Source organism: Corylus avellana, chromosome 8 (assembly GCF_965113065.1).
Source record: "Corylus avellana chromosome 8, dhCorAvel1.hap1.2, whole genome shotgun sequence".
Taxonomy (NCBI): domain Eukaryota; kingdom Viridiplantae; phylum Streptophyta; class Magnoliopsida; order Fagales; family Betulaceae; genus Corylus; species Corylus avellana.
This window is the reverse complement of record NC_142497.1, coordinates 2507412-2629307: the sequence shown is the minus strand read 5'-3', so window position 1 is coordinate 2629307 and position 121896 is coordinate 2507412. Positions and strand designations below refer to the sequence as shown.

Genomic DNA, 121896 nt, shown 5'->3' with positions numbered 1-121896 from the left:
AACTTCCCAAATACTTGTCCTAGCCTTCAAATGATCTGTCATTCCTCTTTAACTGGCAGCTCCATATCAAGCAAAAAAGAGCACAGATCTCCAAGCAACTAGAACCCTTCCACCTCCTGATTTCCAGCTCAAACAAGCCAGCAGATCAACCACATAACTGGGATATCCTTATATACTCCAAAAAGAGAGAATTGCTTTGATCTTCTTCTATTAGCATATAACGCAAGTGGAGAGTCACCTGTAGACCTAGTATATTGTGGATGCAATTGCACCAAAAGATATCCAAGGTAGGAGCAGCAACTGAATATTTGAAGTTGATGGAAGGGGAATGCTTAAACATCCTTTGATCCATATTGTTGAATGTATGAGCGCGCTCGCAAGCCTCTAAACCTTAGAAATCTTCATGGCATAATAATGCCTGTCAAATCCTCCTAACCTTCATCCTGCTGCAATACTTCTTGCCAAGAAGAAGGCCCATGTTGTGGAATATTGACCCAGAAGAAAATTTATCCCATAGCACATCGTTGGACAGTACACAAGAAAAAAATTGGGAATAGAATCTGAAAGCAGGTCTTGCTTTTCTGTGGTAGGATGGGAGGAACAGACATGACAATTGTGAGTGTCAACAGTTGATGGGTGATGTGCAAATAAGGAAATGTACCAGTAATGCATGTGTTTGACAAAATGTTGGGGCAAAGGCCAAACGAAAAAAGATACTTGGGAAGGTTGTAGAATCTGAAGGTCTCCAAAACATCTTGTAAAGGCAATAAGTAAACACACTTTTTAGTTACTTATTCTTCTAAAGTAGTATAAGTAAGCAGAGAGGCTCCAGACCTGATGGGCTCAAGAAAAAATCACGCATGCTTGAACATTTTCATGCTGAGCCAATGGAAATATACAGCAACCACAAGGACAGGGAGTGTCAGAGGCACTAAGAAGCAGTAATACCTATCACATGAGCGGGAAAAAACCCATTTCAGACCAAAAAAACTCCATATGAACATTTCGCAAAATATAAATTCCACCAAAATTAATCGATTTTAAATTCATTAAAAATATGAGAGAGAGAGAGAGAGAGAGAGTTGATGTGATAAAAGGTTAATAAACCCATATGAACATTTCACAAAATATAAATTCCACCAAAATTAATCAATTTTAAATTCATTAAATCAGAGAGAGAGAGAGAGAGAGAGAGAGAGAGTTAATGTGATAAAAGGTTAATAAACCCAATGTGAAAGTGCTTATATTGGCAATCCAATGTGATATAAGGTTAATAAACCCAATGTGAAAGTGCTTATATAGGCAATCCAATTTTACAAAAAGCACTTAAAATTAATGACACCCAGAAAGCCATGAAGAGAGTGTTAATGTGATAAAAGGTTAATAAACCCAATGTGAAAGTGCTTATATTGGTAATCCAATTCAACAAAAAGCACTTAAATTAATGACACCCAGAAAGCCATGAAGACCAATGCAGCAAGCACATTTAGTAACCTCAAAACGATCAGACTAAACAGTAATCAGAAGCAAATAAAGCAATCAGTAAGCCAAGAAACACAGAGCATTCTGTGATCAAAGATACACAACTTGATCTAAAATGACAAGTATAAGTCATCTGGGCCTAATATCTCAAACTCATATTGTGTGTGGAATAGAAAAAAGAGCTAAGGAATTAATCGATTACCAGTCATTTTGAATGGCGGATATCAGGGTGTTATTGGATGGAGGAAGAAGCTTGGAAATGACGGCAGCGAAGAGAAATCCCACAAAGAAGACGGAGCCTATTGCGACAAAGAAGCAGCCCCAGAAGATTCTGTTGTTGGAGGAATCGAGCTGCAAGGAAGAAGAAGAAGAAGCAGAAGAGGATCTCATTGCGTTATGTTGAGCGAATCAGTTCCTGCATTAACTTTTGGGGTCTTAGAGCACTAGCATTGGCTTCCTGAAATTTGGATGGGAACCAAGTTACTCTTTGCTTCCCTTTTCAAATGCACTCCATCACAAATCAATGGCCATTCTAATGCCAATTTGAAGAGTAGCCTGTCAGAACAATTACCATGGGGAAGACAGCATAAAAAATCAAGAGAATAGAATTTTCAGTAATGTATAAATAAACCCTCATCCGGTTATCTCCAGCATTGCTCAGATATCAAACTGACTTTTCTTTATTCCCTCTCTTCTTTGATAAAGATAAAAAATTTGTGTTATAGCTAGTTCATGCTTTCAAGAAATCTTCAGCAGCTGGTTATCGCTCAAAAGTAAAACGCATACCACTGCATCTTACATCAAATGAGCATTTCATAAATCATAACCAAAGAGTCGAACTACAGCCCAAGGTTTAATAAGACATAACACCAAATTTTGATCAATTTTAAAGGAAAAATCATCAGTGCTAGTTGGTCAATAATAAATGGATGTCACCATTCCATTCCTTGTCCAAAATCTACCCTCTGCCTCAAAGTGTATATATCATTTTATTGTTTTTATTGCTAATTACAAAAACAAACTTTTTGTGGAAAGAGGGAAGCACCAATGAACCCCCATCGAAAACGTTAATCAAGATTTTTGGTTCTAGAGTCATTCTCCAATTTTCCCAGATCATATCTATTGTACAAAGCATGATTCTTTTTTTGCCGGCTATAAGGAGGAATCACTATCTTAAGAAGAAAAGCATTTGATAGTGATTTCAAGAGAAAAAAAAGAGCCCAGAAAGAAAAAAGATAATATATATAAAATGATCGAGAAGACACAAGTTTTCACAGAGATTTTCTTTCCATTTTCTCTATTTTCATAGCAACCAAACAGACTCAAAATTCAAAAGATGGAGAAGACAACACCAGCTCTGGAACTCACAACCAGTGATTTATTAATCTCTCAAAACATGCCCATTAAAACTAAAAATTAAGCCTACCTTTGGTCTTGCAAAACAAAAGCCGAAGAGAAGGCTCTCCCGGCGGAGAGGCGCTCCGCAAAAAAATCTCGCCGATTCAAAAATTGAGGAGGAGAGGAGCTCGGGGAGAGGAGTTAGAGTCTGTTTGGCCTCCGAGCCTGTTCGTCTGAATTTCATTTTTAAACAAATTCGTTAAAAACAAATGGCAAATAAAAAATGTGATTTTTTTTAAAAAAATTGTTATTATTTTGGAGTAATTATAACCTAAGGAAAAAAAAAAACAAAAAAAAAAACATAGAGCATATTGACTTTTAAGTGATTTTAAAAAAGAGCTGTTTGGTTAATTGGAATGAATTAATATGCTATTAGATATTGATTAGATAACTATTTTGTTGGTTAATTGAAATGAATTGCAACCTTTTCTTTTAATATCAAATGGGAAAAACGGGGTTACATTGAAGTAAACATAAAATGCAACCCCGAACCAACCATAAGACAACGCGCCAACAAAAAATCAAGAAACCGTCAGGAATGAGTAATGATATAGAGGACTAGAATCTTTCTTGAGTCTTCCTAAATGTGAGATGACATTTAAAATCACCAACATATCAGAATTTAATAATGATCATCTCAAATTCAATTATGATTTTAAAAGACACGTCATACTTAAGAGAACTCTATGATGACTCTAGTCCTCTTTATACCATTATTCGTTGAGAATCAGTTAAAAAAAGAAAAAAGAAAAAAAGAGCCGACCTATCAAGAAAACCAGAGCGACCATGCAAGACTGCTAACAAATTAATTGCAACTTGGTGTCTAAACTAAAATTTTCAAATGTAAAAGACATTTTAAATATTGATATGTTGTAAGAAACTTTAGAGGATGTTGTTAGAACAGTTTTCAACACGGTGGATGCACTTTTTTCGGGGTCTTCAATACATTGTCGTGCACTCCAAATCATTACAAAAAAGGTAATATTGTCAAAGGGGAACCGGGGACACTCCGATGCCAAAGTCAGAAAGTTTTTAACTCAATAATATGTGAGAATATTTCGGTATTCAAGATCTAAGATATTTCAGTACCTTCTGTAGGGGCCTATTTATAGGCTCGGGCTGTTGAAGTAGACTTGGACTGGACCTTCTCATTTGAATTGGTTTGAGAGTCCAGAGTTGAGATAGAACTCAACAGCTATCATGTAGAGATAATCTTGAGTAGTCATCTTGTAGAGATAAGTATGACGTTTTTATTCCAATATTATCCTGATTGGAATATAAGACTATTAATTAATTAAATAGCTCTTGCCATTTAATTAATATCTTCGTAGGCCTATCATTGGCCATTGGGCCCAGAATTTGGTGGGCTTGTAGTGTGAATTTATTCCCAACAGTTACCCCCCAATTCCCTTAGCCAAGGTACTTGGGTAATGTGAATTTAGTTAAAGCCTTTTGGCGGCTTGTTGTTTGACCTTATCCGAGACTTGTGTCTCCCTAGTGAGTGTGCTTTGAGCTCGTAAGTTGGAGCTTTTCTGCTCTGTTTTTGGCATCGCCTGAGTTTCTGGGAGCACCCCCCAGCTCTATCCTTTGCCCGAGGGTTAAACCCATCCAAGTTTCGAGATACCCGGGGATCATGCCCGGGTCCTTCTCCAATTCATAAAGATAATCCAAACCTGCAAATAACCTTTAAGTAGTAATTTGTAAGTCTTTCGATAGAGTAACCTTTGTTCCCCGTTCACCTTGGGGTGATTCCTTGTTTTGTGACTGAATTGTCTCATGTTGCTTGTTTTTAGCCTAAGGTTGTCTCCTTGTCTCATGATTGCCGAGAGTACCCCCAACTATTTCCTTTGCCCGGGGCCTAAGCCTATCATATCCTTGAGATACTCAGGGATCATGCCCAGTCATCTCTCAAATGCCCGTTTTTACAAACTAGGCTCCAGACCTGCATAATAATCTTCAAACAATAATTCACAAGTCTTTCAACAGACTAACCTTTGTTCCCCGTTTGTCTTGGGGTAGCTCATTATTTTTTACCAGGTTGTCTCCTGTTTTGGTTTTGCCCAAGGTTTTCTCCTTGTCCTTCTTTATTGCCGGGTTGTCTCCCGTTTTTGCTTTTGCCCAAGGTTTTCTCCTTGTCCTTGTTTTAGAAGGTTGTCTCCCTATCCTTGTTTTTGCCTAAGGTTTTCTCCTTGTCCTTGTTTTAGAGGGTTGTCTCCCTATCCTTGTTTTTGTCCAAGGTTTTCTCCTTATCCTTGTTTTAGAGGGTTGTCTCCCTATTCTTGTTTTTGCCCAAGGTTTTCTCCTTGTCTCCGGGGTGAATCTTCTTATTTTTTACCGGGTTATCTCCCGTTAATTGTTTTTAACCAAGGTTTTCTCCTTGTCTCCGATGGTGACATATCCGGGGGTGACATACCCGGCTCTTCCTTTGCCATATCCGGGAGTGATATACCTGGTTCTTCCTTTTTCCATATTCGGGAGTGATATACCCGGTTCTTCCTTTTTCATATCCGGGAGTGATATACCCGGTTTTTCTTATTCGGGATAGAGTATCCCCGGAATGTAATAATTTGGAATAAGAATTACCTTATGCTCACAACCAATCGAAACCAAATTTGGAAATTAAACCAGAATAGCCTATTCCTAAGCAAAAATAGGAGTATAAACTTGAACCAAGATAGCCTATTCTTCAACTAGAATAGGAATATAAACTTAAACCAAAATAGCCTATTCCTAAGCAAAAATAGGAATATAAACTTGAACCAGGATAGCCTATTCTTCAACTAGAATATGAATATAAACTTTAACCAGAATAGCATATTCCTAAGCAAAAATAGGAATATAAACTTGAACGAAGATAACCTATTCCTAAACCAAAGTAGGAATATAAACTTAAATCAGGATAACCTATTCTTAAATCAGAACATGAATATAAACTGAATAAGAAAAACCTGTTGTCAAATGCCAATTTTCTTCTCCAAATTCCTCCAACGTTCAGCCTTCACGGCTATTATATTTTCTTTGTTCTTTTCTTTTTTTCTTCTTTTCTCTTTTTTATTTTTATTTTTATTTTTTTTTTCTTTTCTCTTTCCTGCGCAGCATCGAGACACTTCACGCATAGAGGCTTCTTCTTCTACGATTTTCTTCGACGCACAAATATGGGTCAGTGACCGCGGGACAGATCGGGGACGTAGCGGGCTTGGAGACCGGCAGCGCTGCAGTCTGGTTTGGTGGTTTGTTGGTCACGGGTCTGCGGCGAATGGTCGTGGAGTACAGATCTACGACGAGCAGCGGTGCTGTGAATCTGGGTCTCCAGCGATGGCAAATCTCCTGCAAGCTGGTCGCTTGGGTCTCTGGCAGTGCTGCAGTCCAGAGATCGGCGATGCCGCGGATCTCCGGTAGCAGTGGGTCGTAAGGCGGCGGCTAGATCTGTACCACGGTGATCGGTACAGACTCGGTCACCGGCTGGGTTTGGGCTCCAGCAGTGAATGTCATGGCTGGGAGTGCGAATCTGCTTTAGCTTGGACTGTTAAGCAATTTCAATTCAATCAATGAATGTCGATCCGGTTGGTTGTCGTCGGATTGAGTGCTCACACCGAGAAGAATTTTTTTTTTTTTAATGAGAAACGAATAATCGTTCCCACAGACGGCGCCAAACTGTTAGAACAGTTTTCAACACAGTGGATGCGCTTTCTTCGGGGTCTTCAATACATTGTCGTGCACTCCAAATCACTACAAAAAAAGGTAATATTGTCAAGGGGGGAACCGGGGACACTCCGATGCCAAAGTCAGAAAGTTTTTAACTCAATAATATGTGAGAATATTTCGGTATTCAAGATCTAAGATATTTCAGTACCTTATGTAGGGGCCTATTTATAGGTTCGGGTTGTTGAAGTAGACTTGGACTGGACCTTCTCATTTGAATTGGTTTGAGAGTCCAGAGTTGAGATAGAACTCAACAGCTATCATGTAGAGATAATCTTGAGTAGTCATCTTGTAGAGATAAGTAGGACGTTTTTATTCCAATATTATCCTGATTGGAATATAAGACTATTAATTAATTAAATAGCTCTTGCCATTTAATTAATATCTTCGTAGGCCTATCCTTGGCCATTGGGCCCAGAATTTGGTGGGCTTGTAGTGTGAATTTATTCCCAACAGATGTCATGACTTATTTTCATATTAAAGGACTCTTCATTATGAAATCAAAATTATACAAACTTGACCACTATAGTTGGTTTATCCCACAAAATCCCTCACTTTTTCCCCCCCTAAATATCTCTACAAGGTAAAAAGAAATTAAAAGAAAATAACAAATTCCATGTCAAAACCTTCAAAAAAATCTTTTTAAAAATAGAGATTGTTTGATATTGATTTTGAAAAGTATTTTATGATTTTAATTTGAAAAGGTGTTTGTGAATTGCTATAAAAAAGTATTTTTGGTTTTGAAAATAAGCCATTATGATTAAGGTGACCAAACGAGGCATAAGACCGCAAAAACCCATATAAAACCTAAAAAGAGCTTTCTACAGCTCCTACCAGTAACTACGACCCAACGCAACCCTCAACTTGAGTCTTTAGCTAGCGAGTGACAGAGAGGGAGAGAGAGACGGACATTTGGTTCCTATGGCGAACGCAGCGGAGGTGGAGGCGGTGGACTTCGAGCCGGAGGATGACGACCTGATGGACGAGGATGGAGGCGTAGATACCGCCGACGCCTCGGCCTCGCCGAGGGCCCCGCTCCCGAAGCTCAAGTCCGCTATCACCGGCGGTGCGTCCTCCTCCGCCGCCGCATCCAGAAAGATCAAGGGACGTGGCTTCCGCCAGGACCATCCCGACGCCGTGGACCGCTCCACCCGGCTTGCCGCCTCCAACTTCGACTCCTTGAAGTCCCCCGACGGCCCTGGGCCCCAGCGATGTCAGTTCTCTCTCTCTCTCTCTCTCTCTCTTTACACTTTAGGGTTTTTGGGCTATAATCCAAAAAGATATATCTATGTTATGAGTGTGTAGATGTTGGTTTTCGTAAATTTTAGGGTTCTGGCTGAATTTTAAGTCTTTGTTGTGATTTTGGATTGTTTTTGTGCTTTACTGGTTAGGATTATAGGGTTTTTGGAAGATGTTCGTGGAGGGAATAGCTGAGATAATGAATTTGGGATCAAAGAGATGTTTATTCTTGGGTAAAATTAATATAAGAGAAATGGTTGATTTCTGTTGAAATCCGTATGGTTGTGTTTGGAATTGGTTTCATTCCAAACAAACACAGACTAACTTTGTTTCCTTAAGAGAGATGTGATAGATTATTCGTATTGGTTAAAGGTTATATGAATAGACCTGAAATCGAGTTGGAACTAGTGTCAGTTGGGATGAGATCTCTGAGTTGGTTATCCAAGTTTGGCATGTGGTAATCTCTGAGGGACACATCTAATGTGATAAGGAAGCTTTTTGCACACCAGGCTTGATGCCATTTGGTTTGATTGTATCTTGGTGTGTTGAGGTCTACTTGGCGGTGTCTTGTGCTGTGATCATTTCATGGTGCATGAAATTCCTGAGAGACTTTGAGATGAGTGATTTCAGGAGTTGTTTTTTGGTGTAGTTAAGCTTGATAAGCTTTTGACATTGAAGGTACTGAGGAATGGGTGGCTTACACTGAGTCATTGTCAAGTCTAGATGCACAGTAGTCCATGGTTCTGACCTCTTAGGATTGGCATCATTCGCAGTAGTCAAGTCTGTTGATGTACATAACTGGCTGATGTGGATAGAATTTTCAGAAGGCTGACCTTTTTTATGTTTTGTTTTGTTTTTGTATATCTCTATATTTATATTTACGTATAAATGAAATCTATAACTGCCACGTGCTTGGATTTTTTTTTTTTTTTTGGGTGCGTCAATTTTCTCCTGGACTGTTTGATTTACATAATTCAATAATGATCTTGCTGCTGATTCTTCAGCGCAGAACCTTGTAATTGCAGTAGCAAGACTTTTAGATATTGTGTAAAGGTTTCTAACAAGAACAACTTTTTAATTTATATTTAGTTCAATATTTTGTTTCTTTTTTGATATTTAGGCTTAACATGCAGTGTGTTAAAAATATTTTAATAATTTTTAGAATAGCTTTGTGGTGAATCTGCTTAGTCATTGAAGGAGTTTTGTCCTGAATACTGAATTTCTTCTTTCACTTCTCTGAAAATGGATAATAGTAAAATTCCTGCTTTAACTTTGCAGCCATCGAAGGATGGATTATTCTGGCCACTGGAATACACGAAGAGGCACAAGAGGATGATCTGCAAAATGCTTTTGGTGAGTTTGGGGAGATCAGGAACTTGCATCTAAATCTTGATCGCCGGACTGGGTTTGTCAAGGTAAGCTCTAATTTACTTTGTTCTTCCATTAACAAAACGTTGGTGGAAATGTACTTTCTTTTTTTATGTTAAGACATTTGATTTTGCAAGTGATCTTTATTGATATGGTTTTGAACATTGTTATGAAGATTAACGATATTTTATGATTAAAAATCAACATGAGAATTCATTAGGTTGAATATTCTGCTTTTAGATAATACAGTGTAATAGCCTTTTTACAATACACATGGAATGACTGAAGAAAAATTTATGCAATATCATCATTGTGATTGTGGGAACTTTATCTTAACTGCCTACTACATGGTCTTCCTTGCATCAGTTTTGTAATGCCAGAAACTACTGTATAAGGCATGGCTTACAAATGGAGGGAATGGCTCAAGTATTTGAATATATTCTGTGGGGAAACATTTTTGGCAGTTAGAAAGTTTAAATTTTTGATTAATCAATAAATTCTTAATTATATTTTTGTAGAATGATTCTCCTCATGCTTGAAAAATTATAAAGAATTTTATTACTATTCCTTTTTTAGGGAACTAATATTTCAAGTGAGCTTTAAGGCTTAACTGAGTTGAATAGTTCTGAATATTGGATGATGGCTTAACTAGTTATTGATTGTTCAAGAAGACTGATACTTGTTTCTTACTTTTTCTTGCTCATGGTATCCATTGGACTTCATAATCAGCTGTTTTGGTTAAAAGTTTGTGATAAAATGCTATTTTTAAGTTGGTGTAAAACTCACTATTTTTTTTTTTAATGGTAATCAAGGGATATGCCCTAATTGAATATGAGAACTTTGAGGAAGCACAGAATGCAATATCCTCAATGAATGGAGCTGAATTTCTTACGCAAACTCTCACTGTTGACTGGGCCTTCAGCAGTGGATCCTCAGCCAATGGAGCGATGAAAAGAAAGAATACAAGGTTAGCATATGCACTTTTTTTTTTTATTTTTTTGAAAAATATTAAGAGATGATCTATTGCTTATAGAAAGAAAAGTTATGGAAGAACTTCTAATTTGAGGAGGGAAGTCCCTCCATTGAAAGATGAAATGGAGAAATTTATTTCATTTTTGGGGTTATATGGAGAAAGTGGAAGGACATTGGAAAGAGTGGAAGGAAATGTTGAGTGTCTTCTCTTTCTGGTATCCAAATTTCACCCATTCTTCAAGGAAGAAAATTGTGTGGACTTAAGTTGGGAATCCTGATTTATTATCTGCACCTTTCCTTTCCTTTCTTTCCTGATTTACTAACTAAATTGTGGGGGCAGCTAGGAACTTAAAAGGTTCTCTTTTCTTATCCCTCATAGTGAAGGAAATCATTTATAGGTCGAGTCATGCATAATTTGATCTAATTCGAGGTGCTTTACTAGTTCATTTTAAATGAAAGGGTTGCTCTTCGGGTGAGGCAATGAAGAGAAAATAGAAGTTTTCCTCTAGGTATTTGACAAAATAGGATTGTCCAGTTCCTATAGAACTTATCAATAAAATATCCCTTGAAGGGGGGGGAAGGATAGGGGCTGCAGAGTTTGATCAACTGATTTTGTATGGTGGGAAAAGGTTTTGCTACCCAACGTCTAATTTGGGCAAAATGGATAGTGGTTAATGCATGGGGCTTCTGTAAGTCCCAGCAGGGTTATGGGTCTTTTTAAACTTGGTTCCAAGCATCGGTCCATTGAATTTTGTAGGCCACAGAACATTGGCGATTCTTTTTTATGGGTTTTCTATGATGAGTTGTATATATTGTTACTCCTTTAACTTTATTTAAGTTGTTATAAAACTTGTGAAAACGGATTGTTTAAGCTTGCCTGTTGATTCTCAGTCAAATTTCACTCAGCGTAAAAAATGTCTTTTTAACCTTAGCTACCTTCTTTTTCTTTTTCTTTTTTTTTTCAGGCCGCCTCGAGAACGTCGTTCAAGGAGCCCGAGGAGGAGATACTAGTGTGCCATTGTATTGTTCTTTCGTGAGGATGGGTGAATTAGCAATGAGGGGAATGTTTATGTTGATGCTTTGATTAACTACTTTTATAGATTTTGTGTTCCCCAAGGACGTCACACTTTTCTCCCTTGTGTGGTGTTTTTACTGATGTTTTTTGCCTTTGTTTATTAATTGTAGTGCGCTGCGTTTTAATACTTAATACTCTGATACTCTTCCTGCTAGAATTATGTTTGGATTCTGAAGATGGTGGCTATAACATGGCTAAGGTAGTTATTCAGTTATGTTGATTATATGTAAAATCTTATTTCAGTGGCGAGGTTTCAGCAACTGAATGTTTCTCGAATTCAGAACGTAAAAAGTCGGGGGCTGGACGTTTTTCACCCCCAAACCTTTTTGCTTTTCTTCTTCAGAATCTCTACCCCAAATCATTTCTCCCTAATTAGGGTTGGCAATTTTTGATATGATTCGTGAATTCGACACAAATTCAATACAAAATCAGTGGGCCAGAGTTGAAGGGTCGGACTCATTTAATTAAATGGATTAGATTATTATTAACTTATATGGTTTTTTTATTTATCTCTTGAAATGATTTGAATTCAATACACGAACACAAATTGTGGACACTATTTCTAACCTCTCATGCCATTGGTGGCCCACAAATGCTTTCATGTGAAGAAACCAAGTGCACGTTTTATACGCTCTTGTTGGGTACGACCATCACTTTTTTATAGTTGTTGTAGGTTTAGCTGTCTTAAACGGTAAGAGCACTGATTGGGAGCACGCGGCGTGCGTGGCACTCCAGTGCAAATTTTTTTTTTTTTTTTTTTTTTTAGCACGCGGCGTGCATGTTTTGTTTTACCCAAAAGGTAATAAAGTCCTACCGATTGGGTTATAGCAGAAATTTGATCTCTCTGCTCAGTTACAATAATATTTATTGGAGAAAGTGTTTCTCCAAATAAAGTTGGAAGAATTTTTATTTTTATTTTTATTTATTATTATTATTATTATTATTTTTTTAAAAAAAATTCAGTTCATTAAATTGATCTGTTCGAAATGCATGTGATTTTTACATGTATTTTTAATAGAGTACGTGATTCTCACATTTATTTTATGTTAAAATAATGATTAAGTGATTAAATTTACCTTTTTCTATCAGCTTAAACTTTTGAGATAACTGGTAATTTAACATGGTACTAGAGCCAAATGTTTTTACAAGATTGAACTAGAATATTAAAGTAATGATTAAGTGATTAAATTTACCTCTTCCTATCAGTTTAAGCTTTTGAGATAACTAGTAATTTAACATAGTAGTTTAAAAGATTGAACTTGAAAATTTTTTTTAATCCTGTTTGGAGGAAAACTTATGTTTTTTAAGCTGGGCATCTTTATTTGTATTCAAAGGAAATGACTCATTAAAAATGGTATTTTATGGTAGAGTTATACCAGTTGGTATATGTTGTAAATTGGATTGTTTCATTTCGAGGTGTCAAAAAAATCTCCAAACGGGTTAAGAGTTTCGAAGATAACCATAATATACTCCATAAGCCAGTTGACAAAAATTGTCATACTGAAATTGAATTACTAACAGTGTATGCCTCCTACATCAATTTATATTATCTTATAGCTTCATCCACTAAATCAAACAATAAATCTATGTCTTAATCAAATCAATAAGAAAATCCAAGGGAAAAAGCAAACAACTCAGAGCTGATGATCAATGTGTCCTTGATTACTGCCCATTACCATTGGGACCAAGATTCCAAGTACTTCGATTATCAGGAAAAAATATAGAATCTAAAAGCAATCCTTAATGCACAATTTAACATTTTATTTTGTAACAAAAAAAAAAATGCCTTTATTATTATTATTATTATTTTTTGTCAAGGCAATTTTGTTGATTGTTAATGTATTCAAGAATATTTTACATCATTGTATTTTCAAGAATAGTTTACACCATTGTATTTCTTCACTTTGTACAAGTAGTTGAGCAAGTGGGTTTTTGCTTCAGTGTTTTGCTCCTCCAACCAACCCTACCTCCTTTCATGTCAAGTTAAAAGAAAAGAAACAAAAAAAAAAGTATTCTGCTTGTTAGCCTTTGCCATGACTTTTCTATGTCAGTTCTATAGATGTGTAGCTTCTACTTTCTTGTGCTCTATAAATAAGAGATTGTGTTTTGTTTCATGTTGCCAAAGCAGTCCAATAATTTGCAATGCATAAGCTTGTTGGAGTGCCAATGGTACGAGACCATACCCAATGTGTACCCTCTACTCGTTGCAATTCTGCCAGCTGCAATGACAGAGCAATATAATTAGCAGCTGTCTTAATATAATTTGGCATTCAAATGAACATTCACTGAAAATTGATGGCATAAAAGTGATCCTTTTTGGTAGCTTGGATGATCAATCCTTATGGGAAGAGATCAAGTAGGTTGAATGAAATGGAGAAGTGCATAACAGCTGCTCCATATGGGGTGGAGCATTCTGCAGAAAAGACATAACAGCTCCAAAACAATGATTGTAGCTGAAACAAAAGGATAGAAGTAGAACCGAGACGAGTGAGAATCACCTCTAAGGTAAATCATCAGTTATTCTAAGAGCTTAAGCCTATAGGAAGAGATTGAATTTTATTATTTCAGTCGAGCTCTACTTTGTCCCCTGACCATGCTTAAGGAAGATTTCCAAAAAATCCCAGCAATCAAACTACTACAGTTAGCATTGACAAGAGACGAGCTAAAGAAGTGGTAAGGAAAGTCCAACACATAAAATATTTAATTGAAATGGAAAATTAATGACAAAGATAAGGTTCGAACTCAAAACTTTTGCTATGATACTATGTTAAATCACCACTTATTTCAAAAGTTTTAACTTTTGAAATAAGTGGTGATTTAACACAAAAGACTTTTGCAGTTCTATAAAATTTATCTTTCTTGTTTTGCCTTAAACTCCATATCCATTGCTAAAAACCTCTCCCGGAGGAATTGGATTCCACTGAACATTGGATGTCACTTGTATTCACTATTAGGTAATCAGAAATATTAATAGATTAAGATAATGATTGCTTACTCTGCCATCTCTTAGCTCAAAGATAACTGAATCTTCAGAAAATGGAATTGGCCTTGTAGCTGCCACCTGCATATATGTAGAACACTCACCATTAATATTACTTCACAAACATATACTAGCCATTGGCACGGTTTGATGCCAACTGCTTACCTTTGGATCACAGTTTTCACTAAGATCATTATTGTCTTCTGCATTCATCTCCAAGCTAGCTGCAAAATCTTCGTCAACACAAATGTCTTCATCCTGTCTTTGCTTGTCAACAACAATATTTCCCAAACATGGAAACCCACAACTCTTCCATTTCCAAGTCATTTGATCCATATACCTCAGATATACTTTTCCATCTGAACCAATCAACAACAGTTGATTACCATCAAAGCATGGGCCAGGTGAACCAACCAAGGTCACACCTGTATATGGTGTTCCATGTTCCACCCAGTTCCACCCATCCAATGTATTCCAGTGATATTCAACTAGCCTGCTATCTTCTGAAAGCATGAAAATTGAGCCCATAAGTGATAGCAACGATGGCCTCATGGCAGCTCCAGGCAATCTTGATAGAATCAAATGCTGAGACTGGTAATGCTGGTGCCACACTTCACTCACTTTGTTATACTGATATAGCCTACCATTCCTTCCAACTACGAACACTATATTTTCCCTGAACATTTCCTGGTCTACAATAGATGCAATTTTACTGTTTGGAGGGTTTCGGCAATCTTTCCATTTAAACTTCCTCAGGGCAACCTACAGAACATATTTAGGTATAATGAAAATTTGCTCTAATTTCATTGTAACTAATATATATGATGAGGTCAAAATGGGATGAGATAAGTGAATCAATGGTAAAAAGGTATGTTTGAGTTTGCGATTTTCAAACTGTGTGATTTTTAAAAACATTATCAAACGTTTGATAAAATTGCAGGTTAACCTTTAAAATTGTGTGTTTTTTCAAAAACACCTTTTGTCTGCAATTTGAAAACCAGATTTTTTTACGTTTTCAAATTGCAATTTTTTAAAAACGCTTACATTTTATGTGATTTGGTTTAAAATTGCATTTTTAGTCTGCAAAGTTGCAGTGCCAAATGCATTAATTTTGTATGATTCTTGCAACTTACTGTGAACTGTAGTAATCTTCCAGTTTTGCTCACAAAGAAGAGTGAATCTTCTGGTGTTACTCTCATGGTTCTACCTGGCATTCCATCCCATGGAGGACCTCCAATAACTTTCCCTCCTTTCCTAAAAGAAGTGCAGTTAATCCATGTCAGCTCACTGCTGCTCCTTTCCCTAATAAGCAAACTCCCATATGTGTCAACGACATATAAACTTCCATTGTAGTTTCCTAGTGCACCTTTGATAGCAGTTGGGTGGTCATGCTTCAGCCACAGCCATACATTTTCAGCATAAAGATATTCAAAGGTCAAACCACCATCTGTTATTAGGAAAAACGATCTACCTCCATGCATCAGCCTTAGACGGAAGTTGGTGTTGATCCAATTATCTGGGAAACTATACTCTTCCATAGATGTGATTTGGCCACTACCTGATGCACCTGGAGGTAAGTAAGCTTGTGCTTGGCTTCCCTTTCGCCATCTTGTCATTGACCTTGTAATTCCTATGCCATTTGACTCATCTTTTACACCTATGATGCAATTTGTGGATCCATGTTGTTCTGTGCAATACTCAGCATTCCATCCTTCTGTCTCTGGGGCATCTATTATATACCATATATATTTACTTGATGCTTTTCTTCTGACATTAAGTTGATGAGTTGGCCCTGAAGTTTCTCCACCTAGGCCTGGTAGATGCAGTTCTGCAAGTCTTCCATCATCCAGTGGGAACAGTATCCTGCCAACGTGAAATTGTAGTCCAGCAATACCTCTTGCAGCTTTTGCTTGTGGGGGATGCAAATGACTCACCCACCCATCTGGAATTTGCTCCTCTTGAGCAATACCTGTTTTCATGTGAAGAATTTTACATTTAGGATGCAATCCATACTTTATATGCATTTTTTTTCTAACTCGATTGATTGTCATGCAGAAACTACAATTTGCCTTAGGGCACCTAAAACTCTATTGCATGAAATATAAATTTTATGGTTATCATCAACTAGAGGTTTGTTTGGTAACTTCTCTTTACCAGACAGTTTGAGCCCTTAGCAGTTCATTGCTTTTGAATAAATGCTTTGATAATTAATACCATTTGAACAAATTACTTTACTTTGGGACTGATTTACTCCTTCCTTGCAACCTCTGGTGGACCATCTTAGCTTCTTTAACGGGCAGGCTGCAGCTGCTTTTCCTACTAATTACTTCCAGAACAAGGTTGATAGTTTTGTTCAAATAATTGGTTTCTTGATCACAAGCAAATCACAAACGAAAATTTAGTGGCTTTTTAGAAGCCAATCTTCCTAAAATTCTTTCAGATGTGATCTTGAATGGAGGGTTATTTTTCTTAATGTTTTAGTGTGTGACAAACAATGAGAAACAATCAGTTTGTTCATAATGCCTGCCTGACTCACCTGATTGTTTTGGAATCCGATATTCGTAAATGAAACCAGCCGATGTGGTGAGAAACAATGAGAAGAATTTTTCATTCAACTCATCTTGCAGAGCTGGTGTGATAGATGTCAGATGCTGATCTTTTGGACTTCCATGGACTACCCATTTCCACTTCCTTTGGTGTAGTCGTCTCTCCACCAAACTACCACCCTGTACATATGCAAAATCTTGTTAGAGGATTTTGTTAAATTTCGAAAGAAAATCTAAGATACACAAATACTCAGCTGAAGTAAGGGCCTTTAGGTCTAACAGGAGATCCATGCATGTATATTAAAGCTAGCATTAGTCAAAACTCTCTAGCTGTATTATTAGAACAGAGGATTCCTAGCTTGTAGTTTGTAGTACAGTGGATGCAGATAAAGTACCTTAGTTAAAAGAAAGAGGGATATTGAATAATCTCCACTTAGGCCATATAAAGTACACCCCATTGATGGAATCAGAGAAGCATCCTGTCCTGTTCCTTCTCTCCATATATGTTTCTTCCATGATGGTTTTGAGCTTCTGTCATATTCATAAAGATCTCCTATAGAACTGCATTGTACAGTGACATGTTTAGCTCAATATGATACTAAAGGACTCTGATTATCTACATGGTTCTTCTCAACAGTTTCCTTTTTGGTTACATGTGAGAGAGACAGAGATTACACCTTATGGTATACACTACTTCTGTTCTGATAGTACCAGCATCAGCTATTGCTGCAACATTTGCACCCGGTGGCCGGCCATGATTAACCCATCTGTTCTACGTTTATAGCACAAACGTCCAAGGGAAATTAGAGTCTCCCCATCGGAATCTACATTATAGATAGACACTGGAATGTAAACCTTAAGGCACTAGTGTTAGCTATGATGGCTACAATCATATAATTGTAAGTCTTACCTTGGAGGCTCAACCTCACTAAGCTCTAACAATGTCCCTTTCCTTGTGCAGAAATAAACTCTCCTGAAGGCAATTAGCAAAACCAGGGAGTTAATTTGGAGAGACTCAGACAAATTTATTGCAGTGAAGAAATTTGAGTATGTAAAGTTTAGGGTCCGTTTCGGTTTTTGATTTCAAAACCTTCAGATTTGAAAACACAAAACACATTTAAGGTTTTCAAATAAGCAGTTAAACGCTCAGTAAAATCATAGTTTGGCATTTCAAATCACAGTTCAGTCTTTAAAATTATGCGTTTTAAAAAACACAACCATTTACTTTCAATTTGAAAAAGTAGATTTTTCTCGTTTCAAATCACAATTTTTTGAAAAGGGACTCTCAAGCAAATATTTTTTGTGATTTGCTTTAAAATCACACTTTTGATCAACGAAATCGCAGTTCCAAACGAATTCCGCTCAAAAAGGAAAAATTTATATACTCACACTCCATCATATGATACAGCACCAGACTTTATTGATATCTCCGAACTTTGCTCCCCTTCTCTACCTGTGTCTTGATTCAGTCCAGGCATGAACTCTACCCAAATTGCCTGTGAGTTCTCGCTGACTTGCATCTGAAGACAAAAAAGGAATAAACCGGGTTATGAGAGAAACAAGGATACTCTAACTATTTAGAGTCAAAGGGCCAGAATATCATATGTTTAGATTTCCTTTCAGACTTGGATCCTTAATCTGATCTCAAACTTTCATATAACATAGCCAGTAAATCAGATGGTCACTGATAATTAGTCTGAATACCTTTGAAATTGAACACACTAATACAAGGGGAAATTTCTGCTTCCAAGTATTATCTGATAAGGGTTTATATTACTGTCACATTGAAAATGCACTCCCCTCTCCCACTCAACAAAAAGATGTAACATGAGAAAGTTCAATAAGAAGAATTATAAGAATTATGTAATTCCATAAGATTTTATCTGAGACAACTGGTGGAATATTGTAGTACCTGATATAGAATTCCTGATTCAGATAGAGCAAGAATTGTCTGATTGACAATAAAAACAGACATTGCATGGCCTGCTAATACTGGTAAATCATGGGGAGCAATCACCCACTGCACTCCATTCCAAAACCTCTCATAGATAGAGCCACTTTCACCAGTAACCCAAACAGATGTCTCAGACATTTTAGTCAACGAAATTCTCTTTCTCTGAGGCAGAACAGCAGTCTTAGAATTCTCCTCCTGTCCTCCATGATCATCTTTCTTTTGCAAACTCTCCCTTTGTTCAGGAACAATATCATCCTCTCTTACTAAGATTGGATTGATCAAACCCACTTTAGTACAGTTATCATTAAGGCAAGAGATGAGATCATAAGGCAGTTCCACTTCAACCCAGCTGTTGGTTTGCTCATTAAACTCCCAAAACCTATCTGTTTTCTGCTGGAACTGTTGATCGGCTTGTTGACCAAAATGATGAGGGCACCATGAAGCATATGCAAGAACCAGAAAACAGCTTACTGGAAAAAGGACCCGGATGAAAAATATTAAATAAAACATGGACATGGTGGAGCTGGGGAGCCTGAAGAGGACCAGACATAACAGAAACACTTCAAAAGACTAAGATATGCAGATTTTGTCAGGGACAAGTATGGTTGGTTTGCATCTTCTGAGGTGCCCCATATTATGGACCATAGCAGAAAAGGCTGTACTGTACGTTTCAAAGGACTAACTATCATTTTTTTAAAGACAAAGTCTATTTTCATGGCCTCTCTAGGGCCATGAGAGAGCTGGAGAGGGTGCTTTTGGGGTCCATGGGGTAGTTAGTGCAGATACAGTTTCTTAGATAATAACTACTTTGCAGGCGGCAGCTGAGGCTCTGAATGTCAAATATGTCAATAATTACTCCAAACCAGTGAAGTCTTTTTAATAGGGTGGTTAATAACCTGTTCTACATTATAATAGTGTTTGATTCTTCTTTCTTGGCGGTGGTAACTTTTTTTTCTTACCTAATCTAATGACTTTATGCCAGTTATTTATTAATATAATTCAACCAATATTAAGAGTATTAGTGAAGATTGTTGATTTCCTATTCTAAAGTAATCCTTTTTTATTGAAATCCTTGGATTATGTGTTGCATGCAGGTGAATTCATATTGAAAACATGGAATATGTGTTGATTATTGCACATGATTACACCCCACCACCATTCATGGGGCTCATCCCTTGGAAACAAGGATCCTCATGACAACATAGAAAAAATATTATTCATATTTGTGTTATTACTTTATGTGAGTTATTTATCTTTTCAATGTGAGATTAATTCTTTAGTACTACATAGTGTTATTAGGTTGCCTTGATATCATTTGTAACGACACAGAAAAAGTGTTAACAACATTTATGCTATTATTCTAAAAAGATTAATCAATTTAAAACTGTTTAGATTCACCTATAAAACTAAGTATTACCTATAATCAATTTGAGACTTATCACTCATAAGTGCCTTTAAATCCATCGCACTCTTTATAAGTTATTTATCTTTCTAACGTGAGACTGGGTAAGATTACAAAGTAAACAGAGGTTTTTCCTGTTAAAAAAAGGAAGAAATAAAAAAATCTTTTCTGGTTTGACTTTGCTTGCTGCATATTTCCCAGCTGAGGTAAGATCTCACTGGTTTTCTTTAATGAGTCATTAAGAAATGAAAGAGACATCACAAGTGGGGGATGCTGCAAAAAGGACATTACAAGTTGGGTGATTATATATATAGGGTATGTTGCATTTCAGATCTGTCATCCACCATGGTCCACATATCATCATATCATTGGTTCATGGCATATGGACCCCCTTCTGACCCTTCTCTCTTCTCTTTGTTTTGAGGCCATAAGGTATTATGGTGAGTGCCTAATCATCATCATCTTCCTTAATGAGGCAGTTTAATCATCATCATCATCGTATCATCATCAATAGGGTTCCATCCAATTTCAGAGAGATCGAAGCTGCCAAAAACTGGGACCCATATGGAAAGATAATGAGCCTTTGGAATCTTGATGATGCACGTCGATGATCGGCTGAGAGAATCTAACATTATTTCTTTTTTATGTGGCTCGCAAGATTCTAACTTTCTTATTTTAATCGAGAGATTATTGACTTCATTTGTTTTGTATATGATCATGGATTCATGGGCGAAGATACCAATTTATGCTCCACTAATTTTTATGTAAAAAGGGTATGTTCCAATATTTTGTTTTAATTCCTTAATGTTTCGAGTACTATAAATTTTACTACAATTTTTTTTATAAATTTACATGATAGTACGCTGACCTAGGTTAGTGCAGAGGCTCTAATCTCCTCAAAATTTATATATATTTTTTTTAGAAGTCAGACCCTAAAAATTTATTGTTTCCCTCGAAAAAGTATTTTTATGATTTTGCCCTCCCCCAATCAAAATTCAAATTTCCCCCTAGTTGCATAATTGTAACGCTCCTAAAACTGGACTTGACCAGTTTAGGAGGATTACTGACAATTCTTGGGGCGTCACAATAACAATCCGCATTTTAGTGGCTAACGGCTTTCGCGCTAGCGCGCTCGGCCCTTGCTTGTTGGGCGATCCCGACCGCACCAATGCGGCTTAACCATCGTTTATCCACAGATGCTACTTTGAAACAACTTGGAGGGGAACGCATCCCTTAGAAGCTGCATGAGCACTTTAACCAAAGAATGTAGGTCATAGCTAAATAAAAGGAGCATTACTTCGAACCAACAAGAAAGAAATCCAATTTGGAGTACTAACCAAAGGAGTGGCACTTGAAACGTAGAAAGACCAAAAACCCAGCCTCTTGCTGAACGAGATTCTCATTCTCTTTTCCAAGCCCGGTTATTGAACCTATGCTCTACTCAATCCCAAGTACCCATATACGCTACCTTCCTTGATCGACCCAGAATGTACTATCTCTAGCCGTGAATTCACTACACGAACATTTCACATATGAAAGATAAACGAGATCCATTGCACAAGTATGCTATTTAAATCAATCCATGCTATCCGCTACACAGGCATATTCTACCCACTATGTCATGTCAGTTTGTAAACATAGTAAGTGGCAGTTCACATTTTAGTGGCTGACATGTTAAATGACATATGAACTGTCATGTCAGTTTATAAAAAATTTATAGTAGTGAAAGTTGTAGTATCTCTAAACTTTTTTTTTTTTTTTTTTTTGTATTTTCTTATTACTAGTTATCCTAAACCTACTTATTTTTGGTAGGTACCAATACCATCCAACTATTAACTACTAACTACCCTAGATTACAAATAAGACGAAAACAATGTCTTGAAATATAAATTTTTAACAACTAACCCGTTGACTAAGTAAGTTGAAACATGATGTGATTTCACGTGAATCAAATCTTCTCATAAAATCAAATGACTAAAAAGATATCATGATCATGAATATTGTTTCACATTATAAAGTGAAATAAGGTACCTTGAACTTACTTCATTGAAATGACACTTCAAACACTTTAATCTATGCAACCAAAAACAAAAAGTATAAACAACAATCAACCCCCACATGCAATTCCACTCATTTCAATGTGATGTAGCTAACCAATTGGTACTAATTTAATCAAATCATATTTTATAAAATTTTTTTTAAAAAAATGCAACCTTAGCTAAATATTTTAATAAAATATGCTACGCATGCACAAGAAAAAGTTATAATAAGTGAATTGTCTCGAGATTCAAGGTCAAGTGAGTGAATCTGATTAAAGGGCATTGAAAATTATTATTGCAAAGAAGAGAGATCTAGGTAAGGTCCTTTGTTGGAACTTGGTATAATGAATCTCATTGAAGAATTGGAGTTTATATATATATATTAAATTGTGAGAGAGTTTATAAAAAATTTATTTGTCTAAATAAAGATTGATATGATTCGTGACCTAATCAGACAGGTGAGTCTCGTGTGAACCCTCTCACAGATACAGTTTAACAATTTGGGCAAGAAATTACTATATCTTTAAACAAAGAAAGTATCATTTTCAGGAGACTTTTCTTTGGGAATCAAATATGCATGGGATTAGGTGTTTTAGATGGGTTTCATTAATGGAATTTGGCATCTTTTTATTGGTTGATTATAGGCATGAATGTCTCTAATGTAGGGTTGGTGATCACAGTAGATGGCCCCACAGAGGTGTTAATCTATGAAGAGAAAGATCAGATCATGTGGGCCAATTACAAGGAAAGGTGATTTCACTCATCTAACCCATGTGTCCAGTACCCATTGCAGCATCTCTCAATTTTCTTCAATGGAGAATAAATTCAAGAAAGAACCATCCACTTCATCCAGTGGTGTAGGTGTCCAAGTTGAACACATCAATTTTCAGAGAAAACTTTTGCATGGGGAAAAGGACTTATGCCCTAATAGCTTTGCTAGCTTTCAAAGGAATAAAGACATCTTTCTTGGGTCTCGATCTCATTTTCTTTCTTTTGTTTTTTTTTATACTTGGCCTCTCCCAAGTGCAAGGCTGACACATCTTGCTGCTACGTTCATTTTTGTACTTTTGTGGTGGACCTCTTGGATTGCCATGCGAGAAAGATAGAAAAGGAGAAAAAATAAAAGGTAAAATTCACTTAACTCTTTTAAATTACTATCTTAATGATAATCTACCTCTCAAACTATTAATTGCGACAATTTACTCCTAAAACTACAAAAACAATGACATTATACCCCCAATTTTAACAAAATGATGAAATTATTCTTACTAAAATAAAAACAAAAATGCTAAAATTTAAGTTTTTTTCAAAATTGTACGGGTATTTTTGTCTTATTGAAAATTCTATAGGGGTAATTTCATCATTTTGCTAGCATTGGGAGACATTGTCATTGTTTTGGTAGTTTATGGGGTAAATTGTCATTGGGATAGTAGTTTAAAGGGATTAAGTGAACTTTACCCAAAAATAAACTTTTTTTTTTTTTTTTTTTTTCAAAGTTTGGTAAAGTGTTTGGGACTTTTTAACAACCAATTGATCACCACTCATATGTAATCGTCACATATCTCATCTCCTCAAATCAAGTTCAAGATAATAGCAAAATTTAGGGTTTGTCAGCTAATGTGTTGTTTGGGAGTTTTTTTTGTTTTATTTTTAGTTTGAAAAAGTGTTTAAGTATTTTGAGCCGTTTGTTAATATTTTTGTATTAAGAACAAAAAAACAAAAAAATTAACAAGCATATCTTATGGGGGGGTATGGTTAATTAATTAATAAAAGTTATAGGTTAAGATTCAAACGTGATATTAGTGTTGCACTGATAATGTTTATACACACAAAACAATTTTAATAATTGTTAATCACGGCCGTCGAAGGGAAACGTCATCAACTTCACATCGAGCCCGTAGTGGGGGGGTTTGATTTGATAGGCAACCTAACCACGTTTTTTTTTTTTTTTTTTTTTATCTTATTTTATTTATTTTTAGTGCATGCAAGAATTAATTTCTAAAAGTTTTTCAATCTAATTTATCAAATTGTTATAATGTCTTTTAACATGTTAAAATTACTTCTCCTTTAATAATAGGTGAGAAGTACATTTAAAAAAAAAAAAAAAAATCCTAACTCTTTTAATGCTATTTTAGAATTTAATTTGGAGAAAAATTTGTGTCATTTTCAACGGGTAGAAGGTATTTTGTCAACTTTTATTTGGGTTGAGTTGGCATGCGACATGTCCAAATTGAAGGGTAAACAGGACTCATCATATCATCACAGATCTGAGGAATTATAACACATATCTTGTCTTTTTGCTTCTTTATCTTCTATGAGATTCATACTGCATACAGACCAAATGAGTGATTGCTATAGCAATGTGAGAGTTGAGACTTGAGAGTTTCTTTTTCTTTCCTTTTTTTTTTTTTTTACCTCCTTTGGTGGTAACAATCAAAAACATGTTGTAGATATTCTAGATATTCTAGTTTACCTCATTTTCTGTGCATTAACAAAAATAAATTATCTCAGTAGCATCTTGGTGTACAATTGGATATAATGAAAAAAAAGAAAACAAAAAAAGAAAAAAGAAAAAGAAAAAGAAGCCCTAATGATCCACTATAGGGTGCAAACCTAAATGCCTTCCCCTAAGAAGTAACTTAATAATTACTTATCAAAAAAAAAAAAAAAAAAAAAAGTAACTTAATAATTTACAACTTAGTAACTTTGGTCAAAAATGGGAGGAGATAAAGCAATTGTTGATCCATTTGTCAATGTAGAACAACTTAGATCTTGGTACATTACTCAAGCCAAACCTTTGGTGCAGTGATCATCTTCACTTCCATTGCTTCTGACTCCTGCTCGTTTCAATCACACCGCATGTCTTCTAAGTCTTGAGAGTTTGAACTAGAATTGCCCTCTGTAAGTTCGAAGTGAGCTGACCCAGTATCTGCCAAGCAACAATGAAAAACAGAGTGAAAAAAAAAAATAGTCATCCACTTTCTGGATGATCTCAATAATAGTTCAGTAAAAATAAGGAGAAAATGTTGTTTACGGAGACGAGTGTAACATATCATGAAATAGAACGGTGAAAATAGCCAATCTTTTTATGCTATCACTAGAATGGGAAAAAATGCAAGGCTTCCACCTTCTTCATGAGATAAAAGAGTCTTTCCATAGTACAAGATACTAACTACAAAGGCCTCAAAAGTACCAAAACAACTCAAGTTCAGATACTACTTCAACTGTAATGGAATCCATGTATGTCATTAATACCCCCTCCATTGATTTTACCCTAAATACTCGTTAGATTCTAAGACCAAAAAACATGAAAATTTTCATGCACGAGGCTATAATGAAGATCTCACAAAATTTAAAATTTAGTTTTCAACAATCGAGACTAAAAAGATAGTGTCAGAAAAATCAGGCTGTCAACATACATGCTAGTGACAGAAGTTCATCTAACTTCCACCAGCAGAGGATGCCTTCTTTTTTCTCTTGTTCTTGGACTTCACAGCATCCTTCAACGTTTTCTCTCCATTTGTCCCCAAAGGAGTTTTGGCCGCCTCAATAGGTGAAGAAGCTAAACTATTATCTTCGGGTGGTTCAACTGGGTCAGCTTCACATGACATATTCTCTCCCCTCGAGTATTTTTCCTTCCTACTTGGTGTTGATGTGCCTGCATGTTCATGTGTGATACAGTGAGAGAGAGAGAGAGAGAGAAATGTGAGACAAGAATATATCAAGGAGGACAAAATGTTGAGCACACATAGAATGAAGAGAACTAAGGAGCAGCTGAGATCTTTCATTTATTTTTGCTAAGAAGCAGCTGAGATTTTTTTCACTGGTAACCATCATTGTTTTACCCCATGTCTGCTGGAAGGCCAAAACTAAAACGTTATTCAATGAGCAATAAATTTTATTACCGCGTGAAGCTAGAGAAGCTTTCAGGGAATCCAAATTGACACCCCCAGCGTACGGATCCCTGAGGAGAAACAGAAAAAAGAAACTTAAAAACAGTAGATTTGAATAAACAAAACGGGTTTGCAGTGTGTGTGCACTCGCCCTTCTGGGGTGTGGCCAAATTTCTAGAATAATCTTAATCACTTATTCGCTAAGAGAAGCTTCTCTGAAGCAAGGTCAAAAACTCTGGACAGACTGAGAACATACCAACTTGAGGGTCCTCCAATGAAGTTCTTAGCATCTCCGTCTATCCTGCTAGTTTGCCCTTGTTTAGATGATTTGGTTTCACCTTCTATATCCATACTCTGATCAGCTATGCTTTTCCCAGGTATCAGCTTTGATCTCTCACTGACTACATCAACATCAGCATCACAGACATCTAAAGAAACAGAATTGGAATGGCGCTTGATCTTCCTTAATGCCCTTTCCGTGTTGTATGATTCAACCTACATCAATTTGCAGAAGAAAAATTACAAATAAAGTAAGAAACATCCACTCAACAGGAAAGTTGCAATCAAAACAATCAACTTCGCAAAAGAAGTTAGAAACCTTCATTCTTTTAAATTCAAAACCAGCCTTCATTTTCAATGCAGAAAGAGAAGGAGAGAGAGGGAGAGAGGGGGAGAGTCATATGCTCTTGAAGAAATTAAAAAAAAAAAACCATGCAAGGTTGTAACACCATATATTTTTCAACTAGCTATTCAAGGTTGTAGGGGGGAAAAACTAAGGGCTCGATAACGCTTTTTTGGGTAATTTGTTGCTTTTGAGCAAAAAAGCAAAAGCATTAACAAATAACTTCAAACACAAAACACTCAACTATTTTCACCTTTATGTCATATCACAACCAAAAAACGCTCTAAAAGGTTTTATCAAACGAACCCTATAATGGCATTGGATGTTAGAAAATGAATCCTCAACTTAAGAGTCAAGAACTATTGCAGATTGCATCCTGAGAAGCTTGTGATGGTGGCTGCTTCACCAATGTCCACTTCTAGAAGCTTGTTGGCTGTGTTCACAGAAGTAGAATTAAAAAAAAAAAAAAAAAAAAAAAAAAAAAAATTCCAACACAGTTTTCCTTTGGCACTTAATTGAACTCAAACATTACTCTAGCTATGGTTTCAACTCTCTTCTCTTCATGGTTTTTCCCTCATCTGGTCAAGGGATATCATGTCATCCCACAAAAACATAGTCCAATTAAGATACCAATGGTTCTAGATGCTACATCAGCACTTCTACTCTCCAAAATGTGTTAAAAAAGAATTGAATTTTCCGAAAATCAGTTGGAACCATGTGCTACAATGTTTGACTTTAAAGCAGCATCCGCACCCCCTCAGCCTTTAAAGGAATCTAACAATGTCCTCTTTTGAGCTCTGGCCATTGGGCTAAGCTTCCATCCTAATCATAACCCCAAACAAACAACACTAAATATAACCTCCCACAGCCCAAATAACGAGGATAATCAGAGTGTTCTAACCCTGATGTGATAGCAATTCCTGGGTTTACAAAAAACTACAACAGCTTTTGAGCTACTCTCACACATGCATAGTGCTTATAGCCGAATTAATCCACGAACTAACCCAAAAAGTGACAATTATGTAATCCAGATCACTGATCAGAAGCACCACTTCTACTATCGTAAAACTGGTTACAACTTAAATGAACCGCAAGTTGTCCAGATAAATCATAACAATCATATCCATTAACATAAATCTTTTTTTTTTTTTTTGATAAGTAATAAACTGTTTTATCCATCAACATAAATCATAAACAAAACATGAGAATAATGCAGCTGAGACTGGTTAATCATAGCCTAATTCTAAGACGCCTTATATTTACTCTGTTAAAGATGTTCCAGAATGTAGTATGAGTGCTAATATAATAAATGAATTATTTTTTTTGCGTTTTCTTAGTCTCTCTTGATCATGAGAACTTTTATGAGGCTTTGCCCACCAAACTTGCCAAATTGGCGCTTATGATATGTTAAGAGACAAAAACGGAATTCCCCATGGTTTGCCTTTCATCGCTGCCAATTATAAGCATAGAAACCAGTTCTATAATTAAGTTTAGCATATTGTACAAAATGATGTCTTTTTGTCAATTGAATATATTAGCTATAAGGAAGCACAAAAGGCACAGCAGGTCTTAAAAGGTCGTTCCATATGAAAAAAAACCAACCGCGTTTTTTATCTTGGTAGTTATATCATGAGCCCTTTGACCAGCAATTCGCAAACATTGCATGATTACACTTTGCAAGACACCCTCACCGCCAGCTTTTTGAATGGCACAAATATCATTATTTGCATTAAGTGTAGCAGTCATTCGTCCCCCCATAACAGCTTCTTCATAGTGGGTTGGGTCTATCACCTGGATGGCACCCCCATTAGATTAGATTGATCGCCTAATGAACGGAGTTAAGTTCCACATTTTATATGCCTTAATGACAGAGACAGCATTTGCTTACCACACTGGTCTCGTTACTGAAAAACGCAAATGTCACTGCTATAGGGAGATGATGTATTATTAAAGGAAGTGGCTCCCTTACCTGTTAAAAAGCAATATGTGATAACAGCTACTAAAAACAAATAGTATATCCAAGGGTCTAAAGTATACATTTAATCATAACAAGATTATGCCCATAATATATATCATAAAAGCATTATGAGATACTATAATAAAAATATCAAAGTTCTGGCACCCCTCCCCCTACTAATCATGGCAACTGCTTTTCTGTCCAAAAGGATGATTTGTTTCAAAGTTCATTATGTGTTTCCCATATTTATAAGTTGAATATTTGATGATCAAATTCAATGTTTCTGCAAGGGCACTTCTAAAACTAATTCTAATAAATTTGCAAAGCTGACCTCAGGTGGGTGCACTATCACTTCCTGACCATCTTCTCCTCCTAATGAACATTCAGGCCTCCTGAATGTCATGAGAGCCGCTAAAGCAGCAATATTAGCACCATCAATAAGGTTTCTGCTTCCAAAATAAATGAATAATAACAAAAATTAGTCTAAAGTAAAATGAATTGAAAAAAAATAAATAACTGTAGGAAAAAAAAACACTTACCCCCCATTATCTAGAATGTGGAGATCAACACGGACCGACCATACTGACTTCCCAGAAATAACACAAAGTGATTCCATATCCACCGCCCTGCTTTCCCTGTACAAACACTTTAAACCTTCAAATAAAAATACTACAACTCATAACCATCCTTGGCAAAAGTTTTTAGCTTTTCTAGGATAGCAAACATTTGCCCATATGTGTTCCTTGTACTTACTAGTAGGGAACATTCATAGAACAATATTGCCCACAGCCCATTTCAGCTTCTTAGGTATAATCAGTTAGCAGCGCTGAAAGCTCCAACATAATTACACATAGTTTGATATTTTTAAAGCAATTTCACGAAGCAACACATGGGAATAACTGTTTGAACTCTAACAGTACATGATGTAATTCAATAACAAACAATCCATTATGAATGGCATGGCTTTAGAAGGTACAAAAGAGCTGCTTCTTAGTTTTTCTGGGTAGTTTCACATAATGTCATTGAACAAGAACAATCAAGACAATGTCTCAAAATTTAAAACTACCAATAAAAACCCATGCTAAAAGTTCACCTTAGACCGCGGTCTATTACACGTCCCAACTCCACTGCAGCTTCTCCGGGACGGCCCGGCTCGAATGAAGGATCGGCCATGGGAGAAAACTCGGTGAAGATGGAGAGCGTGCCCTCGTTGGGTCTGTCCTTGTATGGCTGGACCAACTGGGCAGTCACAAAGCCCATCACATGGGTCTGACCCAACTGCACTTCCGTCGAGCCGTCTTCTCTGAAAATCACCAAAAGACGCTTAAAAATGGAACCCAGAGACAAACAAAAAGGTGAAATTTCAAAAGTAGGAGGAGGTGGTTTCTGAAGAAAAAGAGAAAAAAAAATCAATGACTTGGGGAAAGGGGACAACGCTTGCCTGCCGAACTTGATGGAGATTTTTCGGTATTCGAAAGGGCGACGACCGTCTATTCGGAGGTCCGATTGCAGAGCGGTCTCGATGAATTTCTTCTCGTTCACTGTTAAACGCCATGTATTGGCTAATCTCGGCTCCATTTTCGATCTTTCTCCCTGAATGAGTATGTATGAGAGGGATTTCTGTTAGAGAAGAAGAGGATGCGAATTTGGAGGGTTTAGGGTTTCTGGGTTTGCGACTCAAGAGTGTCAAGTATAAACCTTAGTCCGTTGGTTGGTTACTCTTGCTCTAAACCCTAAAAATCTTATGCCGCGTTTGGCTTTCTGCTACTTTTAAATTTTTTTGGGAAACTTCATTTTGGTCTCCTGAACTTCTATCCGATTTTACAAACTCCCCCTTGAACTTTCAAATCTCTAATTTTAGACCCCTAAACTTTCAACTACTCTCAATTAGAACCCTTCCGCTAATTTTAGTCATTAAAAATACAAAAAAAAAAAAAGACCAAAATGTCCTTGATTTTCATTTTTTTTAAAATAAAAAAAAAAATGTTTTGAAAGTTGACATTTTATACAAAAGTCAGGAGTATAAACGTCATATAACGTTTAAAATCTGACGGAGGGTCTATATTGAGAGTAATTGAAAATTCAGGAATTCAAAATGAGAGATTTGAAAGTACAGGAAAATTTGTAAAATCAAGTGAAAATTCAAGAGAGCCAAAGTAAAGTTTTTCCTAAATATTTAGACTTTTTTTTTTTTTTTTTTTTTTTTAACTCAACTCAATTAGATAATCTATTCAAACTTTGTTCATTTAATTTAAAATGAATTTGAATTTGCTCATAAACTACTCAATTAACTTATTCATTACATAAATAAAGTAAATGTTGTAATTATTTCTTCTTCTTTTTTTTTTCGCAAATTCATATTAATTATGGTTAAAATTCTATCATTTGAATTAACTAGAGAAATTACCTCAAATCTTACAATATAATCTTAAGGTCTATATGTTTGTCTTATTGTATGTATATACATTCATCACACACACATACATATACACAAACTCACTCCTATAAGCACATACTTTTATATCAAGACTCACAAACACACTAATAACATCTGAAAATAGGCCCAATGAATGACCTTTCACTTTTTTTTTACTAGAATAAATTTGAAAATAGGCCAAATATTGCAAGAAATGTGACCAGATTCTCTAATATACAATCAATCACAAGCATATTGGTCGAGAGAAAATCACTATGAAACAAAATTTAAAGCCGTTTAAAGTGGCTCTTAATGTGCAACATCGCATTGATTATACTACGTACAAGAGTCTCCAAATTTTCGCCCACCCATCAAATTACAAGAAAAGGAGAAAGAGTAGTTATGTGACAATCCCAATCAATCTTTGAATAATTACAGGATAGTTGTAGGACAAAAATGTAATTTTCAGCATTTAACTCTCTCTAAGCTCTAAGCTTTTCCCTTCCACCAAATTACAAGATTAGCTTCACAACCCAACCTTTAAGATTCAAGTGTTTCATGCTCACCCCCCAAAGTCCTAAAACACATAAGAAAATGGATCTTGGCACATCAGATGAAAGCACTTCATTGGTTGGCTTGGCACCTAATTTGAGTGAGACTAAGTAACTCAGAAATACACGTTAGAAGCCAGATAATCTAGAAGGAACAGAAAGAAAGTTTCAGAAAGAAAGTAAAAGTTCTTCCATGTCCAAAACAACAGAAGCAGCATCTAACTAAAAAATGCTGCAAAACATGCGACTGTTGTTATATATTCTTAAGGGCTACAAAGGTTCTTGAGGTCTTCCTCCTTGGCATACCAACTTGGTATTAGCCTCGCAGCGTGGGGATAAAGGTCCTTGTAAGAATTCCTGATCGTCCCCTCAGCCACCCCGGTGGCAAGAGATACGTCTGCACCTACATTGCTTCAGTATTTTTAATCTTTATCGAGTTAGAGCTTGTTTGGGATTGCGTTTGAGGGGTCTAAAAGTGTTTTTAACACTCAAAAAGTCCGTTTGAAGAAAAAAGTATTCGTTTGGTAAAAAAATTAAGAGTGTTTTTAAATGTCCAAAAAGCCTAAAAATGGCCAAAAAAACACTTTTGGCAAAAGGTTAAAAATGAAGCTTTTGCCTAAAAGCTCTTTTTGACTTAAAAGCTCTATTTCTCAAACGCAATCCCAAACAGGCTCTTAGTGTAACTAGGATGAGTAATATCAAATTTATCTTTCTAACCTTTGAGAAGTTTCTTGTCTTCCGATAGCTGAGTTATCATGTAAATTATAGCTGCTGCAATTGATATTGGGCTCCTCCTGCAAAAACATAAACCAGAAAAATGGCGGTGTTTCTTTTAAGCTTTCCAAAAGCCATCTTATTATCATTATTATTATTGTTAAAACTTTAAATTTTGTCTATCAATTATCTGAAATCCAACAAATCCAAAGTTTTAACTTCAGATAAAGTAAAACTTTTCACCACTCAAGAAATTGTCAAGTTCACCCCAGTTTCACGAGGAATGGGTTTAAAATCTCCCTAGCCACCATTAAATAGAAATGACAAGACTTACAAGATTAGAGCTTCATATCTCCCTGTATTTTCTTAATTAACTATCAAAAGTTCAGCAAACATTGGTGAAATCAAATGTAGTTGAAGATGTTTTTATATGAAAAAGAAAATATACCATAGACTACAGTACAGCACATGGTAGAGATAGAAGACGAGACGGTTTTAAGATTTCTAGTTGCATGCCAATATCAGTCAACATCCAAACCACACTTCAGACTCCAGTGTCACCTATATTTTGTTCAATCTAGTTATAGGGGTCTTATTTATATGATAAAGGACAATTCATTTTCATCTGCAAGCATCCCCTCATCCGCTGGATAATGGTGCAAAAAATGTGGCACATCACATGGCTCCATATTAGTAAAACACCAATGAGCAAACTTTTTTCTTTTTGATAAGAGCAAAACGCCAATGAGCAAAATATTTGCAGCAAACAGGGGTGTTTTGAGTTGAGAATTATCCTTAAGCCCATCTGAGTCCCAAATGTTGCAGAGCCCATTTGGCACAAAGTCTCAACTATTTTCTAAATAATAAATAAACAAATATAGACAGAAAGAAAATGGACTACCAAGAGATTATAACAAATAACCTTTTAAATTCTGCAAAATGCAAAAGCAGACAAGAGTATCAGAACTACCTTATATCAAGCTCTTCAGATTTCTGTACGGCTTCATGAGCAGCCTTGACTGCTTGATTACTCATGCCAAGATGGGAGCAAAAACGTCTCTGTAGATTTTGAAATGGGGATCATGTTAATGCTTTCCCTAGCAAAATCTAAAGTAAGACATGCAACAAAATAAAACTATTGGTACAGATACGATGAGAAGTAGGACAGTGGTAGCAGCATTTGCTGAGTCAGTGCTTATCTGTCACTCACCAATCAGTGTGCATCACGCATTATGTGCAGGGCCCAATCCATGCATATGTTGCTTAGAGCGCAAGTCCAGTAGGCCCCACAGGTTAATGTGACACGCCTTGATTGGTGGGTGTTTAGCACTCCTCTACAGAGTATCACTTCACCGCCAAACTCACCAGAAAGTCCCCAGCATGTATGGTTCCCATTTCCATGGACTGACCCATCTCTACTTCTAGTTGTTTCACAATATACTCTTTTGCGCGGCCAATTTCCTTTTTTGTGGCTCCATTAGCAACAGAACAAATTTCTGATTGGAATACACAGTTCAGGAACTTCCATATGCACAAAGAAAGATAGAGTAACAAATACTCAATTCTCAAGGATAATCACTACACCTTTCACAGTGCGGGGCTTGTCTTCTTGACGACAAGCAATATAGAGGCAAGCAGCCAAAATTGCATCCTGATTTCGTCCTCTGAGAGGTTTTTGATCTTCTACTTTCTTATATATTTCATTTGCTCGATCCTTTAATCAAAATTACACAATATATCAAGAAAGAACCAAAGGCACTTCAAAATTAAAGACAACAGTAGAATCATTCAGGAAACATGCTAAATATGAGGAAAACAAATTGAAATATATGAATATTGAGAAAAAAAAAAAAAATAGAAAAGGATAAGACTAGATTTCAAGAAACACAGGTTCCCAATATTCTTTCCAATACCAATAAACTAGTTGAAAAATAGATTTGGCATCTGCAGCATGATTACAGTGCAAATTTCACATCAAGAAGTGTGACCTCCAACTTTCCAAGTGTTGGGTTTCCAATAATAACCTTTGTCAGGACTAAAGAAGATAGATGTACCCAAAATACAAGCAAAATCACATAAAAAGGATACTTCAACTAGCATCATCAACCAAGTTGAAAAATTAAAAACAATCATGCCGATCAACATGAGTTTAAAATATAGGAATTATACAAGTGAACCATGAACCTACGACCAGTCAGTTAACAGTCGATTGCTTAAAACTTTCAAGTCTAATACCTAGCACATATGGCCAAGATATCCTTTTGAGGCACCCTGTTTGAAATTCAGGCTCCAAGTCTCAAAATGTCAGATAAAAATTGCAAAGGTTGAAGACATTGTCCCAGAAACAGATACCATGCTGATTTTATTGGAATTTTTGTCAAGATACCATGTTTCCTAGCTTATTAAGAAAACAATTTTGCAATCTTTTACCTTTCAACCTACTTGCAAATTTTTTTTATAGGAATTAATAATCCACAATTAAATCTGGTAAGTAATAAAGCATATATGATACTCAATCCCCCCCTCCCAAAAGTTTCTGCCATAGAGTTCCAGGTCCATCCTAGATTTTTTCCCCTTCATCAATCGAATATTTTAGAACCGAAATCCTAGTTGGAATTTGAATGCCTATATGACAAATTCAAGGTCACCAATGGCCCATCTTAATCACTCTTGCTTGGTTTTGATTTAAATCTTAACTATGTGCATGTCCATCTTTCAAGCTCCCATTCATCAATAAGAAGTTTTAGAACGGAAATCCTAGTCCAAATTTGGATGCCTAGGGTCACCAATGGTCCATTTGAATCACTCTTAGAGCCTGTTTGAGATTGTGTTTGAGAAATAGAGTTTTTAAGTCAAAAAGAGTTTCTGGGCAAAAGCTTAAATAAGCTTTTGCTAAAAGTACGTTTTGGCCATTTTTAGGCTTTATGGACCCTTAAAAGCGTTTTTCATTTTTTTACCAAATGAGTACTTTTTTCTTCAAACAGACTTTTTGAATGTTAAAAGCATTTGTAGGTCTCTCAAATGCAATCCCAAACAAGCCCTTGGTCTTGGTCGGTTGCACTGAAATCTGAACTATGTGCCAGGATTGATTATGCCATAACAATGGGTATGCTTGCCCTTCACAACTGGGTCATTCCATTTCCAAAGAACAATCAAATGCATCCTATTAACGAATGCATCATATAACCATGTGTTTGAAAGCAGCTAAACCACAATATTAGATATATCAAGCTTTTGAAATAACAATCAAATGCATCCTATTAACGAAGTAATGGACAGGATAAAAAAGAAAAGAGAAGAGGAGGATAATAGACCAATAAGCATGTATGATGATATTCAAAGAGAGCAATATGCATAATAACTAATAAGCCATGCATAATCACAAAGACAAACAACAGTGATATGGATAACATATGAACATCTTGAAAATAAAAGATCATTTGTAATTATCATACCTTTATGGTTGCAACAAGGCCCAACCTGAAATACCAAATTATTGCATCAGCCTTTCTATATTTTGTTCTTTAAAAAAAATTGTATTTGATTAACACAAAATGAGCCAATGAAATTGAATATTTAAATTTTATATTGCATTATTCTCAATTCAATGCAGAAATTTATCTTCTGGAATATTAAAATTACAGAAATAAAAAAGAAAAAATTTAATTGCTCGAACTAAAAAAAAAAAAAAAGTCTACCACAGTCGGTCAATGAATTATCAAAGTCGAGAGAACCTAATGGATCTGACAAAAATGAAGAAAACAATTAAAGAAACTCCTACTCAATCAGCCCAATTAAATAATGTACCAACTTGAGTAGTATAAAACTTATTTCTCATTAAAAAAAAAAAAGAAGACAAAAACACAAGGGACCCACCAAATTTTCTTTTCTCTTCCACCACTTTTCTCACCGAGCAAACAGATTATGAGTGAGTGAGAGAGAGAGAGAGAGAGAGAGAAGCAACAGTAAAATCCAAAATCGGTTCCTCGAAAGAAACTAAAAAGTCATCTTCCCTTATCCATATGGATATACCCAATTCATAACTTGATCTAATCAATAGCGATTTTCGTTTCTTGTGGAAAACTAAAACAACCTACAGCATAACACTCTTTCCGTTTGTGTAATTTGCTTCACCTCCATTTTCTCACCAACCGAACAGAAAATTAAAAAGGCCTCAGTTGATTGTCAACTTTATCAGCAAAGCTCAGTATAGTTTTTCACATTCACAGTCAAAAAAAGTTGATTGCCAGAATCAATAGAGAGAGAGAGAGAGAGATGACTATCTAACCGTTGAACGGAAAGTTTAAAATCTGAGGAAGCAAGAAAAACAACTGAAATTCTAAAAACTCCCTCTCATTTCTCCTCACTTTCACACCAACCAAACAAAAATCACAGAGAGAGAGAGAGACCTGTCAGACATGGTGGCAATGGCCTTGAAAGCCTGAATGAGCGAACGGTCCGGGTTGGAGCCGCGGTTCTGCCAGCGGCCCAAGGACGACGACAAGTAGTCCCCGGACCCCCCATTGGGCCTTGAAATCACGGTGGAGAGTCCACCGTCGGCCAGTAGCGGATTAGAGGGCCCGCCGACCCGAACCGGGTCGTTGTCGCCCGACTCGTTGGCGAATGTCCGCCACTCGGACGTCTCGTCTATGGAGTGGGCCTCGAGCACGAGGCCGCACTCGGAGCACACGGTGTCCCCCGCCGAGTGGTCGAAGACCACCTCCGTGGCCCGCTTGCACTCCGGGCAGAAGGAGTCCCCCATGTCTAATGTCTTCTTCTTCTTCAGTACTTTCTATTGGCCAGGGAGAGGATCGTTATCTTCTCTTCTTCTTCCTTCTTCAACACAAATGATGTCATGTAGGAAGGAGAATCAGGCTTATGGGTCCCACAAATGGTGTCGGTTTCTTCTTTCTAATACTTGTAATGAAACTGTCATCTGCCTCTCTCTCTCTCTCTGTTTTTTTCTCACTTTCATTACTCCATTCTTGGGCTTATCCTTTTACAGTACTTCTATTACTTGTTTGGAAAGTTTTCGTTTTCTTTTTCATGTCAATCTTGTTCCATTTTTTTGTAAGCTTGTTGAAAGATATTTACATACAAATATTAGTTGCTTTGTAAATTTTAAATTCCAGCGTGGCAAATAAAAATTAAGTTACAAATTGTTAGTGTCAAATATTAGAATATTAAATTAATTATTTTTTATTAGCTTAATTTTTGTACGATAATGATAATTTAATAAACAAAAACTTCATATTGGGTCTCAATTATTATTATTATTTTTTTTAGAAAATCTTTCATACTTATTCATTGAAAAAAGATCAAAAGTATAAATTACTTACGTGAGAGAGCATAGAGCTTTGATAAATCATAGCCATGGCTATGAGATTACATTGTCATAGAGACAAACATAAAAATCTTACAATAAAGTCATATCTATGACTTCAACATTCGCTAACCCATGTCTAAACTTTAGTTATAGAACAAATCTCCTCAACGTAGACTCAATTTAATACATAGGTAACTCATATTTTCAACTTTTATTTTCTCTGCCATAAGAGCGAAACCCTTACACCGAAACTAATACTCATCGACTTAAAGGCCAGGACAAAAACTTTCAGCCCAAATATCACTCATGAAAGTAGATCTATGGAAAAGTCAAACCCTTATTCAAAAAAAAAAAAAAAAAACAAAACAAACAAACAAACAACAAAAACACAATAATAATAATAATAATAAAACCAGCAAACATCTACAACAACCGAGGCGAGGGAGAAGAAGTGCACTGACCAGCACGTGCTGGACGAGATGGAGTTGTTTTACGCCGATGTACAGCTGAGGAGTAGAGGAGCACAATGGGCAGGCGTGTGGTTGTGCGAAACCAGTTGAGGAGACTAGATCTAGTTTTGAAAAACTATATCTAAAACCCAACCAATTTCAGGGAGGCGAAGAGTGGCGCAACACAGTGGAGGGTAGACAAAGGCAGCGCATCATAAGCAAAGGGATGGCCGGAGCAATTGGACTAGTTGAAAAAAAAAAAAAAAAAAAAAAGATTGAATAAAGAAAGGAAAAAACAAGAAGGAAAGCAGCAGAGGAAAGAAAAGAGGAGTAGGAGGGGAGGGGAAATGCTGCCTCCTCCCTCACAATTTTTCTCTCTAGGTTTTCGGGGTCTCAATTATTAAGAAAGTGCTTGAATTTATACGTGAGATAAAGTGTTATAATATTAATTAAATCAACTAAGAATTTTCATGAAACACTATAGTTTTTACAACAAATTGAAGTGATTGTTTATAATTTATAAAATAATTAAGAGCCTATAATTGACAAGTTCATCGCTAAATTGTTTTTTTTTTAAGGAAAGTCACTAAGTACTAATTAATTTAAAAAGTAAAATCTTTCATTTAATGGGGATGAGGATGATTGATGACTCCCTCCTCTCCACAACTTCTTGGACCAAGCACAATCAACAGATTTTTAAGGTTGGAATAGTCCTTTAGATTTCAAGGTGCATGACATTATGTTCATGTTCTCCATGTTCTTGCACAAATTTGCTGTGATTTATCCCAAGGAAACATGCTTGGGAGAACTACAATTTTTATTATAAATTTTTCTACAAATTAATCTGATAAGTTGTTCTAGATAAATGCTAGAATATGTACTCTTGTCCATCTCCCATGTTTAGAAAATCATATAGAGAGACAAACGGTTACTCATTGACCTCTAGTGTTTGGCATACAACCTTTTAATCTTAGGGATCGGAGTGATACAATTGGTTCCCACAAATGGTGCCAACATCAAACACCCAACTCTAGGTTGAGGAAAACTGCAACAAAGTTAAAGAGTAAAGTATAGAGAACTTTGTTCGGTGTGTCCGTGAATAATTAATCTGATACGATACTTAAGTTACATTGCATTTGACTCTTGAGATAAATATTTTCTTTTTATAATTTTTAGATTTTTTAAGTTATATTATTATTTTTAAATTAAATAAAAAATATTTTATCATGTTAGTACGCTGAACACCCAATAAAGTAAACTTGGTAAAAGGATTAAGGTCAAAGTGGCACACGAGGAGTGACAGCATAACCATCTTCAATGGTTAAGTTAACAAAAGTGAGGTTGGCAAAGTATGGGGATATAATGCAGACAATAAATGTTACGATCTTTCAAGAAACCGTATGTGTGATGTAGATCTCCACACCTTTATAATATCTTCTTGTCTTTGTTTGGCAGTCGGGCTTATCAAGACAAGTGCCAAAGGTAGGCAAACTCTTATAGAAGGTGGCATTCCCTCATAACTTGTTTCCCTGAGAGGGATGCCCTCATCGACTCATTTTTCCTATTGAGCTCGATTGAAAATAGGTAAGATAGTAAATTGATAGATATTATTTTTTAGGTCTCGACCATTTGAAGAGAAATGCTATAGCATCTACTCTTGTCGTTCTTTCATTTTTTTCATCTTCCCTTTTTAAAATCAAACCATTGGATAAATATTTACTTAGGTGGGTCCTAATGGTAAAGTTACATGAGAAAGAGTAATCAGATAATTGATAGATAAATAATTATTTCGAGTACTATATTATATCGTACAGGCCAACTGGCTAGTAGCTAATAGCTATAACTTTACCACAGTCGAGGTTGGGGGTCCAGCCTTGGATTTTGTAATTAATCCCTTTCCCATCACTTTATCTACACTTTATCTATACTTTGATATTGAGAAATCAGGCTCCATATGGCAATTAACTCTTTTTTTCTTTTTTCTTTTTTAATTTTTTTAAAAATCAACTTTAAAAACTTATCTCGATTTTATATTGTTAAATTGCTGATTAAATGATTAAATTTATATATTTTCATTAACTTAAATTTTTATGACAAGTATATGATTTAACATGATATCAAAGAGTTTAAAACTTGACTCTACAATTCACTATTCATTTAATTAAATATTTTGTGTGTTGGACATTACCTATTAAAAAGAAATCTTAGCCCACGTGTGAGAAAAATGTTAAAGTGCTAATTAAATGATTAAATTTATCTCTTCCTATCCGCTTGAACTTTTGAGACAAATGATGATTTAACCTACACTAGTCACTTTTTATTAGTTATTACTATTAAAAAAAAAAAAAAATCCACTACACAATCATTTACCAAGCAGAGCCACTATATACACTTTGATTCTCACACTTTTAAGTTCATATTTTTTGATGTGTTAGTAAACATTACCATTGAATCTAAAATTCAATAATCATTTATCCAAAATTTAATAATCATTTTGAATGCCACGTCAGAGAGACTGCACTTAAGAGTGTGGAAGTGAGAGTGTCTCTAATTTTTCTCATTTGCATTAGGAGTAATGCTACTCACACTCTCACCCTTGTACTCCCTAACGTGACTTTTAAAATTATAATTTAATCAAAATCTAATAATAATTCATTACAAATTTAATAGTGGTTTAAAATCCATATAAGAGAGTGTGAAAGTGAGTGTGTTAGAAGTGAAAGTGTGTCGAGCATTAATTTTGTATTAGTTTCGTTTATTCATAAATAATAATTATTTATTGTAATCCTATTCTAAATTAATTACGCCTTTTTAATTTTATTCTTATTTGTTTATACTATTTCAAAGTTTTAATAATTAATGAAAAAACTGGAACTATAAATTTTATTATTGTTCATATTATGTGATTATATTGACTTCTTAATTTATAGCTTGTAACTAATATTTTTTACAGTAATATTATTTCCAGAAAACAAATGTTTTTGAAGAAATTCGTGGGCCTAACTCATCTCATAAAACATGTTCAATAAGAGAAGGGGTTGTTTGTTCCTTATAAATATGCCCAATGTCTTGTTCACAATCAATGCGAAATTATTCCTCAAAACCTTCATTCATGTGCAGGCCGGTATTTTTTTCGGTCCTTGTCACGAGGTAAGTAGTGTGGGCTCTATTTGTTCTGTGGTAGGCTCTGATACCATGAAGAAATTCGTGGGCCTAACTCATCTCATAAAATCGGTTCAATAAGAGAGGGTTGCACATTCGTTATAAACATGCCCAAAATCTTATCCACATACAATGTGAAACTATTTATCAACAGTTTTCACGGACTTTTGCAAATTTATCTTTATATATAATTGGTTTTGAAAACTCAAGTACAAACTTGAATAAATGTGATATTGAGGTTTATTATAATTTTGGGAATGACATATTTCTAAATTCTAATAATAGCACTAATGTTGAAGAAACTTTTTTCAATTCAATTTAAAAGAAATTTTTATCCTTACAAAACTATGCATGAGGAGCTTGAGAACTTATATATATATATATATAAAGCAAATAGTAGAAAACATAAAACTTAGAGGAATGCTGGGGTTCCTCTTGGTATTCCTCTTGGTATTCTTCTGATCCTACATGAATATATGAGAGAATTGGTGGGGTGCGTTCTTTTGTTTTGTTTGTTGGGTTTTGAATTGTCAAATTCAGTGACAAAATACATTCATCTGCAATCCCGTCAGCAGTGCATACATACGAGGTGTTGTGTCAAGAGAAGACCTAGAAGATGTGGTTAAGCCTAACCAATCATAATAGAAGACCTATATGATATGGTTAAGTTTAATCAAATATTAGAGTTAAAATATGATTTGATTAAATTTCGTATCCTGCACATGTATCAGTATTTGGATCATAACTTTCGGTTCAAGAATCGGATTCAGGTGAAACCAGCGGCATTGGAAAGCTAACACAAAATGCTACAAATCTTTGTGAAATAAGATTTTCAAAATTCAAAAGTTAGCTATGCCAAAATCGTCTCGCAAGATAATGAAGAAAATTTGGATGAATCCTATTCCAACTATAACTAGTTTTTCTTCCCATTTCAACTAGTACTAGGTTTTCTTGTAATCTATATATAGAGAGCTGTTATGCACGAAATTGTAAGCAATTCCACATAAGAATTCCATGTGCTAAGAGAGTGTTTAAGATATTGAGCGTTAGGGTTAGTCTCTCTTAGAGTTAAAGGTTGTGTCTTCATCACAGATCATATACAACCGAAGTCTACCGGAGTTCTGGTAAAGGAGATCAAGTAGAAGGATTGTGCCAGATGTTCTGGAAAGGGCTACTGCGGTAGAAGTCAAGTGGGTCGCTTGTCTTATGCAAGGGAGTGTCAATTGCAAAGGTTTTGTAAATGTGAACTTCTTGTAATCCTTATTCTTTTATAGTTGATTGATTTCTTGGGTTTGGCTGCCTCGGAGAGGTTTTATATTTTAGAGAGTTATCTAAATGGTTTATTCTTCGTAACCAAAATATTTGTGTATCTGTGATCTATTGTTCTACATATTTTGGTTGTATGATTGTTTAATTTTTAATTCCGCGTATTATTTGCATACACCTATTCAACCCCCTTATTGGTGTCGTTTGGAGTCGTATATAGGTTTTTCAGTTTTTTTAGAAAACAATACCATCGTAAGATTAAGAAAACATTAAGAGAATACTAGTAGGAATTTTCATCCAGGGGAATCCTTAGAATTACTACTTCTTAGCTTTCAATTTACCTCTTACCATCAAATGAAATGTGAATAACTCTCCTCATCTCTTTGAAACAAGGGGCGCTTCAATTATTTTATATGAGGAACTATTGATCTCAATCACTTATTGTCGTCCCTCTTTCAGTTTTATGTAAAGGTCTATCTTGTAGAAGTACTCAAATTGGACTAGTACTCGATATTTAGGTTTCGTTTTAAACTTAATTGGTTAATTCAAATTACGTAAATCAATAGATCAAATCGCACAATAGGGCATTTCCCATTTTTATAGGAATGGAGTTCTTGCATAGTAAAACCGTGGTGTTCTTTTGATCTTACATAGATATTATTTTCTAAAAAAATATAAAAAATTAGTAAGGTAAGTTTTTTTAGTTAAGATATGATCCAATGAAGTCTCTTTCTTGTGCATATTTAGTTATAAGCATCCATCGACATTAAGATATGTGAAAGAAACAGCCTTAATTGTGTTCAGAAACAAACAGGGAAAAAAATTAAAAAAAAAGTCTCTTTTTAGGTAGATATTTAGTTTAAGAACCTCCAAGTTGGATGGAAAACCATTCATTTAATATAATTTATTAAACTAATAAATATTTTTAAAATATACCTACATTTTTAATATGATTAACAGATCATGTGCATTCTCATATATATTTTTAAAAAGAACTTTGTTATTTTTCGATCCTCGTCTATTCCTCATCCATTATATATCATTTTTGTTTAAAACATATGTATTAAAATCAAGTGTTTTGAGAACAACTATCAATTTAGAGCAATCTAGACTATAATTTAATTTTTTTTTAAAAAAAATCAACTCATTTTAGAGAAATATAAAATAAAATTGTGCCACCGATTTTAAATAAACTTAATTAGTTTTTTTTTTTTTTTTAATGAATTGATTGTGTTAAAAGGTAATTGAAGAGTAATATAATATCCTGCTCACGCTGACCCAGCACATTAAATTCCTCACTTGCCACCCATCTGAACCGTTGTAACCCACACCATTAACTCTCTTACACATGCATGCAAAACACACACACACTCTCTCTCATCATAATGTTTGAATGCACATCCATTCAAGGGGCAGCTGCTTGGTAGTTGTCTGGTGGCCGTTGTTCTACCGCATGTGTAAATAGGCAAAATGGGCGTGTTCTTCTTCCTCTATATTTTTCTTCTTATGGGTGATTTTTCTTCTTCATCTTCAGCTCAAGAGGTTTAGGTGGTGGGAGCTATGGAGATAGAGGTGGGGAGTAGTAGTTACAGCGGTGGAGACGGTGAACGGAACGTGTCTGTGAATGGAGCTGAGAGAGGGACTTACTTGGTGTGGGAGGATCTGACGGTGGTGCTGCCAAACTTCGGGAATAAACCAACCAGGAGGTTGCTTCATGGGCTTCGTGGGTTTGCTGAGCCTGGTAGGATCATGGCTATAATGGGTCCTTCTGGGTCTGGGAAGTCCACTCTCCTTGATTCATTAGCAGGTTTTGTCACTCTCTTCCCCCCTCTCTGTTTTGTTCTTAAATCCACTTTGCAGGGAAATTTCAAATTTTCCTCTTTCTGGGTGCATATAAGTAGCCAAAAAAAAGAAAAAAGAAAGGAAAAAGAGTTTCCTTTCTTTACTTATTTTGGTTTTTGGAGTTCCTCTTTATATATAGGGTTTCATTACTTTTGTTGGGATAGCATGTCTGTGCATCCAGAAACTCCTGAGATTCCTATTTTATGAAAGTCTTTTTTTTTTTGGCGTTTTGGAAATATATATAGCAATGGGTTCTGATTAAAATAATGAATTTAGTATATACTACTCTTTCCCTTCCTTAACTTCAATTATATATATTCATAATCTTCAAATTTTTAGCCAACTTTGTGCAACAGTATTTGTCCAAAATTTCAGAATTCGTCTTTGTTTTCCTGTGTCATCAACCCCTTTATCAATCTTTTTTCTTTTACTAAGGAGAAGACAATCGAATTGGGGTTGTTGGAAAAAAATGATTGATCAAGAAGGAAGGTTTCCCAGAAGGGAGTAGTGAAATAGTCCCGTCAAGTTATAACACAAATTTGATTAATTCTTTATCCTTAAGTGGAATAGGAGTAGCTTTATCCAATTTATGGCTAAGATCTAGTGTAGCTGTAACTTTGAGGACGAAAAAGGAAAATATTTTTAGTGAATGAAAGGCCAAATGCTTCATCAATTGGACCACCATAATTATCATAGAGCTAATTTGAAATAGACAGCTGGGGAAAAATTACTTCATAGCTGACTAATTTTGTAGCTCTTGGCCTAATTAGGGACCATATGTCTAGTAGGTTGTTCACGTTAGAATATTAATTAAATAATTAAAATAAGTAATTTCTAATTAGTTTAAGCTTTTAAGATAAGTGTTGATTTAACATGATATCGTAACTAATTAAGGTCTTGAGTTCGAACCTAACTGTCTCCTTCATTCACATCCAATTCAATTAAATATTTCACATGTTGGACCCGACTTCTTATGAAAAATTTGAGTACACACATGACACGTGAGGAAAAATGTTAAAAATATTAATTAAATGATTAAAATCAACTAATTCTTATCAACTTAAGCTTTTGGCACAAATGTTTTCCTAAAATAAAAAAAGGAAGCTTTGGGACAAATGTTGATTTAACAATTCATTCAACTCATTTGTATGAGTTGATCCGCCTGTAGTATGTAAAATATATATTTGGCAGCACCAGCTTGAAGTGAAGTCTTAGCCGGTTCAGTTTTCAATCCTCTAAATTGCATGAGATTATGACCAAATTGGTATGAAATAAGGATTATGTTTAATGTTGTTGAAGTCTGTAACACCCCAGTTTCATATTGGAAAATGAGTAATCCACATAGAAAGGCTGGTCTATAAAGAGATCTGTGGGTGGTAAGTCCCACATTTTTTTTTTGATAAGTATAAGTCCCACATTTGTTTACTTATTAGGTAAAATTGAGCTTTATAAATGATTATAAGAAAACTTTAAATTGACTAGTATTTTTTGGATGATAACGCAGATGTGGCTAGTGTTTTTCCCTAGGTGATTTTACCTAAATACTTTCTACATGCAAAATTAAAGAAAAGTTGATATATAAGTGAAGTTTTAGAGTTTTTCCTTGTCTGGAAATGTTGAGAAAGTGGGAATGAGAGTCTAAAAACACTAAAAAAAAAAAAAAAAACAGAAAAGGAAAATTTGAATTTTTCTTGTTTACCTTGATTTTCCTTCCAAAATTTATGTACTATTGTAGAAGAACAATTTTAAGGGGCCACTAAAGTGAAAATGTTCTGAATTTTCTGTATATCTTTCCCATGCTTTGTTTTGTTTTTTGTTTTTCCTATTATTGTCTTCCTTTTTCCTTTCTATAAACCAAACATTGTAAACCAGATGGCACCATGTCTTTATAGCTGAAGACAAGCTTCTCTTCTACTCTAGGTTGCCTGCTGATAATGTAATGTTTAGTTCTTGTTGCTTGGCAAAAGAAGTAAAAAATGAAAAAGAAAAAAAAATAAAGTTATTTTCTCATACACATTTTTACACTTACAATCCTTGATCTTGACACAGGTAGACTCTCAAGAAATGTTATCATGACTGGAAATATTCTTCTAAATGGGAAGAAGAGGAGAGCAGACGACTATGGTGCTGTTGTAAGTATCATGTGTAGGTTCTTAATTTTGCATATCGTGGATTTTGATTCAAAAACTGGAGGATGTTCAGTCATTTTCATTTTCATCTGAAGACTCCACGAATTCCATGCCAGAAAAGAAATGAAGAAATTGTTTAAATCTTATACATGGCTTGAAATCTTCTACATAGGTCGCATTTAGATCCATATTGCAATATAATATTCCTTATAGGTGCATCAATTTAGGCTGTTTCTGTCATTGAATTTATATATTCATCAATATTGGTTGCATCTGTCCAATGCTTCCTTAAATGGTCAATCTGGATACACTGTTAAAGGGCCACACATCATCAAGTAGGAGTACTGGTTATTTCAAAAAGAGTAACTGAGTGAAAGGACTAACACATTGCAATGGTTCACTTTAAAATATGTGATGTTTTATCATCTGGGTAATGGCTTCTGCAACAACCTAAAGGTGATTGCACTAGCAAGAATCTTGAAAGTACCCGACTGCCTGGAGGTAGGCTTACGATGACAAATTCTCTTGAAGCTGGCAACCAATTGTTCATAATTGTTATAAAACCAAAGATTAATGTAGTATTAGATCACTTTCCAATCCTTAACTAAAATAAAATGAAATACTAATGTGCATAATTTCTTTGGACGTTGAAAATTATTTGTAACATCAAGTTGAAATTTGTTGAAAATGCTAACTTTTTTTCTTTTTAACCTCAATATCAAAATAATCGATACTGTATTAAATGAAATTAATGCTGCAAAACATATATAATGGCCATTTGGTGGCTGACCCTTTTGTCTCCTTAACTCTGCAAGTAGAGTGATTCTCTTTTAATTTAATTTACTATTGTATGTGCAAATTTCAGGCTTATGTGACTCAAGAGGATGTGTTGTTAGGAACTCTTACTGTCAGAGAAACCATAACTTACTCGGCACATTTGAGGCTTCCAACTAGAATGACCAAAGAAGAAGTCAGTAGCATCGTGGAGGGAACAATCATTGAAATGGGTCTCCAAGATTGTGCGGATAGGTTGATTGGAAACTGGCACTTAAGAGGTGTAAGTGGTGGGGAGAAGAAAAGAGTAAGCATTGCACTCGAAATCGTCACACGACCTTGTTTATTGTTTCTCGATGAACCCACTAGTGGCCTTGATAGTGCCTCAGCTTTCTTTGTTGTTCAAACTCTTAGAAATATTGCACGTGATGGAAGGACTGTTATCTCTTCAATTCACCAACCAAGTAGCGAAGTCTTTGCACTCTTTGATGACCTCTTCTTACTATCTAGTGGCGAAACTGTGTATTTCGGAGAAGCAAAGTTGGCAGTACAGGTATAATAGTACATATCTACCTCTTTTTCATTAGCATGGCTTTGCAATTCAAGAGTTTAATCCTAACATTAAATGGTTGTCATGTTAGAGAATAAACTCATACCACTCTCAAAAGGTTTATTTTGATTCCGAATTTGAACCAAGTACTTTCTGATTGTAATCTAATCTGTTATTTTATTTTTAAAAATTTTTACAGTTCTTTGCTGAAGCGGGTTTTCCATGTCCAAGTAGAAGGAATCCTTCTGATCACTTCCTACGTTGTGTCAATTCAGATTTTGACATTGTAACTGCCACATTGAAAGGATCTCAAAGACTTCATGTACGCATTACTTGCAAAACTCTTGTGTGGTATTTGCAAATTTCTTTTTCTATTTCTGTGGGTCTCTATGTGAAAATTAGAAGTAAATGTCTTTAAATGTCTCATCTTATTTTCTGTATGCATAGTTGTTGAACATCTCCAGAAGCCTACTTAACTTCAAACTTCTTTCTCTTCTTGTTCTTGTTCATCTTTTTTTTTTTTTTTTTTTTTTTTTTTTTTTTTTTTTTAAATGAATAAGTAAATTTCATCACTGGGGCCTTCTATTGGATATCTGGATCTTGGCTTGATGGATTGAATGAATGGAGTATTTATTTATTCTCTGCCTTTTTATAATAGGACGTCCAAACTTCATCAGATCCTTTCACGAATTTGGCTACAGCAGAGATCAAAGCAATGCTTATTGAGAAATACAGGCGCTCACAATATGCAAAAAGTGCAGGAAATAGGATTCAAGCATTATCAACCATTGTAAGTATTCCAACTTGGCTATGCATTTCAATTCCTACAGTGAGTTGTGCATGTTGCATACTGAGATCCATACTACACAAAATTTCACCAGAACATGTACAAAAGCAACTCTTACTAACATAACACAATTAGTGGTTATCGAGTGATGTCAGATATGTTTAATTGTTAACAACTTGCTTATAACAAATATGAATGGGTTAATTCTTGCAGGAAGGGTTTGCACTTGAAAACAAAATTTCAAGTCAAGCAAGTTGGTGGAAGCAACTTTTAACATTAACGCAGAGATCAGCTGTTAACATGTCTAGAGATGTGGGATATTACTGGTGTAGGATAATGATCTATATTGTTGTATCTATATGTGTGGGTACTATCTATTTTGATGTTGGCACTGGCTACACATCAATCTTGGCCCGTGGAGCCTGTGGTGGATTTGTGTCGGGGTTTATGACATTTATGTCAATTGGAGGCTTTCCATCCTTTGTTGAAGAGATGAAGGTAAACAATCCCATTCATGATATTATATTGAGGAAATGTCTATTGAGAACTTTCCTTCCTCTCACTTTAGCATCATGATAATTTTTTTCCCCTGAAACAGGTTTTTTATCGAGAGAGGCTTAATGGGTATTATGGAGTAACTGTGTTTATTCTATCCAACTTCCTTTCTTCGTTCCCCTTCTTGGTTGCTATTGCATTTTCTACAGGGACTATCACTTTCTACATGGTGAAATTTAGACCGGAGTTTTCTCATTATATCTACTACAGTCTTAATATATATCTCTGCATTTCGGTTATAGAGAGCCTCATGATGGTTGTAGCTTCTTTGGTCCCAAATTTCCTGATGGGAATTATTGCAGGGGCGGGAATCATTGTAAGAACATGTCTTAAGCCTTTGACAAGATGCTATTTTTTTCTTCTTCTCATTTCTGTCATTGGGTTTGAGCATGCAGAGTTGGCATCATCATCATCATCATTATTTATTGTTTCGGCAGGGAATCTTCATGCTGACCTCTGGTTTCTTCCGCTTGCTGGCCGATCTTCCCAAGCCATTTTGGCGCTATCCAATTTCCTATCTCAGTTATGGCTCATGGGGACTAAAGGTAAGTCTACATGAAATAAATTTTGGATATTTTGCTCAAGCATAATAATGTTCTCATAATGTAGCAATAGAGGGTATCTAATGGGGTTGAGAGAGGTATTGGGTTCAATTATGACTCATGACCAAAATATAGATAATAGAGAATATTTTCAGGGAAATAATTCAAATAGAACATGGAAAATGAATCGAAATCAAATCAGCCTGAAAAAGCTACGTTTGTAAAAGTTTTTGTTTTGTCTTTTGTTTTCTGTTCTCAAAACAAAAATATTAACAAGCAATCCAAAACACAAAACATTCAAAAATGTTTATGTCTCATCAGAATACTTTTTTCAAACAAAAAACAAGAAACACTTCCCAATACATATTAACAAACATTCAAAAAGAAAGTTCTCTCCCTCCTAGATATAAGCTATTGGTATTTACAACTATATGTGTTCAAGGACCAGACTGTTGGATAAGAAAGATTGTTTCTCTTATAAGGTCAGAGAAGCAGCTCAGAAAGGTTTAATTGGTTTTGTTAGATGATTTCCATCCAAAGAAAAATTTAGATCTCTGAAAATTTTTCTGAGACATACAACTGACTATCAGTCTGAGTCATTTTAAGCACTAAAAAAAAAAAAGGGTCAGTACTTTACTCAAAACAACGTTGATTGTATGCTATTATCAATTGAAACCATTCATTTGAAGATTGCAGATATCTATTCTCCATCCCAGATTGGGCTCTTTGCCTTTGCAAAGTTCATCACCATTGCAAATTGAACTATGCATAATCTTGCTATATGGGTCGGTCGCCTCCACTGTCCTTAGTGGAAGCATTCTGATTCCTGCCCCTGTTGTTGTGGTCTCTATTAGTGATATAACCCCCCTAGTTAGGATGATATTTCCTTTGTTTCTGTTTCTTTGAGTAAATTTTGCTGCTGTATATTATTTGCTCAGAAAAAATAAAAAAATGTACATTAACTATAATAGGATATTATTAGTTTATCTTATAATTAGTCCTACTTCCACATGGCTGATGAATGATTTCATTTTTAACAACAATTGGACGTCTAGGGTGCCTACAAGAATGACTTGATTGGGCTTGAATTCGATCCTCTAATACCGGGTGACCCGAAATTGAAGGGCAAGGATGTTATTGAAACAATTTATCGCATGCCCATTGATCATTCCAAGTGGTGGGACTTAGCTGCTCTAGTGCTTCTTGTTCTATTTTACCGGTTACTTTTCTTCATCGCTCTGAAGTTAAAGGAGAGAGCTTCCCCATTGTTTCAGACACTTTATAACAAGAGAGCCCTACATCATCTGGATAAAAGGCCTTCTTTCAGGAAAATACCGTCAGCTTTCCCTTCCAAGAGGCACCAACCTCTCCATTCACTGTCTTCTCAAGAGGGTCTTAATTCTCCTCTCCAGCACTAGAAGCATGCACCAACTAAAATTTGAGTTACAAGCCACAGATTTTATGGTGCAATCTTAACTATTATGTCATTATTTTGTAGCTACTGCTCAAGGATAAACAAATGAAGCCAACAGTACAAAGTTTATGTGGGATTTATATATAAATATTGTTTGGTATTCTTTCTTATTCAGAAAAGAAATGTCAACATATATGGGACACTGGCCAGCTTGTGTTGCTTTTTTCTGAATCTTCCAAGCTTGTATTTACTGTGTCTGTCATTATTATTTCGAAGACACACTCAATGAAGACATGTATGGGTTTACAATGTTGTCCTTTGTCTATCTGCAGAAATTGGGATGTGCATGTGGCTGATCAAAGGTTGATGTAGCACTGTTATAGAACTTGGCATGCAGGACTAATTACAAATTTTTAATTTGTTCAAGGTTGTAAAACTGAAACTATTTAAATTTCAGCAATGAAAATGAAAAAAGCTGATCAAATTCTATTTTCCAAAAGTGTATTTTGGTTTCTTTTATCCCATCTTTAAGTAGTAGCGGGTGTGGTTAATAAGGATAGGGTTTCTGGAGGAAGTTCCTTTAATGCTGCATGTAAGAATCACATGCTCTAAGGATGGCCGTCAATTTAATAAACCGAGTTAAAAGAAAACTTTGTTAGACCAATAATATCAAGAAAAATATATCAATTAATTATAAATCAGCATTGGTATGTGGATCATGGTGATTTTTTATTTTTATAAAAAATTAGGATTCTGATTGTGTCAAAATGGTTTGATAATGAACCGAAATTGTGTATATACTACTACAACATCGATATTGCTCAAACATTATAAGCTTAAATGACCAGTTAAAGCTACACATAATTTACTATAATCCTACAATACAAATTATATAATTAGGCTTATTATATAATATATGGAGGTAATATTAAAATATTAATTAAATAATTAAATTTTGAGTTCAAACTGTCTCCGTAATTCACTTATGATAAAGTATCTTGGTCTCTCACTCCAGTCCGGAGTCATTCATTTTTTTTTTTTTTCCTAATTAAATGCTTGAAAATGGTTAAAGGGAGGAACTTTCACACTCTAGATCCGGATGGAAGAGAGAATGGAAGATCTTATGAGAATGCTTCCAAAAACAAGATTGGAAGTGACCGACTTTGCTAAAGAATGTGCTCTGAATATGGATGATTACATCTTCTTGGGAAGCAATGTGATTCTTTCCTCAACAAGAAATATAATGACATCAATTTAATTACTTGCTTCATTTTTATATTCTTGCTAAGCATTTGATTAATTTAAGGAATGAGTTACAAATGCCAAAGCCTATTCCTAGGTATTTCTTTCCTAAGTGTTCCCTTAATCAATTTATGAATAATTTTATTTAGTAGATTCATATACAACTGTCATATAATTGGATGATATAAAAATAAAAATAGTCATTGGATGCATGAATGATGATATACATCACACGGGTGTGCATGAACAGTCATGCACGCATGTGTGATTTCATATTTTAAAATATTAAAATATTATATTCTAATATTTTAATTATTAAAAAAAATAAAAAAATAAACATAGGCATGCATGACTGTTCATACACGCCCGTGTGATGTTTATCATCACTCTTGGATGCACACCTAGTTTTTATTTTATTTTATTTTTTATGTGCTAATCTAAGGGCTGAAAGTTATTGTCACGCCATCTAGCTACATGACAATAGTACAAAAGTGTTACTCATAATTTTTATAATTGCAACTCATCATGGCATTATTGTGGGTAGGTATGCCTCAATGTACTGTATAGTATGCCAATGACCTTTCATAGTTCAATGTTTCCTGGCAAGTTCATTGATTGCAGACTATAAGTGCCAGCAAAGTTTTTCATTCCTTAAGAAAATTCTGATTTAGACCCCAAGTTAAACAATTTAGAAAAATGTCAATTTCATCATACAGTGCAAATAATCAATTTTCAATCAATATCCAAGAAAGCGTAAAATCAATTAACATAAAGATTTTGGTAATGAAGTAGAAACTTTTTGAAGAAATCTTCAAAAATAAAAATACTCGAAGGCTAGCCAACCCCAAAACGTCCATTATAGAAGACTTACGTTACAAATTGTTCTTAATTAAACTTATCGCTTTAGGCCTCAAAATACATCGAGCCAGCCTTGAACTTAGGTCCACCCCTCTCTTTTTATAAATGGTGTCTGTTCTGCTTAAGGGCAATGGGCTCACCTTCATCATAGCCTTATATTGTACATAAACTTTTGGAAAATTCACCAAATAGAGAAGGGAAAAAAAAAAAAACAGTATTAATTTAATTACCTTAAGGTTCCGTGGCATTTGTGCAAGTACTTCACACAATCTAGTCAATCACATCTCACAAGCTGTACACCCCATTTAAGTGCCATTACCATGATAGGCAAACCATTCAAAAACAATGCATGAATGCCCACGCATATACGCCCTCGCAACAACCAAACCAAGAAAGCATGGATGATTAAAGGCCTGTTTAGAATTGTGTTAAGAAGTTTAAAAAGTATCTTGAGGCTTTAAAAGTTCGAAAAAAACTTAAAAATGAAGTTTTTTCTGAAGCTAGAAGTTTTTTTTCTCGACGCAATTTCGATCATGTTCTAAATAATTAAAATTAAGAAAGGATTATTGGAGTGAAATGCTTGAAGATGCCAGGCCTGCAGTGGAGTAGCTGGGAACTGTGTACTTAGTAATGAGCTTTTTTAAATCATGATAGGTAGGCTAGTAGGATCAACATGTCTCACTCTGAGTGTCTCTTTACTGCAGCTTCATCAATCATTATGAAAAGGCATTGATGGCAGTTTGGTGAGCTCAGTTACTGCCTCCATTAACTATTTTACCAGTGACCAAAGATGCCTTCACAGTCATTAGACCAACCATGCTAGAGGTAAAAGACTACCCTCTTCTTAATATACCCTGTCGTCTCCTTTTGTTGTTTGGTTTTGCTGATTAAACCTACTGACCCATAGGCTATAGCAGCCTTTACTTTATAACTATTTGATGACCTTGTTTTTTGTATTCCCTGCAGCTCTCTTGTTGGCTTTCTTTACTTGAAACTAAAGAACCTTTGTTGGGTATGTGTAGTATGGAAACGGGGGAGGTTAGTGGTGAGAGGGGAATGCACTTGGTATGGCAAGATCTTAGTGTTGTGCTCCCAAACTTTGGAGATGGACACACCAGGAGATTGCTTGATGGGCTCAGTGGGTATGCTGAACCTGGCAGGATCATGGCTATTATGGGTCCTTCTGGCTCTGGGAAATCCACCCTTCTTGATGCTTTAGCTGGTTCTCTTTCTCTCTCTCTCTCTCTCTAAGGAAGTGACTCTGTCATTGATATGCATGAACAATTAAAGCATGTTCATCTTGATCGATTTTCCAAGTTAATGATCATGACACATACAAAACATTCTTGTAAAGCATATCTTGGTCTTATAACATATTATTGTAGTCTTAATATGACGATCTTTCTTCCCCTTGAAAGTTGACGGCTTGTTAGAGCTTTTATATATATATATATATATATATATATATATATATATGAGGAAAAAGAAAAAGAAAAACCGTTTCATAACCCTTGGATACTTTTACTTTATTCTCTTTTTTTTTTTTTTTTTCCTTTCTCATTTTAATTTGCAGCAAAAACTGAGGCAGCAGGATCTTCCTCAAGTGCAGGCAGTGAAAGACTTGTTAATATATATATATATATTTTAAAACTTTTAGTCTAATAAAATCTCCATCATTTTTCTGCATTATCAAAGCATATAACCCTTCCCTTCCTATACTTTATTCCCATTCTATGAAGTTACGTAGGTCATGTAAGTAACTTCATCTTTTAATTGGCTTATCTTTTAGATCTTATTAATTTTTAGTTCCATTCTAATGGTCTAACCCAACTTTTTTCTTTAAAAAAAGAAACAATATTCCAAACTGTCTCTATGAAAATTGTTTGATAATATCAAAAGAATGCATTTAATGTCAATGAAGTTTCGTGAGATAGAGGGAAATGTGCATTTACTGCAGCACGTGGAATTTAGCATTATGCAGAAACACACAAATCATGTGAATGAAGCAAAACCTCAACACGTCACCAAGACAAGAGCAATTTTTAAACCACCTTGTTTCTTCAAGTGTAGAAAAATAAAACTAAGTCCCTAGAAAAAGGATGAATGCTTAATTAAATTAGCATGAAAAGTTTGATACATTGTTTCATGTGTTAGTCCAAGCTTAGGCCAAGTGCATTTGAAATTTTCACCACTTGATGGGTGCTGGCAGTTTAGTTTAAGAGGCTAATTAGTAGATAATTTCTAGATTATATATCCAGCACAAAAGAGTTAAGTAATTAACTTAATTACAAAATAAAAGAGGGTTTTAGCTAGGGTTTTACTTTGGACAAGAGCTGTCAATTGATTACTTGATGGCTAATTTGTGTAATTTAGTTCTTGCCATATTCATACTTTGTTGTGGTAAATTAATGATCCTTGAGCTTTTGCAGGTAGGCTCTCAGGAAACACTGTCATGTCTGGAAATGTTCTTCTTAATGGGAGGAAGGGGAGACTAGACTATGGTGTTCTTGTAAGTTATTTATTTACATACATCCATGAATGTGTTCATATATGCATTAGAATTTACATAGTGATTATAGAAACCCGAAATAGTTCCATGCTTCTCATTTCAGTTCTGAATCCAGTGATACAATGAAAAATTGTTCAAATTTCTTCTTGTGCAACCATATAAGGGCCACTTCTTTGACCAATTTCTCTTCAAATACTTTTTCTTCTTTTTTTGCTGTTGAAAATTTCAGGCTTATATGACCCAAGAAGATATATTGTTGGGAACATTAACAATTAGAGAAACCTTAACTTACTCAGCCCATATGAGGCTTCCAACTACCATGACCAAACAAGAGATTAATGGCATTGTAGAGGGAACCATTATAGAAATGGGTCTGCAAGATTGCGCAGACGGGCTGATTGGAAACTGGCATTTGAGAGGTATAAGTGGAGGGGAGAAGAAGAGACTAAGCATTGCACTTGAAATCCTCACAAGGCCCAGCCTCTTGTTTCTTGATGAACCTACAAGTGGCCTTGACAGTGCCTCAGCATTCTTTGTTGTTCAAACTCTTAGAAATATTGCTCATGGTGGCAGAACAGTTATCTCTTCCATCCATCAGCCAAGTAGTGAGGTGTTTGCACTCTTTGATGATCTTTTTCTACTTTCTGGTGGTCAAACAGTATATTTTGGAGCAGCAAAGTTGTCCCTTGAGGTACAAACTATCACAAGCAATGACTCATTTTCCTGTGAACATGCCTTGTGGTTTTTCTCTATCCATCAATACTTTTGTTATGTTAAAACTTAATCCTAAAAACTAAACTGAAAGTTAAATTTTCATGTATTAATGTTGCAGTTCTTTGCTAAATCGGGATTTCCATGTCCAAGTCGAAGAAATCCCTCCGATCACTTTCTCCGTTGTATCAATTCAGACTTTGATGTAGTGAAGAAGTCTTTCTTGGAATCTCGCGGAATACGTGTACGTATGCGGTCACACTTCTACTGTCATAGTATTTAATTATATGCTCTTTCTCTTAAAACTAACATCACAAGATCTCAAAAGCTTGCCAATATGCTTTAAGAGACACATTTTTACCACTTATTTCAACACCATCAACCAGACAAAACATGTAAGACCTTTAAGCATCATATGTCCTTCAAACTTGTGCTGAATAAATGCATATTGTAACTTAGAATTTTGGCATGCATGCTGTCTTTAATTAAACTTATGGTCACTAAATCTTTCCTTCCTTTTATTACAGGAAATCCAAGAATCGTCAGATCCTTTGATTACCTTGGCAGCAGTGGAGATCAAAGCAAAGCTTGTTGAGAAATACAGGTGGTCAGAGTATGCAAAAAGGGCAAGGACAAGGATTCAAGAAATCTCATCTATTGTAAGCATTTTATATTCCACTGTTGTATTTTTAAATGATCAGTTATCCCTTTTTCTACTTTCTTTTGCTATTAACATTCATTACCATTTTCCATCCTAAAGGTGAGTTTTGTACCTGTGTGGCACCAATGAAGAGAAACATGTTTGTACATAATGCAAGGGTTGATGGGGGTATAGTGTATCAATAAAATACATTTTCTCAAAAGCATATTTTACACTTGATGCAAAGGATATTAATTTTTAAGGGATATTGGGAATTTATGAGATGTGTTGATAACCAAAATTCTTAGCCAAATTAAAGTTCAAGAAGTGTGTTCAACTTTTGCTACTTGTAAACAGATAATCAACAAGTACTTATGCTGCAGGAAGGACTTCCAATTGAGAGAAAAGGAGGGAGCCAAGCCAGTTGGTGGAAGCAACTCTCAACTTTGACTCACAGATCTATTGTGAACATGTCTAGAGATGTAGGGTATTACTGGTTAAGGATTATAAGCTATACAGCCTTATCTATATGCGTTGGTACCATGTTCTTTGATATTGGAACAAGTTATACCTCAATCTTGGCACGTGCAGCTTGTGGTGGATATGTAGTCGGCTTTATGACATTCATGTCCATTGTAGGCTTCCCATCCTTTATAGAAGAAATGAAGGTGCAATAATATACATATATTTCAAGGATAAGTTAGACTAACATAGTCCAGCTTGTGTCTGATGAATGATTTTTCTTAAGACAGGTTTTCCATGGAGAAAGGCTCAATGGGCATTATGGGATTGCTGTGTACATTCTGTCCAATTTCCTCTCTTCTTTCCCATTCTTGGCTCTGATGTCACTTGCTACCGGAACTATAACTTACTACATGGTGAAATTCCGGACGGAATTTTCAAATTTTGCGTATTTCTGCCTCCTTCTTCTCAGCTCGGTGGCGGTGGTAGAGAGCTCCATGATGATTATAGCGTCACTTGTTCCTAACTTCTTGATGGGGCTCATAGTTGGAGCCGGATATTTAGTAAGAAAACTGAACTTCATCATCCATGCTAAGCTTCTCCTTCTTCAGCTAAATACTAAATCAATGTCATTATCATCATTGATAAAATTTTGTGTATAGGGAATTATGACGATGACCTCCGGGTTCTTCCGGTTGCTGCCTGATCTTCCCAAGCCTTTCTGGAGATATCCACTTTCTTACATCAATTATGGGACATGGGCAATACAGGTAGTTTAACTAAATTATATGTTTCATATCTTCAACCTTACAAGTAAAAAATTCTTTTAACAAGTGCAGAATACCAATTGGTATGACTCTGAGGATTCATTTTCCAGGCACACAGGCAAGATTAAACAATAACTTATTAGAAAATCTTAGATTGAAGTACATCAAATCCAACAAATAAATAGTTTCTTGACCCAAGAGAGGCTTATCATTTTAAAATGCAGCATTAATTCCAGTGCATCATACATGGCTAACCAGAACCTAATAACATAGAGATCATATGAAGGCATTAATAATCCTAAGCATTGGATTGAGCATCTTTATACTGAAAAACGCAGGGAGCATACAAGAATGATATGATAGGCCTTGAGTTTGATTCTTCTGTACCTGGAGGCGCAAAAATAAAAGGGGAAATTATCCTCACAAGCATTCTGGGTGTTGAACTGGATCATTCAAAGTGGTGGGACTTGGGTGCAATTGTAGCCATTCTCATATCTATGAGACTTCTCTTCTTTGCCATCCTCAAGTTGAAGGAGAGAGTTTCACCCTTTTTCCGAACACTATACACCAAGAGAACTCTACATTATCTCAAAAAGAGGCCTTCATTCAGGAAAACCCCTCTTTTCCCTTCCAAGAGGCATCATCAACATCTCCATTCACTTTCTTCGCAGGAGGGTCTCAACTCCCCTATAACTTAGAAGAAACAACTCACACTGTTCTGATTACAAACCTTGGAGTCCTATGTTTGGCATGTTGAGTTACAATGTTTTTTAAAGAATTGTATGTTTACCTATGAACTTAATGCATATGTGCTTTCTTTTTCTTTTTTCCTTTTTATATTAAAAAAAAAGGGTAGATCGGGCAACCAGAGTGGTTTCTCTACCTGAACGAGATTGCAAACATTCCCTCAAATCAAAGTGATCCATAGGTTGATTTAGCCCTAATAAGGCATATGTGAGACTCAATCCAGTTTACACCAATAGACATGAGGATTTCCATTGCAGGAGTTGAACTTATGTCTCGGTTAGTGGTTATCCAACCTAATAACCGGCGGTTTTATAACTGCTTTTTTTATATGGGCTTTTTAAGTGTTTTGGGCCGTCAATGAGCCTATTTTTTGGGCTTATTTTAATTGTTTTGGGCCAAAATGTTCCCAAAAATATAGAACATTTTGGGAACATTTATTAATAAAAAAATACATTTATTAATATAAAAAACATTTTGGGCTTTAAAATTTTGTTTCTCCCTCCAAAACGATGCCGTTTTTGGTGTTTAACACCAAAACGACATCATTTTGGATGTTTTATTATAAAATTTATTAATATAAAATATTTAATTTATATTTATATTATTGTATATAAAGGTAGGCGGTTAGCGGTTATAACTGTCTTGTCCAACTCTTTAGGCGGTTAGTAATTTTTAATAACCGACTACCTAAGTGATTAGCGGTTGACGAGGCGGTTATTTACCCAACTACTTGTGGATTAAACCTAAGACTACTGAATCACCACCCTTGACGATAAATTGGTAATATGTGTGCTTATATCCATAAAATGATGAGATCAATAATTTATGATGAAACAAGCCATATATATATATATATATATATATAAATGAGTTAGAAAAATTGCAATAAACAAAGTTTTTAATGAATTTCTATTTCTCGACAGGCAGCAATGCAGCATCCAAATTGATGCTAAATTAATTAATAAAAAAGAAAAGAAAAGAAAAACAGACTCTGAATTAACGAAAAATGAAAGAATAAAAACCCGCGAAAGAGACTAACTGAAAACGAGAATCAGTTCATTAGTAAATTACCTATTTAACCCCACCACGGCATCCATGATCCACCCATTCTTTTAAAAATCGAAGTCCCTGCGATTCCCTCCAAGAAAATGGACCCAGAAACTTCTTCTTCCTCTGCTTCGCCATCCCCTGCACCCTCGCCATCCACCGATCCCCTACCGTTCGATGTGTCTACTTCGACGGCCCAAGAATGCCTTATTGCCCTCGGGATTCTCTGCAGTGAGGATCACAGCACCGAAGCCGTGGAGGCCATCCTTTCCCACCACCCGGAGATTATGCTCAGCATCCAAAGCCTCATCCACTACAAAACGGCGTTGCTCTGCGACTCTACCACCCGCAGACTCGAATGCCTCAACGACGCCGTCGAGTCCTCATGCCAAGCTATAGCGCTGTCCCCGAACACCATCTCCTTCGCACTCTTCCACGCCATCTTGCTCTTCCAACTCGCCCGAAACGACCCCGGTTTGTACGAAGCCGTGGTCCAAGAATGCGATCACGCGTTGCTGATCGAGAACCCGACGGAGCCAGGGTACGAAGTCCCGGTCCAGGCTTTGCGGCTCAAGAAGATGAGGGAGGTTATCGTGGACCTGACCGAGAAATCCAAGTGCCAGATCATCGTTCTTGGAGGCGGGAACAGGAGGGACAAGTGGAAACGGCTTGTAGAGGATAATTCCCTGGCGGAGGTAAAGGCTGAGTTCGAGGCTGCCCTACGGAGAAAGAGGAGGATCCCAGGGCGGAGGGCGCCTCCGGATTTCGAGTCACCCTCGCCGGACGATCGGTTGACAAAGAAAAAGATGATCAAGAAACACAAGAAAGTTGAGTCCAACGACGTCGCTACCATCAGTCGAGTCAGGGCGTTCTGGAACGACAAGATGAGTGTGAAAGAAAAGAGGAAGTTGTTGAGAATCGGAATCGAAGATCTCAAAGTGTATTTAGATAAGAACAAGTTTGGAATGGCAAAGGAAGTTTTGACGGAAGCGATTGATTATGCTAAGGCAGAGAATATATGGAGTTTTTGGGCGTGCTCTTACTGCAGAGAGAGGGTTATTGATTCAGATATGGACAAGCATCTTATGGGTCATTTAGGTACTGTATCCATATCGGAGACTTCTCTATCGCTTTTGCCGGATGGAGCTCCCAAATTGGTGGTTGATATGGTCGAAAAAGGCGTTTGGAAGCCCGTGGAATCGATTTCTGCCACCACTGCTACTGCAGATTGGCCCCATGTTGAAGACAGTGAGCGGGCAGAAATCATAAAGAGAATTCATGCGAAACTGCAATTGTTTACGGGTAGAAAATGTCTTACTTGGAGGCATCTCAATGCACTGCAGAACTTGATAATCGAATTGCTGCAAAAAAACCATAATATTCCTAAATTGGTGATTATGGATCTTTGGCTTCACCACACGCTCCAATTGATATGCTCTTTGGAAGCTCCGGAGCTCAATCTTGTTCTTCAGTTGTTGGAAGATCTGGCAAATGCTTGCGCTTTGCATTGTCTTGGTGATATCATTTCAGAGGAAGACGTTAGAGGCAATAACTGGTTTTGGGGCAACGCTCGAGAGAGCCTTTTTTTCAGCAGCGACTTATCAGCTCTCCTTTTCGATGACCGGTTGTTGCGAGGACAGACTGTTGAGCCGGCCAATGGAACTGCAGTGTTAACTTCAATTCCTGAACATTGTGTTGCTGATTATGATTGTGATAGTGATGCTTTTGTTTCTTGGCTATGGACGGAAGGTCCTACAATTGGGGAGCAAATAAGGGCGTGGGTAAGTCTGAGAGAAGCTAGCCCAACTCAGGGAATGGAGTTGTACAAGATTGTTGAAGATGAATCTCGCCGTTTGAACCGAATGTGTGAAAGAAAAGGCGAGTATTTGAGATATGAGAAACCGTTGGAGAATGTTGAGAAAACAATTTCAAGCTTATGTGTTGATGAAAATAGCAAAAGGGAACAAATTTCACAAGGTTATGTATCCCTCTTGTTCAAACGGTGGAAAGAGCTGGAGAATGAGAGTGAGGATGATGAGGGTGCTGCTGAGTTGGATATCATATGGAGTATTATGAAGGAATCAGAAGCAGATTTTGAAATTCAAATGGCAATCCAGAGGCAGAAAAATCGTCTGGCTCAAGAGGTAAATTAATGCTTGTTTAATCCATATGGAGTCTATTCTTGATCCTTTATGGTCTCTCACCATGTCAAGTGTTGCAGCTTTACCAACTTGATGCTATAATCGCGGCGACTCTTTCTGCATTGGAGCAGACGGGGCTGCAAGCTGGGATGGTAACTATGTTTGACTACCGGTTTGCCTTGGTGCCCCAGTTGAAGTCATTCATGAAGGTTTGTATTGGTGTTTTCTTGAATGTTCTTACCTTTTTGTTGGCAACTATTTTTAGTTTTATTTTTGGGATAAATCTTTCCTTTCTAGGCGCGGCTGGAGGATCTGGCCTACAAAGATGCTGCAGAAAAATCTAATGCGGCAGCAAAAGCTTTGTTAGCAGAGCTTCCTGATGACAAGAACACTAACAAAGGAAAATCAAAGAATAAAAAGAAGAAAAAGGATCACATAAAGGCCAAGGATTCTGAGGTTTGTATTGCTGGTTTTGTTATAATGTTTCTTTTCATTGTAGCAGACTTTGTCTTGTATATATAATGCACAATTCCTGTATTGTAGGCAGCTGGTGGTAGTGAGGAGCAGCATCCAACCAGTGTGCCTGTTGTCTCCCCTGAACCCTATGAAGATATTGGTTCAAGTGAGCAGCAGCATCCCACCAATGTGCCTGTTGTCTCCCCTGATGGGAATGAAGATTTTGGTTCAAGTGGGCAGCAGCATCCCACCAGTGTGCCTATTGTCTCCTCTGAACCCAATGAAGATGTTGGTTCAAGTCAATCCGGACCAGCCCCATTGCCTGTCAGCAGCATACAATTTGGTAATCTTAACTGGACTAATGTTTGTCAATCTAAGAGCTTCAAAAAGTGAACTTGAATAACAAGACTAGCATATATACATGTATACGATTTTACTTCTCATTTGTATAATAAAAAGTAGACAAGTTATGAATGCGCTTTGGGGCAAGTTTTGCTCTATCCATTGGCTATGTGAACTTGATGGGATTCAGAGTACATTTTGTGCTTGGTCTGACTTATATGTTGTTACTGATTGAGATTTGAGAAGAATATAAGGTCTCCAAAGCATGAAATTGCAGGCGCTCCTCCAAAAAAGAGTCGAACCCATATTCTAGTATTTATTCAATTAATTGAAGATTAAACCTGCTAAGACCTTTGATAATAATTTACGTACAAGGTGACATAAGTTCCAAGAGGATTAAAATTATGAGCTCGTCAATAAATTATGATGAAACAAGTCATATAAATATATATATATAATACACAATTCCAGTATTGTAGGCAGCTGGTGGTAGTGAGAAGTAGCATCCCACCAGTGAACCTAATGTAGATGTTGGTTCAAGTGAGCTGTAGCCCCCCTTGCCTTTCAGTGGCATACAATTTGGTAAACTTAACTGGACTAATTTTTGTGAAGCTCACAATTTCAGAGGGTAAGAAATCAAAAGGTGAAACTTGAATAACAAGATGTATAAGTTTTACCTCTCATTTGCAAACATACGTAGTTTGACAGTTCTCTGTACCCATTTCACTTGGACCCCAAGGGTTCAATACTTTATACTTACTGATAATGATAAGGAATGGGAAATTGTAGTTCTAGTTTCTGAAGAATTTGATAGTGTATCACTTTCCTTTATTGGGTTAAAATTTATAATTTATGAGTAAGTAATTATTGAGTACAATAGAATCAATAAATATTAAGATGGTAAATGAAGTTGTCCAGTTTTGTTTTGTTTTGTTTTTTTTTTCTTACCACATAAAATTGCCCTCTAAATATTCTCTGTTTGGGAGAAAATCAATTAGAGTTAATTTTCTTAAACCAACTCATTGGTGACCCGTGAACTTCGATCCGGAAGCAAGTCCGTTTGAGGTCCCTCGTTAGAGTGCAAATGGCCAGCATTGATGCACTTAGACGAACCACCTTGAACAGAGAAATGTTTCATACCAAATCAGGGAAGGTTTATCGTTACGGAACCACGAGCGGACTAAACCAAGTCAGCCCCGCAAGACAAACCATTTCGCTACACCCAACGTGCGATACGAAAGAGCCATACGGGATGCCATGTCTCACTTACCTAATTCCTGACTCAAGTAAAAGCAGATGTCCAATTAAGAAAAATATATGTCTATTCAAGCCTACCCCTGTCACAAAAAGCATGGGAACTGCCCCCCATAGTACGACCGGTGGGCCTACCCCTGCGAAGACTATGCTGGGTCAATCCTTATGGCCCACGTGTCAATGTCCTGATGATGACGAACGGCCCTGATCACAAGCACAATGGATGGTGGACAAGGGAGCGTAATAGTAGATCGTACGAAAACATGACTTTGGCAGCTCTTTGACCATTTTTTTTTTGTATGCACATATAAAAGAGAGCTAATTCAGCTTTAGGCAAGGAGATATTTTTTTTTTTTTTTTTTCGAAGAGAGAACTAGTGAAAGAACCCTCAATACAAGATAGAAGAAATCCAATTCGTGTCTGTGTTGCATTGCTATTCCCTAATTAGCATTTTATCATCTTTTTGGCTTGTGTATTAAAGTAAAGACTTGGTGGCCAGAAATTGTACAATCTTAAATTGTTGAAACAAGTGATCATATATGACTTCTGCTTAAGCAAAACCTTGAGAGCAATTTAAATCAATATCAAAACTCAAAAGTAGATACTCCAGATGAGAAGAAAAAACCCAAAAGAAAAGAATATACTTGTCGAGCAATAATGAGATAACAACTAATTTTAGGGTTCCTTTCGGTTTGTGATTTGAAAACACGTGATTTAAAAACATAATTTTTAAAAATATAATTAAGCGTTTGGTAAATTACAGTTTAGTGTTTAAAAACGGAGTGTCGTCTTTAAACCTTATTGGTTTCCTTAATTGTCAAGACTGTTGGTGAATGTCAACATGGACGTACACTTATTGGAGTAATGATATAAGGAGGATTAAAGTCTTCTAAAATGTGATGTGACTTTTAAAATTACTATTGACTTTGAGATAATCAATATTAAATGTCAGTCTATTGGTAATTTTAAAAGTCATATTACATTTGAGAGAACTCTAAAAAAACTTTTGTCCTTCTTATATTTGCTTATCGTGTATTTGTTCTTATTAAGCGGAATAATTCAAGAATATTGGATTTTGAGTACCACTATGATGTTAAAACAAATTAACTGATTAATTTTTATTTCTCTACAGGCAGCATCCAAATTGATTCTAAATTAATTAATTAAAAAAGAAAGCAAAACATACCTGAATTAACCAAAAATGAAAGAAAAAACCCGCGAAAGAAACTAACTGAAACCAGAATCCGTTTCTTACTAAATTACTTATTTAACTACCAGTACCAACCCTAACAAGAATTGGGCCTTCACCTTTTGCTAATTTAAGGCTCGATAATCTACTCAAAGCCTTTAAGACCCATTGGGCTTCATTACAAGAAAACCTGGCAAGAAATATGGGCTCCTCCTCAAACCCATCAACCCATTAGCCCAATCTGCGATGGGCAGAAATTGACATAACAAGCCCATTGTATGCCCTAAAACTAACATTCGATTAAGAAATCATATATCATATATGCATTAACTGGTATTTATAAAATTATGCCTAAATATGGTGGTGTGGATTTTCATAATACTGAACTTCGTGGCAATTAGGATAGTAATTAAAATGACTAATGACCCGACCATTATTAATGATTTTGATGTGTTCTTATTTGTGCTTTTTCATTATTCAGATATGTCGTGAAATTAGTGTTTGAGGCTTTATATAGAAGCAATAGCTAACTCATATCTAGTGTTTTGGACCTTTTTTTTTTGGACGTCATTATGATATCATTAAGGTGTAAAGTATGAAGAATAATATTAGAAATTACATTTTTATTTCACAATTATTTCACAATACTGACGTGTCAGTTTCAACTAACCTTTGATTTTTTTTTATTAAAAAAAAAAAAACAAGAACTGATCCAATGATTGGTTGAAACTGCCATGTCAGCATTATAGGATACTTAAGTGAAAAAAATATGAAAAATGTCAAAGGAGTATACGATCAAGATTCTCTTTGTTTCATTTAAAATGTAGTTTCGATTGAGCTTGTTTTATGATAATTGTCTTTAATTGGGGTATAAGTTATGCTTTGTGGTCTTTCATTGAATATATGGAAATTTATTAACAAAATTTTCCTCCCACCCTAAAAGTTAATGTTGAAAAGGAGAAGATGAGCCTTTATAAGAGTATTTCATTCTGAGTACTCTAGTAGTCCTTTCAAAATCTTCTCTCAAGGCAACAAATTAATGGCTGTCACTTCTTCTATGGATGAACAAGAAGATAGTGTTTCACAAAAAGGTGAGGAAGCATGGTTTGATGTGGCTGCAGACCCATGTGGAAAGGAATTTGAACTTCCTGATATCTCTACTCCAATGTTGAGCCCAAACAAATTGCTTTTCTCACTATACCAACACCTTGATTCTCCTGCTGTGCTAGAGAATGTTTTTGCATTAGACATGAACAATATTCTGTCTAGTGCTGGAAATCAATACTTTTCTACTTCACAAATCATGGAAATCGTTCCTCCAATGATCACCAACTCTAATTGTCAAGAAGGTATAACCAGAAATTCATCTGTTGAAGTAAACCATCATGTCCATTTTTCGCCATCTGCCAATTTGCTCGATTTTGAGCTTGCTGCTTTTAAAAAACAACTAGTCTATTTTCCAATCTCCTCTGGGTTTTCTTGGAATGCCTTGGATATGAATTTTTCATTGAGAAACCGACGATTTCATGGTTATAATTCTCTGTGTTTGGAAACTCATCCCATCCCTGCTCATGGCTCTGTCAGTATTGACAAATCCAATTTTGGCTCAAACATCCATTTCCCTAGTAGAAGCCAAATCAATTATGCCGATGCTCCATCAAAAAAACAAATCAGTTTTCTTCAAATAATTGATTTGTTCATCTTCCTGCTATGGCTAATACCCAACAAGCTTTTGGTAGTAGCTCATTGCAGATTTGCAGCAGGTTGGTCAAACTTCATTTCATGTAGCTCGAAATACTTACAAGGTAAAGTATGTATGCAGGGAGTGTGACAAAGAGTTCCCTAGTTATAGTGCCTTTGGAGGGCATATGAGTTTTGATGCAAGGACAAGAAGAAAGGGCGCATATGATTGAAGGCAGAGTTCTTAATAACAATACCATTATTGAAGGCGATTTGCAAGACGTTGTTTCTGCCATTCGCAATCAAGATTTTCCTCAAGATTGTCAATTAGAACCTTTCATCAATGAAGCCTGTTCCGGTCAGAGTACTAATCGGTCATCGTATTGATAATTTAGCTATATGGGCCGCCGCCACTACTATTAATGGTTGCATTCCATTTTGCCCATTTCCTAATAATTGTAGTTCCTTTTAAGTGATCTTAACCCCCTTAATCTTGTTCCCTTTTGTGTTCTTCTTTTTTTGGTCCATCTTTTATTTTGTTTTTTGTTTTGTATTTTTGTGACATCCCACATCGCCTGGGTATGAAAATGAGGATGTGCTTAAATGTATACTACATCCTTAATGATAGTCTGGTTTGGGGGAGCCAAAAGTAGACAATATTGTGTGTCATTGAGGTGGGATGTTACAAATGGTATCAGAGCCATTGCCCAGCCTGAGATGGAGGGAGCGTGCACAAGCCCATGAAGGTCGCTAGCTGGCGCTCACTGGGGCGAACGCTAAGAATGGGCTAATCCCATGAGGGTCGCCAGCGAGGACGCTGGGTCCTAAGAGGGGGTGATTGTGACGTCCCACATCGCCTGAGTATGGAGATGAGAATGTGCTTAAATGTATACTACACTCTTAATGACAACAATGCGTTTTAAAGCCGTGATGGTCATGATCCCATCAGAACTCTAGGATGGGTGACCTCCTGGGAAGTTTGGGTTGGGAAAGCCAAAAGCGAACAATATTGTGTATTATTGAGGTGGGGTGTTACAATTTTCCCAGGAAAAAAAAGAAGAAAAAAAAAGAAAAAAAGAGGCTGTTTATTTGCTATGCTTTTGCCCTTTTTGCCTTTATGCTTTCTATATAACGGTTTTTCTTGACAATTGACCAACTATACTTTTTTTGAATTTTAGGATTAAATATCAGAATTTGGCTAAAACCTTTAGCCACTAATAAAATGCTTTTAAATCTGATTTTTTGATTTGGCCAATTTTTGTATATCCAAATTTACAAAGATTTTAAATCAAGACTTTTAGCAATTCCTCTCTCAAATAAGTAATAAAAGAAAGACACGAAAAGACTATTATATCATTCTCAATTAAAAATAAAATAAAAAATCGTAAGGGTAACAACTAGCCGTATGATAGATTTTTGAACAAAAGTATATATGCCAAATGGGAAACCAAATGGGACTATAACACAACATTAATACTAAACGAACATTAAATCAAACCTTAAGAAAATCCATAAAGCTAAAACATAGAGGCTTAATTAATGCCTAAGGTCATAAATTACATAAAGTTAAAAATGGTCCGTCAGTCCATACCGCCCAAATCATAATTTAGGAAGCGAGAAATTAGAACTTGGGATATCATCATGATCATCGATCGGCTTATCATAGAGAACTTGAGAGAGCAACTCATTAGAGTTATCCGTACAGTAGTCTTGGTGGTATTGGTACCCATCATTTGGATTGAACGTGGTATAGCTATATTGTAGTCCAATCATCATACCACGATGATCATATAGCTGATTTTCGTAATTGTTGCTATCCACTCCTCCTGTAAACTGATGATTATCAGGCAAATTATTTCCTCCTTCAAACTGATGATTAGGCCAGTTTGGAGCAATATAATTGGATTGATCATTTATCCATGATACATTTTGTTGCTGGGCTTGAGCCTGATATTGAGCGTTTCCTCTTTGAAACTGATGATTAGGCCAGTTTGGAGCAATATAATTGGATTGATCATTTATCAAGGATACATTTTGCTGCTGAGCCTGAGCTTGATGCTGAGCGTTTCTTCCTTGAAACTGATGACCTGGCCAATTTGGAGCAATATAATTGGATTGATCATTTATCAATGATGCATTTTGCTGCTGAGCCTGAGCCTGATGCTGAGCGTTTCCTCCTTGAAACTGATGACCAGGCCAATTTGGAGCAATATAATTGGATTGATCATTTATCCATGATGCATTTTGCTGCTGAGCCTGAGCCTGATGCTGAGCGTTTCCTCCTTGAAACTGATGATCAGGCCTGTTTGGAGCAATGTAATTGGATTGGTCATTTATCCAGGATGCATTTTGCTGCTGAGCCTGAGCCTGATGCTGAGCGTTTCCAATTATTATATCCAAATTTACAAAGATTTTAAATCAAGACTTTTAGCAATTCCTCTCTCAAATAATTTGAAATAAAGAATAAAAGAAAGACATGAAAGGACTATTATGTCATTCTCAATAAAAATAAAATAAAATCGTAAGGGTAACAACCAGCCATTTGATATATTTTTGAACAAAAATATATAAGCCATATGAGAAACCAAATGGGACTATAACATAACAATACTAAACAAACACATATTAGATGAATCAACCCAAAAAAAAAAAAACAACCCTTAAAAAAATCCATAAGTGACATAAATTAAATAAAGGTAAAACATTAAGGCATTAAATTAATGCCTAAGGCTAAGAAAAGTTCCGTCAGTCCGTCCGCAACAAATTAGAACTTGGGCTACCATCATCCATCAAATGATAGATGATCGAGCAAATCATTAGAGTTATCCGTACAGAAGCCTAGGTGGTACCCATCATTTGGATTGAGCCTGCAGGTATCAATCATCATGGTATGATATTGATTCCATAATTGCTGGATGATTATAAGGCAAGTTTTCAGCCTTATTTTGAAACCGATGATCAGGCCTGTTTGCAGCCATATCAGGAGAGTTTGCAGCCATGTTGTTTTCTGCTGGACCTGGAAACTGATGATCAGATTCAGGACTGTTTGGAACCATATTATATTTGGATTGATCATTTATCCGGGATGCATTTTGGAGTAGTTGCTGCTGCTGCTGCATTATATCCATTTGGTCAACTGCAGGGTGATGATCTACAAGATGATGATCATGGGAAGGTGTGGATTCAACTGAAGTCGGGTTTGAAGTTGATGATATCACATGAACATTGGAAACTGTGGATTCAACTGCAGGGTTATGAATCAGATCTCCATTTGAGTACTTTCTTTCTCTTGGTGTGGAAAAGTACCATCCGTGTTCCTTGTCTGTGTATATTTCTTCAATCAATGCAAAATGTTATATGTTAACAAAATTTTCAAATAATAGTAATAATAAAAGGCTACGTATGCGTTTATGCTTCAACGATTCACTATCTATATATATATATATATATAACAGTCATTCAACGAAAGAATCAAAGAAAGAAGAGGGATTTTTGAGCAAGAACCTGTAATAGAATCAAGAATAGTTGCTTCATAACTCAACAGATCCTCCATTGTTGGACTACTCCCTGAAGGAAAAGACATTCGGAGAAGAAAACGTAAGCTTGAAAACTCTAGGGGTGCTCAAGAATTCTATATATCTCCCTTAAAAGTATGAGTTAAGTAAAGAGATGTAATTGATTAGTACGTAGGCAACGTAGCTCATCTCTTCTTCAGGATATAATTTCAATAATTATTATCTTTTCAATTTTGAAGTATCATATATGATGAAATCTTCTATCCTCGCTCATATTGTAACACTTTAATTATTAGTTATATATAAAGATAAACATTTTTTTTTTAAAGAAAATTGCATATTGTTTGATAAAATCTACATTATCTTTCAAAAATCAAACTGATTAACTGATGAAATCTTTTCATAATCTAAGTGATTTAAGTCGATTCAGATATTTATCAGTTAAGATTTTTTTTTTCTTTTTTTTTTTGGGATATAATATATAATAAAAAAATTATTTATCTTCTCTCAAGAGAAGTACACATTGACCTACGATTGGGGCGGTATCCTTTTCTTCCAACTACTTCTCATAAACTTAAAGTTTGGAATGCCACAATAGTAATAGAGTAGAAAACTTTCATGGGCACCACCCCGCCAAGTGAGCCGTTAGATATCTTGTGTTTGGAAGCATTCTCAATTCCTTTCCCATCTTATTTTCTATTAGAATTAAGAGTGGGAATTCCCTATATAACTATTCCCTTTTGTTTGTATTTGCTCAGAAAAATAAAAAAAATAAACTACTTCTCATAAACGAATAGAGTGACAATCTAAAACTTCCCAGCTGCAGCAATTATTCAAACCCAATGAAAACAAGAACACCCACAAACCAACATAAAAATCCAACAAAAGAAAAAAAAAAAAAAAATTAATGCTCACAAAGAAGATTGCAAAAACTAGGGGAGTTTGAAGCTTTTACCTGGAATTACGTATGACTGCATTTTGTGGGTGATTCAACTAATTTTTTGTGGGTAGAGAGCGTAGAAGAAAGAGAAGAAAGAAATTGAAGAATGAAAAGAGTGAGCGGCGGACAGGGTTGGGTTTCAGACAAAATGGGTTTTTCAATTTGAATCCCAATATTTAAAAATTGGCAATATATCCCCTAATATTTCAAAAATTTTAAATTCAAACCTTTTGTTACTAATTTTCGTCAAATTGGAAGGGAATCTTTGAAATTATGTAATTACCCTCAATGGAAATTAGTAACGTAGTATCTGAATTGAAATTTTTTGAAATATTAGAGGATACATTGCCAATTTTTAAACATTGGGTTCGAATAGAAAAACCTTTGAAACTTTAGGGGTAAAGTGAATTTAACTCTATCAAATATGATGAAGACTTCTATCCTCGCTCATTTTGTAACAATTTAATTATTAGTTATATATAAAGATAAACATTTCTTAAAATAAAATTGTATATTATTTAATAAAATCTACATTATCTTTCAAAAATCAAATTCATTAAACAATTAAAATCTTTTCATAATCTAAGTGATTTAACTCGATTCAAATATTTATCAGTTAAGTTTGTTTTTGTTTTTTTTTCTTTTTCTGGGATATAATATATTATAAAAAAAAATTATTTTATCTTCTCACAAGAGCAGTAAGCAAAGTGGGCCGCTACCAACCTTGTGTTTGGAAACATTTCTAATTCCTCTCCCATCTTATCTTCTATTAGAATTAATAGTGGGAATGATCCCTTATATAACCCTTCCCTTTTGTTTAATTTGTATTTGCTCAGAAAAATAAACAAATAAACTACTTCTCATAAACGCGAAAATTGTGATGATCTAACTCTTCCCATATGCAGCAATTAAGCAAACCCAATGAAAACAAGAACACCCACAACTTGTCCATTTTCCTATCTCCTCTGGGTTTTCTTGGAATGCCTTGGATATGAATTTTTCATTGAGGAACCGACGATTTCATGGCTATAACTCTCTGTGTTTGGAAACTCATCCCAGTACCCCTGCTCATGGCTCTGTCAATATCGACAAATTCAAGTTTGGCTCAAACATCCATTTCCCTAGTAGAAGCCAAATCAATTATGCAGATGCTCCATCAAAAACATATCAGTTTTCTTCAACTAATTGCTTTGTTCATGTTCCTGCTATGGCTAATACCCAACAAGCTTTTGGTAGTAGCTCATTGCAGCAGGTTGGTCAAACTTCATTTCATGTAGCTCGAAATACTTATAAGGTAAAGTATGTATGCAGGGAGTGTGACAAAAAGTTCCCTAGCTATAGTGCCTCTGGAGGGCATATGAGTTTCCATGCAAGGACAAGAAGAAAGGGCATATGATTGAAGGCAGAGTTCTTAATAACAATACCATTATTGAAGCCAATTCGCAAGATGTTGTTTCTCGCATTCACAGACAAGATTGTCCTCCAGATTGGCAATTAAAACCTTTCATCAATGAAGTTTATTCCTGTCAAAGTACTAATCGGTCATCGTACCGATAACTTAGCTAAATGGGCCGCCGCCACTAACATTAATGGGTTCATTCCCTTTTGCCCTTCCTGGATAGTTGTAGTTGCTTTTAAGTGATCTTAATCCCCCTAATCTTGTTCCCTTTTTTTTTTTTTATCCATCTTTTGTTTTGTTTGTCGAAAAAAAAAGCTGTTTAATTATTTGCTATGCCTATGAGTTTGCCCTTTTTGCCTTTACGCTTGCGATCTATAAAGGTTTTTCTTGAAAACTATGAATATGGAGATGAAGAGGAAATTCTTGAGAATTGACCAACTATACTTCTTCGAATTTTAGGATTTAATATTAGAATTTGGAAAGATTTTAAATTTAAATCTTTAACCACTAATGAAATGCTTTAGACATAAATTAAATGCGTACCCGTTATATTCATTTGGTCAACTGCAGGGTGATGACCTACAAGATGATGATCATGGGAAGGTGTGGATTCAACTGAAGTCGGGTTTGAAGTTGATGATATCACATGATCATTGGAAGCTGTGGATTCAACTGCAGGGTGATGATCGACAGGGTTATGAATCAGATCTCCATTTGGGTACTTTCTTTCTCTTGGTGTGGAAAAGTACCATCCGTGTTCTTTGTCTGTGTATATTTCTTCAATCACTACAAAATGTTATATGTTAACAAAATTTTCAAATAATTATAATAATAAAAGGCTACGTATGTGTTTATGCTTCAACCATTCTCTATATATATATTACAGTCATTCAACGAAAGAATCAAAGAAAGAAGAGGGATTTTTGAGCAAGAACCTGGAACATAATCAAGAATAGTTGCTTCATATCTCAACATATCCTCCATTGTTGGACTACTCCCTGAAGGAAAAGACATTCGGAGAAGAAAACGTAAGATTGAAAACTCTAGGGGTGCTCAAGAATTCTATATATCTCCCTTAAAAGTATGAGTTAAGTAAAGAGATGTGTTTGATTAGTACGTAGCTCACTCAAGAGAAGTACACAGTGACCTACGATTAGGGCGGTATCCTTTTCTTCCAACTACTTCTCATAAACTTAAAGTTTAGAATGCCACAATAGTTCTAGAGTTGAAAACTTTCATGGGCACCACCTCGCCATGTGAGCTGCTACTAACCTTGTGTTTGGAAGCATTCTCAATTCATCTCCCATTTTATTTTTTACTAGCTTAGAGCCCGTGCTACGCGCCGGGTTTTTTATTTTATTTTGTAATTTACTTAAAAATTCTTTAAAAGATTATCAACAACAATTTTTATTTTCTTCTCTTAATTAACTAATTAGCTACTAAAAATGACAAATGTTCATAAGATCATTTTAAACAATAGTTTTACTCAATACATATCTAATAAATTTAAAAATTCATAAATTTTAGTTCTTATAAATTGAAACATATTAAATATTTGTTCCCATATATGTAGTTTAAAATGAAATATAAAGGAAAAAAAATTCAAAATAAAAACATAGATTAATCAATTATACAAAATGATTGATTAATCATTATATTCCAACAATGACACCACTTCTCCTCCACTACACAATCCATTATGGTAAACTTTTGTCTTTCAGGAGTTGAACTTTCTCCTTATAAACAATTTTTTTGAGAAATTTTTCTATTACACTAACAAAAATAAAGAAGTGTTCTAAAATATATGAGCATATTGATATTTGATTACAGTTATGTTTACTAATTTTGTAAACAAAAGAATGTTGGTAGTTTAATTTTTCTTTTTAAAAATGAAAGAGATAAAAAATATTGGCAGGAATATTGACATAATCTAATTATACATCGTACCAAAAATAATGATAGGAAATTTTTTCACTATCATTTCCCTTAATTCAACGTGAAATTTACAAAAGAAAACTAATCAATTTGAAAAAATAATATATAAATTAGTATAAAATTTAAGGGAAAAAAATGGAAGAACATAACCAATTTTTTTTTTTTTTTTTAACAGCCATCCTTCACATATATAAAGTAAATGAAACTAATTTTAAGACATACAGGAAAACAAAGACGAAAAAATCTACACAATGAACATTGACATAATCTAAAAAAACATCCTACACCGTATCAAAAATAATGATAGGAAACTCTTTCACTATCATTTCCTAATTCAATGTGAAATTTACAAAAGAAAAATATTCAATTTGAATAAATAATATATAAATTAGAAGAAAATTTAAGGGATAACAATGGAAGAACATAAATACATTAAATAAAGATAAAATAAAAAACTAAAAATAAAATTTTAATATAATTGAAAGAATTGTCTTTTTTCTATTGTATACGTTTCTCGATTCCAATGAAACCTTAAAAACCAATGTCATCCATTAATTAAGCATGTAAACAGATAAAAAAAATTAAATCACTCAATGAACAACAACATGTACAAACTAAAAAATTATCAACCAAAAATAACGATAAGAAACTCTCTCTCATTATTATTTCTTGAGTTCAATGTAAAATTTACCAAAGAAAAGTAATCATTTGAATCAAAAATAATATATAAATTAGAAGAAAAAAATAAGGGACAAAAAAAAAAGGAAGAACATAAGCACCGGAAATAAAGATAAAAAAAAGGAAAAAAAAATACTAATTGAAAATAACTATTCTAGATTAAAAAAAAAAAAAAAACTGTAGTATAATTTTTCATTAAGAAACAACGATTGAAAAATTGACGATTGAAAAATTGAAAAGAACTGTTCTAGAAAAAAAATATATATAAAAAAAATAACTATAATATAATTTTTCATTGAGAAGCAGCAATGCAAATCTCTTTCTCTCTCTCTCTCTCTCTCTTGTCTTTTTCTAAATTGATTGTAAAATTTACAAAGGAACATTGAGATATAAATAGAAAGTAAGAGAAGAAAAAAAAAATTAGGAAAAAATACAAGGGACAAAAACAAAAATGGAAGAACATAAGCACCGAAAATAAAGATAAAAAAAAACGAATAAAATGAAAATACTAATATAATTGAAAATAACTATTCTACTCTTCATTGAGAATAGTATAATTTTTCATTGAGAAACAACGATTGGAAAATTTAAAAGAACTATTCTTGCAAAAAAATAAAATAAAGAAAAGAAATCATTGAGAAACAACGATTAGAAACTCTCTCTACCTCTCTCTTGTAGTCTTGTCTTTTTCCTGATTTGAGTGTGAAATTGACAGAGGAACATTGAGATATAAATAGAAAGCAAGAGAAGAGAAAAAGAAAAATAAACAGAGAGAGAAAGAAAGAATTTGGGAATCTTTTGTTTTCTTCATTAAGACAATTAAATATATTACAAATAAAACTCATATATTTTAATTGTCTCATATTAAGATATAAACATAAAGGAAGAGAAGATAAAAAGAAAATTAAATAAAGAGAGAGAAATAGAGAATTTGAAAACCTTTTGTTTTCTTCATTAAGACAATTCAATGCATTATGATGATGATGAATATATATATATAATAATATATCTCACATTAAGATATAAACATAAAGAAAGAGAAGATAAAAAGAAAATTAAATAAAGAGAGAGAAATAGAGAATTTGAAAACCTTTTGTATTCTTCATTAAGACAACTCAATGCATTACAAATAAAAAATCAAAAAATTGGTTCAAACATAAATTATGGGAGAGAGAGAGAGAGAGATTTAAGACATTTAAGTGGAGAAAATTACGGGAGAGAGAGAGAGACAAAATTATGGGAGAGAGAAATAGTTAAGACACTTAAACCATATAATTAGTTTAGAGAGAGAAGAAAAGGTTCAAATATAAAATTATATTAAAAAAAATGGTTGAAACATAAATTATGAGAGAGAGAGAGAGATTATGGGAGAGTGAGAATTATCACAATTAATTAAAAAAAAAAAAAAAGGAATTTAGATATAAAATTATGGGAGAGAGATTTAAGACAATTAAGTGGGGATAGAGAGAGAGAGAGAGAGAGAGAGAGACAAAAAAACGATTGAAACACAAATTATGGGAGAGAGTTAGCACAATTAATTAAAAAAAAAAAACTATTGAAACACAAATTATGGGAGAGAGATTTAAGACAATTAAATGGAGATAGAGGGAGAGAGAGAGACAAAAAACGGTTGAAACACAAATTATGGGAGAGAGTTAGCATAATTAATTTTTTTTTTTTAAAAAAAAAACGATTGAAACACAAATTATGGGAGAGTGAAAGTTAGCACAATTAATTGTCTTAAATCATAGAATTAGTTTAAGACATTTAAATTGAGATAGAGGGAGAAAGAGAGAGATTTAAGACAATTAAGTGGGGATAGAGAAAGAGAGAGAGAGAGAGAGACAAAAAACGGTTGAAACACAAATTATGGGAGAGAGTTAGCAGAATTAATTTTTTTTAAAAAAAAACGATTGAAACACAAATTATGGGAAAGAGATTTAAGACAATTAAATGGAGATAGAGGGAGAGAGAGAGAGAGAAAAAAAAAACGGTTGAAACACAAATTATGGGAGAGAGTTAGCACAATTAATTTAAAAATAAAAATAAAAAACGGTTGAAACACAAATTATGGGAGAGAGTTAGCACAATTAATTTAAAAATAAAAATAAAAAACGATTGAAACACAAATTATGGGAGAGTGAGAGTTAGCACAATTAATTATCTTAAACCATAGAATTAGTTTAAGACATTTAAGAGGAGATAGAGGGAGAGAGAGAGAGAGAGAGACGTGGGAAATAGAGTTAAGAGGACACGTGTCGCAATTCTAAGCATTCCCTACGTCAAAACTCGGCTTTTATATATATATATGATTAGAATTAAGAGTGTGAATCCCCTATATAACCGTTCCCTTTTATTTGTATTTGCTCAGAAAAATAAAAAAAAGGGGAAAATCCACTTTACCTTCTGAAGTTTCAGGAGTTTTTTAATTTGAACCCCAAAGTTTAAAAATTGGCAATGTACCTCCCCAATGTTTCAAAAATTTTCAATTTAAACCTTCCGTTACAATTTCCGTTAAATTGGACGGAATTTTTTTTAAAAAAAGCCTGAGGGTAATTATGTAATTTTAAAGATTTCTGTCCAATTTAACGGAAATTATTAACGGAAGGTTTAAATTGAAAATTTTTGAAACATTGGGGGGTACATTGCCACTTTTTAAACTTTGGAGTTCAAATTGAAAAACCCCTAAAACTTCAGGAGGTAAAGTAGATTTTTCCCAAAAAAAAAAATAAACTACTTACAATAAACACGAATAGAGTGACGATCTAAATCTTCCAAGCTACAACAATTATTCAAACCCAATGAAAACAAGAACACCCACAAACCAACATAAAAATCCAACAAAAGAAAAGAAAAAAAAAATCAATGCTAACAAAGAAGATTGCAAAAACTGGGGGAGTTTGAAGCTTTTACTTGGAATTACGTATGACTGCATTTTGTGGGTGATTCAACTAATTTTTTGCGGGTAGAGACCGTAGAAGAAAGAGAAGAAAGAAATTGAAGAAAGAAAAGAGTAAGCGGCGGACAGGTAGGGTTTTAGACAAAATGGGTTTTTCAATTCAAATCCCAATATTTAAAAATTGGCAATGTATCTCATAATATTTCAAAAATTTTAAATTCAAACCTTTTGTTATTAATTTCCGTCAAATTGGAAGGGAATCTTAGAAATTATGTAATTACCCTCAACAGAAATTAGTAACGTAGTATCTGAATTGAAAATTTTTTAAACATTAAGGGATACGTTGCCAATTTTTAAACATTGGGATTTGAATTGAAAAACTCTTGAAACTTTAGGGGTAAAGCGAATTTAACTCTATCAAATAAGATGAAGACTTCTATCCTCGCTCATTTTGTAACAATTTAATTATTAGTTATATATAAAGATAAACATTTCATAAAATAATTAAAATTGTATACTGTTTAATAAAATTTACATTATCTTTCAAAAATCAAATTCATTAACCGATGAAATCTTTTCATAATCTAAGTGATTTAACTCGATTCAAATATTTATCAGTTAAGATTGTTTTTGTTTTTCCTTTTTCTGGGATATAATATAGAATAAAAAAATTATTTTATCTTCTCTCAAGAGCAGTAAGCAAAGTGGGCCGCTACCAACCTTGTGTTTGGAAACATTTCTAATTCCTCTCCCATTTTATCTTCTATTAGAATTAATAGTGGGAAGGATTCCCTATATAACCATTCTCTTTTGTTTGTATTTGCTTAGAAAAATAAACAAATAAACTACTTCTCATAAACGCGAAAATTGTGATGATCTAACTCTTCCCATATGCAGCAATTAAGCAAACCCAATGAAAACAAGAACACCCACAAACCAAAAACAACTTGTCCATTTTCCTATCTCCTCTGGGTTTTCTTGGAATGCCTTGGATATGAATTTTTCATTGAGAAACCGACGATTTCATGGCTATAACTCTCTGTGTTTGGAAACCCATCCCAGTACCGCTGCTCATGGCTCTATCAATATCGACAAATTCAAGTTTGGCTCAAACATCCATTTCCCTAGTAGAAGCCAAATCAATTATGCAGATGCTCCATCAAAAACATATCAGTTTTCTTCAAATAATTGCTTTGTTCATGTTCCTGCTATGGCTAATACCCAACAAGCTTTTGGTAGTAGCTCATTGCAGCAGGTTGGTCAAACTTCATTTCATATAGCTCGAAATACTTATAAGGTAAAGTATGCATGCAGGGAGTGTGACAAAGAGTTCCCTAGTTATAGTGCCTTTGGAGGGCATATGAGTTTCCATGCAAGGACAAGAAGAAATTAAGGGCATATGATTGAAGGCAGAGTTCTTAGTAACAATATATACCATTATTGAAGGCAATTCACAAGATGTTGTTTCTCGCATTCAGACAAGATTGTCCTCCAGATTGGCAATTAGAACCTTTCATCAATGAAGCGTATTCCTCTCAAAGTACTAATCGGTCATCGTACCGATAATTTAGCTAAATGGGCCACCGCCACTAACATTAATGGTTGCATTACCTTTTGCCCCTTCCCGGATAGTTGTAGTTGCTTTTAAGTGATCTTAATCCCCCTAATCTTGTTCCCTTTTGTGTTCCCCTTTTTTTTTTTTATCCATCTTTTGTTTTCTATTGTCCAAAAAAAGAAGCTGTTTATTTGCTATGCCTATGAGTTTGCCCTTTTTGCCTTTACGCTTGCGATCTATAAAGGTTTTTCTTGAAAACTATGAGTATGGAGATGAATAGGAAATTCTTGAGAATTGACCAACTATACTTTTTCGAATTTTAGGATTTAATATTAGAATTTGGAAAGATTTTAAATTTAAATCTTTAACCACTAATAAAATGCTTTAGACATAAATTAAATGCGTACCCGTTATATTCATTTGGTCAACTGCAGGGTGATGACCTACCAGATGATGATCATGGGAAGGTGTGGATTCAACTGAAGTCGGGTTTGAAGTTGATGATATCACATGATCATTGGAAGCTGTGGATTCAACTGCAGGGTGATGATCGACAGGGTTATGAATCAGATCTCCATTTGGGTACTTTCTTTCTCTTGCTGTGGAAAAGTACCATCCGTGTTCTTTGTCTGTGTATATTTCTTCAATCACTGCAAAATGTTATATGTTAACAAAATTTTCAAATAATAATAATAATAAAAGGCTACGTATGTGTTTATGCTTCAACCATTCTCTATATATATATTACAGTCATTCAACGAAAGAATCAAAGAAAGAAGAGGGATTTTTGAGCAAGAACCTGGAACATAATCAAGAATAGTTGCTTCATATCTCAACATATCCTCCATTGTTGGACTACTCCCTGAAGGAAAAGACATTCGGAGAAGAAAACGTAAGATTGAAAACTCTAGGGGTGCTCAAGAATTCTATATATCTCCCTTAAAAGTATGAGTTAAGTAAAGAGATGTGTTTGATTAGTACGTAGCTCATCTCTTCTTCAGGATATAATTTCATTAATTACTACCTTTTCAATTTTGAAGTATCATATATGATGAAGACTTCTATCCTCCCTCAGATTGTAACATTTAATTATTAGTTTTAATTATTAGTTATATATAAAGATAAACATTTTTTTTTTAAAAAAAAAAGTGTATATTGTTTAATAAAATCTACATTATCTTTCAAAAATCAAACTGATTAACTGATGAAATCTTTTTATAATCTATGTGATTTAACTCGATTCAAATATTTATCATTTAAGATTGTTTGTTTTTTTTTTTTTTTTGGGATAAAATATATTATAAAAATTTCTTTTATCTTCACTCAAGAGAAGTACACAGTGACCTACGATTAGGGCGGTATCCTTTTCTTCCAACTACTTCTCATAAACTTAAAGTTTGGAATGCCACAATAGTTCTAGACTTGAAAACTTTCATGGGCATCACCTCGCCAAGTGAGCCGCTACTAATCTTGTGTTTGGAAGCATTCTCAATTCATCTCCCATCTTATTTTCTATTAGAATTAAGAGTGAGAATCCCCTATATAACTGTTCCCTTTTGTTTGTATTTGCTCAAAAAAACAAAAAAAATAAACTACTTATCATAAACATGAATAGAGTGACGATCTAAATCTTCCCAGCTGCAGCAATTATTCAAACCCAATGAAAACAAGAACACCCACAAACCAACATAAAAATCCAACAAAAGAAAAAAATATATAATAAATAAAATCAATGCTCACAAAGAAGATTGCAAAAACTAGGGGAGTTTGAAGCTTTTACCTGGAATTACGTATGACTGCATTTTGTGGGTGATTCAACTAATTTTTTGTGGGTAGAGACCGTAGAAGAAATTGAAGAAAGAAATTGAAGAAAGAAAAGAGTGAGCAGCGGACAGGTAGGGTTTCAGACAAAATGGGTTTTTCAATTCGAATCCCAATATTTAAAAATTGGCAATATATCCCCTAATATTTCAAAAAATTTAAATTCAAACCTTTTGTTACTAATTTTCGTCAAACTGGATGGGAATCTTTGAAATTATGTAATTACCCTCAACGGAAATTAATAACGTAGTATTTTAATTGAAAATTTTTGAAATATTAGGGGATACATTTCCAATTTTTAAACATTGGGGTTCGAATTGAAAAACCCTTAAAACTTTAGGGGTAAAACGAATTTAACTCTATCAAATATGATGAAGACTTCTCGCTCATTTGGTAACAATTTAATTATTAGTTATATATAAAGATAAACATTTCATAAAATAATTAAAATTGTATATTGCTTAATAAAATCTACATTATCTTTCAAAAATCAAATTCATTAACCGATGAAATCTTTTCATAATCTAAGTGATTTAACTCGATTCAAATATTTGTCAGTTAAGATTGTTTTTGTTTTTTCTTTTTCTGGGATATAATATATAATAAAAAAATTATGTTATCTTCTCTCAAGAGCAGTAAGCAAAGTGGGCCGCTACCAACTTTGTGTTTGGAAACATTTCCAATTCCTCTCCCATCTTATCTTCTTTTAGAATTAATAGTGGAAAAGATTCCCTATATAACCCTTCCCTTTTGTTTGTATTTGCTCAGAAAAATAAACAAATAAACTACTTCTAATAAACGCGAACATTGTGATGATCTAAATCTTCCCATCTGCAGCAATTAATCAAACCCAATGAAAACAAGAACACCCACAAACAAAAAAAAACTTGTCCATTTTCCTATCTCCTCTGGGTTTTCTTGGAATGCCTTGGATATGAATTTTTCATTGAGAAACCGACGATTTCATGGCTATAACTCTTTGTGTTTGGAAACTCATGGCCCTGTCAATATCGACGAATCCAAGTTTGGCTCAAACATCCATTTCTTTAGTAGAAGCCAAATCAATTATGCAGATGCTCCATCAAAAACATATCAGTTTTCTTCAAATAATTGCTTTGTTCATGTTCCTGCTATGGCTAATACCCAACAAGCTTTTGGTAGTAGCTCATTGCAGCAGGTTGGTCAAACTTCATTTCATGTAGCTCGAAATACTTATAAGGTAAAGTATGTATGCAGGGAGTGTGACAAAGAGTTCCCTAGTTGTAGTGCCTTTGGAGGGAATATGAGTTTCCATGCAAGGACAAGAAGAAAGGGCATATGATTGAAGGATAAGAAGAAAGGACAAGAAGAAAGGGCATATGTTGTTTCTGGCATTCGTAGGCAAGATTGTCCTCCATATTGGCAATTAGAACCTTTCATCAATGAAGCCTATTCCTGTCAAAGTACTAATCAGTCATCATACCGATGATTTAGCTAAATGGGCCGCCACCACTAACATTAATGGATGCATTCCCTTTTGTCCCTTCCCGGATAGTTGTAGTTGCATTTAAGTGATCTTAATCCCCCTAATCTTGTTCCCTTTTGTGTTCCCTTTTTTTTTTTTTTTGTCCATCTTTGGTTTTGTTTTTTGTTTTGTATTGTCCAAAAAAAAAGCTGCTTATTTGCTATGCCTATGAGTTTGCCCTTTTTGCCTTTACGCTTGCGATCTATAAAGGTTTCTCTTGAAAACTATGAGTATGGAGATGAAGAGGAAATTCTTGAGAATTGACCAACTATACTTTTTCGAATTTTAGGATTTAATATTAGAATTTGGAAAGATTTTAAATTTAAATCTTTAACCACTAATAAAATGCTTTAGACATAAATTAAATGCGTACCCGTTATATTCATTTGGTCAACTGCAGGGTGATGATCTACCAGATGATGATCATGGGAAGGTGTGGATTCAACTGAAGTCGGGTTTGAAGTTGATGATATCACATGAACATTGGAAGCTGTGGATTCATCTGCAGGGTGATGATCGACAGGGTTATGAATCAGATCTCCATTTAGGTACTTTCTTTCTCTTGGTGTGGAAAAGTACCATTCGTGTTCTTTGTCTGTGTATATTTCTTCAATCACAGCAAAATGTTATATGTTAACAAAATTTTCAAATAATAATAATAATAGAAGGCTACGTATGTGTTTATGCTTCAACCATTCACTATATATATATATATATATATATATATATATATATATATATATATATATATATTACAGTCATTCAACGAAAGAATCAAAGAAAGAAGAGGGATTTTTGAGCAAGAACCTGGAATATAGTCAAGAATAGTTCCTTCATAACTCAACATATCCTCCATAGTTGGACTACTCCCTGAAGGAAAAGACATTCAGAGAAGAAAACGTAAGCTTGAAAACTCTAGGGGTGCTCAAGAATTCTATATATCTCCCTTAAAAGTATGAGTTAAGTAAAGAGATGTGTTTGATTAGTACGTACGTAGCTCATCTCTTCTTCAGGATATAATTTCATTAATTACTATCTTTTCAATTTTGAAGTATCATATATGATGAAGACTTCTATCCTCCCTCAGATTGTAACATTTAATTATTAGTTATATATGAAGATAAACATTTTTTTAAAAAAAAAAATTGTATATTGTTTAATAAAATCTACATTATCTTTCAAAAATCAAACTGATTAACTGATGAAATCTTTTTATAATCTATGTGATTTAACTCGATTCAAATATTTATCAGTTAAGATTGTTTTTTTTTCCTGAGATATAATATATAATAAAAATTTCTTTTATCTTCTCTCAAGAGAAGTACATTGTGACCTTCGCAGCCAAGATTGTCCTCCAGATTGGCAATTAAAACCTTTCATCAATGAAGCCTATTCTTGTCAAACTACTAATCGGTCATCGTACTAATAATTTAGCTAAATGGGCTGCTGCCACTAACATTACTGGTTGCATTCCCTTTTGCCCATTCCCGGATAGTTGTAGTTGCTTTTAAGCGATCTTAATCCCCCTAATCTTGTTCCCTTTTGTGTTCCTTTTTTTTTTTTTTTTTTTTGTCCATCTTTTGTTTTGTATTGTCCCAAAATAAATAAATAAAAAGAAAAGCTGTTTAATTGGTATGCCTATGAGTTTGCCCTTTTTGCCTTTATGATTGCGATCTATAAAGGTTTTTCTTGACAACTATGAGTATGGAGATGAAGAGGAAATTCTTGAGAATTGACCAACTATACTTTTTCGAATTTTAGGATTTAATATCAGAATTTCGAAAGATTATAAATTTAAACCTTTAGCCACTAATAAAATGCTTTAGACATAAATTAAATGCGTACCCGTTATATATATTCATTTGGTCAACTGCAAGGTAATGATCAAAGAAAGAAGAGGGATTTTGGAGCAAGAACCTGTAATAAAATCAAGAATATCTTCTTCAAAACTCAACATATCCTCCATTGTTGGACTACTCCCTGAAGGAAAAGACACTCGGAGAAGAAAACGTAAGCTTGAAAACTCTAGGGGTGCTCAAGAATTCTATATATCTCCCTTAGAAGTATGAGTTAAGTAAAGAGATGTGTTTGATTAGTAAGTACGTAGCTCATCTCTTCTTCAGGAGATAATTTCATTAATTACTATCTTTTCAATTTTGAAGTATCATGTATGATAAAGACTTCTATCTTCGCTCGGAATGTAACATGTACTTTAATTATTAGTTATATATAGAGATAAACATTTTTTTTTTAAAAAAAAAAAAAATTGTATATTGTTTAATAAAATCTACATTATCTTTCAAAAATCAAACTCATTAACTGATGAAATCTTTTCATAATCTAAGTGATTTAACTCGATTTAAATTTTTATCGGTTAAGATTTATTTTATTATTTTTATTTCTGGGATATAATATATAATAAAAAAATTATTCTATCTTCTCTCAAAGCAGTACACAGTGACGATTAAGGTGAGTATCATAAACTTCAAGTTTGGAAGGCTTCAAAAGTTTCTAAAATTGAAAACTTTCCCAGCCACCCCTTAATTTTTTTTTTTAAATTTGTTTTAATTTTTTATTATATATATATATATATATATATAATATTTTTATTATTATTATTAATGGGACATATGTCTCATTTATGGCCTCAAGGTCTCTATTCTCCAGTCCAAAATTGACTGGAGGGGATCCTGTTCCTATTCTTTTACAATCCATCATTAAATTTGTGAAGTCCACTATTGGTTTATGTAGCATAGCATTTTTCTTGAAGTTTAGAGTTAAAAAGGGGTATTTAAGGAAATAAAGAATAAAAAAAGAATAAAGAAATCATATTTAAATAAAATAGTAAAAGTAATAAGTTAAAATACTGAGTGAGATGTGTGTTTTTTAAAAAAGTAGGTAGTTAAAATAAATAAAAGTGGTCTTTTGGCTAAAATTTAGCAACCAAATATTGATGTGAATGCTCTTATAGATGTAATTGTAGATCTTAAAAAAAGAGTAGATAAGAGATAAACAAGAGTCCAAGTAATTTTTGAAATTTAACATATATGTTATCCAAAGAAACTTTCATTGCTTTCATTCATTAAGAAAAATCCAGACCCATCAGGATCTAAACAAAAGAGCATGAAGCTCTGAGGATACTATGGCACTAATACATTCAGGTGACTCATTAATCCAAGTTCGTTCAGTAGCTAGCCGCAGACCTTTAGCAAGGCCATGAGCTGCCCGATTTGCATCCCGCCTCATGTGTTGGACCATCCAACTCCTGTATGAACCAAGAAGTGCCCTTGTATCGTCAATAATATGTCCATACGTTCTCCAGCTAGGACTCCTCTCCTTCAAATTAGCTTGGACCATCTGCAATGAGTCTCCTACTAACATGACATCTTGTAGCTCTCTTTGTTTGCTGAACTCCACTGCTACCATAGCCGCCATGGCCTCCACTATCACCGGCTCAAAACCTCTATTAACCCTCACGCTCTGGGCAGCACACACGAGACCATTATGATCTCTGATGATAACACCGAAGCCCATGCAGTGCGATTGTACATCAATGGCCACGTTCCAATTTATTTTGTAGCACCCAAATGGAGGTCTTTCCCACCTCAGTGAGACCGCATGTCTACCACTGCCCCCCTCCACTGCTTGTTCCTCAGTGACACCTCATGATATCCAAAGATTATTGCTAAAACTATATCAACACCACTTATTAATTATGATTTATGTTCAAGTATTCGATGATATAATTCCAAATATATGTGTTATATGCATGTGACATTATGATACTTTTATTAACTGAACCAATTGAGATATATTAGTCAAACAATCCGAAAATAACACCTATTCGGAACATTAATTCAATGTCATAAAGCAAATTAAATAGTTCAATTTAACATTCTTAATTAACTACTCTCAACCTCTTAGAATCCTTTCCAGTTTATTTGAACTTTAGAATATTCAGTTAGTTATTTTTTTTTAATGTTTTTAATTAAAAAAAATTAATTTTTAATTTTGTATATAGAGATAGAGAATTTGGGAACATTTTGCTTTCTTCTTTAAAACAATTAAATGCATTACAAATAAAACATCTACATTTTAAATGCCCAAAACTTGTTCACTCTTTAAAACGCCACATGTCACAATTTTAGGCACTTTCTAATAGAACCGGTTCACTCCCAAAAAAACATGGGTGCAAGACAGTGTCGCAATTCTACGCACTCTTTAAGCCCGAACTCGACTGTTATATATATATATATATATATATATATATATATATGATATGACACTTGGTGGCCGGAAACTGTACAATCTTAAATTGTTGGAACAAAATGAATATCGCATATGAGTTTCTGCTGAAGCAAAACCTTGAGAGCAATTTAAATCAATATCAAAAGTAGATACTCCAGATGAGAAGAAAAAACCAAAAACCAAATATATATATATATATACAATTGTGGAGAAATAACGGGACTATAATTAATATAACAATACTACATATATCAACCCTTAAGAAAAACTGAAAATCCATAAATGAAATAAAGCTAGAACATAGAGGCATTAAATTAATTAATGCCTAAGGCTAAGAAAAATCATAAAAATTACATCCTTAAGTCCGTACATCCGCCCAAATCATATACGGAAATCAACTCACCGTCACCATCATGATGATTTCCGTAAATACTGTTGCTATCCACTCCTCCTCCTATAAACTGATGATTATGATCAGGTCAATCTGGAGCCATATACTTGGATTGATTATTTCTCCGGAGTATTATATATTTGCTTCATATAGTAGTACTGCTGCTGCATATAGTACTGCTGCCTATAGTACCGCTTCATATCCACAGGGTGATCATCTTCATCTGCTTGGGTATAATTGAAAACATCTGAATCCATCACATTCGGCTTCACCTCCTCCATTAATGTTGGACGACTCCCTGATTCGGAGAAGAAAACGTAAGCTTGAAAACTGTTAACAGTATAGCCACATCATCAGATAAGAATCCTTGCAGTGTTAGAATTGTTGAAGATAAAAAAGTCTGATCGCATTATCTTGTAAATATTATCTCTTAGATTAGTTATGATCTTTGTAATTCAAATATAGCTTATCTCATTCAAATGTATAGTTTGTGAGGATATAATCTCATTCAAATGTATAGTTTATCTCCTGTAAAGTCTATTTATATTCATCTCAATGAAACAACACTGGTATCATTTAAACTAGTATTCAAATCAATATTCAAACTTGGTATCAGAGCCATTTTTTGGGCTAACCCCACTTCTTCGATCCATCATCAATGGCGCTTACTAGCCCTGCTTCCGCTTCATATGTTTTCCCTAATATCACACAATTTGTGTCTATAAAACTTGAGGGTCCTACGAACTACTTGGGTTGGACCACTCAATTTCTTCCTATCTTAGGCCACAATGACTTCCTAGGTATTGTTGACGGCACAGAGATTTGTCCCTCAGCTTTTGCTGTTGATGCAGAGGGCATACTCATCATGTGACTTTAGATCTTGAAAATCTGTCAGGCCAGCAACCGTACCATGGAATTGATAAAGTAATGGTAGGCAATGGAGGAGGTCTGCAGATAGCAAACACTGGTTTTTCCCTCTTCTCCACTTCCTACAATAACTTTCAACTAAACAATATGCTTCACTGCCCAAATGCCTCTTCTAATTTATTGTCCATACAAAAATTTTGTAGAGATAATAATTGCTATTTTATCCTAACCGCATTCAATTTTCTCATCAAGGATATGCAGACCAAGGAAATTCTCCTACAGGGGCCAAGTGAAGCAGGTCTTTACCCTATCTATCTCAAGCAATTACGTTCCAATAAAGTCACGTCCAAAGCTGCATTCCTCTCCTCAGCAGCATTTTTGTCTTGTTTTTCTGCTTTCCTAGGAGTCACAGCACCTTTTAATGTTTGGCACTCTCATCTTGGACACCCAGTAAATTTAGTGTCAACAAACTTCTTCAACAATCTTTGTTGCCTATTTCAGGCTCAATTAAATCCAAGCAATTGTGTCATCCTTGTCATGTTGCCAAGAGCAAAAAATTACATTTCTTTGATTCATAGAGGATCTCCACACATCTTCTTGAATTAATTCACTCGAATGTATGGACTTCCCCCATTCTATCACTTGGTGGCTGTAAATTCTATGTTATTTTTATCGATGATCATTCTCGTTTCTCTTGGATGTTTCCTTTATATCAAAAATCTGAAGTTCTTTCATGCTTTGTTAAATTTAAAAGCTTAGTTGAGAATCTATTTTCCTGCAAAATAAAGCAAATCCAAACTGATAATGGTGGAGAATATGTTTCAACTGCTTTTAAATCTTTTACCAACACGCATGAAATCTTACATCAATTGACGTGTCCATATACCTTTGAACAAAATGGCATCTCTGAACGAAAACATAGACATATTACTGAAACAGATTTATCTCTTCTAGCACAATCTAATCTCCCTAAATCATATTGGGTTGATGCTTTCTTAATTGCGGTATATTTGATCAATTGAATGCCTACCCCTGTTTTAGATCACTTCTCGCCTTACTTCAAGCTTTTCAAGAAACATCCTGATTATTCTCTTTTTAAAATTTTTGGTTGTTACTGCTACCCCTTACTTCGGCCATATTTTTCTCATAAATGGACTATAGGAGTAAAAGATGTATTTTTATTGGCTATGGTAGTGGTCAAAAAGGGTACTGATGAAGGCCAATTTCTAGATAGCAAGAGACCTGTTTCCACTCAACCTGCAGTGGACACTTCTCTGGGCATTGCAAATTCCTCAGGTACATCTCTTTCTCTTTTAAATTTTAATAACTCTTTACCTTTATCAGATATTGTTCCAACTGAATCCATCTCTAATGACACCTCAACAGATTCATCCTTATCTCCTATTTTGGCCACCAATCATGACTCATCACCTTCTTCGGTCACCCTCCCTCCAGCCAACATCCCAAATGTTCCGGCCCCTTGCTCATCACCTGATTTGGTCACCCACCCTTCAGCCAACGTCCCAAATGGTACGACCCCTTGTTCATCACCTGCTTCGGTCACCCACCCTCTAGCAAACGTCCCACATGTTTCGGCCTCCAACTCTCCGGCAAACGTCCCACATGTTTCGGCCTCCAACCCTTCAGCCAACGTCCCAACTCCCAAATGTTACGGCCCCTTGCTCATCACTTGCTTTGGTCACCCACCCTCTAGCAAACGTCCCACATGTTTCGGCCTCCAACTCTCAAGATTTTCATCCTAATGTTTGCAATGACTCTCATGCCATAACTGAAACACTACCACATTCTCAACCACGAATGGTCACTCGTTCTCAAACCAACTCCCTAACTCCTAAGGTTTTTTCCAACTACCACCTCTACTCCTCAACAAAATATCCTCTACAAGCCCTATCATCAATTGTTCCAGCCATTGAACCCACAACTTATAAGTAGGCCGTGATACACCCTTGCTGGTTGGATGCTATACAAGCCTAATTCAATGCCTTATTGAAGAATAAAGTGTGGTCGTTGTGTCCTAGACCTTCATAAAAAGGTGGTTCACAACAAATGGGTGTTCAAAGTCAAACAAAAATCAGATAGTACCATTGATCGGTATAAGGCTAGGTTAGTTGCCAAGAGATTTGATCAAGTAGAAGGGATTGATTTTAATGAAACTTTTAGCCTTGTTATTAAACCAGCCACCATACGCTTGGTTTTAGCATTGGCTGTACATTTCAATTGGTTTATTCATCAGTTGGACATATCTAATGCCTTTTTACATGGTTTTCTTGAGGATGAGGTATTTATGGAACAACCTCAGGGTTTTGAAAACTCTACTTTTCCTAATCACGTCTACAAGCTTCACAAGTCTCTTTACAGCTTGAAACAAGCTCCAAGGGCTTGGTTTATGCGACTTTCTCAAGCGTTAGTGGATTTTGGGTTTGTAGGATCAGCTGTTGACACATCTCTCTTTACTTTGCGTCATAATTCAGTTCATGTATTTGTTCTTGTGTATGTAGATGATATTCTTGTAACCAGTAATTCCTCTTCTACAATTACACATTTAATCTCCAAACTTAAGGGTGAATTTGCAGTCAAAGATTTGGGAGCCTTATCTTACTTTCTAAGGATTCAAGCTACACGGACCAGTCATGAGTTGTTCTTAACGCAAACTAAATACATGGCTGATTTACTTCAAAGGACCAAGATGCATGGGGCAAAACCAGCTTCAACACTGTGTGCCTCAAGTGGAAAACTCTCACAGTTCACTGGGGATCCTCTGTTTGATCCAACTGAATTTCATCATATAGTGAGTGTCTTGCAGTATTGTACACTCACACGGCCTGATATCTCTTATAGTGTCAACCAATTATGCCAATTCCTCCATTCTCTAACAAGTGTTCACCTTATAGCAGCCAAGCGTGTTCTACGTTACCTTAAAGGTACTCTTGATTTTGGATTACACTATACTCAAGGTTCCTTGCAAATAAATGGTTATTGTGATTCAGATTGAGGTGGTAGTCCTGATGATAGACGATCTACCACTGGCTATGGAATTTATCTTGGACCATGTCTCATCTCTTGGGTAGCTAAGAAACAGCCTGTAGTGGCCAAATCTAGCACCAAGGCTAAATACAGGTCAATGGCTCTCACTGTTTCAGAAATGCATTGGCTTCGTATGTTATTCAAGGAATTACAAATTCCACTTCCACTTTCACCATGTTTGTGGATTGATAATCTGGGAGCTCTTTCTTTATCCTCTAACCCCATATATCATGCACGTACGAAACACATAGAGGTGGACTACCATTTTATTCAAGAAAAGGTTTTTAACAAAGATATCTTGGTATTCTACATTTCCACACATCAACAGCCTTCAAACATCTTCACAAAAAGCTTGACCAGGTTTCTTTTACTTCGTGACAAGTTAATGGTTTTCTCTCTCCACATCAACTTGATGGGGCATGTTGACAGTATAGCCAAATCATTATATAAGAATCCTTGCTGTGTTAGAATTGTTGAAGATAAAGAAGTCTGATCACATTATCTTGTAAATATTATCTCTTAGATTAGTTATTCTTTGTAATTCAAATATAGCTTATCTCATTCAAATGTATAGTTTGTTAGGATATAATTTCATTCAAATGTATAGCTTATCTCCTATAAAGTCTATTTATATTCATCTCAATGAAACAACACTGGTATCATTTAAACCAGTATTCAAATCAATATTCAAACTAAAACTATGTATAGGGGTGCTTAAGAATTCTATCTCCCTTAAAAATCTATTCATTATACACATTCAAAATTAAAAAAAAAGAAAAAGAAAAAAAGAAAAAAAAAAGAAAAGAAAAGATAAAGATAAAGATATGGTGTTTCTAAAACACTTGTTATTCTATGCTGATGTGTCATCATCTCAATATAATGCACAAAATGCCAAGTCCCTATAGAAGTTATTCCCTTTTTGTCTTTGTTAATTTTTCTAGTTCTAAAGTTTAATAGAGTTGAGTCCATATAGTTAGTTTATGTGATTTACAATAAGCTAGAATGTAGTATTAAAATGTTTTGAGAGATCACTTGGGTATGCATAAATAATAAGTTACTTGTCCGGTCCTAATGGGTAACTCAATCAGCTATGAATCACGCATCATAGAGCGGAAGTGATCATTAGTTCAAAAAATAAAATAAAATAACAAGTTACTCTCTATTATCAAATTTCATCAAAAAGTTGACAGATATTAATTTATAATTTAAAAAATATAAATATATAAAAATTTAAAACTAATATATATATATATATATACCTAATGGGTAGCTTAATCAGCTGTGAATCACGCCTCATAAAGTGGAAATGATCACTAGTTCAAAAAATAACAAGTTACTCTCTATTATCAAATTTCATCAAAAAGTTGACTGATTCTGTTAGTGTATGTATTATGTTAGAGTCAATAAAATAATGATACGTATTAATTCATAATTTAAAAAATTTAAATATATAAAAATTTAAAACTAATATATATATAAAGAACATGGGACCTTAATGTATCAGATGAAAGCAAGAATTAAAAAGAAATAATGTAGACCCAGATCGGCATTCGTGTCAAAAGAAAAATAAACTCAATTTGTTTCCCTCTTCTCAATTTTCTCATCAACCAAACAGAGAAACCACTCTTACTTATAGTTTGATCGATTTTCTTCAGCATCCAAACAAACCCCCAGATGCAAAGAAGCATTCCAGGAAAATATGAAGCGAGAAAAGTAAAAGTGAAAACAAAGAGAGAACTGGAGTTCCAAGAGAAAGAAAAGGAGAGACAGCAGAGTCGAGGACTTGCTTGTATCGACACATGATGGCAATTCAAGTGTTTACCAAAGTGCGTTGTAATCTCGAACTCAATTCCCGAGCCACCACTGGAGGTTGCTGGGGGTGGCCACCGAAGGTTGGGGTCGAGCCACAGCCACCTTTGGGGTGTCTCAAAGCAGCCTTTTTATTTTTTATTTTTTTAATATATAAGGAAGAACTACAAACAAGAACAATTAAAAAAATAAAAAATAAAAAAAAGGGGCTGGACAGCCCAACATAATACCTATATACTTGGATTGATTATTTCTAATGTGTATTTGCCGCATATAGTAGTACTGCTGCTGCATATAGTATATACTTTATGCAGCAGCAGTACTACTATATTGCTGCCTATAGTACCGCTTCATATCCACAGGGTGATCATCTTCATCTGCTTGGGTATAATTGAAAACATCTGAATCCATCACATTCGGTTTCACCTCCTCCATTGTTGGACGACTCCCTGATTCGGAGAAGAAAACGTAAGCTTGAAAACTATATATATATATAGGGGTGCTTAAGACTTCTATCTCCCTTAAAAAGAGTATTGAGTTATATATGAGTTTGATTAGTAACTCATCTCTTCTTCAGGAGATAATTTCATTAAATTAATTACAAATATCAAATATATATATATATATGATTGAAGAGTCCTATCCTCACTCAAATATTGTAACACTTCTATTTTGAATGTTTAAAATTAATTTGTATAATATTGTTTAATAGAATCTTTTCAAAAATCTAAGTGATTTAACTCGATTCAAATATTTATCACTTAAGATTGTTTTTTTTTTTTTTGGATATACTTTGGAGATCGATTTCTTCTCTTCTATCTTGCGTTCAACTCTATTTAGTATATAGCACCCGGTCCGATAAATCTAATTGTCAATTTAAAAAAGAGTTAAATAAAAGATAAACAAGAATTTAACACACACACATATATATATATATATATATATATATATCAGCACCACTCATTATATATGATTTTTGTTAATCAAGTATACAGGACATTAAGATTGATACTACTTTTATTAACTGAACCAATTGAGATATATATATTAGTCAAACATATCGAAAGTAATACCTATATACTCGGAACATTAATTCAATCCCATAAGCATAAAGCAAATTAAATATTCTTAATTAACTAAGTTCAATCTCATAAAGCAAATTAAATATTCTTAATTAACTACGTACTCTCAACCTCTTAGGATCCTCTCCATGCCAGTTTATTTGAACTGAAGAATATCCAGTTAATTGTTAATTATATTTGTGAGATATTTTTTTCTCCTTAAAATTACCCTTTAAATATAAAATTCTAACTCCTTCCCAGTTGGAGAGGATTTGTAAGTTTTTTGTTCGAGAATAAATTTTATAAGGACTTAACACAAAACAAGTATTTTGTTCCTTTCCTTGAAAGGATGTGAAACAACAAAAGTGAGTGTTGTGAAAACACAAAATCTATTCATTATCCACATTCAAAATTCAAAAACAAAAAAACAAAACAAAAACAAAAGATAAAGATAGGTGTTTATAAAATACTCACTTTCGTTATTCGAATAGAATTCTATGCTGATGTGAAATCATCTCAATATAATGCACAAAAGACTTGACTTGTGCCAATTGTTCATTAGTAATCTAAATTTAAATCAAGAAGATCTCTCAACTTCCCTCTAAGAAAATGGACCCCAAAAAATCTTCCTCTGCTTCGCCATTCCCTGCACCCAAGGCCTCCACCTATCCCCCACCATATGATGCTTCTCCATCAACGTCCCAAGAATACCTTAGCGCCCTCGGGTTTCCCTGCGGTAAGGATCACACCAAAGCCGTGGAGGTCGTCCTTTCCCGCCACCCGCAGATTATGCAATGCCTCCTTCACTACAAAACGGGGTCGCTCATCGGCGACTCTTCCGCCCGCATACTCGAACAGCTCAACTACTCCGTCAAGTTCTCCTGCCAAGCTCTAGCCCAGTCCCCAAACTCCATCTCCTTCGCACTCTTCCACGCCATCTTGCTCTTTGAACTGGCCCGAAACGACGCCGGTTCGTACAACGCCGTGGTCCGTGAATGCGAGCGGGCTTTGCTGATCGAGAACCCGACGGAGCCAGGGTGCAAAGTCCCGTTTTCGGCCTCCCGACAGCAAAAGATGAGGAAGAAACTCGTGGAGCTGATAAAGAAATCCAAGAGGCAGATCATCGTTCTTGGAGGCGGGAACAGGAGGGACAAGTGGAAACGGCTCCTAGTGGATAATTCCCTGGCGGAGGTAAAGGCCGAGTTCGAGGTTTTGCTAGGGAGAAAGAAGGAGATTGCAGTGCCTAGGCCGTCGGATTTCACATCGATCAAGAAGCACAAGAAAGTCAAGTCGAATGTCGCTACGTTCACACGAGTCAGGGCCTTCTGGAATGACAGCATGAGTGTGGAAAAAAAGAGGGAGTTTTTGAGAATCGGAATTGAAGACCTCAAAGCGTATTTAGATAAGAATGATTTGCGAATGGCGAAAGAGGTTTTGACGGAAGCTATTGATTACAGCAAGGCGAAGAAGCTATGGAGGTTTTGGGCATGCTACTGCTGCGGAGAGAGGGTTCTTGATTCAGATTTCAGCGATCATATTTGGAATCATTTAGGTACTCTACGAACAGTTCTCTATGGCTTATGCCGGATGAAGCTCCCGAAATCGCCGTTGATGATATATACGAAAACTTCGTTTGGAATCCCGTGAAATTGATTTACGCGGCCGAGATCATGAAGAGCTGGTCCGACCCTTCAGATTGGCCTTCTGTTGAAGACAGTGAGCGGACAAAAATCATCGAGAGAATTCGTGCGAAACTGCAATTGTTTAGAAGTAACAAATGTCTTGCTAGGAGCCATTTGTATGAACTGCAGTACTTGATAACGAAGTTGCTGAAAAACCATACGATTCATAAATCGTTGATTGATGGTCTGTGGCTTCGCCACACGCTCAACTTGATACGCTTTTTGGAGGTCCCGGAGCTCAAGCTTGTTCTTGAGTTCTTGGAAGAAGTGGCCAGTGCTTGCGCATTGCATTGCCTTGGTGCGATCTTTTCGGAGGATGACGATCAGAGGTTTTGGGGCTATCCTCGAGAGAGGATTGTTTTCAACACCGACTTCTCAGCTCTCCTTTTCGATGACCGGTTGTTGCGAGGAGAAATTGTTGAGCCGGACAGTGGAATTGCAGTGGTAACTTCAATTGCTAAAGATTGTGATGCGGATTGTGAAAGTGATCCTTTGCGTTTGGATGACTGGTTGTTGGGAGGAGATATTGGAAGTTCAGTGAAAACTATTATTGCTGAAGATAGTGATGCTTTGGTTGATTGGCTGTGGACGGAACATCCTACAATTGAGGAGCAAATAAGGGCATGGACAAGTGTGAGAAAAGCTAACCAAATTCAGGGAAGGGAGTTGTACAAGATTCTTGAAGATGAATCTCGCCGTTTGCTCCGAATGTATGAAAGAAAAGGCAAGTATTTAAGATATCAGAAACCATTGCAGAATGTGGCGATTTTATGTTCCTATAAAAATAGGAAAAGGGAACAAATATCATCACAAGGTAATTATGTATCCCTCTTGTTCAAACGGTGGAAAGAGCTCGAGATTGAGAGTAAGTATGGTGATGAGACTCAGGGTGCTGCTGAGTTGGATATCATATGGAGTATTATGAAGGAGTCAGAAGCAGATTTTGAAATTCAAATGGTAATCCAGTGGCAGATAAATCGCTTGGCTCAAGAGGTAAATTAATGCTTGTTTAATCCATTCTTGTTCCTTTATGGCCTCTCACCATGTCAAGTGTTGCAGCTTTGTAAACTTGATGCTATAATCATGACGACTCTTGCTTCCATGCGGCAAACTATGCTGGTATCTATGTTTGACTACCGGTTTGTTATGTTGCCCCAGTTGAAGTCATTCATGAAGGTTTGTATTGGTGTTTTCTTCAATGTTTTTGAGTACTTCTTTTATTGGCTACTGTTTTTATTTTTTTTTGGGGATAAATCTTTCCTTTCTAGGCGCAGCTGGAGGATCTTGTCAACAAAGATAATGTTGCTGCAGCAGAGGCTCTGTTAGCAGAGGTTGCTCCTGATGCCAAAACCACTAACAAAAGAGGAAGACAAGGACAAGGACGAGGACCGGGAAAATCAAAGAAGACTTCTATATAAAGCTGAGGTTGGTGTAACTGGTTTTGTTATCAACGTTGTCTTGTATATATATATATATATAATACACAATTTCTGTATTGTAGTCAGCTGGTCCCTAATGAAGCTGTTGGTTCAAGTGAGCTGCAACACTTTGCATAAGAAGGGTGGCCTCATGGGTTCAATACTTTATACTTACTGATAATGATAAGGAATGGGAAATTGTAGTTCTAGTTTCTGAAGAATTTGATAGTGTCTCACTTTCCTTTATTGGGTCAAAATTTATAATTTCTGATTCAGTACTCAATTGAGTACAATAGTAAATATTAAGAACCCTCAATAAGAGATAGAAGAAATCCAATTCGTGTGTGTGTTCCATTGTTATTCCCTAATTAGCATTTTATCATCTTTTTGGCTTGTGTATTAAAGTAAACACTTGGTGGCTTGTGTATTCAATCTTAAATTGTTAAAACAAGTGATCATATATGACTTTCTGCTGAAGCAAAACCTTGTGAGCAATTTAAATCAATATCAAAAGTAGATACTCCAGATGAGAAGAAAAAACCAAAAAGAAAAGAATATACTTGTCTAGCAATAATGAGATAGCAACTAATTTTAGGGTTCGTTTTGGTTTGTGATTTGAAAACACATTATTTAAAAATATAATTTTAAAAATATAATTAAGCGTTTGATAAATTAAAGTTTAGTGTTTAAAATCACAATTTTGCCTTTAAACCTTATTGGTTCCTTAATTGTCAAGACTGTTGGTGAATGTCAACATGGACGTACACTTATTGGAGTAATGATATAAGGAGGACTAAAGTTCTTCAAAATGTGATGTGGCTTTTAAAATCACTATTGACCTTGAGATAATCACTATTAGTCTATTACGGATTTTAAAAGTCATATCACATTTGAGAAAATTCTAAAAAAACTCTAGTCCTCCTCATATTTGCTTATCGTGTATTTGTTCTTATTAAGCAGAATAATTCAAGAATATTGGATTTTGAGTCCCACTATGAATTTAAAACAAATTAATTCACATTTTTAAACTCTAATATTCCTTTTATAATTTTTATTTCTCTACAGGCAGCATCCAAATTGATTATAAATTAATTAATTAAAAAAGAAAGAAAAACATACCTGAATTAACGAAAAATGAAAGAAAAAAACCCGCGAAAGAAACTAACTGAAACCAGAATCCGTTTCTTACTAAATTACTTATTCAACCATCAGTACCCACCCTAATAGAAATTGGGCCTTCACGCTAATTTAAGGCTCGATAATCTACACAAAGCCTTTAAGACCCATTGGGCTTCATTACAAGAAAAACTGGAGAGAAATATGGGCTCCTCCTCAAACCCATCATCCCATCAGCCCAATCTGCGATGGGCAGAGATTGACATAACAAGCCCATTGTATGCCCTAAAACTAACAGTCCATTAAGAAATCATCTCTATCACATATGCATTAACTGGTATTTATAAAATTATGGTTAAATATGGTGGTGTGGATTTTCACAATACTGAACTTCGTTGGCAATTAGGATAGAAATTAAAATGACTAATGGCCCGACCATTATTAATGATTTTGATGTTTTTCATTATTCAGATATGCAATGCCTTTGTCAAGTATAGAGTACTTTCCTTACTGAAATTAGTGTTTGGGACTTTATATAGAAGCAATAGCTAACTCATATCTAGTGTTTTGGACCTTTTTTTGGGACGTCATTAAGGTGTAAAGTATGAAGAATAATGTTAGAAATCATATTTTTATCTCACAATTATTTCACAATACTGACATGTCAGTTTTAACTAACCTTTGATTTTTTTTATTAAAACAAACAAAAACTGATCCAATGATTGGTTGAGACTGTCATGTCAGCATTATAGGATACTTAAAGGAGTATACGATCAAAATTCTCTTTGTTTCATTTAAAATGTAGTTTCGATTGAGCTTGTTTTATGATAATTCTCTTTAATTGGGGTATAAGTTATGCTTTGTGGTCTTTCATTGAATATATGGAAATTTATTAACAAAATTTTCCTCCCACCCTAAAAGTTAATGTTGAAAAGGATAAGATGAGCCTTTATAAGAGTATTTCTTTCTGAGTACTCTAGTAGTTCTTTCAAAATCTTCTCTCAAGGCAACAAATTAATGGCTGTCACTTCTTCTATGGATGAACAAGAAGATAGTGTTTCACAAAAATGTGAGGAAGCATGGTTTGATGTGGCTGCAGATCCATGTGGAAAGGAATTTGAACTTCCTGATATCTCTACTCCAATGTTGAGCCCAAACAAATTGCTTTTCTCACAATACCAACACCTTGATTCTCCTGCTGTGCTAGAGAATGCTTTTGCATTAGACATGAACAATATTCTGTCTAGTGCTGGAAATCAATACTTTTCTACTTCACAAATCATGGAAATTGTTCCTCCAATGATCACCAACTCTAATTGTCAAGAAGGTATAACCAGAAATTCATCTGTTGAAGTAAACCATCATGTCCATTTTTCTCCATCTGCCAATTTGCTCGATTTTGAGCTTGCTGCTTTTAAAAAACAACTTGTCCATTTTCCAATCTCCTCTGGGTTTTCTTGGAATGCCTTGGATATGAATTTTTCATTGAGAAACCGACGATTTCATTGTTATAATTCTGTGTGTTTGGAAATTCATCCTACCCCTGCTCATGGCTCTGTCAATATTAACAAATCCAAGTTTGGCTCAAACATCCATTTCCCTAGTACAAGCCAAATCAATTATGCAGATGCTCCATCAAAAACATATCAGTTTTCTTCAAATAATTGCTTTGTTCATCTTCCTGCTATGGCTAATACCCAACAAGCTTTTGGTAGTAGCTCATTGCAGCACGTTGGTCAAACTTCATTTCATGTAGCTCGAAATACTTACAAGGCAAAGTATGTATGCAGGGAGTGTGACAAAGAGTTCCCTAGTTATAGTGCCTTTGGAGGGCATATGAATTTCGATGCAAGGACAAGAAGAAAGGGCACCTATGATTGAAGGCGGAGTTCTTAATAACAATACCATTATTGAAGGCGATTTGCAAGACGTCGTTTCTGCCATTCGCAACCAAGATTTTCCTCCAGATTGTCAACTAGAACCTTTCATCAATGAAGCATGTTCCTGTCAGAGTACTAATCGATCATCGTACCGATAATTTAGCTAAATGGGCCACCGCCACTACTATTAATGATTGCATTCCCTTGTGCCCCTTTCCTAATAATTGTAGTTCCTTTTAAGTGATCTTAATCCCCTTAATCTTGTTCCCTTTTGTGTTCATTTTTTTTTTTTTTTTGCTCCATCTTTTATTGTGGTTTTTGTTTTGTATTTGCCCAGAATAAAAATAAAAAAATAAAAAATAAAAAAATCCTGTTTATTTGCTATGCCTATGAGTTTGCCCTTTTGGCCTTTATGCTTTCTCTATAAAGGTTTTTCTTGACAATTGACCACCTATACCTTTTTTTTTTTTTTTTTTTTTTTTTGGATTTGGCCAATTTAGTATATCCAAATTTACAAAGATTTTAAATCAAGACTTTTAGCAATTCCTCTCTCAAATAAATAATAAAAGAAAGACATGAAAAGACTATTATATCATTCTCAATTAAAAAAAAAAAAAAAAAAAAATCGTAAGGGTAACAACCAGCCGTATGACAGATTTTTGAACAAAAATATATATGCCATATGGGAAACCAAATGGGACTATAATACAACATTAATACTAAACAAACATTAAATCCATAAAGCTAAAACATAGAGGCATTTAATGCCTAAGGTCATAAATTACACGAAGTTAAAAATGGTCTGTCAGTCCGTACGTCCGCCCAAATCATAATTTAGGAAGTGAGAAATTAGAACTTGGGATATCATCATGATCATTGATCGGCTTATCATAGAGAACTCGAGAGAGCAACTCATTAGAGTTATCCGTATAGAAGTCTTGGTGGTACTGGTACCCATCATTTGGATTGAACGCGGTATAGCTATATTGTAGTCCAATCATCATACCACGATGATCATATAGCTGATTTTCGTAATTGCTGCTCTCCACTCTTCCTATAAACTGATGATTATCAGGCAAATTGTTTCCTCCTTCAAACTGATGATCAAGCAAGTTTGGAGCAATATAATTGAATTGGTCATTTATCCATGATGCATTTTGCTGCTGAGCTTGAGCCTGATGCTGAGCGATTTCTCCTTGAAACTGATGATCAGGCCAGTTTGAATCAATATAAGTGAATTGATCATTTATCCAGGATGCATTTTGCTGCTGAGCCTGAGCCTGATGATGAGCATTTCCTCCTTGAAACTGATGACCAGGCCAATTTGAAGCAATATAATTGGATTGATCATTTATCAAAGATGCATTTTGCTGCTGAGCCTGAGCCTGATGCTGAGCGTTTCCTTCTTGAAACTGATGACCAGGCCAATTTGGAGCATTATAATTGGATTGATCATTTATCCATGATGCATTTTGCTCCTGAGCCTGAGCCTGATGCTGAGCGTTTCCTCCTTGAAACTGATGATCAGGCCAGTTTGAAACAATACAATTGGATTGGTTATTTATCCAGGATGCATTTTGCTGTTGAGCCTGAGCCTGATGCTGAGCGATTCCTCCTTGAAACTGATGATCAGGCCAGTTTGGAGCAACATAATTGGATTGATCATTTATCAAGGATGCATTTTGCTGGTGAGCCTGATGATGCTCAGCCTGAGCATGAGCCTGATGAAGCTGAGCCTGAGCATTCTGCTGATGCTCATGCTGAGCGTGCGGTTGAGCCTGATGATGCTGAGCATGCTGCTGATGCTCATGCTGAGCATGCGGCTGAGCCTGATGCTGAAGCTGCATATCCCTTTGGTCAACTACAGGGTTATAAATCAGATGATGATCATGGGAAGGTGTGGATTGATCAACTAAAGCTGGGTTTGAAGTTGATGGATCCTCATCTGTACCCGTAACGGTTTTAGATTTATCAGATCTGTTCTTATGATAGATCCTACATAAGACGTTGTCATCCAACTGGGAAAAGAAAGAAAGAAATTCATCAAGTGATCAGTAATAATATTATATATGAATGCTAAAATGAAAATTAAGCCACCTACTGTCATGTCAGTTTGAGATTTTCTCTTTCGAAGAGGAGGATTGGCGGTCCTATATTCATGCATAATCCAGTTGGACTTGACACCTTCGAGAGCTTTTCCTTGGTAGAACACCAACGTCTTCTTAAACCCAATTAAGATATTTCTTGCATCTTTAATTGGCTTGCCAGCTCCGGTAGCTTTCCAGTATCCATCCCCGGTAGCTCGATTTGGACGTTCTCCATTTGGGTACTTTCTTTCTGTTGGTGTGAAAAAGTACCATTCGTGTACTCCATTGTCTTTGTCTGTGTATATTTCTTGATACATTCCTTGAATCAACGCAAAATTTATTTTCAAATAATTATAATAATAAAAGGGTACGTATATATGTTAAATCAAAGAAAGAAGCAAGAACCTGTAAGAATCTCAGGGTGGAAGTCATATATGCTAGCTTCGATGATCTGGTTTCGTGGCAGGGGCTGGTTCAAGATCTTGGGGTTCAAGTAGAGGTTGATTAGCTCAACGTCATTAGGGCGGAACCTATACCCAGGCGGGAGAGTTTTGAAGTAATCATCCGGCTTCACGGCCTCCATTGTTGGACTACGTACGTACAAAGAAATTTTGATCGAGAAGATCGAAAACGTAAGCTTGAAAACTCAAGAACTCTATCTCCCTTAAAAGTTTATATTGAGTGAGTTTAAGTAGAGAGATGAGTTTGATTGGTAGCACATCTCTTCTTCGATCAGGAGATAGTTTCATTAATTACTGTCTTTTCAATTTTCAAATATCAAATATATATGATCGATACAAGACTCGTTCTATCCTCGATCACTCGGAAATATTGTATTTTGATTAATGTTTAAAATTTGTATATTGTACGTTTAATATAATCTACATACATTATCTTTTCAAAAAACTAAGTGATTTAACTTGATTCAAATATTTATCACTAAAGATTGTTTCAAATATATATATATATATATATATATATATATATATATATATATATATATATATATATATATATGCACCCATATATATGTGGGTGTTAAAAAAAAGTTAGATAGAGATAAACAAGAGAATCGAACTAATTTTTGAAATTTAACATATATATATGTTATCCAAACGCTTATTATGATTTCTGTTCAAGTATTCATCACATTAATTATGATACTTTTATTATATAAGTGAACCAATTGAGATATATTAGTCAAACAATTCGAAAATAACACCTATTCAATCGGAACATTAATTCAATCTCAAAGATCCGATCCTCCCTTGTCTCCTCTTTTCTCCTCAATTAATAAATATAAATAAAAAATCAAGCAAATTAAATAGTTCAATTTAATATTTGAGGAATATTAAATTAACTACTCTCAACCTCTTAGCATCCTCTCCTGCGGGTTTATTTGAACTGGTTATATTTGAGGAATATTTTTGTCCTCTCAAAAAATAAAAAATAAAAACCAAAACACCCCTAAATATAACGATAACTTTTGTGCCTCAGAATAAGTTTTAGGGAATTTGCACAAAACAAGTATTTTGTGCATTTCCGTGAAAACACAAAATTTATTCATTATCCACAATCAAAATTCAAAAAAACCATGAAATAAATAACAAAACAACGAGAAAGATTAAAAGATAAAGATATGGTGTTTTCAAAACACCCACTTTTGTTATTCTATGATGATATGTCATCCTCTTAATTGAATGTATAGAAAACTTGATTTGTGCCAAGTTCCTATGGATCGAAGTTATTCTCTTTTGCCCTTGTTAAGTTTTCCAATTCTAAAGTTTAATAGAGTTTAGTCCACGTAGTTTACTTAATTTACAATAAGCTAGAATGTTGCTAGTATTAAAAAATTTTGAGAGATCACTCCATGAGCTGGTTATCATGCCTCATGAATCGGGGGTTACTAGTTCAAAAAATTTAAAAATAACAAGTTACTCTCCTATGTCAAATTCACGTGTTATTTACAATAAAAAAAATATAAATATATAAAAATTTAAAACTAAAAAAATATATATAAACAAGATAAGGGCTGGGAAATTTGAACTTACTCCCTATCAAGCCATCATGGTTTGTTCAATTAAGCATTGGCACTTTCATCAAGGAACAAGCTAGCAACAAAACTGTATGCAGCACGAACAATGAACACATGGGACCTTAATGTATCAGAGGAAAACAGGAATTAAAAAGAAATAATGTAGACCCAAATCGGCATTCATGTCAAAAGGAAAATAAACTCAATTTGTTTCACTCTTCTCAATTTTCTCATCAGCCAAACAGAGAAACCACTTTTTCTTATCATTTGATCGATTTTCTTCAGCATCCGAACAAACCGGTACCCCAAGAGGCAAAGAAGCATTCCAGGAAAATATGAAGCTAGAAAAGTAAAAGTGGAGGAGACTCTAAGTGGAAAGCAAAGAGAGCAGTGGAGTTTCAATAGAATGAAGAGCAGAGACAGCAGAGTCGAGGACTTGCTTGTATCGATCCAGGATGGCAATCCAAGCTCCATGTTTACCAAAGTGCGTTGAAATCTCGAACCCATTTCCAGAGCAGCCACTGGAGAAAGACATATACTTGGATTGTGAAGACATATACTAAAATACTTTTATTAAGTGAACTAATTGAGATAAATTAGTCAAACAATTCGAAAATAACACCTATTCTGAACATTAATTCAATCTCATAAAACAAATAATTAAATAGTTCAATTTAATATTCTTAATTAAATACTCTCAACCTCTTAGGATCCTCTTCAATTTATTTGAACGGGAGATTATCCAGTTAGTTATATTAGAGTCCTCTTAAAATCCTCTTTAGTTTATTTGAACCGGAGATTATTCAGTTAGTTATATTTGAGTGGTATTTTTGTCCCCTCAAAAAGTGAAAAGACAAAAATATTCATCAAATATAACGAACTGAACTGGAGAGGTTCATGTTACTATTTTGCTTGAAAATAACTTTAATAGGAACTTGGCACAAAATAAATATTTTGTGCATTTCCTTGGAAACTACAAAAGTGAGTGTCATCAAAACACAAAATCTATTCATTATCCACATCCATTTTATTTTTATTTTTTTTTAAAAAAAAAAAACCATGAAATAAAGAACAAAACAAAAGAGAAAGGTAAAGTAAAGATATGGTGTTTTCAAAATATTCACTTTTGTTATTCCGCATTGATGTGTCATCCTCTCAATAGAAAGTACAAAAAACTTGTGTCAAGTCTCTATAAAAGTTATTTTCTTTTTGCCCTTATTAAGTTTTCCAGTTCTAAAGTTTAACAGAGTTTAGTCAATGTAGTGTACTTGATTAACAATAAGCTAGAATGCAATATTAAAATGTTTTGAGGTAGCTCAATCGGCTGTGGATCATGCCTCATGAAACGGATGTCATTAATTAAAAAAAAAAAAAAAAAACACATTTTTGAAACGATTTGATTGATTTTTGAAAGATAATGTGAATTCTATTAAACAATCTGAGTGAGAATAGAACTCTTCTATCATATTTGATATTTGAAAATTGAAAATTTCATTAATTACTATCTCTTCAATTTTCAAATATTAAATATGATGAAGAGTTCTATCCTTACTCAGATTTTAACACTTTAAAGATTAGTTATATATAAAGATAAACATTTTTAAAAAACAATTTGTATATTGTTTTGTAAAATCTACATTATATTTAAAAAAATCAGACTCTAAAAAGACTTATAGCATTGCTCCTATTCAAATATTTATCAGTTAAGATTGTTTTGTTTTTTTTTCTGGGATATACTTTTGAGATTTCTTCTCGTTCAACTCTATTTATATTTTTTTCAAATATGCTATTGAATCTGTTGCACCCATATGGGGGTGTTATAGATGTAATTGTAAATTTAAAAAAGAGTAGAGAAGGGATAAACAAGGGTCGAACGTAATTTTTGAAATTTGACATGTATGTTATCCAAAGATTCTTGTTTATTGTTTGATCGATTTTCTTGAACGAGAACAAGCAACAAAACTGTATGCCAAATTTCGAAAATTACGTTAGACTCTTGTTTATCTCTTATCTAATCTTTTTTAAATTTACAATTACATCTATAACACCCCCATATGGGTGCAACAGATTCAATAGCATATTTGAAAAAAATATAAATAGAGTTGAACGAGAAGAAATCTAAAAAGTATATCCTAAAAAAAAAAAAAAAAAAAAAAAAAAAAAAAAAAAAAATCTTAACTGATAAATATTTTAATCGAGTTAAATCACTTAGTTTTTTCAAAAGATTTGATCAGTTAATCCATTTGATTTGAACGTACTAGAGAATATATTTTTTTCAAAATACCCAGTTAGGGGGTATTTTTGTCCCCTCAAAAAGTGAAAAGACAAAATTATTTTTCAAATATAACTAACTGAATCCTAGCTCCTCTCCAATTGCAGAGGATCCTGTAATTCTTTTGCAAAATAATTTTTTATAGGACTTAGCACAAAACAAGTATTTTGTGCCTTTGCTTGAAAGAATGTGAAACAACAAAAGTGAGCGTTGTGAAAACACAAAATCTATTCATTATCCACATTCAAAATTAAAAAAGAAAAAAAAAAAAAAAAAACCATGAAATAAAGAACAAAACAAACGATAAAGATAAAGATATAGTGTTCTTAAAAAACTCACTTTTGTTATTCTATGCTGATATGTCATCCTCTCAATATAATGCATAAAAGACTTGATTTGTGTCAAGTTCATATAGAAGTTATTCTATTTTTGCCCTTATTAAGTTTTCTAATTCTAAAGTTTAATAGATCGAGTTTAGTCCATATAGTTAGTTTAATCGAATTACAATAAGCTAGAATGTCTTACAATAAGCTAGAATGGCGAGTTGAGAAAGTGGAGAGCAAAGCGAGACAAGAGTGAATTTTAATTTTCTTAACTTTCATTTTTATATACTTTATATATTTATAATTTGATTATTTATATATTTTTTTATTATGAGTGATATGTGTCGTGATTTTATTGGCTATGATATGACATACTAACAAAATCTAACAATTTTTTTGACAAAAGGGAGTAATTTGTTATTTATGCATATTTCAGAGATCCCCCAAAACATTTTGATACCACATTAAAGCTTATTGTAAATCAAGTAAACCAAAATGATTGATTTTGCATTTTTCTCAAAATTTATCTACACAAGTTGGCGTTATACAAAGGAAAACCCTAGAAGCCATCTCTTGGCCATTCTCCTAAAAAAATAGTTTTGAGAGAAGGAGGGAGCAGATCTGCTCCCTCTTGATCCCCTCTCCTCTCATTCCCCTTCTACTCCCCGCTCATACCCTCCCCCTCCCCTTCGGGTTTTTTTATTTTTTTTATTTTTTTATTTATGTTTCTAGGAATTCTCCGAGCAAATCAGCAACTTTCAACCTCTCCACTATACGTCCGTCCACCTTCTATCATGTTGTGCCATTCATCTCCTCCCCAGCCGCTGCTACTGCTTTCTGGTTGTTTGTTTGTGTTTTTTGTTTTAAATAAGAGGTTTCTTCTCTCTACATATGCTCTCATGAGTGAGGATGAATAATTAGGTGTGAGGGGTTATTTCTCACGGCTTGAATAGTTTTGGTATAAGGGGTAATCTCTCATGGCCGGTTTAAATAAATTTTATAAGAAAATTTGGCTACCCATGTCGTATATCTAGTATGCTCAGAGCAGATCTGCTCTTTAATTGTGTTTGTACATGGATTAACAAAAGATAGAAGTCATAAATAGCACTTAATTATAAGAATTTTTGTTTGTCTCTATGACTATATATGTAAAATCATAGCACGTGGCTATAATTAACAATATTAATAAGCAAAATGAGTAGTTTTGAAACCTATCAAAAGAAAAACACAAAGCATTCTCTTTTTCTACCAGAATATTAATATTCCTTGAGTCCCACTATGATGTTAAAACAAATTAACTGATTAATTCACATTTTTAAACTCTAATCCTCCTTTTATATATATATATATATATATATATATATATATATATACACACGGAAGAGAACTGGTCCAAAAATGCAATGCAAACTTGTTTAATAAATTTGAATTTCTCTAATCCAAATTGATGCTAAATTAATTATTATTTTTTTTTAAAAAAAAAAAGACCTGAATTAACAAAAAATAAAAGAAAAAAAAAAACCGCAAAGAAACTAACGGAAACCAGAATCCGTTCATTAGTAAATTACTTATTTAACCCCACCATCCACCCATTCTTTTAAATTTGTATTTCTCTAATCCACCCGTTCATTAGTAATCTAAATTTAAATCAAGAAGATCTCTCAACTTCCCTCCAAGAAAATGGACCCCAAAAAATCTTCCTCTGCTTCGCCATTCCCTGCACCCAAGGCCTCCACCTATCTCCCACCGTTTGATGCTTCTCCATCAACGTCCCAAGAATACCTTAGCGCCCTCGGGTTTCCCCGCGGTAAGGATCACACCAAAGCCGTGGAGGTCGTCCTTTCCCGCCACCCGCAGATTATGCAATGCCTCCTTCACTACAAAATGGGGTCGCTCATCGGCGACTCGTCCGCCCGGATGCTCGAACAGCTCAACGACTCCGTCAAGTTCTCCCGCCAAGCTCTAGCCCAGTCCCCAAACTCCATCTCCTTCGCACTCTTCTATGCCATCTTGCTCTTCGAACTGGCCCGAAACGATGCCGGTTCGTACAACGCCGTGGTCCATGAATGCGAGCGGGCTTTGCTGATCGAGAACCCGACGGAGCCAGGGTGCAGAGTCCCGTTTTCGGCCTCCCGACAGCAGAAGATGAGGAAGAAACTCGTGGAGCTGATAAAAAAATCCAAGAGGAAGATCATCGTTCTTGGAGGCGGGAACAGAAGGGACAAGTGGAAACGGCTCCTAGTGGATAATTCCCTGGCGGAAGTAAAGGCCGAGGTCGAGGCTTTGCTAGGGAGAAAGAAGGAGATTGCAATGCCGAGGCCGTCGCATTTCACATCGATCAAGAAGCACAAGAAAGTCAAGTCGAATGTTGCTACGTTCACACGAGTCAGGGCCTTCTGGAATGACAGCATGAGTGTGGAAAAAAAGAGGGAGTTTTTGAGAATCGGAATTGAAGACCTCAAAGCATATTTGGATAAGAATGATTTGCGAATGGCGAAAGAGGTTTTGACGGAAGCAATTGATTACGGCAAGGCGAAGAAGCTATGGAGGTTTTGGGCATGCTATTGCTGCGGAGAGAGGGTTCTTGATTCAGATTTCAGCGATCATATTTGGAATCATTTAGGTACTCTATCGAACAGTTCTCTATTGCTTATGCCGGATGAAGCTCCCGAAATAGCCGTTGATGATATATACGAAAACTTCGTTTGGAATCCCGTGAAATTGATTTACGCGGCCGAGATCATGGACAGCTGGTCCGACCCTTCAGATTGGCCTTCTGTTGAAGACAGTGAGCGGACAAAAATCATCGAGAGAATTCGTGCGAAACTGCAATTGTTTAGAAGTAACAAATGTCTTGCTAGGAGCCATTTGTATGAACTGCAGTACTTGATAACGAAGTTGCTGAAAAACTATACGATTCATAAATCGTTGATTGATGGTCTGTGGCTTCGCCACACGCTCAACTTGATACGCTTTTTGGAGGTTCCGGAGCTCAAGATTGTTCTTGAGTTCTTGGAAGAAGTGGCCAGTGCTTGTGCATTGCATTGCCTTGGTGCGATCTTTTCGGAGGATGACGATCAGAGGTTTTGGGGTTATGCTCGAGAGAGAATTGTTTTCAACAGCGACTTCTCAGCTCTCCTTTTTGATGACCGGTTGTTGCGGGGAGAGATTGTTGAGCCGGACAGTGGAATTGCAGTGGTAACTTCAATAGCTGAAGATTGTGACGCGGATTGTGATAGTGATCCTTTGCGTTTGGATGACTGGTTGTTGGGAGGAGAGACTGTTCAGGCGCCGGATATTGGAAGTTCAGTGAAAACTATTATTGCTGAAGATAGTGATGCTTTGGTTGATTGGCTGTGGACGGAACATCCTACAATTGGGGAACAAATAAAGGCATGGACAAGTGTGAGAAAAGCTAACCAAATTCGGGGAAGGGAGTTGTACAAGATTCTTGAAGATGAATCTCGCCGTTTGCTCCAAATGTATGAAAGAAAAGGCAAGTATTTAAGATATCAGAAATCATTGCAGAATGTTGAGAGGTTATGTTCTGATGAAAATCGGAAAAGGGAACAAATATCATCCCAAGGTAATTATGTATCCCTGTTGTTCAAACGGTGGAAAGAGCTCGAGATTGAGAGTAAGTATGGTGATGAGACTCACGGTGCTGCTGAATTGGATATCATATGGAGTATTATGAAGGATTCAAAAGCAGATTTTGAAATTCCAATGGTAATCCAGTGGCAGATAAACCGCTTGGCTCAAGAGGTAAATTAATGCTTGTTTAATCCATTCTTGTTCCTTTATGGCCTCTCACCATGTCAAGTGTTGCAGCTTTGTAAACTTGATGCTATAATCATGATGACTCTTGCTTCCATTCGGCAAGCTATGCTGGTATCTATGTTTGACTACCGGTTTGTTATGTTGCCCCAGTTGAAGTCATTCATGAAGGTTTGTATTGGTGTTTTCTTGAATGTTTTTGACTACTTTTTTTATTGGCTATTGTTTTTATTTTTATTTTTTATTATTTGGGGATAAATCTTTCCTTTCTAGGCTCAGCTGGAGGATCTTGTCAACAAAGATAATGCTGCTGCAGCAGAGGCTCTGTTAGCAGAGGTTGCTCCTGATGCCAAGACCACTAACAAAAGAGGAAGACGAGGACGAGGACGAGGACCGGGAAAATCAGAGAAGAAAACGTTGTCTTCTATATAAAGCTGAGGTTGGTGTAACTGGTTTTGTTATCAACGTTGTCTTGTGTATATATATATATAATACACAATTTCTGTATTGTAGTTAGCTGGTCCCTAATGAAGATGTTGGTTCAAGTGAGCTGCAACACTTTGCATAAAAAGGTTGGCCTCATGGGTTCAATACTTTATAGTTACTGACAATGATAATGATGATGAAAGGGAAATTATAGTTCTAGTTTCTGAAGAATTTGATAAGTGTCTCACTTTCCTTTATTGGGTCAAAATTTATAATGAGATAGCAACGAACTTAGGGACCGTTTGAGTTTTTTATTTAAAAATAACGATTTGAAAACATGTAATATGAAAAAGGGTTTGCAATTTGAAAACACGCAATCTAAAAATGTGATTTTTAAAAATGCAATTAAATTGTTTTGTAAAATTACAATTTAACCTTACTTGTCATGTTCCTTAATTGTCTGTGATTGTGGTGAACGTACATGGACACTTAGTGACTTGTCTATTTGAATTCATTTATAGGATGGTTATCCTGTGTTTGTTCTTATTAAGTGAAATAATTGGAGAATATTGGATTTTGAGTCAAATTAAATGGTTTTTAGCCTTGTTTGGTAAAAGGGTTGGAGTTGGCTTAGACACAGTTCACCACCATTTCTCAAAAAAATCAACATCAAAACATTTTAACTTTTTCACTTTTTATATCACATCATTCACTTTTTATTATTATTCAAATAAAAAAAATCACTACAAAACAAAAAATTTTCACTTTTTCATACCACTTTTTTACTTTTTTATATAAAACATTCTTACTTTTTGTTTTCACATCAATCTACATCAACTACAGTGTCTAGGCCAACCCATTTACCAAACACCACCAAAAGCTGAAGAGGTATGCGTAGATGAACGGTTATTAATACAAAGAGATAAAATCTTAGAAAATGAACCACAACAAATCCTCCTCTGCTTCACCACCTCCGCCCTCCACCCATCCGACGCTGTCCAATTCTTCTTCATTCACGTTCATCCTCCAAGAATGCAATTGCGACCTCTGGTCTCTCGGCATTGGGGACTACATCAAAGCCGCAGAATTAGCGGAGGCTGCCATTTCCCGCCACTTAGGCTCCACGCTTCTCCACCACGCCCGAAGCCTTATCCACTACAAAATCGGGTTGCAAATCAGCGACTCTACCACGGCGAGGCTCAAACACCTTAACAAATCCCTCGAGTCATCACGCCAGGCGCTTGCGCTGTCCCCGAAGGCCACCACCACGCCTGAAGCCTTATCCACTACAAAATCGGGTTGCAAATCCGCGACTCTGCCACGGTGAGGCTCGAACACCTTAACAAATCCCTCGAGTCATCACGCCAGGCGCTTGCGCTGTCCCCGAAGGCCATCTCCTTCGTGCCCTTACATGCCATTTTGCTCTTTGAACTCGCCGAGGGCGACAACGTTTCTTCAGGCTTTGAGGCAGTGATCCAACAATGCGAGTGTGCACTGCTAATCCAGAATCCCACGGGCCCAGCCTCTTCAGTCAAGAAATCAAAAAAGCGACTCGTGGAGATTATTGAGAAATCACACGCAAAGATCATTCTTCTTGAATGGAGGCGGTTCCTGGAGGCGAAGGTAACGGTCAAATTCAAGGCTATGCAACAGAGAGATCTGGTCGGCAACCATGCTGCAGAGAAGAAAACTGACAAAGGAGATGTTAATGTAAGAGAAGAACCGGGAAAATCAAAGGATAAAGAAGATGTTTGTTCAAGTGAGCAACAATACTCTGAACCACCTCAAACATGTATAGCTTGGTTTCTAATATTGTTTCGGCTTTGTGATGTTTCGAGGTGGTAGTGGTAGGTCTAGGATTTGAAAAACATTCTACTTAATAGCATTTCGCAATTTTTAATGGCATTTACATGTTTTCATAATAAAAATGGGTATTTGTTTGTTTTTTTTAGTATGAAAAGTTGTTTAGGTTATTGGGTTTTGATGTGTGGTTGTTCAAATTTTAAATTTTTCCCAACCCCTCAAAACTTGGCACGCTAATATTCTGAAAAATGCTTCATTTCTTTCTCTAATCCTTCTCTCATCCTCCCGCTTTTAAAATTATCATTGGATCTGTAGGGCCATATGAGGTCCCACACATGGGCTCCATAGATCCTTACAGATCTAATGATGATTTTGAAAAATAAGAAGATGGGAGAAGAACCCGAAGATGTGTAGCACTTCTAATCTTCTCAACATTCTTAAATGTCCATCTTTCAGCATTCTTGTCTATGTGACACATTTTACATCCACTTATTTTCTTTTTAAAACAAAAAAAAAAAAAAAAAAAACTAAGAGATGGACACTTGACAGTGGTAAATAGCATTTCTCAATGTTAAAACATTAAATTGCTTACCTTTGTAACAAATACATATCTAAACCATTGTGCGATGCCATCACCTGTTTTGGGCAATTCCTGCATTGAATATCTCCCTGATTTGCACCTTTACCTGTAAAAGTAGAGAAAAATAACACCCATTATTAACATGAAAACAATAGTCACGACTTTCTGGCCACGACTCCCTGTGACATATTTGAAAGATCACCTTTTTCTGTTTATAAGCAACAGGCTGTATAATGAAGCCATGGGAAGCCCAAGACGTTGAGCTCTGCTACTTCTTCTGATTTAGATTTTACAAGGAGGATGTGCCCGTATTAAGCAATATAAAGCTGCTGCAACATACTTTTTTAGACGAAAGCCAAACTGAAACTAGAGAAATATATGTGCATGTGGTTGTGCATATGAGACTAGACACACAAATGCATGAGAGAGAGAGAGAGCCAAGAGAACCACATGGAGGTTTGATCTTCCAAGTTGGGTCTGTAAAACCAGAAGAGAAACATTAGCATGTATCATTTTTTCATCTCCTATCAACCAAAAGGCTCACTATCAGTGCATTGGTTGTTTCGGAAGAAAAATGGCCATCATGTTATTGCTAATGCACAGAAAATAATTAAAAAATAATTATGTTTCCTGAACAGGGAAAGGAAACATTTATGCGCATTATGCCATAAATTCTGAACCAGTTGGCTTTCAGCCAGTAAATACTAGGACAATGGAATGCATCCAATCGGTCCAAAAGGAACTATAAGAGATAGCAGTGATTATAACAAACTTCTATGAGATAAACCTCACAATAATGAAAACAAGAATATCACATCAAAGCCTAGAAGAGAACTATCAAGATATCATTGGGCTCAAGCAACATTGCTATATATTCAACATGCAGATTTTCTTTCTTCCATAGAAAAAGTCAAGTTTACAATGTCACCAAATAATTTGTCAGTAACAACTAAAATTACACCAGAATGTTAAACTCAGATCCATCTCCCAGCTTCGCGAGTGTTAACGTTGAAAGGTACCATTTGCTGGCTAATGTTTCTTCTCATTTGACACTCCATTTTCAACTCGGTTATCAAACCCGTGATAAGGAACTTCAACCATGGGCTTAGGCAAGGGACGCCCATTGAAGTCCTCAGGAAAGAATTCAAAATCAGGGCCAAAGTTGAACTTGACAACACAATTTGGCTGATTTGGAAGAGTATACATTGAAGCAGCCGGGTAGTAGCGACCACCATATAGATCCTTGAAAGCAACCCCTTGGCAAACCCCGTTTTTGAAGAAAGATATCTCACTTCCTGCACAGAAGAGACAATATTGGCACACCTCCCAAAGAAAAAAAATACAATTTCGATATTAACATTCTAAGTTTAACACAAATAAATAAATAAACAATCAACCATGCTTACAGTGAACAAAATTTCAAGAAGTGCTGATCAAACCCTGGAAATTTGACAAAACATTTAATCAAATAGTTGACAAAGAGTGCAACACTTTTTTCTACCGCATGAGTCAGGTGTTTTTTTTATTGTCATCTGGTTGAACGGGTCAAGGTAAAACCAAACCCGGTTACTTGAATGAGGTTCAAGCATCATTGCCATCAGACTGTGCCAGCAGTAAAGCAAAGCTCTAGTTTCCTCTTCTGTTGAAAGTTACATGCCACGTATTTCAAACACTCAAAACAGAAAGGAATTAAATATAAGTTTTTAAAAGTCAAAGCATGCTTGGACTCTTGCAGTTCAAAATCTTCTCTCATACTGGACTCTCTTGTTCCTGTCCACCAAGGGGTAGGGTCATGTTGAAAACCATAATTTATTTTCTCATGCAATCCTTTCTCTACTGATTCTTAATGCCAACCTTATGAACAATTTTGCAAGGAAAAAATAACGGATAATAAATCCAGGAGTTAAAACAAAACATGTGGATTATGAGAAGGATCTAGGGACAACTCAGAAGGTTCAGTCCAGCAAAATAAGAATTGCAAACCATCTAGACAATCTAGGAGCAGTCAACATGTCGATTATTCATTTCCTACTAATCCCCAACTGGATATGCTTATCACAACAAGCAGTCAATACACAAAAGCAACCATTCCGAATCAAGAACTGATCTTTTCCATGTTTCCACCATGAGCAGTAAGAATATGTTCCATATAATCACTTATCAAAAATATGTTCCATATAATAAGTGCAAACTATCTAAGAATCAAGCTGAGTTACTTCTTTCTTCTTTAAAGTTAATCATGCAACCATATATTGTAATCAATTGAGCCATTGTACATTTCCCTCCAGAAATTCTTCATTAGGTCAAACTCTCTCTCTCTCTCTCTATGTGTGTGTGTGTGTGCGCGTGTGTGCGCAGACGGCTATACAGACATGGTGGAGAACAATAGAGAAGGTGCATCAACGTTCTCCACTATAATAGAAATAATTTTTACTTTTGTTGTCACTTTATTTATCAGCCAAGCATTCTTCTTATGGCTAGATCCAATCTCCTGTCACACAAAGCATACATCCCATCTTCAATGCGTTTTCAATTTCAAAGTCATTGCAGAAATACTTGCAACTATGTTAACCAAAGAACCAAACCAACTCAACCACTTCATTTTAGTTTGGTTCAGTTTCTTCTAATTTTTCACTCAATCTCGAAACCTGTAACCTTATAAAATATACTTCATGTACCCCTCAACATTTTTTGCGTTTTTATTAGTGATAATTTATCTAATCACTGTAAATATTTAATAATTGAACAGATTTTTGTTCCAGAGTGCACCTCATTTAGTTGGTTAGAAAGATAAAAAATCAGTAGACCAAAATCAAAATCTATAATTTCATTGGCCATAACCCAAAACCTAAACCAACCGAATTTGATTTAGGTTGGTTGAGTTTATCTGATAAAAAGTCAGTTTGGTTCTGAATTAGGTTCTTTAAAACTGACGATTGGTTCAGTTTCAAAAATGCCAAGGACCAAAACAGTCGCAACTCTAACATCCTCTCTTTTCCTCTTAGTTCAGTACTTATGTACACCGTCTCAATATTAGTGCAGGTTGCTTTAGAGGAAGTCAATTCACTTACTCAGAATACAATTTTGTTCTCTAATGAGTCTTACTACGAACATGATAAAATTATCTCAAATATTATGCTTGAAATTTATGCAGCTGCTATCTAATTGGACCCTCATCAAACCTGCACACCATGTCAATCTAATTTGAGCTAACATTGGAGAATTAAAAGGAATAAAAGTATGGTCAAGGCCAACTATTTGTCCTGTGGCCAAAGTGGGGTCAAACTAGAATACATAAGTATGCATTTCAAAGAAGAAAAAAAAACTATAAATGCAAAACTAATGATGCTTTCTTAATTCAAAATTAGAGGCCACAAAGACAAGAGGAAGATGAAAAGTAACATGAGTCTAGTGGGTAAGAAAGTATACAATGGCCAATAATCCAGAGTCCATATGCCTAGAAAAAACTGATTGGCTAACTGTAGATATGTATTGATGTAGGCAACTCCAAGTGATTGGAATACAAGGCTTCATTTAGTGGAGTACACTCGCATATGGTGTTATATTTTAGTAATAAATTTAAAAACCTTCTAACTAATTAATCGATCAATGAGGTCATTCCCAATCACCCTCTTTTTCCACTACAAGCACTATTTACCTAAATTCTAAATCAGAATCTTGAAACCAATAGAAGCATATAGACTAAACAAAGTAGAAGACCCCAAACATGTTTGAGATGATTACTAGGCTCAATTGGCCTGAGCTACTCAATGAGATTCCAACAACAAAGAATCTTGTTCCTAGTAGCTACCAACTGTCAACAAATGTGAACCTTGACAGTCGAGCTCCAAAAACACATGAGCAGGCTCTCCCCCAACTTTAACAGGATCATAATCATGCCAAGTTCTATTTAACACCTAGCTATTTACTCGACCCAACGGTTAATAAGAAAGAAACCATCACCTAAATCTCCTAGACACAACCCATCAACACTACTTAAGTACTTAACAACAGTTATAACCAAGAATCGGCCAACACACATATCATCACATAATTCACATTGCAATAGAAATGACACACATTGTCACTAACGATAGCCAAAAAACACAAATTTACATGGTGGGCACAGAACCACTCACCGGGCACCACTTTGGGGGCTTCCTCCTTGGCCTCCGGTGCGCAAGCATACCTCTGCCCCTTATACAGAACCAAATGGGGCGGCTTAGGCGCGTATGACCCGCCCTCCGGCAAGTTAATGTAGAACCCAATAACATCACCTTCTTTGTACCCCTCCTCACCATACTTTTCCCTCAATGCCTTGTGCACTTTGCTCCCATCAATGTCCCTGTACCCAAAGCTGTTCCCGTCATACCCAACCGGCGCCTGGAGGTCCCCCTTCTCCGTCGACCAGCCGAGGCGGGTGTGCCCGGACTCACCCAACCTCACAACCTTTATCTCGAAGTACCACGCGCCCTCCACGACCCCTCTGGTGGCTCTCACCATTCTGTACCCTTTGGTGCTCCCGGCGCTCAAGCGGTCGTCGCTGAGCTCGACCTTCTCGGCCTTGTATATCTTGGAGAGGCAGATTCTCATGTCCAGCGTGTCGTCGGACTTGTCCGGGAACTTCTGGACCGGGGTGATGAGGACGGTGTCCTCGGCAGGCGCGTTGTGATGGTTGTTGGACTTGTTCTTCTTCTTGCCCTTGCGGGTCGACTTGGTGACCCACACGTTATTGTTCTTCTTCTTCGATTTCTTTGCCGTCGTTGTGGTCGGAGGGGCGGGCGTGGTGGCTATAACGGCGGCATTGGGTTGTTGTTGTGGTGGCTGATCGGGGTTTGGAGGCTGGGTTGTGGTGAGGGAGGAGAGGGGTTTCTGCTTCTTGGGTGGAGGGTCGTCGTCGTCCTCCTCCTCTTCGTCCTCGTCTTCGTCGTCGTTGTTGTTGGTGGTGGTGTTGGTGGTTGTAGTGTCGTTGTCGTTTTCGGTGGCGTTGTTGTCGTTGTCGTTGTGGGCGGATCTGGGGGACTTATTGGGGTCGTCTGAGTCGGAGGTCACGGGGTCCGGTTTCGAGCCGTTTTGGGGTTCGCTGGCAGTGGTGGAGGGCGACCCGGTGGAGGTGGCCGGTGGTGGTTTGGTGGTGGTGCGATGGCCGGATTCGTCTTCATCTTCGTCGTCGTCTCTGTAGGTGGCTTGGAGGGAGTCCATGGCGGTGGGGTTTAAGCTTTGGAAGCAGAGGTTTTTTGTTGGGAGATTCTTTAGGACTCCGTGAGTGCGTGTGATGTCGGGGTTTAAGAGAAGAGAGACAGAGATAGAGAGGAAGGGACAATGGAGGAGGCCAGGAGGAAGAGCGTGCGAGTGAGTGGAGTGCTTGGTTTACTTTGTGTTTGTTGGGGGGCTTTGGGTTTCTATAGTGATGGGCCTTTGGGAGGCCTTGGTTTTATTGGACTAGGATTGGGCTCAACTAGATTGCACTAAATCCCTTTTGTTTATGTGAGATTGTTGGAGAAATGATGAAATTGAGAGGAACCCGTATCTTATTCTAGAGAGATAATATTGTCAAAAAAAAAAAAAAAAGTGAAATACCAATATTACCCCTCTTAAAATAAGAGATTGGCTCTGAGGATCCGTTTCCAAGATTGTTGGTATGTTCTCATATTATTGGACAAAGTTTTCTTTTAAATTGAATTATAAACAATTGTTTTAACTTCGTATAGGTGATTCTTAGATACAATTATGTTTTGAACAATTAGTTGATCATACGCCAAACCCTTTAACCAAGAGCACCTCCAAAACAAAAGGGAAGGAAGCTCAAAGTGTCCTATTGGGGGTCTAGTGAGGGTCACTTTGATGCTTAAGTCAGTATTTATGCTGGAGAAGGAAAGTAGATTGAATAGTAAGTGTTCTGCTAAATTAGACATACTTTCAAATGACCCAACTTCCTTCTCTTTTAATGAATGACTTCTTGCATGTTGTTGGTTGAGAGAGAGAGGCTCAGAAGGTAACAAAATTTGATTATATGGCTCCCACTTCTTTTAACACACTTTACACTTTCATCATTTCTCGATAAAAACGAAATGTCAAAGGTCTAGGTATAATAGGTGCAAATTCTCTTTATGTTGTGTGCACTCATTTCTCTAAATCAAATTGGGTCCGACCGACCTAAGATCAATCTAGGCGACCTATATCAAATTGGGTCAAGCTTATCTGGAATGGATAAGATTTGGACGACTTATAAGTTTCGTTGTTAATGGGCAAGCTTGAGATTGTGTCGGAGATAGGTTTAATAGCTGGGAGAAGGTCACCTCTAAGAGGCTTAATTGGGTGGTACACTATATATGTTATATTAAAAATGTATATAAAAATCACATACTCTAAGGACAAATACCAGTTTAATAGAAAGATGAACATAATTTTCTCTAACTTAATTTGAAAGAAAGCTTTGTCGCAATTTATTAACTTGAATATTGTTTTTATTTATTTTTCAATGGTTAGAAGATGTGACTCATGGTGAGAGTGCTAACACGATTGAGGGATAAATTAGGGGGGGGGGGGGGGGGGGGAGGATGAGAAATAGTGATAATATGTTTGTATTGAAATTAAGAAGGGAGAGAAAAAGATAGAGAGTGCAAAACTAAGACACTAGAAAAGGAGAGAGACTTTAGAATTAAATGTATCAAAGTGATAGTTATTGATAAATATAAAAGGATAGCGTTGTTGAGTAATATTATACGTATGACTTTTATTTATTTTTTTTATCTTTTAAAGGTATCTATTTTTAAAATTACAATTGAATTAAAATTCACTAATGATTCATAAAAAAATCTAATGATAGTTTTAAAAATTATTTGGTCGATAAAAGGGAGAATAAATCTATTATTATAAAAAAAACTAGTTAAGTTGTAATTGAAAATCTCTATAATCGATTTTAAAACCTAATCTCACATAATAATAAATTAATATAAGACTTAACATTCGTAAGCTCTTTTATAATTTACATTATGTAATGGGTAATGGGTATAAAGGAGAAGCAAACCAAAACTTAGGTCTTATTAAATAATAATAATAATAATAATAATATTATTATTATTATTATTATTTACCCTCAAAGCAATTAGGAATTTCGTCAACCACCCGGCACCCACCAAACCATTCTGTGTACCTTTCTTTGTGGTCAAACAAAGATGACAAAGAAGTGGGAGATTTTGAAGGTCTTTTCGAGAGATAACATCATTGCTTGTCAAAAAGCGAAGCTTGACAAATTCCATGAAGAATACGTTGAATTTGAACAAGGAATTCAAGTCCTTCAAAATCTCCTATCCAAATTGCAATATATATATAAAACTAAAAAATAAATAAATAATTCAACAAAATTTAAATATAGTTTAAATCATATAAATATAATTTGTAATTTATTTTTTAAAGAAAATATTTTATCAGGACCATCCTGATAACACATTTTTTACGTCTCCAATCAATAACCGACACATAAGCAAAAACATAAAAAAGTGCACAAAAGTAAGTTTGACCAAAATACTTTAGATTTTAGGATAATAAAATTCCTAAAGGGCTAACCTCTCACTACTAGATTTGAGTTTTGAATTCAAAAACGAGTTTTGAGGTATTAGAAATTGGTTTTTGAGCATTAGAAATGGGTTTTTGGGCATGAGAAATGGGTTTTGGGA

General features: G+C 35.3%; 10 protein-coding genes and 1 long non-coding RNA gene across 14 annotated transcripts; 6 read left to right on the top strand and 5 right to left on the bottom strand.

Annotated features, from left to right (window-relative positions):
- Positions 1-7404: 7404 nt before the first annotated feature.
- Positions 7405-11478, top strand: Y14 (RNA-binding (RRM/RBD/RNP motifs) family protein). The gene is made up of 4 exons (XM_059574213.2): positions 7405-7795; positions 9100-9236; positions 10002-10156; positions 11127-11478. The coding sequence occupies exons 1-4, from the start codon at positions 7504-7506 to the stop codon at positions 11170-11172; spliced, it is 630 nt and encodes a 209-aa protein (XP_059430196.1). The 5' UTR covers positions 7405-7503; the 3' UTR covers positions 11173-11478.
- Positions 11479-13088: 1610 nt separating this feature from the next.
- LOC132163594 (uncharacterized) lies at positions 13089-19520 on the bottom strand. Of its 2 annotated transcripts, none has more exons than XM_059573942.2 (10): positions 18675-19266; positions 18152-18282; positions 17673-17735; positions 17440-17529; positions 17158-17323; positions 16753-16942; positions 15350-16185; positions 14382-14978; positions 14232-14297; positions 13089-13455 (listed from the first exon to the last, which is right to left on the bottom strand). In XM_059573942.2, exons 1-10 carry the CDS (start codon positions 19230-19232, stop codon positions 13348-13350), a joined length of 2805 nt encoding a protein of 934 aa, XP_059429925.1. In that variant the 5' UTR covers positions 19233-19266; the 3' UTR covers positions 13089-13347. The 2 variants fall into 2 exon arrangements, with proteins under 2 accessions (XP_059429925.1, XP_059429924.1); XM_059573941.2 differs by lacking the exon at positions 13089-13455 and adding an exon at positions 13465-13689 and having other exon boundaries at positions 18675-19520.
- A 5298-nt stretch (positions 19521-24818) lies between these two features.
- LOC132163911 (exosome complex component RRP45A) lies at positions 24819-30370 on the bottom strand. Of its 2 annotated transcripts, XM_059574288.2 has the most exons (10): positions 30071-30370; positions 29723-29932; positions 29169-29264; positions 28961-29075; positions 28561-28641; positions 28275-28463; positions 26307-26545; positions 26063-26121; positions 25577-25815; positions 24819-25086 (listed from the first exon to the last, which is right to left on the bottom strand). In XM_059574288.2, exons 1-9 carry the CDS (start codon positions 30205-30207, stop codon positions 25598-25600), a joined length of 1344 nt encoding a protein of 447 aa, XP_059430271.1. In that variant the 5' UTR covers positions 30208-30370; the 3' UTR covers positions 24819-25086; positions 25577-25597. The 2 variants fall into 2 exon arrangements, with proteins under 2 accessions (XP_059430271.1, XP_088375380.1); XM_088519254.1 differs by lacking the exons at positions 28275-28463; positions 28561-28641 and having other exon boundaries at positions 30071-30368.
- Positions 30371-31321: 951 nt separating this feature from the next.
- LOC132163609 (transcription initiation factor IIB) lies at positions 31322-37290 on the bottom strand. Of its 2 annotated transcripts, none has more exons than XM_059573959.2 (7): positions 36720-37290; positions 35766-35790; positions 33895-34024; positions 33676-33806; positions 33281-33369; positions 32314-32390; positions 31322-31999 (listed from the first exon to the last, which is right to left on the bottom strand). In XM_059573959.2, the coding sequence occupies exons 1-7, from the start codon at positions 37070-37072 to the stop codon at positions 31860-31862; spliced, it is 945 nt and encodes a 314-aa protein (XP_059429942.2). In that variant the 5' UTR covers positions 37073-37290; the 3' UTR covers positions 31322-31859. The 2 variants fall into 2 exon arrangements, with proteins under 2 accessions (XP_059429942.2, XP_059429943.2); XM_059573960.2 differs by having other exon boundaries at positions 31322-31993.
- A 6608-nt stretch (positions 37291-43898) lies between these two features.
- On the top strand, positions 43899-51418 carry LOC132163393 (ABC transporter G family member 15). The gene is made up of 9 exons (XM_059573674.2): positions 43899-44320; positions 46405-46487; positions 47350-47811; positions 48008-48130; positions 48467-48598; positions 48809-49093; positions 49194-49466; positions 49588-49695; positions 50748-51418. The coding sequence occupies exons 1-9, from the start codon at positions 44074-44076 to the stop codon at positions 51108-51110; spliced, it is 2076 nt and encodes a 691-aa protein (XP_059429657.1). The 5' UTR covers positions 43899-44073; the 3' UTR covers positions 51111-51418.
- Positions 51419-54069: 2651 nt separating this feature from the next.
- On the top strand, positions 54070-59118 carry LOC132164536 (ABC transporter G family member 15). The gene is made up of 9 exons (XM_059575062.2): positions 54070-54428; positions 55636-55715; positions 55945-56406; positions 56548-56670; positions 56954-57085; positions 57450-57734; positions 57819-58091; positions 58191-58298; positions 58634-59118. Exons 1-9 carry the CDS (start codon positions 54221-54223, stop codon positions 58991-58993), a joined length of 2031 nt encoding a protein of 676 aa, XP_059431045.2. The 5' UTR covers positions 54070-54220; the 3' UTR covers positions 58994-59118.
- Positions 59119-60037: 919 nt separating this feature from the next.
- Positions 60038-63147, top strand: LOC132164421 (uncharacterized). Its single transcript, XM_059574932.2, has 4 exons — positions 60038-62233; positions 62311-62439; positions 62528-62686; positions 62774-63147. The coding sequence occupies exons 1-4, from the start codon at positions 60191-60193 to the stop codon at positions 63077-63079; spliced, it is 2637 nt and encodes an 878-aa protein (XP_059430915.2). The 5' UTR covers positions 60038-60190; the 3' UTR covers positions 63080-63147.
- A 32280-nt stretch (positions 63148-95427) lies between these two features.
- On the top strand, positions 95428-97918 carry LOC132163845 (uncharacterized). Its single transcript, XM_088519080.1, has 6 exons — positions 95428-95788; positions 95855-96054; positions 96109-96370; positions 96412-97493; positions 97560-97676; positions 97769-97918. The coding sequence occupies exons 1-6, from the start codon at positions 95428-95430 to the stop codon at positions 97916-97918; spliced, it is 2172 nt and encodes a 723-aa protein (XP_088375206.1).
- An 11393-nt stretch (positions 97919-109311) lies between these two features.
- On the top strand, positions 109312-112181 carry LOC132163843 (uncharacterized). The gene is made up of 5 exons (XM_088519078.1): positions 109312-109676; positions 109746-109938; positions 109993-111396; positions 111463-111579; positions 111682-112181. Exons 1-5 carry the CDS (start codon positions 109312-109314, stop codon positions 111838-111840), a joined length of 2238 nt encoding a protein of 745 aa, XP_088375204.1. The 3' UTR covers positions 111841-112181.
- A 434-nt stretch (positions 112182-112615) lies between these two features.
- On the bottom strand, positions 112616-114856 carry LOC132164440 (uncharacterized). Its single transcript, XR_009438376.2, has 3 exons — positions 114420-114856; positions 114230-114323; positions 112616-113524 (listed from the first exon to the last, which is right to left on the bottom strand). It is a non-coding gene; the product is annotated as an uncharacterized LOC132164440 (long non-coding RNA).
- Positions 114857-115089: 233 nt separating this feature from the next.
- TRO (histone H3K4 methyltransferase TRAUCO) lies at positions 115090-119573 on the bottom strand. Its single transcript, XM_059575308.1, has 2 exons — positions 118357-119573; positions 115090-115512 (listed from the first exon to the last, which is right to left on the bottom strand). The coding sequence occupies exons 1-2, from the start codon at positions 119417-119419 to the stop codon at positions 115247-115249; spliced, it is 1329 nt and encodes a 442-aa protein (XP_059431291.1). The 5' UTR covers positions 119420-119573; the 3' UTR covers positions 115090-115246.
- Positions 119574-121896: the final 2323 nt, after the last annotated feature.

Excerpts from the sequence above, each read along its gene's own strand:
- LOC132163845 (XM_088519080.1), top strand. The coding sequence starts at position 95,428 with ATGGACCCCAAAAAATCTTCCTCTGCTTCGCCATTCCCTGCACCCAAG. Across the intron at positions 96,055-96,108 it reads TAGGGAGAAAGAAGGAGATT|TCGAATGTCGCTACGTTCAC; the intron begins GCAGTGCCTAGG and ends AAGAAAGTCAAG. Across the intron at positions 97,677-97,768 it reads AGTTGAAGTCATTCATGAAG|GCGCAGCTGGAGGATCTTGT; the intron begins GTTTGTATTGGT and ends TTTCCTTTCTAG.
- LOC132163843 (XM_088519078.1), top strand. The coding sequence starts at position 109,312 with ATGGACCCCAAAAAATCTTCCTCTGCTTCGCCATTCCCTGCACCCAAG. Across the intron at positions 111,397-111,462 it reads TAAACCGCTTGGCTCAAGAG|CTTTGTAAACTTGATGCTAT; the intron begins GTAAATTAATGC and ends CAAGTGTTGCAG. Across the intron at positions 111,580-111,681 it reads AGTTGAAGTCATTCATGAAG|GCTCAGCTGGAGGATCTTGT; the intron begins GTTTGTATTGGT and ends TTTCCTTTCTAG.
- LOC132164421 (XM_059574932.2), top strand. The coding sequence starts at position 60,191 with ATGGACCCAGAAACTTCTTCTTCCTCTGCTTCGCCATCCCCTGCACCC. Across the intron at positions 62,234-62,310 it reads AAAATCGTCTGGCTCAAGAG|CTTTACCAACTTGATGCTAT; the intron begins GTAAATTAATGC and ends CAAGTGTTGCAG. Across the intron at positions 62,440-62,527 it reads AGTTGAAGTCATTCATGAAG|GCGCGGCTGGAGGATCTGGC; the intron begins GTTTGTATTGGT and ends TTTCCTTTCTAG.
- LOC132163911 (XM_059574288.2), bottom strand. The coding sequence starts at position 30,207 with ATGGAGCCGAGATTAGCCAATACATGGCGTTTAACAGTGAACGAGAAG. Across the intron at positions 29,265-29,722 it reads GTAATAGACCGCGGTCTAAG|GGAAAGCAGGGCGGTGGATA; the intron begins GTGAACTTTTAG and ends GTGTTTGTACAG. Across the intron at positions 28,642-28,960 it reads TGATAGTGCACCCACCTGAG|GTAAGGGAGCCACTTCCTTT; the intron begins GTCAGCTTTGCA and ends GCTTTTTAACAG.
- Y14 (XM_059574213.2), top strand. The coding sequence starts at position 7,504 with ATGGCGAACGCAGCGGAGGTGGAGGCGGTGGACTTCGAGCCGGAGGAT. Across the intron at positions 9,237-10,001 it reads GCCGGACTGGGTTTGTCAAG|GGATATGCCCTAATTGAATA; the intron begins GTAAGCTCTAAT and ends ATGGTAATCAAG. Across the intron at positions 10,157-11,126 it reads ATGAAAAGAAAGAATACAAG|GCCGCCTCGAGAACGTCGTT; the intron begins GTTAGCATATGC and ends TTTTTTTTTCAG.
- LOC132163393 (XM_059573674.2), top strand. The coding sequence starts at position 44,074 with ATGGAGATAGAGGTGGGGAGTAGTAGTTACAGCGGTGGAGACGGTGAA. Across the intron at positions 47,812-48,007 it reads AAGCAAAGTTGGCAGTACAG|TTCTTTGCTGAAGCGGGTTT; the intron begins GTATAATAGTAC and ends AAATTTTTACAG. Across the intron at positions 48,131-48,466 it reads AAGGATCTCAAAGACTTCAT|GACGTCCAAACTTCATCAGA; the intron begins GTACGCATTACT and ends TTTTTATAATAG.
- LOC132163594 (XM_059573941.2), bottom strand. The coding sequence starts at position 19,232 with ATGTCCATGTTTTATTTAATATTTTTCATCCGGGTCCTTTTTCCAGTA. Across the intron at positions 17,530-17,672 it reads AGTGAGGTTGAGCCTCCAAG|ATGGGTTAATCATGGCCGGC; the intron begins GTAAGACTTACA and ends AACGTAGAACAG. Across the intron at positions 13,690-14,231 it reads TTGAGCTAAGAGATGGCAGA|CTACAATCATTGTTTTGGAG; the intron begins GTAAGCAATCAT and ends CTTTTGTTTCAG.
- TRO (XM_059575308.1), bottom strand. The coding sequence starts at position 119,419 with ATGGACTCCCTCCAAGCCACCTACAGAGACGACGACGAAGATGAAGAC. Across the intron at positions 115,513-118,356 it reads AGCCCCCAAAGTGGTGCCCG|GAAGTGAGATATCTTTCTTC; the intron begins GTGAGTGGTTCT and ends TCTTCTGTGCAG.
- LOC132164536 (XM_059575062.2), top strand. The coding sequence starts at position 54,221 with ATGTGTAGTATGGAAACGGGGGAGGTTAGTGGTGAGAGGGGAATGCAC. Across the intron at positions 55,716-55,944 it reads GACTAGACTATGGTGTTCTT|GCTTATATGACCCAAGAAGA; the intron begins GTAAGTTATTTA and ends TGAAAATTTCAG. Across the intron at positions 58,299-58,633 it reads ATGGGACATGGGCAATACAG|GGAGCATACAAGAATGATAT; the intron begins GTAGTTTAACTA and ends TGAAAAACGCAG.
- LOC132163609 (XM_059573959.2), bottom strand. The coding sequence starts at position 37,072 with ATGGGGGACTCCTTCTGCCCGGAGTGCAAGCGGGCCACGGAGGTGGTC. Across the intron at positions 35,791-36,719 it reads ATTGCCACCATGTCTGACAG|GTTGGGCCTTGTTGCAACCA; the intron begins GTCTCTCTCTCT and ends TTGGTATTTCAG. Across the intron at positions 34,025-35,765 it reads GCCTTGTTGCAACCATAAAG|GATCGAGCAAATGAAATATA; the intron begins GTATGATAATTA and ends TTTTGATTAAAG.